Here is a 144179-nt window from a genome sequence, read left to right as displayed (position 1 = left end):
GTTCATTGATACAATTTTTATAAATCATATGACAGGGAACCACAATAATAGTGTTAACCATATAGTGTTATGCATAGTATGAATTAAACTTGATGCTATCATTAAATTGGCATTTGGCTGTCATAAAATTGCTTCTTAATTACAGTTATTCTCTTGAAGCTAAAGTTTCACATTTTTTATACCATAGAAGTGATGAGCTTTTGTTTTAGGCTATATTTCTCTGCTTCCCATAGTCAATGTTTTTTCTCTTCATTCTATGAATTAATTTGCTCTTGCTCATCATGTGATCATCCATGTAATTTTAGGAGATTAAAAAAAAATCATTATAGTCACATGTTAGGTTTTTTTCTCTATGACCAAAAAAGTATAATTTTATAAAATCAAGTCTTGAGATTGAGGAGCAGGCCAATAGCTGCAGCATTAGCTCATTAAATATGAGGTATATAATAAAAGTTACTGGAATTAAAATGTTACTAATTATGATCATGAATACATGAATTTATGAATGAATTTAGGAATGCTTAAGATAAAGCCTGAGTGGGAAACAATATATAGTTTCATATATGATGTTTGGTTCATGATTGGTACTCAATACATATTTATTAATTAAATGTTTTTGATGGTATTAAGAGGTTCATGTTTCCATAGGAAAAGAAAACATTTTTTTTGAGAAGAAAACATTTTTTTAAACCCAGTTATACTTAGAAAAACAAGTTGCCCAATACAATCCAATAAGAAAGACTCCAAAACTGTAGACTATCAAACTAGGATACACTCTGGCTTTTATATTCCCTCTGTAGCTTCAGCGAAGTATTTTCCCTCTCCCATTCTCAATTCAAAACCACTTGACTAGAGGAGTTTGGACTCATGATTTCTAGAATTTCTCAATTTGTGTGCAATTCCTTTATATACATGTTTATATGTTTATGTACATATATCTCCTAGGTGTGGAAAATAACTCATATTCACCAATTCAACTAACACAGTTTTGATTTTCACTTTCAATGACCTTGAATGTTCTGAGGGCTTGGATTAGTATGGAAGTAGGGATTACAGACAAGGTGAAACAGAGCCAACATACTAGCTTCTCTGCTAATAATTACACCACATGCCATGAATGCTAAGAGGTAGACACCAGGTGTATCTAGTCATTAATGAAAACCCTGCATCTTGAATAGTGGTTAAAACACATAAGTGATGGATAAATATTTGTTGTAGGATGATAAAAATGTCCTGTATAAATATAGATATTTAGTTACAAGGATGTTTTTGTTGTAATTCACTGTGGATTATCTAAACAAAATGGGATATAATAAAACAAAAAATTAACTTCTGTATCTATAAGAAATCAAGAACTATACATTTTCTATGAGATACAAAGCCCTAACAGCAGAAAACTGGGTGTGACAGGATACAGTCAATTCTATGTGAGGTGTAGAATCCAAATAAAAGAAACTTTTAACCCAGCCTAAAAAAGGTCGTGCAGAATGTGATCTCTAAACTAAATCTTGGAGGACAACTAGAATGTCAATGGGTAAAGAAAGGAAGACATTTCAGGGTGAGGGAATGCACCATGAATAAAGGCAAGCCGTTATATGATGCTTCTGATTTCTCCTAGGATTTCTAATTACAGTGGGCCATTTAGCAACTGGTAGCACTTGGAAAAGGTAATATATGAGTTCTGAGTTAGATGGATGTTAAGTTATTTTGTAATTAACTAGACTGTGCTGGTTAATTCCAGAGAGACTCCTAATTGAGAATCCATTTAACTGACTAGCTCTTAAGAGGTTGGAAAATAGCACAGCAATGACAGCATTTAGATCAATGCTTCTGACAAGATGGAGAAGCAGTTATTAATTATGAATACATTGAAATCGCATATGCTTTAAACTCCAGGATGAAAATGCATGGTCAAGAAATTCTGGCCAAAATATATAAAAAGGTGATTTTGTTTTTGTTTTCATTTCTGACCTCTACCTACCACTGGCCACAGGACTGTGCCTACATGAAGCACGCAATCTAAGCGTGTTAGAGATATCAGGTTCACTTGTGGAAATGCATACTATATGAAAATAGCCCTAAGGATTATAAGTTTGGATTCTCAGTTTTTCCTATCTTCCACTGTCCAGCTTGCCTATGATGCCATATTACTAATAATTACTAATAATGGTTTAAGAAAGTTTCCAAACTAACTTAACCAAATAAAATAAGAAACGTCTTAAACAGCTTCATCACTCTACCTTGTACACACAGTCTGCCTTTAGTTCACTTCTTCTTTTTGTCAGTTGTGGTGCCTGTACTGTCCATGAGTCTCTATACTCAAGGCTACTACTCTATCATTGGAGCCACATTGCCACTTCTAGATTTGGAGGTGGTTAATTGGAGGTAAGTCTCATGGTCCCTTTTCTATCTGGATGACTTTGATCCTCAGATCTCAGCCTCCTCAGTTAGGACTACAGACATGACCCACCAGAGCCTGGAACACTTGTTATTCTTATAACAATACTTATTCTGATTTTTTTGTATTCTACAATGGAATACATCCTTGTAAGAAAGAGTGACCATCTCACCCATTGCACACTTGTGTACTAACAGTGTATTTGTGCTCTACAGAATTACAAGGGAATATAGCTTTTAGGAGGAAATTTTAAAGATGACATACAGTATTCCACAACGTCTTTTGCCTCTCATAAGGCTGCTTTATGAGAACATCTTTTATTATTCTGTCATCTGCCTAACATTTTCTCCTGTTTCCATTCCCTATGGCCACATTTTAAAATTACTCCACCAGTAGTATTATTGCCTCCTCTTCTGCTCTTCCTGTTGAAGTAGGGCATCATTTCTGTCACCAATTTCTCCACTTCTATGGCCATAATTGCTCTGTAGAGATGATACCTTCATGGTACAAGGTGCTCCAGGCCAAAAGTTTTTCTTTCCTAACTTACTTTTAGATGATCTATAGAAACTGAAGTTCCTGACTACACTAGATTATTACTGCAGTTTCCTCATTGAGTATGTGTAATCCATTTGTAATTGCAAATACTCCTATTGCACAAACCCATTTGCAATCACAAGCATTGCTATATTTTTCTTCTTTCTTTTTCTTAATACTTGTCTTTCTTTTTTCTTTAGAGCCAACTTTCCTTGGGTTGTCAAACCAAATTCTTTCCATTTACCCAAATTGTTTGGTCTAGTAATTATAATGACTTTCCTATAACACCATTGTCTTCCTCCCTAGGTCATTCCTTTGAGAATATATGTCCCTTTCCTCCCTGAAGAAAGGCCACACATAATCAATATTCTAGTGGATTTTCTGAATGTAATTTCACTTTCATGCTTATTCTCCAGTGTTCAGCACCTTAAGATTTGCCTTGTATTCTTGCTGTTGCCCAGACAATACTCAGCCAAAGATGCCTGCAGGTCAGCTCTCTAGCAACAATCTCTAAGAATTCTGACACAAGTGGAATGGAACTCGCTTTTACATAGCTTTCCATTATAGTTCTTTTTTTTCTCCCTTCTATTCTTTTCTTATCTTCTTAATCCTCTGATGATTATTCTTATAGGTCCAATTCTCTCCAATATTGATGTTTTCCCAAAGGTAGGCTCTCCACTTTACATGCCATTCCTCCTTTTGGCTAGATGACCACATTAATTATGCTTTTGCCAGACTGTCTCTACAATAACTTCAACATATTGTCAATACCTACAATCCCTCCTCTGAACTTGGGATAACCAGCTGCCTTCCCTACTAACTGGACATCACTCCACAGACAATTCAAGCAAATCAAACCCAGATTTCAAAGTGGAGATGCTTTTTTTACATACTAACTTCAAATTGATATGTCTTATGTGTTCCCTCTTGCAGAGCATACTGGTATTATCCACTGAAGGACTTCAAATAGAAACCTAGTGAGATGATGCACTGTTTATTCTCTATCAGTTAGAGTTTAATCAGAAAAATAGAATTACTGAAATGAAAAAAGGGCTTCTTTGAGATTGTATCCTAGTAACAGTGGAAGAAAATTTAACAATGAACATATGGCTGTTCTTTTGTTCTTTCATTGTCTTTGTGTAGGTGTTTCAATTCAATGTGGCAGTTTATTGATCCATGTCACTCCTTTCATCATTCTCTTCCATCTCTCTGGCTATTCTTTGATCTGTGGCTAGGTCTACCTCAGAAAAAATGGAAGGAAAACCAACAAGAAGAGGGACTGTGACCAGAGCAAGCCAATATGGTGTGTTGATAAATGAGCAGCAATGTGTGGGAGCTGCAAATGTGCTCAATGTTCCCGTATTTTCTGCATTATATATAATTACTGTTCCACTTTTGACTTTCAAATCTCACACAGAAAATTTCACTTTGTTCCTGTTTACCTAATGCTAGGAAATGAAGAGAACCCAGACAAATGTAGTTCCATTTAGCTAAATGGACAAAATACAAACTCATCACAATATCCAATGAGTTAACCAATCCTGGCAGCTTCTACAATTTTTTGTTATCCACATCATTGCAGGGTAACCCAAGTCAATGTATCACAACCTCCTTCCTGGGGCAGTAGCCTCTGCACTGATTTTCTTACATCTGGTCCACATTCCATCCATGCAATTATGCCTGCCAGCTCCACCATACCACTCTTATAAAAAAATCAAATCTGAAAATATAACCCACTCTCATGCTGGTCCCACATCACCAGCAAAATTTATAAGTACTTCAGCATAATATTAAAAATGTAAGATCTGGCCTTTACCTGTCTATTCAAGCCTCAGGTGTATTATTCTTCTTGCCAAGAATTTCAGCAAGTTGGGAACCAACACAATCTCCACTCCCCAACCATACAAATGATAAATTTGCTCATGCTGTAACCTTCTGTTTCAACAGCTCCCTCTATCCTCTTACACCGTAAACAGTTATCTGGATAAATGATTCCTGCTCAGCTTAGATGCGAATTTATTTGGAAAATCTTTTCACCTCTTCCCCACCTTAGGATATCTTAAGTCTCCCTCTTTGAGTTCTGTTACCACTACATTTTGGACCTTTCACTTTTACTGCAAATATCACATTATTTTGAAACATTCAATTGTCCTTTCTTCTCTTTGAGCAATAACTTCCCTTAGGTTAATGACTGAGATGGATTTTCTTATTTTTTATAAGACTACCATCAAGCTTGATGCATACATGACTGTAAATGCTAGATAAACCAAACTGAATTAACAGTACCTCATATCATGAAGTGAATATACTCTGGAACTGACCTTGATACTAAGGAACAATAAAAGAGATGAAAATAACACATTGTATTTTGTGTCCAGGGAGATCTATATCTCTTTTTAATATGTACACTCTGGTACTACTCCCTCTAGTACTATTCCCTAAGGTGGTTTCAATGGGACAAGAAAATTAAAGCTCTCAAAAATTAAATGTTGCACTTTGTAAGCATATACTATTTTGTAAAATTTATATTTTTCCAAAATTCTTGAGATAGATTCACTCACTTAACAATAATAGCTAGAGATACAATTTATGATGTTTTAAAAATAGAACCTAGTAAATATGTGAAAATTTGTAACTTTTTTAACCAGCCATGAACTACTAGAAAATATACAAAAAACAATAAACTTGTTCTCAATCTCAATAGTGAATACCAAGAGACAAACAACAGAAAATACAGAAGCTTTTTATAAAAATATCAATGAAACTTAACTGACTTGAGTATAGGAAAATTTGAATAAATGACTGTATGACATTTCTGTGAGAAAAGAGTGACTCTTAGAAAGTGTCAATTCTTTTTATTGTGATTAATAGGCCTAATGCAATTCAATAAAAATCTAAAGAAAGCATTCTGAGTCCTTCACAAAATCATTTAAGTGCTTATTCAAATGTTTTAATGGATAAGCATAAATATATAAATTTTGACATAGAAGGGTTACTATTAAGGCCCAAACTTCTCAGATAGTTAAAAATGTACTATAAAGCCAAAGTAATTAAAAATCATGGAATTGAACAAAAGACTAATGGAATAGAAAATAGTTCAAAGGAATAGACTCATATACATATATATAAATATGAAATAAAAGCTGAAAGCAGCATTTAAAATAAACAGAAAGGAAGTATTGAACTAGGACAAAGGCTTATATCTACATCAAGGACATACCATAAGTTTTATCTTCATTCCAAAATCTAAAACATACTCCAAATGGGTGAAAGGACTACACATATTTCAGAATGAGTAGACAAATTCAGGGGTTCTCAACCAGGAGTGGTTGCGAAAGGCTGCTGCTAAAAGGCTGCAATGCCCAGAACAGCCACCCATTAGAAACACAATAATCAGACAAAAATCTTAGAAACGATTGTGAGAAACCCTGGCCTCATCAAAAAGGCCAAAATCAATAATCGTTAATTATTCAAAATATATGTATTGAAGAGAATATTGAATGAGTAAAAGTAAGCAAAATGACAAACTATTAAGAAACATTCTTTTAAGTTTTTTTAATCATAATTTTAGGGTGGTTTTAATGAGAAGTTGTAACAGGCTTGGTATAAGTCAAGGTCCAATTAGTCAAAATTCAAATACTCCACATTTTGAACAGGATATCTTTAATATCAAACATTACTAAGCATAACTTAAATTTTGAATAATGAGAGTCTGTCCTTATAAAGAAAATGCCAAGGAATATAAAAATAATAGCTATTGGGAACAGTTTCCACTCCTAGAGCTGAAACAGGGCATCCGAGGAGGAGTCTTCACAAGCATTGATGGAGAGTGTTGGGGGGTGCCCTCCTCACTGGACACCAATGAAGTGACTGATGTGATTCCAGCAGAACTTACTATAAACTCAACCTCCTTAGTTAAGTACTCAGAGTCTGCATCAGCAGATCTGAAGTTACAATGGTAGGATTTCTCCACTGGCATTCCCTTATCTTATCAGACAGGAAAGAGGCCGTTGGCTGGCACCCTGGACCAACTCTGACACACATAGTTATGTAAATCTATTCTTTCCTGTCCTCATTTTCAGAGCCCTGTAATGCTCACGTGTGCTTTTTAATGATGAGTGTCCTTATAATCTATTCTTCCATTTAAATAGTGAGAACAATATGATCCAAGTTCCTTCCATACATGTAATAAAGTATCATAATGATACAACAATATTTATGAGCATATAATGTAATTTATACACTCATCAAACAGCAAATGACATGAGTAAAAAATTAAAGAAGCAATTCACTTGGCTAATAAATATGAAAATTGATTCAACTCTTCCCATTCATAATTCTTAACTCTCTTAACTTCCAAGCATTAGAGGACAGTTGAAGTTTGCAGAGCTATGATGCACACTCTTTAGTGCTTCATTTTTTTCATCTCTTACAGACTGATTTCTGCAGTGACATTGTGCTGGATAAACTACTCCTATACATGTAATTGTAAATTCATTACACCATTCAGTGGTCTAGATGAAATAAAGCCTAAGAGTAATTGCAAGCATTTAACAACAGGAAGTCACTGGGGAGAATAAAAATTGAAAAATGCAAAATAAATATCTCATCTCTCTGAATTAATTGACCTAATCAAGAAGCATGTTGCTGTTGATGCTATGATTACTGTGATGTACCCACTGGGAAGACAAAGCCTTTGTTTGCACTTGTGCTAAATACTGTGGCAAGATTTATTATCATAGGACTGACATATTTTCAAAATATGGCAATAAAATTAAGTATAAACTGTAACTGGAGAACTGAGGAGGGAAGACCAAATATTTAGGCTACAAAGTATTTTTAATTACAGAAATATAAAGAGGCCACTATCATGAATAATGGTAGCTAAAAATTTCCAAGAACATATTAGATGTCATGCAGAGTGAAAAATACATCACCTCATTTCATTAAGTTTAGAGGTCAATATTATATTTTATCTGAAATAGATAAATATAAATATTTTGTGTTCAAATTAGAAAACGAGGGCTGAAGAGGAGAAATGGTAATTCTTAGATTCACAGTCTGGTCTTTCTCATTACAAACAGATGCCTATTTGATGAAATATGAACATTCTAATACACCTTACATTTTAATCAAACTGTCCTATTCTGATTTTAAAAGAAATGCTGTATCTTTCGTGAAATAAAAATGATAAAATACAAACTTTTTTCATGGAAGAAATGATGAAAAATTAGCCTCCTAAAGCCTTCTGTCATATTTAGAAGTTTATGAAAGAATTTCTTATCATCTTGAAGATCATTGGTATATAATTTCTTTACTTACAGGGAGAGCAATGGTCTTCTTGCCTCATTTTTTTTTTTAATTTTCCTTTTTTTCTGTTTTAGCCTTATTTCATTCCAAGCATCCTGACAGGCCCTTATGAGCTCAAATGAAAAAGGCTTTGCTGTTTTTTTTAAATTTAGAATAAAATTGAAATATAATTGAGCAATCTGGTCTCCATTGAAACGGGGTAATTTTAAGGCACAGGAAGCATGAACAAATGAAAGAGTTTCTTCAAGCTGCTGCTGTTTGAACAACTTGGACTTGGCTTTTTCTCTGCAGGATATTGACTGCTTTGTTGGAGTACATCTCTGGTAAGATCCTGTGGAATAGGGGCCATATTTCCCCAGAAGTAAACACTAGCCAAGAATATCAGATAGCAATCTTGGAAGTGAAGAAACACATGCCCCAGAGACTGGTTGCTTATTAGTATTTCTCCTTCAGTGAATTGCTTTATTGCATGCCTTCAATTACTATATTTTATTCTTGTGCTATATATATTTTTATACAGAACATGTGTATGCATAATACTTGTATATTTGTTGCAAATCATTTTCCATGGCTTGATTTTTGCATTCAAATTCTGAATATAATACGGTGACTTAATTGCAAGCTGTTTTTTAAGTTATCTCTGGGTATCTAATCTATTGTTTCGATTCTTTGCCTTAAGAATATTATTCTCAGGGCTGGGAAGGTGGCTCAGTGGTTGAGAGCTTGCCTTGCATGCATGAGGCCCTGGGTTTGATTCCTCAGCACCACATAAGCAAAAAGAAAAAAGCCGGAAGTGGTGCTGTGGCTCAAGTGGTAGAGCGCTAGCCTTGAGCTGAAGAGCTGGGGGACAGCGCCCAGGCCCAGAGGTAGGTCCCATGACCGGACCAAAAAAAATATATTATTCTCAGTATAAGAATATATTTAAATACATGTTGCAGATATTGTATTGAGTATTTATTATTTATATGTATTTTCTTGTGCTTTTTTTGGCCTCTTTTCCTGTGTCTTTCTCTTTACTTCCAGTTTTTCTCTGTCCTATGTTCTAATTTCATCAACTGGCTCTTGCCAGTTCTTCTATTCAGGAACTGTAGCTTCCCACTCATTTGTTAATAATCATCACATAGATGTTTTATTTCTCAATATTTAGTTATTTCCTTCTAATCTTGACCATTTCCCTATCCTGTGAGGTCAGATGATACCCCCTGAAATCAAATTCTATTTTAGAAAGTATATAATACTATCCTTGCCTCTCTGTTAACTGATTTTCCTTCTGTTATTTCCCCATAATGCGTTAACATCTACCGCACCCCTCCTTTTTGCCAGAAGTTAAGACACAGCAGTGAAATATTAGAAATTCTGTGGAAAAGTTGTCTTCTCAGAGTAACCTAAGAACCCATATTGAATGTGACATAGGATAGGAGACCATAACTGTTCAGACTTCAAGTAGCAAATAGAATTTTAATAATTAAACCATTGAACATATTTGAATAACAAGAGCAGAGAGCATATCAGTTTAAACGTACTTCCCATGTTTCTATCTCCTCGTCCCAACAATAGCAAGATTTCCACAATACTTCTAAAGATCCGCATGTCAGAACAGAATACTTGACAATCGGCATTTCTCTGAGAAGTGTTTATATATATATATATATATATATATATATATATATATATATATATATATATATTTCTAAAAGAACTCAACGGTGTCTGGAAACCTCATACAACTAAGAACATCTCTTTTATTTCTTCTATAATTCATCACTATCTTTTCAAAACTGTGAAAACAGATATCTAGTGAGATAGTCATACACCAAGAATTCATAGCAATTTGTTTCTTTCTACTCGAGATGCTGAGGTAAGTTCAAAGTAGGAGTTTTCAGATCAGACCTGCCTGAAGGAAGATGCCAGGGGATGCTAAGAATGGAGGGCTGGAAATAGCTAGTCAAGGAAAATTTTACATGAAAAATAAAGTGCAGACAAAAATCAGGTCCCAAACAAATCAGATAAAGGTAATAAAATATTTTTTACTCAGCGAAAAGGAATGTAGTCTTTCTTGTATTAACAAAGAAAAGAATCCGAGATCATCAATCTGTTAAAATATCCACACATTTAATAGTATAAGGTCAAAGATATCACAACTTTTATAAAAGATTTGTGTAGTATGGTTTTGTGCTATTTAAAAAACAACAACAGAAAACTTGTATATACTATACTTCCAACTGTATTGAATGTTGATTTATGAGGATAAGAAATTCACTGGAAAGACAAAAAGAAAATACCTAGTACATTAAGATGGTAAAATTAATATCTACTTCAATTTTCTTTGTATTATGAAATTATAGAATAAAGTTAATAAGGATATAGGTTGACCCATTGTAACAATGAGATATATAAGACACTGTTGAAAACGAACTTTACAACTTGTGGTGGGGAGTGTTGGGTAGGTGGGGAGAGAAGGGATGGTAGGGGAAAAACAAAGCAGGAGGTAACAACACTCGATAGGAAATGTACTCATTTCCTTACTCATGTAAGTGTAACCCTTCTGTACAGTATTTTTACAATAAAAATATATACAAAAAAAGAAAGTTAAGAAGAAAGGCTTATGGAGATGAAGAAAGACTGAGCAAGATGATAGGCCATCAGAAAAAAATCTAAGTCTTGGTAAGATTGAGTGAAGTTATGCATAGGGTTATTTGCTGATCTAACCTTCCTTGCTGTTGATATTGTGTTTGGATAGGGCAGAGTTCTGAACAGTGAGAAAGAAGCCCTGTGGTAAGTAGAAGAAGATGAGACTGTTGTTGAAGACAGACTGATAGACCAATGATGGTCTAGCAACCGTGTCCTTGAATACATGAATAGGAGGGGTCTATTGTAGATCAAGACATTTGTTGAACTTACCTGAGTTTTTGCTCAATCACCCCTTTATTCGCCTTACACACGTCTAAAGTCTGAATTCACAACTTTTTCCAAGCAGAAAAATAATTACAACAGCATTTCACTGAAGCTTCCAAAGGGAAGAAAAGAAGCGTTTTTGTAGCATATGTCCAAAAACATACAAATCTCACAGCAGTTACCAGAATGCACTATTTTAGGAAGGCACTGGAGAATTCAATGGTATTTTTTTCCTTTCCTCATTAGCATCAGATACTTTTTACATATGCTCATAGCCAGTCAATATAAAATGTTTTCATTTTTCATCTTCATGTGTATTAGAGACAGAAAAACAATTAGAAGACATTTGATTTAATAGATGTAAAATTATCAGTCTAATTTTAGTTTGGAAATGAAAATGGGTGGAAGTTTAAAGTTGGAGGACAAGATGCAATTTGATATTTTTTAAATGTCTGTGCTATTTCCATATTCATGTGCTTCATCTAGAAATATGATACAATGGCCAAAACGAGAAGGGGCATTAATCAAGAAGGCTACCTTGGTAAATTAAAGAAAAATGTTAAGCAGAGAAAACTGTCATTTCTGCATTTCTAATGAATTTAGGCATCATACAAATAAAATATTCGTAGTTCTAGCATTTGCTTTCTAACAAATGAATTTCATACCCTGGTGGAAAGTTATTGCTTTCGAGTATGCCACAATTCATTTTTCATTGCTCAAAATTCTGTAGCTTAAAATAAAGAGGAAAGTACATCTTTCCCCATGAGGAATTGTGACAATATCTTAATTATAATTGAAGAGCTTCCTGAAAATGAGTAAGTGGCATATAAATTACATAGCTCTATATTCACCTTCAGGGTAAGGAAAAAGCAGAGCTCTTTTATAGATACAGGCTGGGAATTGAACTCAGTGACTTACGCAACATATATATCACTACCGAGCCGTTCCTCCAGCCCTACTACTCTATTTTTAGATTAGGAAACAAACTAGCTGCTATAAAAATCTTCAAAATTTCGGAAACTGAGTTAAATTCACTTTCTCACTTTCATAAGGGTCTAATACAGGTTAGAAGAGAATTTAATTCCTCACGGACATTTAGGAACCTAGGCTAAAGCATATTCCCTCTAAACCTCTAAATTCTTCCTCTTCTTAGGCTTTGACATATTTCATTAAGCCTGTAATCAGACAGACAGACAGACAGACAGACAGACAGACAGACAGACAGACAGACAGACAGAAAGACAGACAGACAGAGCAAGAGAGCAAGAGAGCAAGAGAGTAAGAGAGGGATATCAAGGAAGAGACAGAAAGACAGAGAGAGTACAAACAATGGGTGAGGTGTGAAAGGTAGGACTGGAAGAACTAATTGATACTTGTCCATCTATATTTCTTTGGCAAAAAGTCATCACACAACCCTATTGTCTGCAAAAGGAGGGGGACAGGTGTTTTTTACCATGTCCAAAACCACAGATAACAGTACCAGCTTTCTGTTATAAAAGATTATTGCCTTAACATTAATTAATACATCAAAGCATTAATATGAAATATGAAATTCTCTCTTCAACCTTTGTAAGGGTGGTTTGGACATCCTATAACATGACCATCGTGGTGGAGAATGCATCGGGGTCTCATGGGCATTTAGTGTATCTCTACAACTTAGAAGTTTAGATATCAGAAATTAATATTTAGTATGTTATGATCACTCAGTCATTTTAGATATCAGAAAAATAGTACATGGGTGTTGAGGTTTAAACAGTAGTTAATGGAAAGTGAGGGAAGGGGTGGGTTAGGAACTATGGGTGACAATGTCAGACACTTTGTATTCATATACTGTTTTGTAGAATGGGAACTGCTTTGTACACTACTTACAGATAACAAAAATTTTTAAATGAAAAAAGTAGTTAATGGAAGACTATTTATGGAAATCCAGGTCACTTCACTTCTAAGGTATTTATCTGTGGAATGACTATTTTACTTAACCTGGTAGAGCTCCTGAAGGCAAACTAAGAAACAAAGGGAAAGGAAAATTATTAAAATGAATAGGAAATGTACTTATTACCTTGCTCATGTGACTGTAAACCCTCTGTTCAGCATTTTTACAATAGAAAATGTACAAAAAAGAATAGAACCTAGGAGCTGGGAAGGTGGCTCAGTGGTAGAGCGCTTGCCTTGCATGCCTGAGGCCCTGGGTTTGATTCCTCAGCACCACATAAGCAAAAAGAAAAAAAGCCGGAAGTGGTGCTGTGGCTCAAGTGGTAGAGCCCTAGCCTTGAGCTGAAGAGCTGAGGGACAGCGCCCAGGTCGAGTTCAGGCCCCATGACCGGACCCCCACCCCAAAAAAAGAATAGAACCTCAAACCTTTTCTAAAAAAAAAGGAATTATTGATGTCAAATATGTGGGATAACCTGCATAGGGGATATATAGTGTAGCATGTGCCCCAAAGTGAATGTGTTACTTAGGAAATAAGAAGTTTATTGTTAATAAAGTAAAAAAGGAGAAATCCTTAGCCAGTTCTTGGGATATTGCTGAAGTAAAAAATTATATCATCATCACAAAGAATGATATTGTACCATTTGTAAAGAAATGGAAAGACTTGGAAAAAATTACAATAAACGAAGTAAGCCCGACCCAAAGAAACATAGGATGCATTTTATTCTTCATTTGTTGTGATTAGAAAGTGCCTATAAATCTACAAGTAAACACATTGGATGGTAAAAGACAAAAAATATACTTGGACATGATAAATTATACAGGACTCTAGACAATCACACAGTGAGACCAAATAGTCTTAGGAAAGGATCCCAAAGCTTTAATAGCTATGGAAATATGATCATATAAAATGATAGTTATCAAAATGAATAACAAGAAGTGGAAACATGAAATTTTATGTTGTTTATGTTATGTTGTTTTCCTCTTCTTTCTCACTGTTTTTTTTTTTTTTCTGTACCATTTGTCTTGTATGTAAGTTTAGTTGTTTTGGGGAAGGAAGGGAGGAGCACAGAAATGGTGGGACAAATGGTGAACAAATGCAGCAGTGATACTCACTAAACACTAAGTTGAAAATGAACTATAAAACTTGTTGGGGAGAGGGTTTGAGAGGGGAAACTAGGGAGAGGTGAAACTGTTCAAAAACTGTTCATTACCTGGCATATGTAACTGTAACCTGTCTGTATATCATGTTTACAATAACTATAAATAAATTTATATCAGGATAATTGGAGAGGTTCAAGTCATAAAAGTTGTAATACTATCATTGTTTTCCTTTTCCTTTTTTGGTTATAAATTTATGTGTTTTATGATTGTAGCCATAGGAAAAATACTCAACTAAACCAATTTTTTCTAATGCCACATAATTCTTTCATAATAAAAGCTTTTATCTTTGATTTTTAAGGTTGTCCAGGCCAATTTAGATAACAACAATCACACACACAACACACACACACACACACACACACACACACACACACACACACACACACACACATCTTGAAACTTTATCTAAAGTTACCAAAATAAAAAGCAGTTGGTCGGGTGAATCCAACTGCAGAGATGAGAAATGGGCAAATATAACCCTTGCAAATCCTGTGTTGGGCCTGACCATGGGCAGATGTTGTAGTAAATATTTGATGTCATCTCAGCTTTACCCACAAGTATCCAATAGGAAAGAATTAAGTGAGCATTCTGATTTTTCCCACTTCCCTTTTCCTTTTTGATTTGGATTAATGTTGTTAGTGGAATAAGAGACAGAAAAGAAATTTCTTAGGACCAAAACTACTAGAAAAGCACTGACTCATGAAGAATCCTAAAGGATAATAGTTTTCTTGCTACCCTCTTATTACTTATGTACTTGTGAAAGAAGGATAGTTGGAAAGTCTTTTGTTATTTAATAGCCTATTTCAGAACAGGGAGAACTACTGTATTTGTACAACAATAAATTTGCAAAGTAATTTCAATACCATTCTGGAGAGCAAGGACATGTTTTCCTATAATATCCAAATCTATTCCAATCATGATCACTCTTTTTATCATAGACAAATTAATAAGCATTTTAATCTACCTAGAAGCCGTATGTTGCATCAATAAAGTGACCTTCATTACAGGTATAGCTAAGATGGCATGGCCTTCTTGATGAATGTGTGTAAGGACATATAATATCAGTGCTTTAAATCATGCCCCCTACCCTGTGTTCTCTAACCCATCCTTTCTTATGTCCACCTAGAAGTTTCATCTATTATTGTTTGTTTATGTGCTCTAGACAGGAAAGTAAATATCCTATACTGTTCATATGCATTATATTTATTATGCCATTTAGATTTAGTAATACCCTTTGAGATAATTATTTGGTTTTTATTGATGAAGACATGAAGGTTAAGTTTCTGTAGACTATAAGCAATATATTTGAGATATTAATCCAGGCAGGACTTGCTCCAAAGACATATTTTTTTCCACTACAACATAATGTCCAATAAACAAGGTTGTTTGTGAAATCAAATGGTCATGACTTTAATCATTTTGAATTTCAAAACTCTTCATCTAAAAGCTTTGGCATCTTAATCTAAATCTCTCCAAAAGGCACACAGATCAAACAGAAGAAAAGAAAATAAAAATATTTGTGATCATTTTAGAGTGATCTAAAAGCTTTGTCATCTTAATCTCAATCTTTCCAAATAACACACAGATCAACAAGAAAATAAATGATTGTGATTACTTGTGCAGTTCAACTAAGAAACAGAGTACATAACATACAATTTATGTTATGATTGTAACTATACATTTGAAAATTGCATATAAGAAATAATCATTCCCCTATGGGAAAGAGTAAGACTAAAGGATGAATTTTAGAGTAAAATGGAATTCATAGAATAGAATAACAGGAAATGACTACAATAGTAACTAATTATAGGCTGTGGTAGGTCAGTTTCTTTTTTCTTGGGGTTGTTGGTATTAATAAAAAGAACTATGAGACCTATGAGACTGTGGTAAAGCAATTCACTTTACAAAGAATTATAATGAACATGAGACATTTTTGTGTGTTTTTATAGTTTCACAAAACACTGTAAGAAGAATGGCAGAAATATGTTCATTTACATGAGCATATTCTATAAGAATAAAGAAGCTCTAAGCCTTTCCAAATTAACAGTTTCAGGAGCATTGTCCTTTTTAAATGTGCAGTACTTAAATCTGCTCTATAGGTTTGGATGCTCAGAGAAAAATAAAGCAAACAATTTGAGATGTGTTTACTTTTGCCCATTAGTGGGACACTTCACCTTCATAGAAAAACTGAAAGCCTCAGAGCCTCTTTGAATAACATGCTTGTTAAAAAGCCTTTGCATATTCTCTGGGCCCCTCTAGCATTCACATTTTAACTCACATGGTGCAATGGAAAGGTACATCATGGAAAAGCTTTGATGCTAGTCAGGATTAGTTCATGTGAGCATTTACATCAAGACATTATAAAGCACTTTGTAAACTTCATTGTAATGACTTTTTGTTGTCTTTTTCTCTCATCATACCCTGAATTGTTTTTAATGCATTAAAATAACGAACAAAGAAAGGAGTTTCTAAATATTTGATTGAGAAAACAACACTGCAAACATAGATATAAATTACCCTCTACAAAAGTTGACTAAGAATCAACAATTAGATAAGACAAGATAGGAACAGAATTGAGGCTTAGGAAATACATACAAACATATCAAGCAGAAATTTTGCTTAGATTTAGGATGTAAGTAAATAAACTCTAGTTGAAAGATTTTTCTTCATACTTCTAATCCAAAACAGATAAGAATATTTCTCCATCAGCTCTTTGTCCCAGGGTTTCTGTTTAACTAGCTGCATTGTCTATCCTGCAGCTCAATTTTAGCTTACTATCACAAGTCAAGGCTGAACCTGGAAGAGTGATTACTTAGAGAAACACAAAGTTAATTGAGCCTAAAAGGTATGAATTATCAGATGTAAAGACAAAAGCAAAGTCAGAGAACATCTCAGTTATTAGATGCAAGGTTAAATGTGGGGCTGAAAGGGAAATAGGTGGCCTTGATCAATCAATGAATAAGGTAGGAAGTGAAACTGAACAATTGAAGGAGAGATTGAAGAAGGTACATGAAAACACACAACTTTACCATGTTAAGAGTGTTTCCAGTTGCATTCTCCTCAGGTATAGGGTTTGTTAGGCTAAAGTCTTTTGTCCCGAGTGAAATAATTACATCTGAGGTGGACAGTAAAAAGAGACCATCCTATCTTATACAAGTCCTAACTTGTATTGGATAAATGCTTCTTGATTTTACTTATAGCTGAAATCTAGCTTTTTTCTTCCCTAAAGTGTGGGCTTGCTATCTTCCCATGAGCTATGAAAGAAATGACTTCACTAATTCCCTAGGCTCTATTTCATTCATACAGCAAGGAAAGAAAGAACCAGGTCCTCATAATCATTGTTGTATTGTGTGCACAGCACAATTCTTACAGAAGACATTTCTGATGAATAACGTGTAGATGCATGATTTAAGGAATTAAGCAAAGCACACAACACCTACTGCTACATCAGTTTACATTTTATTAAAATGTAGCAGTCTGGCAGTTATGCAGGCTAAAAAATAATATGAATAATTCTCAGCAAACAATTCAGCATCCTGACAATATTTTGTTGTTAACCTACGTTAATTAACCTTTTTAATTGAATGATATATTATTAATTATTTTTGAATTTTCATAAAATATGATGAATAACAAGTAGTGATGGTTCAATTAAATTTCTTAAGCTAGTTTAATGTCTTCTTTGTGATAAACACGTTGCTGCTACATGGTTATGATCCATAATTTTTATATATTTATAACCTTTTCACTTTCTCAGCATGCTTCAAACAATGGTTTATCAACAGATTGTCTAGTAACTAATCAGTATGATAACATCTCCTTTTCTCTGAAATTTGTCGTGCCAATTTTGACAGGCATTAAGACTCACAAGTTATTGTGGCATCCATAAAGTAATAAACTAACTTGGGGGGACTTAATAGTAGTCTGGTATGAGTTTATTGGTGTTAGTTCTGTGTGGGCTGCATCATTATGTTCTTCATAATATTAAACAGAACAAAGATTGATGGAGGTCCAAAGAGACTCTGGAACTGTGTCAAGACAGGAAATCTAAATATGTAAGCAAAAAAAATGTCATTAGTTAAGACACTGAGAAATAGTATTGCAATAAGAAAAGTTTTGATACTATACCCATCAGAACAAAAATAACAATAAATTGTGCATAATTTTGACATCCATATTTACATAATAATGTATAAATTATGTGTCAAAATTATACAACAAAGAAGTTTATAAAATTGCCTTGTAAAATTGTTGCTTCAGTGAGCTCAAAACACTAGGTCAAATGTAAGATGAGGAAGTGGCACTGTGGCTCAAGTGGTAGAATGCTTGCCTTGAGCTGAAGAGCACAAGGACAGCACCCAAGACAAGAGTTCAAGCCCCATGACCAACAACAACAACAAAAATGTAAGATGAGGCCCATTTATATCTTCAAGGGCAATCTACTTTAAAAAAATCTACTGATTGCAGATTAAATACCTTTACAGAAGCACCTCAAATTGTGTTTGACTAAAACTGAGCATATTGACTAGATGATATGTATATAAAATTGTCACACAATAATTCACTATAATGTATACAGAACTCTAATGCTTAAGGACAAACAAAAATGACTGGTAGTGACTCACAATGCAGCTATCAGACAACTTTGAGTATTGAAGTAGGAATGGAGCAATCTGAGTTTAGGGTAGACTATCCAAGCACTGAGCACAAGGAAAGAAATCTATCCTCTAAGAGAAATTGGGGTGCATGGGAGACACTAATCTACCAAAGAAAAAAATGGACAGAGATAACATTTCTGGGGGTGTTTGCAATAGAAGAGGATACAGTATATCAAATGAGCACTTTAAAGTCAGAGAGATCTGAATTCAAAAGCCATCCTTGTGATTATTGAAGAAACAATTTGACCTACAAAAGTCTTAACACCTTTACCACTAGCATTGAGACCATGAGACCAAATGCCTTTGTGGTATAAGTGAAATGATATCATAGAAACTATGTATTTAAGGTATTCTTTATAATAAATAATCAGCTTTTTAAACGACAAAAATCATTCATTGTGGGGAAGGGAAATGACATCTGGGAAATTAAGGGTCCTGGGTTAGAGAAAAATCAACAGCAAATAGTAAACAGCTTCAACTCAGAATCGCAAATATCAAGCCAATCAATTTCAGCTTCCCTTTTCCATTTCTCTAAGGTGTACAGCTCTTCATGAGTTCAGACAAGTAATGGACCTGATGTTGGATAATTGTGGAAACAGCAAATATCTCATGTAATATGGAATCCATCATGTTACGTTTCTGAGTTGTAATCTTTAAGTTCCATATGTCTCCCAGTCAGAAGGTTCCAGCTCATTATTCATTACTTACTATGCCATAAGATAATTCTTGTAATATCATCAGCACCTGGTCACAGGTGGTGAGCCAGGGAGCTAACAATGTAACTGTAGAACTCATTTCATGGATGAGCACCTTTGGGATCATAGAAGGGTTATCTGTAAGAATTAATTCTTTCACCTTGTGCTTCAGGCTGGCCATATGGCCCCAGACTCTGTGAGGATTTCTCCAGAGCAAATGCTGCACCACGGCGATTCTACACCAATATCATTAGTACTCGAAGCTTCAAATGTAGTTGATTCATTACAAATATTAATGTCAATTTAAAAACAAAACTTTGGTCTTTTGGGTAAAGTGACTTTGACACTTGGTTGTGGACATCTTACAAAGATTTATGTTCAGGACATAAATCAAAGAGAAAGGGAAGGAATCTCATCTCTCCATTTCCTTTAAACCTTAACCTACTCCAACTCCCACAGAGGAGATGCAACTGTTTTCTCAAAACAAGTAAACAGCCAACTAGAAAAGCTATAGGACAAATAAAGCACCATTTTAATACCAAAAAATGGATAAAGAAAGTACTAAGTATTCTGAATTGATAGAGAAAGATGAACAAAAGAGCAACAGACTTCATCCCTCAGAAAATGACATATAATGGATGAGGTTTTCACTGCTTTTTTTATGTCAGACATGTAGGAAAACACTTTCTCTTTAGCTTTAGGAAAAATTAAAGAGGAGTTAAGAGGAAAGAATTGTTCTCTTTCTAATCTCTTCATCATGATTTCACATTTAGCATTTGTTTTCACAACATATTTGAGCATCATAATCATTGTATCATTTTATACTTGGGTAATTCATTGTGTTCACATAGTGATTTTTCACTATAACTAAATAGATTTTAAATATTATATTTCCTTTGTGGTACTGTGGTTGGCATTCAAATCAAGTGCTAAGCCTTTTTGTTTCTTTATTCATTTTTGGTTGGTCTTGCCCCACTCCCCCTCAGGCTATCATTTACAGAGTAATTGGAAGAAAAGCTAAGAAAGGATGCTGAAAAAGATTAGTAAGAAGGCAGAAGCAAGGTTGCATTGAAAAAAAACAAAGGACTTTTAGGGAAAAAATACTGCAATCTAAACAATCAAAAACTATTAAAGAGTAAATCAGTGCAGTTGCACCTGGCAAACAAAAGAATACCAGCGATGGTGCCAAAAGCAGATTCATGGAAAAGAATGGAAACTCAACTTGAGAATAGATACTGCACCACCACAATATCTATTTGTCATTAGATATTCAGTCAACAATTCCCCAATTCATTATCAATAGTCATTTAATACATTTCTATTAAGTAAAATGTGAAATTTCCAGATAATTAAGAAATCATCCTTTATAATCTTGCTATGCTACTTCTGGGCATGTGTCTGAAGGAATGTAAGTAAACACAATCTATATACCTGCACATTTATGTTTACTGAAGCACTATTCATAATTGCTAAACAATGGGATCAGCAAGTTGCTCATCAAACAATCAATGGATAAAGAAAATGTATTATACACACACACATACAACAATTGGGTTTTATTCAGGCATAAAGAAGAATAAAATTATAGCATTTGCAGGAAAATGGATGGAACTGGAGATCATCATATTAAGAGAAATAAGTCAGGGTTAGAAATATGAATATCCTATGTACAAATACCATAGGTGAAATCTAGATCTTAAAACTGAAGGACTGGAGGATAAAATGGTGACTGAGTATGGTGACTCATGGGAGTAGGGTAGGGTTAAAGAAAAGGAAAAGAGGGATGAGGATGATCAAAAGACTTTATTCATGTGGATGAAAACTGAATAATAAAACCTGTTAAAATCAATGTCATTGATCGAGATCCATTGTGTTCATAAGCTGCTTGGTTAAAATGGCAACATTTTTGTATAACTAATTAAAAGATAATAAAAAGTATGAAAGGTTAAAAAAGTCATACACTGGGTTTTGGTAGCTCATGCCTGTAATCTTAGCTACTCAATAGGTTAAGATCTGAGAAGCTTGGTTGGAAGCCAGCTCAGAAAGAAAACTCTGAATCTCTTATCTCCAATTAACCATCAAAATCAAGAAGTGGGAGTGTGGTTCAAGTGGGAACACCAGCCTCGAGCAAAAAAGTCAAGAAGACAAAGATCTTATTTCAAGCCCTAGAACCATCTCTCTCTCTCTCTCTCTCTCTCTCTCTCTCTCTCTCTCTCTCTCTCTCTCTCTCTCTCTCTCTCTCTCTCTCTCTCTCTCTGTGTCTCTGTCTCTCTCTCTCTCTCTCTCTCTCACACACACACACACACATGTTTTTACAAAAGGTGAGAGGGTGTATAAAAAGAGTAATATTGATCAAGAAGCATTGTATTCATAAACTGACAATTGAGACCCTTTTGCACAATTACTTAAAATATAAGGAAGCTTAATAGGAGGGTTGAATTTGACCCAAGTACATTATATTCACAAAAATGTCACAATGAAATAATTGTAATTAATAATAATGCTAAAAGAAAAGAATGGTTGTTGTGCTTGAAAATATTACTTTTTAGATCTTAGAACTCTTGTGAATATATTGTTCACTTCTGGCTATATTTCAAAATTATTACTCTATTGTGTCTCAACTAAAAGATGATTTAAAATGTTATACCACCTCTGTGCTTCAGTCAGTAAAGATTTAGGCCAAGGTTTGATTTTTGTCTTAAACCTTTTTAATTCTTCACACTAGCAGAGTGCTTTTATTCAGTTTTATAATGGCTTTCCATGTTCAATACATTTAAAAATCCCTTTATGGATTTAAGTAAAATACAAGAGGGTCACTCATAGTTGGAACTTTTTTTAACAAGTTATCTTCATTTGCTCTATATTCTTGTCCTAAATGACTTGGCAGTTTGGGGTCAATAACTAGCTATGAATAGGCACTGTGATTAAATTGAGGAGCTCTTCAATAGCACTGGAGAACTCATTACAATGAATGCGTACCCTGGTGCTGTAATTAGACACTTTGGTATTGATTTCCTATGCTGTGACAATTGCTAACATTTCTGTCACAAAAATAACTAATACTGAATAGAAATAGAAGATTGAGACATAGATAAATCTATTATTATACAAGAAACAGTTAAGAAGTTTTTGTCTTTATCACAATCTTTAATGTTCTTGATTAGAGATGCAGATTAGAATATCTTTTCATTCTAGTTTACTCTTACAGTGGACATTATTTTGTTTATGGCTACCATTGATACTGGATCCATGTTTAAAACTATTAATGATATAGAAATATTAAAGTAAAAGTAACTCATGATCTCATCAGATATAACATTTAATAGTTGTTTTTTTTTTAACAATCGCATGAAAGAAAAAAAATTTGAATACTTATCTTGGGATTCATTTCACCTTACATCAACTTATCTGACCTTTTCTGCTTGTCTCAGACATGTACTAGTTATTGCAAATAAGGGAAACCATGGGACCTATGTTTATTTGGGCCTGGCATACTTCACTTAATATAATTTTTTCCACCTCTTTCCATTTAATAATTTTAATAACCCTTTTCAAACATTTCTTTCTATATATTATTTTTAAAGTTGATGCTTAAAAGTAAACAAAATAGTATTTCATGCATATCAGGGACTGTTTTTGTTAGGTTAAGTTTTCTTTTTCCAAAGAAAATGTTAGTTGTTATTGTTTACAATTTTGGTATCTTTTTTGTGAGTTTTTTTGGTTAACATTTATGGTAAGATGAATTTATTTTTAATTAGAATATCTTAGTAAGTTAACCTTAGAGATATTGCAGATAATTTCTGTGTTCTGCCTTATTTCACAGCATACTTGTGATCCTCCCAACTCTAGGGGAGAATCTCCTAGCGTTGGGTTGGCTATGGCTATCTGGTTTGTGACATGGCTCTGTCTCATCCTCTGGGTATCACTTCCAAGGTTTTATGGTATTAAGTCCCTGTGTATGTATTTTTTATATAAGGACATCAGTTATTGAACTCAGGTCCTACTCTGAATCTATAATGAGTTCATCTTAAGACCTTTAAGTTAATTTCATCTGCAAACATATTATTTCTCAATGAGGTCACATGTAAGGATACAGGATTAATGCCTGGGACACATCTTTATGGAAGACATCATTTGATTTACCACCCAACCCTCTCTCTTTCTCTGTTCTTTCTCTTGTATTTCTTACCCAGCTGTATCTTTTAAATTATTTTGGCTATTTCGAGTTGCAGTGAATATTATTGTACATTCATTTTCTATCATCACCTTTCCTACCCTGATTATGAAAGTAGCATTTTCTTAAAACATGGTTAATTATTCTCACAATTTGGATGACAATAGTGATAAATTCTTAAAATGTCTCTATTAGGGCATCTGAGTCCTTCTTTTTTTTCTTTGAAACTTTTTCTCCATCATGAGGAAGCAAGCATGACCAGATGGGTCATGAAACAATCTAATGAATAAGAAGAGAACTAGGGCATTATGATCTCATGCTGTCAGACAAATGAGTGCAAGCTGAATAAGTCCATTCCTATAAATTTGTAGAAAATGAGGACCAATCTATCAAGACAGGAAGATGACCATCAAAAGTTTTGTATTTATGGTGGACTGGGGAAAAGCAGAAGGATTTTGGAGATGAGGTAACTTTTGGATGCGATGAGTGTGTTGATTATCTCAATTTTAATGACAACTTCGTGGGATACAGAGGTATGTTACAACTTCACAAATTATATACAACACATGAGTAGTTTACTGTACGAGAGTAATATCTTGATGAATCTGCTAATAATAAGCAAAAGACACATTAGTAATGGTCATTTTGTGAGCTTTCAGACAGAAAGGTAATACAGTTACTACCTAGGATTACATTTATCCTTTGCTTTTCAGTACAAAGTACTTTTGTTTCAAATTCTCACATTTATCTTAGCAACAGGTTTATAATTTTATGTTGAATAGGCATTTTCTTCCTGCTTTATGAGTGAGAAAACCCAAGGCTAAGAAAAGTGAACTTGCCTGGAATAAAAAGTTGCACCAATTTGGGTTTAGGAGCTATGTTATGCTAATTTTATATTCTGCACAGTTTTATTGTGTTTTTTTTTTACAACCTTACCCTGCACCGATTTTGCCATTTTTTGTCGTTTGTTTGTTTTTTGTTTTTGCCAGTCCTGGGGCACTGGGCACTGTCCCTGACCTTCTTTGGCTCAAGGCTAGCACTCTACCACTTGAGCCACAGTGCCACTTCTGGCTTTTTTCTATGGCATTTTCTATTTATGTGGTACTGAGGAATCCAACCTTGGGCTTTATACATGCTTGGCTACCACTAAGCTACATTCACAGCATTGTCATTGTTCTTTAAAATGTGCTTTAGAGCTATCTTACAACCTTCTAGTAAACTCAAGCCACTGTGAATCTAACAGCAACAGAGGTAGAATGAAAGACAGCTTGAGGCTGGGAATCCCATAATTTGGATCCTTGCTGAGTTGGAAAGGTCAACTACTGCACAGCATCAATTCTACAATTTTAAACTCTAAAATATACCTCACATCCATCCATTTCTTCCATCACTCTACTTTGCTTTATCATTGTTGCTCACTTAAATACAACTACTTTTCCTATTTTCCTACTTGCCTCCTTCCAGATCATCCAGTACACAAAAACCAAAAGACTTTCCTAAAAAGTAGAATACATTATGTTGTATCGTTCACCATTTAGTGGCTTCTTGTTTCATATAGGATAAGAACCCTGGCATATGAAGTGCTACACCATCTGGTACCTTTCTAGCATCCTGTAGCATTCTCTGTCTCTCATTGCCTTTTATCCTTTTGAATACTTTAAGCTCCTGCCACAGCACATTTGTATACACTATTACCATGATAGACTCGTCTCCATTTTTCTGTTCTTTGAATTTTAAATATATTTAAAATCAAGGTTTATACACAGAACTCGAGATAAATTGTGTTCTCCCATTATTCTCCATCTCTTCTTTACCTTATGGCATTTAATGAAAGTTGATTTGCTTCTTTTTTTTTTCTGTTTACTACACTTAAATCTAAGAGACAGATCTGAAGGACCCATTGATCCTTGAAACCCTAAGGCAAGGGGAAAGCCCTCTTGGAGTCCTTTTAAATAATGTAAAGGCACTGTTAATGTTAATGACAGGCCTTAATGTAAGCACCACCATTAATGTTTATTTTTTCCTATAAATCATCCAAGATGTTGGGGGCTAGTATGAACTGACTTCCTCATTGACAGCTGTCATATGCTTCTGTCCTGTCCAGGTACCTTGAAAAGAGAACTCTCTGCCCAAAGAAGCTGGCCAGGATGCTTTCAAGGAAACCCCATCGTAATTTTGAACATACAATCCATGCGTACATGCTTATTGCAGAAGCACAGCTGAGCTCCAGAAAGCTCTACTCCAGTTATGACTACTTCAAACAGCTTATGTTGGTTTTTTTTTCCTTCACAAGGCTCAGTGAACCAGAGTAGTGCCTTTCACACAGAGGGGAGTACTTCTGCTGATGCCAGAGAAAGGTCTATAATTGGTGCAAAGACCTACAATTTTGTTCTGATTGTTGGAAGGACAATCTTTCATGGCATGATGGCTATGCCATGATTGGTGTAAACATCCTTATCACAGATTCTTTGTGGCTATATAAGCAGACTGTTCAGTTCTCTTCAAGTCAGCTGGTAGGCACTCTCTTGTACTATCCCAGGTGGTACAAAATCAGAAGAGCCCTTTGGAACAGTCTTTCCTTGCCTATGTTTGATCTTTATCATTAGTAGAGTGGGCTCTGCTGGTAACACATGTAGATGGTGGAAGGGGCAGCAAGAGGGAAGCTGCACCATTAACGGCAGCAAAGGTGGCAGGGCAAAAGGGACAGTAGCTACAGTAGCAGCCAGAAGGCAGGCAGCTGAAGAATTCCAGAGAGATACTGGGGGGCAGAGAAAAGAGGTAGCAGAACTGAACAGTTTGCACTTCAAAGAGATGAGAAGTGTAGATACCACCACTGGAAGAATTACAGGAACTGATAAGCCTAAGGGTCAAAGGTCCCAATGTCTAAAGCCTAAAATTGGTGACACTAGCTGCTGTAGGAGCTGAGAGGTCTCAGATCAGAAGTTCATTCAGGAGCTGTATCTCTAGCAGGTGCTACCTGCCAATGCCTGCTGATGTTTCTCACTTCTGCTGGAAACCAAGTATTAATGTAGCTGCCAAGTTCTGGGTTTGCCAGTGGTTAAATCCCAAAGCAATAATTCTCCAGCATGAGAGTCTTGAAGCATAAGTCTCTGGCTTCTGTAGCCTAGAGCAATAAGCTCTTGGCTCCTCAAGTTGCATCTGTAGTTGTCTATGTTGATCAGTATAACTCCTAAGCTTTAGACACTCAATGGCCCAGGGCTGCTAAGACCAGAGAAGCTAATTCTCATCTATTTATGAGTTCTGTCTGTGTAGGGAAAAAACAACTCTATCCAGCTGATTGGTAGTGGAAGCTTTGGAGACCTGTAGATCTGGAACAAAATCTTTATACTATTATCATGAGCACCTAGCAGACATTTAGGCATGCACATAAAAGGGGAATCAAAAACCTACTGAACAATTGCATAAATCAAAATATTTAAATAAAGCAACAATTACAGATACATTTACAACAGAGCAAAAGAAATTGTTTGCGAAGAAGTTGAAGAAATAAAGAAGGACTAAATGGGAATTTTAGGATTGAAAAATTAAATAAATTATGGAAAACCTCATTGGATGGGTTCAAGAATGAAAAGGCCCAGGGGTGTGGGAAATGAGAATGTAAAAACTAAGCAATTCTACAACAGAAAAAAAATAGACTTAAAGACTAGAACATCAAGGATTTATAGTACTATTTCAAAATATGTAAGTCCACGTCTTCAGAATTCCAGAAAAAGAATAAAAAGAGGATAAAGCTAAAAAGTTGTTGAATTTTGGCAAAAGATACAGGTTTGAGAAGCTTAGCCTAATTGAAGTTGGATAAGCCAATAGAATTCCATGCCAAAATACTTTATAATCCAATTTTTAAAACCTAATACACAAGAAAATGTCTTCTAAGGGAAGATATCTACAGTGTGTAGCAATTCAAACAACAGCTATTTTTTCCCCACAGCAATGAAAGGGGCCAGAAGAAAACGTGCTACAATCAGACTGCTGAAGCAGGGCAAAAGAAACAAGAAAAATCAACGATTTTGTTTTGTTTTTTTTTTCTCCTATGTTCTTTTGTGGTTTCTATTGACTAGAAACCTCTAAAAATCAGCCTGGGCAGTGTAATCATTAGGAATCTGCCCTAGGGTGCAGAGAACTCAGAGTGATGCAATGGAGAAACGGTGGTGAAGTAGAGTGCTAAGGGACAATATAGGAAGGAACCAACACAAATTCATTATAAGAATAACCTATGGGCAGGGAAAGTAGCTTAGTGGTAGAGTGCTTGCCTAGGATGCATGAGGCCCTGAGTTTGATTCCTCAGTACCACATAAACAAAATAATAATATTGTAAAAAAAAAGAATAACCTAAATGCTCAAAATTATCTTATGAGATGGAATTAATCTCATTAAAAGTGAAATCAAATGAGACAGAGAGGGTGAAGACCTGTACAATGTTTGAGTCTAGGGGCTTAATGAATGCATCATTCTAGATGCAGATTATATATCCCAAATATTTTCTTGAGAAGTAATTGAATGTAAGTTTTAATTGATATAATTGGGCTTGTATTGTCTTTATAAAACCGTGCTATTCAACTACAGAAATCATTGGCTGGTGCACAGAGATGAATTTTCCCTGCAATACCAGAAATCACTTATAATCAGACAAAATACATTCACTAGTAAAGAGAAGCTTTAAAAAGCAGATTTTCGTCAGGAATCCAATACAGCATAAGTCACAGTTCAATTCCCACAAATATTTCACAGCCTTGTTCATCCCTGTGGTTCAGACAAATTGTCATACTAATATTCTGAACAAACAATTCATGCCCCCGAATTCATGTTCTTATATATGCTGCTCCCTTGGCCTCAGATGCCTTTCTTTCTTTTGTTTCACTGATACAATCATTTAAAACCAAGTTCAAAGCCGTTTATCCCATGAATTCCTCCTGAAAACAGAGAAAGTGGCTCCCCATGACTTTTGGATAGTTGGAAACAAATAAGTTAGCTGGTAGATGCAGTCAATGAATTAAACTGTGGAGAAGTAAGGATATAATTCTTAAGATTGCCAAGTTTTTGTGAAGCAGTGTAGAATGATATAGTATTACAAAAAATAAATATTAGATAAATATCAAAGAGATTTAGATAAAGATTGAGAAACACAATTTGTCTTTTGTACATCATAGAACTGAGCTCTATTCCTTTGCAATTGTCCACAGTGTTATATGAAGCCCTGCTCAGAATATGCTATTCCAAATCTTCTTTTATGTTTGTTCTCTTTGAACAGTTACACATCTGTGTTTCTTGACCTGTCTTACCGTTTTATGTTTTATTACCTCATTTATAATTTTAGCTAAAATGGACTTAAATTTATTAAATCATGATGGTCCATACACCATTTTTTGCCTAACAGAATTAGTACATTTTGAATCACTAGTCAATCTGTCTAAAATTTGAATAACTAAAAAAATTGTAATAAAAGCTTCTTTTGCTCCTAACACCCCTTTTTTTGAGCCTCATCCATAGATTTCTATGGATTAAATTGCTCAATATGGCCTGTACAAGGAGTGGTAGAAACTATGTGGTTTTTGGCATCATGAACAATAAACCATTGCAGGGAAAATAACAATATACATCACATTACAAATTACAACATTATCCATTAATCCAACAGACAGAATTTTTGAGGATCAAAAATAATTGCTTTCAAGTAAAGAGATTGGGGAACTCGCCTTTGATCAGACATCAGAGGAGGAACTTCGTAAAGGAAATAATACATTTTAACACTTATGCCAATAACATTCCTTGTATTTATGAACCAAAGGGCAGATTGGGATTAGGGTCCTGTAGCAGACTAATATATATATTATATATAATTTTATATATATACATATATTTGTTTTAGACAGCATTTATTTTTGCATAGTAGGATAGAGTAGAGAGGGATAGAAAAAGAGAGAAACAATTCCTGCATGCAGAAAATGGTATTTAAGGTCTCCTATAACAGATTAATTCACTTTTGAGAAATTTCCTGTTACTATAATGGTTATCATGAATAACATCATGCTACATCATAAGAATAACATGCACTGCCACAGGATACCATGAAGATTTTCACTTTTTTACAGGGCTCATGGAAGTTGTTTGCAAAACTTTACAAATCATTACACACAAGGTATTTGACTGTGTTGAGACTCCTGTGAAGGACAAAGGGTGCTTATCCTCCTATTGATTTATTCCTTATAGTCCTCCCTAGTTTTCTTTTATTTTCATATGTCCTGTTAAATCCCTCCATAAAAGAGGCCAGTATGGAGATTTGTTTTCATGCTGCTATGAACTATCATCTGAATGCACAAAAATAGTAAGTTGGAGTAGTTATCATAATTTTATACAACTTTTTTCCCATGATGGTGAGTCATGTATCTTTGTAGATAGTTAAAATTGAAAAGATTTATTTGAGGATGCTAATCAGACATTTTTTCTTCTATTTTTTTTCCCAAGTTAGGGTCTTTGTAGTGGCAAACAGGCAAATTACAGCATAATACTTATTTTTTTAAGGCAATTATCTGTCTAGAGAACAAATTAGATGCTTAAGGGCCTACTCAACCACAAGACTCAATAGCAATTTTCAAGTTTATTAAATACTAAGAAAATTCATACATAGAAAACAAGTCTAGATCCTGAAGCCTATAAGGTCCTATTTTACTATTAACACTCCAAAAAACCAGTATTCCTTTTTTTAAATATAGCAAGAACTTTGAAGTACATCTGTGTGTCCAGATCAAGTGACAAGCTAGAACTTCGGTAAATACTTTTACTCCAAGGCTATTCCTCTGATTATTAGTTGGAGTTCTAGTCTATACCCTGCCCATGCATTTTCTTTCTTGCCTGATTTTTTATATTGTCATTTGATTACTGTACATTTGGAAGATTGTACAGTATATGCTTAAAGGACCTCTCTATAAAAAATAACACAACAAAATACAAGACACTCTCTTCTTTAAAATATTAAATGTTTCCTACAGGGTAATGCTCTCCTACTTCTCCACACGACAATGGTGATTTTTTTTTTTTATCACATCAGTTCTTCGGTAACAAAGTTATACGTAGTCCCATACAATGTGATTTATGAACCCATATCAAACTAGTGTTTGAGTTCTCCCAAGTTCCTAGGCTTTTCTAAACATAACATTAATTTAAAAAATCTACCATTTGCATGTTATTCCTTCTGAAGTTATTTATTTTCCCTATTTTATGATCAACAACAGTCAAAAATAGATATTTTCTCTTAATAAGCTCTTTGATAATGAGTCATACATTTTCCTCTAATAACCTCAAACCTCATCTATTGAGGGCTTTGTACAAAGATGGTGAACCCAATCATTGAGACAAGATTGGATCATGAGGTTTTAGCTTAAACAATGGAATGATTCTTTCTTAAATGAATCTGTTCACTTATAGACTGGTAATGTGCATGCTATATTGAGAGGTGGCTGAATCCTTTGAAGGTGAGGCCTTCTTAGAAAAAGTAGGTTGGAGGAGAGGACTGTTATCTATTTATGTTTTCTGGCTTCCATGACCTGAATAGCAACCATGGACTGAAACTATGTGGCAAAATAAATCTCTCTTCTAAAATTGTATCTCTTAGGTGTTTGTCACAAGAATGGAAAAAACTAATAGACAACCACACTGCACATATTCCTGTTGGTATTTTTGCTATTGAATTGCTTCTGTTCACAATGTCTCTTTCTCACGGGCATGGACAGTGTGAAATCAGGAAAGTGCTTATTTCCCTATGCATTTGTTTACTAAGCAGAACTATATGAAACTGCTAAGATTTTACCTCTTTCAACTTACAAATATGTGTATGCTTGATTATTTTTTATCTCATTCTGAAAGTATTTTCCTGTGTCATGTCAAAAATGCACTGAGGAGTTTCTCCCTACTTTAAATCTATTGTACTAAAACAAATCTTTGCTAAAACTTTAAAAATAAAACACATGGAGACAGAGTATGCACATTGATTGATTTGAAATCTTACTTTTCCTCACTCCCTTTGGTGGGGCATTGTGCCCATCTGGCCAATGAGACAAGAAAGTAAATAGAGGGCTGGGAAGGTGGCTCAGTGGTAGAGCTCTTGCCTTGCATGCATGAGACCCTGGGTTCGATTCTTCAGCACCACATAAACAAAAAAAAAAAAAAGCCAGAAGTGGCGCTGTGGCTCAAGTGGTAGAGTGCTAGCCTTGAGCTGAAGAGCTGAGGGACATCGCCCAGGCCCAGAGTTCAGGCCCCACGACCGGACATTCCCCCCCCCCCCAAAAATAAAGAAAGTAAATAGATACATGTCATTTCCTGGTTAAACCAGTAAAACTAGCATCCCTCTTATTACTGTAGCCAAAGTGAACATGAAGTCACAGAACACAGTGGTATTTAGCTTGAGCTATGCTATGGAGTGGCATGTGGAACAGAGCCCTATAACAATGCATAATGTACACAAAGAGCATGCTATTGTTCTGGTAAGCTAGTAGAGTATCAGCTTTACTTCCTATTATTACATATAATCAGATAAAATAAAACAGACAAAGAAATGAGGTAAAAGGAAATAAGAATAGGGCAATAAAGACAAGATATGATTAAACCCAAAATGCAAGCCATGCATCTTTGATGTACTGAAAGTAGGATGCTCCATTGTGTCTGAGCTTCCATGCAGTCAACAGTAACAACAAAAAGCAACCATCTCCTCTTGCAAAGTTCTAAGATTCTCTAAAATCCAAATGAATTCATAAAAATGTTTCAAATGTTTAATACACATTAAATGACTTATTATTCATCATTATTTATGTGCCATTACGCTTTAGTAAAGTGGGGAATAATGAAAGGAATAGGGGAAGATTGAAGAGTCTTCAAGAGCCTAGATTAGAGAAATCTCTCAAATGTTTTAACGTAAGTTTAGATCAATTACTTTTCTATCTGGAGGGGTTATAGCTCTGAATTTTCAATTAGCAGGTAATTATAAATGAGATGAGATAAACTACTCACTGTATATATGTATCTCTAATAAGTTCTTTTAAAAGTATTGTTGTAGATAATGCTCAACTTAATATGAATAAATCCATGACAATGATTTTATAGTACTAAATTCTTCACTGAAAGGTGAGAATAACACCTCCAATAATTTTGTGAGAATAATAGGGCATTAAGACTGACAAGATAATAGCAACTTTATTCATCAAACTTTTGGTGAGATAGTAACTATTGGAACTTTTATCACTTTATTTACATATTTCAGTATTAAGATATAACGGTAAAAGTTTTAAGCATCTATAATACATGAGCAATAGGCATGTACATAGAAAGGCTTAAGGGATTGCAGGCCATTTTAACATCTTTATATTTGCTTTGTTCAAAATACTCAACCGTACATTATTTTTTATAAAGAAAAACATATAAACAGAGAAGTGGGTTTTTAAATATGTATCAATTCAAGTATATTTCATTTTAACTAGTGGAATTAATGATTGAACTCTTGGCTTTGTGATTGTTAGGCAATCACTTTACCATTTGAGTCATGTCCCTGAGCCCCCTTTGCCTTAATTTGTCTTGTAGGTAGACTCATGAGCTTTGGGGTGGGGCTAGGTATAGACTACGACCCTCCTACTTCAGGCTTTTATGTAGCAGGTATCATAGAAATGTATCATGAATACTTGGCTGGTAGGCTCTTTTTAAAAGCACACTTTTTTTTTGCTGTTGCTTTTATTCTTTGGTTGCTTTACTATTGAGAGTGGGAGTCCTTAAATTTTTGGAGACTAACTCCATGTTTAAACACATGACTTGCCATATTTTCTCCTATTTTTATCTCATTGCTTTCTTAGTAGTCTTTTGTTGCTTGTGTTTTTGATTGGTACCTAAAAAATCATTTCCAAAGTTAATACAAGGACCTTTTTCTATATATTTTCTTCAAGATTTACAATCTTGAATCTTACATTTAAAATGCTAATCCATTTCAAATATTTATATATGGAATAAAACCTGATTTCATTACATGCCATTGCTAGTACATGTTCAGTTTTCTCAATGTTAGAGAAGATTAGTTTTCCCCCCACAATAGGTTTGCTTCACAACTGGTACAGTGTCTCACACCTATAATACTAGCTGTTTGGGATTATAGTTCAAGGCCACACAGAACAAAATAAAGTAAGACCCCATCCAACCCCTTCTCAACCAATAGCTGGGTGTGATAGAATACTTCTGTTATTGCAGCTACTTAGAATACTGAAATTGGGAGGATAATGGTTCCTAGGACAGCCTAAATAAGATTGTATCTCAAGGAAATAGGATGGGAGTGGTGGGGTATGCTTGTCACCCTGGCTATGGTGGTAAGCATAAAATAAGAGGATCACAGCACAAACATAGCCTGGGAAAAATACAATGTCCTATCTCAATTTAATCAGCTCAAAAAAAAGGGCAGGAGGCATGAATTGGCAGTAAACATGCTTGTCTAGGAAGCATGAGGCCATGAGTTCAAACCACCCAAGAGAAAGAAACAAAAGAATAACAAGTATTGATGAGGATGTGAAGAAAAGGGAGAATTTCAAAAGTAGTATCTAAACTGATATAGACATAATGGAAACAGTAGAGGCTTCTCAAGAAGTTATAAAATGTAATGACATACAATCCAGCAAATTAATTTGAAGAAATAACTGCACATGTTCATTATAGCATTATCCACAATAGGTGAAATATAGAGACAACTTACCATCTATAAATCCAATGACAGATGAATGGACAAAGTCAGTAGTGTGTGTGTATCTATATCCATACATATACATATCTATATATATGAATGGACACAGGTATAAGAATGGACAAAGGAATCATGAGATATGTATATATATGTATGTATATTATACACAGAGAGAGCAGAGAGAGAGAAGGAGGTAGAGAGGGAGAGAGGAAAAACAAATAATACTTGGCCATAAATAAGGCAATCTTGTAATTTGTGAGTATATGGATAAAACTACAAAGTGTACTAAATGAAGTAAGCTAGATATAGCAGAATTTTGTGTGTTTTAAGTTGTATGGAGTCTAAAAAAGTTAAACTAATGGGAAGTAAAGAGTAGAATGGTTGTTGTTAAGGATAAATGAGGATATGTTGGTCAAAGGCACAACATTTTTAGTATTATGATGAATAAGCTCTAAAAATTCAATGTACAGCATAATGAGTAAACATAGTGACATTGCATTGTTTAATTGAAATTTACTGAGAGGACAGATTTTTAGTATTTTTACAACACACACAGTAACTATGGATATTGATGGGTGTCTTAAGTTCACTGTGCTACTTAGTAGTTAATGTATATTTATATCAAATCATCATACGGTACACCTAGAATATTTAGAGAGTGTGTGTGTGTGTGTGTGTGTGTGTGTGTGTGTGTGTGTGTGTGTGTATGTGTGTATGAGAGAGAGAGACTCCTCTGAGAATTTTGTGATGCAAATTTCACCTTAAATTGCTTTCCCAGAAGCCACTGGCAAACAGATTTCCCCTTCCTCCCCTCCCCCATTCAATTTCACAATCATGCATTGGGAACTAATTGCATCTGATTTGCTACATATCTCAAATGACCTTCTAGATGACTGGCTATCAGGTTTGCCTTAAAATCAGTAAACTTTGGGTCCCTCTGGCTCACCATCTGGGCTTTGGGCATCATATAAGCATCATTCACCTTGATTGTTTCAGTAACTTTTCCTCTGAACTCATAAGAGCTTCTTGGATGTCTTATCCTATGTTCCAAAATGAAATGTATTTCACAATTGAGATCTCAGAGCTTCAATTAAGAAATTAAAGTGTTTGAGTTCATTTTTTCCCATATTTCAAAATGATATTCTTCCTATATAACATTATTTTCTCTCAACAAAAATTTCCCTGTGAGATCATTGTGTATCTCTTGGTGCCTTTGATTACTTCTGTTCTTTAGTGGAACCACTGGAAATGTAGTACAATGGATATCTACTGAAGTGATAGCCCATGAAAAACGTTCAAGTTGCACTGGAGACTATATATTTGTAAATTTAGCTGTCAACTCTAAATTTGGCTAAGTTTCTCTTTGGCTATGAGGCCAACATTTTACTTTACATGTTTCAGAAACAACATGGTAAGGAGGAAACACACTTATTTTGAGTTATGCATTGATCTTGGGTCTGGGCATTTTAGTCTCATCAGAGAAAGCTCAGGTGAGTATGTAACAGCCTGAAATTCCTAATGCTAGTAAACTTTGCACCCTGGAGAGAAGTTTTAATATAGGAATAGGCCCCTGAGAACATAAATGTAGCATAAGGCTTAGCTTATACTACATATACAACGTCCCCCACCACTATATGGAGGCAAAGCCCTTCACTTCTTAGGAAATATAGGGTACAAATCAAGGCTGCTCTCTATAGAAGAAACAAGTTGTAACACTAACTTAGGTCAAACTTGGTGGTATCACAGATCTATCAACAGGGGAATTAAATCAGGCTTTCATGGCAGAAAATTTCCCTAATTTGGTAAGTTATGCTTTCTAGACACAAAGTACAAGGAATCTGGGAAATCATGGAGGTGGTCCTAACATCTGTAGGGCATAGAGACCCACCCAATTAATTCTTCACAATGGCCCAAGCAATGCTATCCAAAATCTTTGTGCTGATATAAACTGAAGGAAAACAACTTGAAACAATAATCTTCTTTGTATGGATTCTTGCTGTAAATAAATACGTTCTAATTTTTTTTGCCAATATTTATCAACAATACAATTCCTTCAACCCTTTAGGCCTTGATTTCCTCATCAATAGATTATAAAGTCATTAGAGATCATCAAGCAAAGTATATTACATAAAATAGATGCCCCATTGCACCAATGAGATGTACAAGATGTTATGTTGAAAATGAACTTTACAACTTTGGTGAGGGTTGAGATGGGGGGGCGAGATGGGAAGGGATGCTAAGGGGAAACAAAGGAGGCAGCAATGCTTGAAAAGAAATGCACTCATTACCTTGCCTGTGTAATTGTAACCCCTCTGTATGGTATTTTCACAATAAAATAAAATAAATGCTTAATAAATGGCAGCCACTATTACTCTGATAGGGATCTTAAAGAGGGTCACAATATTTCCAACAAATACAAGTTTGGTATATAGTAACAATCCAACATTCATTCTTTCATTTAGATATTCCTTTGTGTCAAATATTTTACAGTCAGTTTCCTTGTAGGAAGATATATCATTTTTCTTCTAGAATTATCAAAAATATTTTGGGCACAGATATAGGGTTCATGATAAGAATTGTGTGGGGATGGGAGGCTTTTAAATTCTAAATGGATGAATGTTTCCTTTCTCAAAGAATTAATAAGCTTCTGTTAGAATCATACTTTACTGATAGTCAAAGAATATTAATTGAACCAAAGTTTCTGAATCTCAACTCCATTAAAAATAGGAGTGACTACCACTTGTGAACATTTACATTGTATACTATCTTACTCAATGCTTACAATTCTATGAAGGGGCTATTACTGTTGTTCTCATTTTTTCAGATGAGAATAATGTGATCAGCAAAAAAATACTAGCCTAAGGTCACACTAACAGATTTGGGATTGAGGTTTGCCTTTGATTACATTATGGCATACATACTCAGCAAAGATGGAACCCTGAGAAAGTTGATTCTCTTAGTAAAGTGTAAAATATTAAGTGAACTAAATGTCAACTTGTTCATTAAGATAGGAAATACAAACAATATAAAAATGAAAAATCACAGCTGACTTTTTACAACCTCAGTGATCCAAGAGAAAACTAAACTCATCAATCTTCTTCCCAACTAATCTTTTCAACATTAATAATTTCCTAAAATAAATTAGAAACTGGGAATTAATTTAATGAGTTTTTCTTCTTAATGACATAAGCTTCAGATCATTCTAGTTTCCAAACCAAATTACCGTTTAAGTTATCAAAGGATGTGGTTTTGCAGCCCTCTATGGGCCTCTGCGTTAAATACAGAATTTAATAATTAAAAGTTCTCATGAAAGTGGACACTTAAAAGTCTCACAAAAAAATGTTTTATGAAAAGGCTCATTTTCTTAGCATTGTAAAATGTTTGCTCCTTGTCATGTTACTTGATCTGCAAAACACATGCTGTGAAATAGAAAATATGGCCCATATACATCTTTAAATATTCAATTATACATTTCAATGAGCCATGCACAAGATACATTGATTCATATCATTTGCATGAAATGTCATTCAAATTGGTGGCACCTTCACCCTTTTTCTCTCCTTGAAGCTGAGTGGAATGCAGAACTTATCATTGTCATTAGCGATGCCAATCAGAATAAGAATCAGTCATCCACTTTCTACTACAAGAATAAAAAACTGAATCTGCCTAGATTTGTCCAATCATTTCACAAAGAAACAATACCACCATTAATAAATCATATTAGTCCTATAAAGGACCAACAGAAATCTTTATATTTGAGAAAGATGAAAAGGTTTATATATATTAAGCTGGTACTTGAAAGGGGTAAAATAATCAAGTGTTATATTTTCCATCTATCTATACCATTTTGTTTGTATTTTACTATTCACTCTGGAACACGATGCTTTGGAAAAGGGATTTCAAACAGTTAAATTAAGAGTTGCCTTTATGTATGAGAATGAGTGATTTAGAAAGTTTGCAGGGGAGGTATAACTGATTATATGGGACCCTAAAATATGAAGAATGGTTGAGGAAACTGGACTTATTTATCCTCAGAAAGTCAGCCAAGGACATAGTAGATGTTTTCATTTATTTGAAACTGTCCTACAAAAGTAGAATAAAACAAAGATAAAGATGTTGAAGATATGGGAGGCAGATTTCAGATGTCTGAGAAGACATTGTAAATAAACATAAAGACTATGCTTTATTGGATACTACCGAAAACATTCAAGCAGCTCAGTAGTGTGACACTGATCATGGCCACTGATACCTTTCTGTTCTCAATGTTTCTCTGTTCTAGAGAATACAATGACAAGAGGAATTATGCAAAGAACAATTTCAAATGAAGACACTAAAATAGGAAACAGGTAAAAAAATGTTAACTTTGCAATATTATCATAAGTTGGATTCCTCCAGAAGCTGACTCTTAGTACTGAGTTTAATTTGTTAAATGATTATTAGAATTGAGTTAGGGAACATCTCCGTAAAGAGAAAACAACAAAACAAGATTGGGTAGAGGCAAAAAGGCAAGCTATGATGAAGGACCAAAGGTAGTCTCAGCCTATTACAGTTTGCTCTGGAACTAGAATACTTCTGTGAAGTTGTTCTGGGTTAAGATGGCCTGGCCTTTATGAACTTTTACTGATCACTTAATGGATGTGTGCATTCTTGGGCAAATTAGATGGAATGCAATCTTGAAAGAAGTGGCTTTTGGTAGCTGCACCAGATCCTTGAATAGTCGACTGTTGAAGGCCAACAATTGGAGCCAAAAGTCCTTTGATTAAATCCACACCTTTTAACAACCAAATCTACGTACAATTTGGGAACTTCTACAGGATTCTTGTAAGGCTACCTAGAGACAAATTACAGCCACTACTATTATCAGCCAGAGCTCAATCTCTTTACCTTCCCCTACCATCTGTGAACACCATTTCCATTCTAGAAACTCCTCAGCAGGTAGCACCATTTGCTCATAGATGATAAATAAAACACCATTGGGCAAGGGATGCCTTCAAATGTCTATTGTGCTAGTAATAGGGAGATGAGTGATGGAATCTTTCTGACACCAGTTGTTCAGGTGACTTGATAATTATTTCTGGTCACTTGGTTCCTCTTCCTGCTGTTTTCATGAGATTTAAAGTTCCCCCTCTCTTGTAGTCATTGGTGGGATTTTAAGGAGGCATGAGTCAGTGGTAGATCACATGGGAGCCTTGGGCTCACTCACAGGGAACATGGGCTTAATTCTTGATGTACCAGTTTTATCTTAAAACAGATTGTTGTTAGGCACATCTGATTTAGTGAGCCTAGAGAATCTGAAATTGGCTCTACCAGTCGATAAGTGTTACCACTGTGCACAAGTTTTTTTAACTTCTCTGCTCAATTCAGTTTCCTCAATCATATAATGCTGGTGACAATATTACTTATATTACTGGGTTATTATGAGGATTATATATTGAAATATGTACAGTGGGCCAGGTGTGGTGGCTCATGCCTGTATTCCCACCTACTTGGAAGGTGGAGGTTGGGAGAATACAACTTGAGGCTAATCTGAGTAAAAAGTTAGCAAAACCCACCATAGTAAATATTCTAGGTAAGGTAGTACAAGACTGTAATTCTAGCTATAGCAAAGGAAGTAGATAGGGCTATGGTCTGAGGCAAAACTGAGATCATATTTGGGGAAAAAAAATTAAAGCAAAAAAGAGCTGGGTTTGACTTATGAGTTAGTTTCTTTGGCTCATGATTTCTGTGACAACAGGGAGTAAACCAAAGAGGGGAAAAAGAAAAAAGAAATAACTGTGTACAGTATACTTAAAAAATATACCTTGTTTCCATATCTTGTAGTTCATTTCAATTAGCATCATTTTATAAGGTCATATGTATATAGCTATTGAGCTATTGTGATCCTCCGCTAGAACTATCCTAGACATATACTACAAAGGACAAAGGGTGAACCAATCCAACAATGATTCTTATAAGACACTAAGTTGGAGTGAAGGAGGGAAAGCGGGAGAAAACAAGGGACTGGGTAACAGTGTTCAACAAGAATTGTACTAATTTCCTTATTATGTGGCTGTAGCCCTTCTGTATATCATCTTTACAATAAAAAAAAAAGTGAGCATCTTGTCTAACAATAAGCAGAGGTGAAACCACAGCACTGCAAACAAAACAATCACCTTTGAATGATAACAGGATAATATGTAGTATTTGATGTTAGTTAACCCATAGTTTTACAGATGTGTGAAATAAATGTCTTCATTTCCCTTAAAATCTTCCTTCTAATCACAGAACAACATAATTAACAAAAAATTATTATATGCGTGAAAATTTTTCCTGAAGAGCAAAATTATACGTAAGACAAAAATTAGGCAAATATACAAGCAGAAAACTAGCAAAGAAAGGAAATAGTATATATGGGAAAACATTTAATCTTTTTTTTTTGGGGGGGGTCCGGTCGTGGGGCCTGAACTCTGGGCTTGGGCGCTGTCCCTCAGCTCTTCAGCTCAAGGCTAGCACTCTACCACTTGAGCCACAGCGCCACTTCTGGCTTTTTTCTTTTTGCTTATGTGGTGCTGAGGAATCGAACCCAGGGCCTCATGCATGCAAGGCAAGCACTCTACCACTGAGCCACCTTCCCAGCCCCAAACATTTAATCTTGTAACTTAAAAAAAAATGCAGGCTGAAACACTAAGTACCATATTTTATAATTGTTTAATTGAAAATACTAAAATCAACAGGTAGTTCCAATGAGTTTGTGATCAAACTGGAATACTGTATCAGTGATATTGTGAACAGATCACATGCAAGTGTTTTGGTAAATAATTTCAATACTTTAAAAAAAAAACAACAAAACAAAACTCTGCAAGTCAGTTATCTGTAGTATTAAACTTCTGTAACTCAGCATTTACAGCTTTGTCTATGTCCCCTACCACAACTGAAAGATGAGTTCCAGATTAAGTCCTTCCTAATTTTTCTTGTAATATCAATGGCTTGGGTGCTCTATATAACATCTTACATATGTAAAGAAAATGAAGAATGAGAAATGTTAAGCTCAGTGGCAGGAAATATGAGCAATGACCAGGGGGAAAACAGTAATAACACCAAGGACTAAGACTAAAGTTCAAAGGAAAGGATATGGAACACAAATAGCAACATTAGATCAGATCACATCAGAGGCACTGCTGTAGCAATGTATACAGAGACAAGAAAGGTAAATAGTATTCATTGGGTGTTTGGTCTCTCTATCTTTCAAATTCAAAAGGAATTTCTTCTCTTGGAACTGGAAAACAGAAGGCACTAAGAATTATGAAAATCAGGCTTCTGAGTTATTTGGATAGAGCAGAAGGATCTATTTATTTACATATTTATCAGGCTCAATTTGATTTAGTCTTTTGGGTCTTACATTTTCAAACATCCATATCAGTAGGTTATTGATTAGATTATAAAAAAGCTGACAAAAATCTTTAAAATATTAGGGACTTCAGATAAAACAAAGAGAGCACCAGGCAATATACTTCCTCTCAATCTTCTATTAAAACTCTCCAAGTTTACAAAAAACCCCAACAGTCAAGGTTTCAGACATCAATTCTTATGCATATAGAAACATGATATTCCACTATTAAAATGAGAAGTCTTTTCAAGGTTTATTTCCTATCTTTGGATCAGATTTTGTGTCCTCAAAACACTAGCTTCAAATCACTCTCTACAGGCCTAATAGCCTTCTTTTGTGTTCCCTTTGTTGGTCCTACTATTTGCTTTATATTTCTTTACCTAAGTAATTTTATTAGCAACAGAAAACACATTAATGTTTCTTACAAATGAACAAATTAAAAGCTATCAGCTGTATTTATACTATAGTTTAATTTCTTCTCTCTATATTTTGTTTTTACATGCAGAATTTGCTACCAACCTTAGATAATCTCAAGCTCCCTAATATGTAAAAAGATTTGCATAAAAAATTAATGATACAGATAAAATCACATCCACAATAATTAGACCATAGTTACACACTAATTAAGACAGAAAAACCCATACTCATTTACAAGTGATAATACAAAGGAAGACAAAATATGAGTTAAGTAACAAAATAACATAGATACCATACAAACAAAGCAGACCCCAAGGTCTTGACAGACTATGTATAAACACAGGCTGAGGTGAAGGGTAAGTTTCTACTTCCACCATGTGCTCACTTGGGTTCTTTTGTCTTGGATTTTGCTTCCTTTGAAATCTTTCCATTTTGACTTTGAGTAAATCTGGCTACTGTCGAAACACCATCCACAAACTTGGTTTTGAAGAGAACATTTGCATTGTTGAACATGCCTTCCTTTAAGGACACCACAATGAACTTAAGGGAACATAAAAAAATAGTATGAAAATCATGTTCTTGAGGAAGTTCACTCTTCTATTCCTGGTGTTAGAAACTGACTTTTTTATTTTTTTAAATATCTGGCAGCAAAGATACACACATACTCCAATGCCAACTAACGGTTTTGACATTAGGCATCAAAAAGAATGATAGCTTTCTTTCTTTTCAGAAAATTTTCATTTGACCCAAGCGTTTCATTACTCAGGTATACTATTTTCTCGTGTCTGAGTGCTTACTGTTGTCTTATGTAGCAAATATACATACGGTTTTATTGCTAGCTCTAACTGCCTTAGTGAAATATTTTTCTTTGAGATATTTTCATAAAATCAAAGACTACAAGTTCTTATAGCACTACCCCCTACCCTAACAGAACCTTTATAAAACTAAGGTACCACTTCAGGTTTTTGCACCCACCCAAGCCTGAATGAATGCATAATTTATAAGAACTATTACCTGTGAAGTCCTCAGCATTATATAATACATAATTTATGCAACCATATTTGACAGTACAAGGCCTAGAGCAACAGCACAATAAAAACGAATCTGACAATGGCTTCAAGAGGCTTTTATCTACCTGTAGCCCAAAGAAATGCAAGTTTCTCCACTGGGTACTACATGATTTTCTAATACATAAGTATATTCGTAGAACAGTTTTGTTTTGATTGTGTATCCTTATGGCAGCTAGTTAGAGAAAGCAATCACATTAACACTTATCACTTCTAAATTGGATTCTCCTTCATGCTACAACCAACAGTTTTAATATTTAGCTCTTTCTTTGAAGGGAGATTGAATCTTTTTTTCTCATTGAAAATAAGTCCTCTTCAATCAATTCTATTATAATCTTTTAATGATAATTTTATCATAATCTTCTCTTACCTACCTACCTGCCTGCCTATGTATCTGCCTGTCTGCCTGCCTACCTACCTATCTACCTAATTTGTGCTGGATATCTTAATCAGGGCCTTCTATGTATTTATGAAGCACTCTACCACTGAACTACATCCCCAGCTCAATTTTAGATAGCTTACTAACATTAATTATTACTAAAGAATTTAGAAAAGCAAATACCTTACTTAAACCTATAGTGAGACATCTTTTTCTGGGGCTTACCTGAGAATGTGTGAAGTGAGTACGCAGCATCTGCCCAATATTTTGGGTATGAGAAAGATCCAAGGCTGCATCTACTTCATCCAAGATATAAATTGGAGCAGGTTTGAAGAGCAGCATGGACAATATTAATGACAAAGCCACTAATGACCTAAGAAAAAAATTGGTGGAAGAAAATTTTGCCATTTTTTTAAAAAACAAATATGTTGAATCAGAGGTACAATGCCATGATAAATGTTGCATATTTATGTAAAAGATAGTCATATTAAAAAACTCTTACATTTTAGATCACTCTTCACATACAGACTATTTTCATATAGTATTTTAACATTATCATATGCTTGGTACTTGCTCTTCAGAAAAATGTTGTAAACTTGACCAGTTTCTGGTAGATTATCAAACAATGTATAGATCAGTCCCGTCAGCCTGAACTCAAGGCCTATTGTTAAGTTTCTTGTGGTCTACCTGAAACAGATTCTATTCTTCTAAGGGACAATGCAGATCTGAAAGCTGCATCTTACATCTTGTAATAACGTACATCTCTACTTTCATGAGGATACTGATTCTATCTGGGTGTCTATCCCTGTTTCTGGTATCCAGAGATTGCCACTAGGAAGAAAGAAAGCCTGGGTAAACACAGGGTTTACCACTTCTGTACCTCTTTCAGGTATTGTAGTCCTGAACTACTTACTCATTTCCCAATATCTGAAAAATTGTTTTACACATATTTAGTTTCATTTTCTAGCTACTTATACTTACTTTTCCTTTGTTGGAAGTGAATTTAATCAAATGTGCCAATCAAAATTTAGGCTTACATATTAGGCTACTTAACTTCTACACATCAAGGTAATGAGGCTATGCAAAACAGAAGCAGAATTATGAAGTAATACAATGATGGACAATAATAAAAGGAGTAATTGTAATATTGTGAAGAGATTACTCACCTCTGACCACCACTAAGCTCAGTTAGGTTTTCTTTCCAAGTATTTCCTAAGGCAACTTTGAACTCCAGACCATCTAAAACAGTAAGCCCTTCTGGTGGTGCAAGCATAGCATTGGCACCAGGCAAAAGAGTAGAAAAAATAGATCCAAAGTCCTTGTTAACCTGGAGAAAAAAGTCACATGAGAACACTAGAATACTTTCCAAGAACAAGCAAATGTTGGTATATATACACATAGTTCAACAGGTATACTGCAATGATTTATGTAATGAATATGGCTAGGCCATTTTTTTGTTTACAAGTTGCTGATGCTAGTGAAACTACAACTGTGACTTGGAAACTTGTAAAGCCACAAGTATTTACCAGTTGGGTCTATGAAGAAATTATTTACTAAGACACATCTAACTTCCATGCGGGACTAAAGGCTGCCTTTCTACTTGTACCTCCAAATTTTCATGCTGTTATAAAATATACAGCAAAATATCACATAGCAGAATACAAAGAGAGATGCAAATAAATGGAGAATTTTTATGATATAAAAGTTCCCTAGAAAACACTTTTTCTGTTGATTAATAAGGTGACATGTCCTGTTAGTTACCAGGTGAATGTTAAGTAGTTCCAGGAGAAAAGGAGGCACAAAGTCAAAGGCAAGACTTGTTCAAGACGTTAAAGAGCTATTTCCTTATGTCTTAGCCAAAAATGATAAGGGGCTGAGGGCCAGGAAGGCATTTTGGATATCAAAAAAGGCTGTGTGTGTGTGTGTGTGTGTTTCATGTTCCTTTCTTGTCATAGAAGAAAACACAGAGAATTTGGGCCAAAAATCCTAGCTTGTTATGAGATAATTTTTGTAGGTATACAGTTGATCAATGTTTTTAGAATTTAGCACTTGTCTTCAAAGATGTGACTAATAATCAGGGAATCTGGCAGTAAATTTGAGGTCTCAACCAATGAAGAAAAGTATTTGGTGGATTTCAACACTCCATTAAAAATAGAAACTTCAAAAACTAGGTACAAAAAGGAGAATACTTTAAAACAATAAAGTTTAGGTAGGACAAATTACAGCTAACATAGAAAAACTGAAACTGTTCTCTCTAACATCAGGAACAGGAGAAAGATGCCTCGATTAGTACAGTATTAAAAGTCTGAGTGAGTCAGGAAGGCAGAAGAAAGACAAAAAAGGGCATACAACAAGGAAGATGTCAAATTGCTCTTTGTATATGCAATGTGATTTACATACAACATAATTCTTATCAAAATTACCAATGCCATTCCTCACAAAAATATAAAAAAGCTCTGAAACTATATAGACCCCAAAATATCAAAAGCAATACTAAGCAAAAAGAACAAAACTCAAGGCACATTACCTGCCTTCAAATATACAGTTACAATTCAATCAGTATGGTGCTATGGCTTAAAAAAGAGATACACAAGCTGGCCACTGGTGGCTCATATCTGTAATCCTAATGAAAGCAAGATGCTTTGAATGTCAAAAAACTGGCTGTGTTGGGGCTGGGAAGGTGGCTCAGTGGTAGGGCGCTTGCCTTGCATGCCTGAGGCCCTGCGTTCGATTCCTCAGCACCACATAAGCAAAAAGAAAAAAAGTCAGAAGTGGCGTTGTGGCTCAAGTGGTAGAGCGCTAGCCTTGAGCTGAAGAGCTGAGGGACAGCGCCCAGGCCGAGAGTTCAGGTCCCATGACTGGACCACCCCCCCCAAAAAAAAACAAAAAACAAAACAAAAACAAAACTGGCTGTGATGGTGTGCACCAGGATAAAAGGAAGATTATAATCCTAGCTGGACGTAGGCAAAAAGCAAGAGCCTACCTCAAAAATAACCAGAGCATAAAAGGCAAGGAGTACATGGCTGCTCAAATGGTAGAGCACCTGCGTAGTAGGTGCAAAACCCTGAGTTCAAATCCCGTTAGCATTAAAAGAAAAAAAAAATAAACAGACCAAAGAAAGAGAGAATCCAAAAATAAACCCACACATCTACAAGTCAATTGATTCTTGACCTAGGCTCCAAATATATATTTGGTGAAACAGAATTCTTCAAAAGGATTTTGGGTTTCCAATAAATAGCTAATACCAGCATATAAAACTTACCTTCTGGTTTCAGGCAAAGACTAAGTATAGTAGATATTGCTTTCTCCCAAATGTAAAAGCCTACAGTCTTATGAAAAGGAATGTGAGTAACAGTCCTGATAAACAACGGACATAAACTTACCTTTGCAAAACCAGTTGTAAATTTCCAAAAAAAAAAAAAGGCAAATAAAGTTTTTGTGGTTTGCATTAGGTGCGAACATAAATTACTGAAACACAAATCAGCCATCATAGCAAAACCCAATGATGATATTCTTCATCATTGTTTTTGTCAAAATAAAGGAAAATATTTAGGACTTCAAATACCTTTTGCCAAGCAATATTTAGAGCTTGGTTTTTCTTCTGGTCAAGGTCTTCTATAGTGGCAAGGATTTTGGATTTGTCATTTTCTACAATTCTCTTCTTTTTCATTAAGTCATTATACTGTGAAATAAAAAGTTATAAGAAAAATATAAAATTTCCTCTACACTTTATAATTTAGCCAGGTTTCCTTATTGTTTTTTTTTAGGCAGTATTGGGGATTATACTGAGGGCAAAGTATTGTGAGGCAGATGCTCTATCTCTTCAGCATCAATCTTCCTTTGCATTGTTATTTTCAAAGCAGGGTCTCACTTCATGCTTGGGCTGGCCTAGGCTGAGATTATCTTATGTTTCCCTGGATGATGAGCACATACTACTGGCCAAGACCATGGTTGAGGAGTTTTATTAATTTTTGTGCTGGGGTTGGCCTTGACCCATGATCTTCCTATCTCTGCCTCACAAGTAGCCAGGACTTGAGCCACTGTGCCTGGCTCATTATTCTTAACTTGATACATACAATTAATTCTATTACTAAAATACAATGTGTCAAGAAATATGTTATGCTTTGAAACAAGTGTGTCTGACAGGCACAAGTGCTGTATACTTGGTTTTCAATTGGTGGTACTAATTTGGGTTGTTTTGGAACCTTTAGGAGGGCCCTAGCTGGAGGTAGTAGGTTAGAGGGTTTGTCCCTAGAGGCTGTATCTTGTCCTGGCCCTCAATCTGTTGCTCTCTGCACATGTTCCTGCCATCTAGAATTTCTTCCTTCTCATCATGGGCTCTGAAATCATGAACCAAAATAAGTCTTTCCTCTTTTATTGTCAGGCATTTTCGTAACAATGAAACAAAAGTAATTAATACTTCTGTAAACCAAATTATGATAGAAGTAAGCATATCATCTATGTGTATTGGGAAAATATAATTGCTTAGAACAGAATTTTAGAGGAAAATCCCTTGAAATAATCAGACAATACTAAGAGATCTTTATCCTTTGTCAAAGACAATAGTTACAGAGTGATTTGTAAAGAGGAAGACAGCAAAACACCTATTTTTTCAAGGCTTTTTAAGAAAACTAAAAGAAATGACAGACTGAGAAATTAATAGGATCTGTAAAGTGGTTTTATTTCTATCAAGAATCAGAAAACAGAACATGTTTATGGCAAAAATCAAAATTTATGGAACCATCAATGAAGGTGCAACAGAATAAAAAATTAAAAGAATATGAAAAAAAAAAAAAACAAATAAAGAAGAAATAGAAAAAGGAACTAGAAAGCAAGAACCTAGGAAATTAGCAAACAGGTTGTATGTAATATAGGTATCACATATAGCCATATGGCTAGGTGGTCTTAGAACAGACTTACCCGTTCTTCAGCTTCTGTTAGTACATTCATAGCTCTCATGTTGACATTTCTTCCTAGTTTCTCTTTCATGTCTTGTAACTTCTGAAGTCGCTGACCAGCTTCTTTGGGGTTGTTAGTTTTGAAATCATAGGCACTATTGGATTGGCCAAACAGGTGTTTCTCTGAATTAATCCAGTCATAATCTTTCAACATTTTGGATACCTAGCCACATATGAAAGTAAGAGTGTTTATAAATAATTATTTACAAATGCATTCTTCAATATTTAGTTATTTTAAATAAAATATTTGGGGTAAAAAAATACTACAATGAATTAAGGATGGTGATTCAAGTCTGTAATTATAGCTTTTGGGGAGGCAGAGATCGAAGGATCATAGTTAAGAAGCCAGCCCAGCCACAGAAGTTCAGAAGAGTGATGGCATGTGCCACTCATACCACTAACACAGGGAAGCACAAGTACCAAGACTGCAGTACAAACTGGCCTGGAAAAATAATCAATGCATACCGGGCGCCAAGTGGCTCACACCTTTAATCCTAACTACTCAGGAGGCTGAGATCTGAGGATAGCAGTTCAAAGCCAGACCGGGCAGGAAAGTCCATGAGACTCTGATCTCCAATAAACCACTAGAAAACAGGAAGTGGTACTGTGGCTCAAGTGGTAGAACGCTTACATTGAGCTGAAGAGCTGAGGGATAGTGCCCCAGGCCCAGAGTTCAAGCCCCATGACTGACAAAAAAAAAAAAAATCAGTACAAACAGGGGATGGAGGTATGGCTCAAGTTGTACAGCCCTTGCCTACTAAGCTTGAGATCCTGATTTCAATATAGTATACTCCACAGTTTAAGCCTCATCTCCAGTCCTAGGATGGATATTTTACCTGGCTCAAGAGAAAACACTGTAGAGAAAAAGATTTTCCCATTATTTAGCAGAAAAGGAGCCAACTCACAGAAATATTGTATGTAGTACAGGTTGAGGTCCCTTATTCTAAAATGCTTGGGGTCAGATACACCCATTGAACTTTAGACAGACACATAAGGTATCTTGGGGAAGAGAGCCAAGTCTAAATACAAAGTTCTACTTATGTTACATATGTACTTTATACACATAACCTGACAGTAATGCGATGTTTTTTGCAACCTCATTTTGACTATGAACTGTTATGTAATGTCAGAAATTTTCCATTATGGCATCATGTTAACAACTCAACAAGTTTTGGACTTTGGAACATTTCCGGATTAGTGTTGCTTGACCTGTATAAAACATGTCCATTAAGACAGGAGAAAAAGATAAAGTTCCTTTTAATTTTATTAGATTTAATGCTTTAAAAAGCAACTAGTGAAAAGCTAAAGTTGCTTAGGAAAATTTAGCTGCCAATTTGTTAAAATATTAGAAGCCTAACATTAATAAGTTTCTCAGAATTATAATCTAAGAGAAGAACCTGCTTGGATGTTGGCTCTTTCCCATTCCTATCTCCATGTGTCAAGGCAAGGTATTATGTTTTCCTATAATACAATTGAAAATATTTAGATTTATAGTGCTGAAGCCTTGCTTCTACAGAAACTGTTAAAGAGTTAATCTGACTACAAATATTCAGTCCTTACTAATCTGTCTATAACTAACTACTCATTCAATGGGTGTGGTCTTATTTTATATTTACCCAAAGGACAATAATGATTTGTAATTTGTAATCTAACCTTGCTGACTTGTAAGTTCTATGAAGGAACTGTGTACACATGTTACCTATTCTTTTTTTTTTTTTGATTGTGAAAATACCATACAGAGGGGTTACAATTACAAGGCAAGGTAATCAGTGCATTTCTAATCAAGCATTGTTGCCTCCTCCTTTGTTTCCCCTTCCCATATCCCTCTCTCCGCCCCCCCCTCCCCGCCTCGCATCCCCCTTCTCCACCCTACACCCCGCACGCCAAAGTTGTAAAGTTCATTTTCAACATAACATCTTGTACATCTCATTGTTGCAATGGGTCCACCTATATCCCTATTTAAACAATTTGTTTTTTCCCTTCCCCTCCACAAATCATACCAGCATCAAATACAGTGAAAACAGAGGTTATACCGTGGGGGAGGGACATACAAAGCAACAAAGAAATATCTTATAAATATGTTATGTTAGAAACAATAGCAAGAAAGAAAAAAACATTTGAGTCCTTATCCTGGGGTTCATTTCACTTAACATCAACTTATCTGACCATTTTTGCTTGTCTCGGACATATACTAGTTATTCATGTTACATATTCTTATGTTTTCAGTATCTGGTGTAATAACCTTTATATCTAGTCACATTTATGCATCGTGTCTTCAGAAGTATCTGTCAAAGAATCCTTGAGGTTTAACAGCTACACTCACAGATGTCTATTCCCTTAATACCAAAAAAGAAAAAAAGCCTAAAGAGACACCAATATTATCATTTTCAATTACCAAAGTATTCAATGGTATTGTTAATAACTCAGTGACTTTGCCACAACCACCTACTAGGCTAATGGGAACTCAATACTAATACAAGAAAGTAGATTATAATAAACCCATAAAAATTTATTTTAATCAAGCAAATCTGAATGGACATGTATAGTCCATTCACAGAGCAAGAAAACTTTTGCATCTTCTTAGTGATCTTTTTGAAGTTAAAATTTTTATATTTTTAGAATGTTTAAAAATGTTTTATGTTCACATGCAAACAAGATAACCTCAAAATAGTTGTTTCACTAAACACTATTTTCAATAAAGTAACAAAAATTGGTAGTACTGACATTTACATGGACACTTAAAATCCAATCAAGCCTCCTCCTTTCTTTTGTAAATTATTTTTGGAGTTCATTAAATACAATCTGAAATAAGGTAGTTCTCTTAATATTTCAGAATAAGAAACAGTGTGTTCTATAAGATGCCATTAAACATTAAATACAGCTTGTTGATAGAAACAAGCATCTGAAATTAAATTTATGCTGTTTGGTAAAAGTGAGCAGTCAACAAAGCTATTAGCTGAAAATGACATTGGGCTATTGTTTTGCCACTTACACCTCATTTTTCATTGAATGGTTTACTAGAAATTTTCAACAACCTAGAAATAGAAATTTGATTACTAAGGACAAAAACGAACACAAACATGCCTTTGCAGCAGCATCTTCAGCTTCTCGTTTATGTTTGCTGATGTTGTGGTCTAATTCCTTAATTTTAAGCTGAGAATCATTGTTTTGCTCCTTATATTTTGCCACTTCTGCATATTTAGCTTTAATTATATTGTCTTGTGCAGTTATTACTTCCTTTTGCTTGGTCACCTCTTCTTGAGCTTTATTTACTAAGTCCTAAAACAAAACAAAATAAAAAAATTAAAACAAAAATAGAGAATACATAATAGAATTAAGAGTAGATATGTATTTTTCTTAAGCCTTGTACTACAAGTTTACCAGATAGACCTCTGAACAAAATGTCAATGAGATTACAGGCAGATGGTCATTGACTTCTCTATACTTCAAATATCCATTAAGATAACTAATGAATTACATAGGAACAAACTTGGATTATTACTTAAAAACCTGATTGAGGTTAATGCTCACATTAGAATTAATAGTTTTTTTTGTTGCGTGCAGTATACAAGGAATTAACTAGATGGAAGGAGGTGGTAGAAAGCTGACCCATGAGATCTTTCAGAAATCACAATTCTCTATAGATAAAAGGAAAAGCTGATAGACCTCAAAAGGACATATTGAGGAAGTACAAAGTTCAGGGATAGAGCATAGAAACATGGGAGAATGGGCTTTGCTCCTTTTCTCTCCATAGATGTAAGGCTTTGGATTTTGCCAGTGGCAACGGGTCACAGCATTTGGTTATAATACAGAATCAAACAAATGGAAGAGGAAAAGAAAAAGAATTTTTTTTTTTTTTGCAAGAAAATGTTCTCTAGTACAAAGAAAAATGTTCTTGCCCTGACTTTTCACTATGTTCTAATTCCCAGGGCTGAGCTACTTAAGCTCCTTAGTGCTAATTACAGTTTGAATTAAGTCAGCTATCAGCATCCTCCAAACACTCTTGTTTAGATATTAAATATCCTAGATCTTAAATATCCTTTTTGTAAAGATACAACAAATACTCAAAAAAATTTTTTAAAAATAAAGCATCAAGAAAAAAAAAAACTAGCAAGTTATATTTCAGTTATGGGAAAACAAAAAAGGGCAAAAACAAGTTAAGTAGGTCAACTTGCCAAAAAGACTCTAAGGAAGAACAGATCTCCTTGAGAAATTATAAAGCATCAGTAAAAGTTTAGGTATTAATTTAGACAGACTCAACAGGAAACGATCATATCGAGCAACAATATTCCATGTTAGGTTCTTAAATATTCCTAGAGTGATTTAATTTCCTATAAACTAAACTGTGTCATTACTCTGCAGGAGCAAGATAAAAATCTCACTGTTCATTTTAGATTTCAAAGATACTTTAGTATCATAAAACCCTTGATGAAATGTTAGGGCACGCTGATTGATGTCTGTAATCTCAGCTCTCTGGAGGCTGAGGCACGACAATTTCAACCAGCTTGTGATACATAGTGTTCCAATCTCAATACACAGTGAGAAATATGTAACTACATATAGTCTAGCTACATAGTAAGACTTGTTTCATCTAGTTTCCTTCTCTCAAAAAAAAAAATCCTCCCACTAACAGCAAAAATCTTGAAAAACAGGAAGTGAATAATATGCTAACACCAAATGAGACTTAGTTTTATTAAAAAAAAGTGTTCTTGACAAAAGAATATTTATAGAGTCTCTCATATCTAAGGATTAGATGTTATAGCGTACATGTGACTGCTTATCTATTTTCTTTTAAACAACTTATCACCTAAGATTGATTACGAATGGAATTTCCATCTTGTTTATCTCAACACAATTAGTAAGCAGTTAATTTCTTCTCCCAGGACATATGCTTATCTACTCAGCAAAAGAAAATAATTTATACTGTAGAGCCTGAAGGAAGAACCTTCAAAGACAAAGAAGTTCATTTTATAATTTTCTGTTAATAGAAAGATTCTCTCGTCATAAAAATACCTACATGTTTTGATTTTATGTGTACTTAGATGAAGGAAAAAGTTTGTTATTGTATTTCTCTTTATTTTCACATTTCCATTTGGAAACATGTTATCTAATTTTTAAAAATTCTATAACACAATGTTGATGAAGCACTAGCCTGATGATAGAGGAGCATATGAGATGAAAAACAAGTGAGATTAAGAGCAAGTAAGTCAGAAATAAAACATTAAAAAAATGATTTATATAAAGTAGAAAGGAAAGTGAACAAAAGCTGCTGAATATCTAGGCAGCAAAATAAAACAAAGCTGGGACAAATTGGGATTTCTTAATGTTAGAAAGGGGTGGTTAAAATTATTTCATTAATGGTTCAATAAATGATGTGTTAAAATAACAGCAAAACCTAGATATAACCAAAAATAAAAGTCATACACATACTTTCTAAAAACAAGGTACTACAAATAATTCAGTCATCACAGGGGAAAACAGAAAAGCACAGATGCAGATGATCAAAGGCAAAATGCTCCTCATTACAAGTATGTGACTGGACGAAATTCCCTTGTTAAAAGTCACATGCATTTAGCTATCATGAAACTTAGGGACAGATACTACTTGCAAAACTGGTTTCTAAAATCATATGACAGGAAACAAAATGTAATATTACAAGAGGAAAATAGGAGAAGCAATAATATGAAGCCAAACAGAATTTAAGATGAAAAATATATATCACTGTTCATGAGGGACAGCCTCTAATAAAGAAAAAAACAAAATGTATTCTATCACAAAATCCTTTTAGGCCTAATTCTACCATTAACTGCCCTGTTTCTGAAAATGGAACATTTTCCTGTCAGCTCCAACAATACTAAGCCTCATCAATGCATGTTACTGTAGGAACACTCTAACAGAAAGTTTTACTTGCAGCCTCTAGATGTGCTTTTCTCAAAGGCAGATTTATGTGCAGAGGCTAGCAGCTGATATGTGAAGCAAGCAGTTTCACATGTTTCTAGTCTGGGTACCATCCAGTGGCCAGCATTCTTAGGAATCTATTTCCCATCAGGTTACACACATACTCAGCATTTTATTTTATTTTATTTATTTATTTATTTTTTACTCAGCATTTTATTATGGTCAGCCTCTCCTCGCACCCCAACAACTTCACTACCTATGGCCCATGGCTCTGACTTCTACAGTCATATCTGTTTTCCAGCCCTGTGTGTGGATTAGGGCTCTCTGCCAGATTTTTTTCTATGTATGTACCATGGACAGCTAGGGGTGATAGCTAGCTATTATTCTTTCTAGTCATCCTGTATTATTTAGAATTTTCATTACTCATTAGTAATCACTCCATAACATCTGAAATTTCCATTGTGGTTTAGAAATATATTATAAATGTATTTAAAACTGCCTGTTTAAATACACTGGCTTTTGTTTTTTAATTACATTTAGATTACAATAGTTATTTTGATGATATTTTAGAACTCTTTCTGGATCAGTAATTACAACTTTGGCCCCTGCTTTCATAACAAGTAAAAAGAGGCAGAGCACTAAAGTCAGTTATCTTGATGTATCATTTCACAGATGACCTTTTTTCTGTCTTTCTAAGCCAGCCCCAGCAAAAAGTTTATTAGGCTATTTGAGAAATAAGCTAAAAACAAAAGCAGAAGAGCCAGGGCTAATTCGTAGAGAACCTGCCTAGCCAGTGCCAAGTTCAGTTCCAAGGAAAGAAGAAGAAAAATAGAGAAGAAAGAGGAGGAAGAAGAGCTCATAGATGACCTTTATTGGGGGGAGGGGGGAAGTGGGGGGGTCCGGTCATGGGGCCTGAACTCTGGGCCTGGGCGCTGTCCCTCAGCTCTTCAGCTCAAGGCTAGCGCTCTACCACTTGAGCCACAGCGCCACTTCCGGCTTTTTTCTTTTTGCTTATGTGGTGCTGAGGAATCGAACCCAGGGCCTCAGGCATGCAAGGCAAGCGCTCTACCACTGAGCCACCTTCCCAGCCCATTGATGACCATTTTTAATTTTTCCAATTTGATAAATCTTACCTTATTTTTAGCTACCTCTGCTGCCATTACTTCAATCTGAGCTTCATAGGATTTGATAGCTTCATTTACAGCTTCAAGGTGCTGATTATAAGATGCATGTTCTCTCTTTAGCTCTTCTAACTCTAGAGTGATAGCTTCAACTTCCTAGAGAAACAAAGGTACTCACACAGGTTTTTAACTACTGGCAAACACATATATACAAGAACTAAAAACGAACATTCTTATGCAAGTACATCCCACAGCTTAGTTATCACTGTTACCAAAATTACATGTGTTTAAGCTATTTTTATTTCCAGAAATGGAAGTTTATTTTCCTAAGTTAAAAAGACAGTATATGTAATTTTTATGCATTTAAATAACTGCATAAATTACTTCATGCTTTTGTTAATATAGAAAAAATGTAAAATTCTGTAACAGATGAATTAGTTTTATTGCATAAATTTAATGTGCAAAAAAGTCAAATTTAAAGTTTTCTTTTCTTTTTTCACATTTCACTCATTTGAAAATATTATGTGCACCTATAATAATGGTATTTTAAAGTGGGAAAAAATTGTAAAGAAAGGTAGAACCAGAAAAAACTGAAGAACAGTGTTAGAAACTGGGTTTAGTTCTTGGAGTCACAAAGTTCACATTTCAGTTTTTGCACAATTCAATAAAAGGACTTCTTAGGAAACAAAAATGTCAACTGAGTGAATCTCCACGTCATAGCTCCCAATCCACATAACCCATTCCAGAAGCTCTCATCAGCATGTATCAGCTAATGACCTAAAATCTGCAAGCCAGTGCAACCTGTACCCACAACATGTGACGCTCAATACAGGGTTTTAAGAGAATTTAATTAGTTGCCTATTTCCTAGACAAAACTTGCTTCTAGATTTCCTAAGCAGTACTGATAAACAAGGCTATTTTATGATTGTCTACCTTCTACTCTTGATTTTAAAGGATCAGTTACAACTCAAGAAGTTATTTATTACCTGTTGTTTTTCCTTCATTTTCTTGCTAGATGCATCTGCTTTGGTTTTGGCACAATCCAGATTTTTCTGAGCATCCTTTAATTCTCTTTCTCTTTCAGCTTCTGCATTTTTCATTTTATTCTCCAATATCTCATATTTTTCTTCTGCTTTTTTTTGGACTTCTTTTGTGTTTCTTAAGGTCTCTTCACTTTCCTCTAAATTATTAAGTAGTTGAATGAAACAAAATTAACTATTAGAGATAAAGGCTGCTAAATTCAATCTCTCTTTGAATGATGGTAAGGGGATTTGAACTTGAGCTAAGACTCCAGTCCATTTAAATTTTAGTTACTTTCAGGAAGTGTCTCAGGTTTTGCTGGGGACCAGTCCATGTTCCTCCTACACACTAGTTGGGAATATAGTCAGTTTGTTAAGATGGGAGAGTCCCTCAGTCTAAGCAAAAAAGTTAAGGAGTTTCTCCTGGTCTCTGACTTCATCATAAGAAATGGGTCAGAAAATTAGAAGCTAGAGTTAAAAAAAACTTTAATTCTTATAACAATATTCTACACAGATATATATATATATATATATGTATTTTGTTTTGTTTTTGGGCGGGTACTGGGGCTTGAACTGAGGGCCTGGGCGCTGTCCCTTAGCTTTTTGCTCAAGGCTGTTGCTCTACCATTTGAGCCACACCACCACTTCCGGCTCTTTGCTGGTTAATTGGAGAGCCTCATTGACTTTCCTGCCTGGGTTGGCTTTGAATCATGATCCTCAGATCTCAGCTTCCTGTACAGGTGTGAGCCACAGGTGCCTGGCAGAAATGGTGTATTTTAAACATATATCACACTTAGGAACATATTTGCATTATCTAACGATTTGTGAAATTATTTCTAATGATATAAAATTGAGTTAGATAAACTTTACTTATGAATTAGATAAACTTTACTTATAACTTACATACTTTAGAAAGGTTTAACATAAGAATAATTTTTTTTTTCAGTGTTAGGATTGAATCTAGAATCTCAAGTATGGGAAGCACATGCTCTGCTCTACTATTGATTTGCACCCTCAGTCCCACAGTTTATAGCATTAACAATACTGCTTTCTAGAACGAGAACCAATAGTATGGCCATGGTATTTATCCATAATTTTAGATGCCAGAAAGCTCACAGTGGTTCTTTGTCCATATATGCACATTCAAGAAACCTTTTGATGGAGAAATAGAGCAAATATCAAAATAAAAGCCACTGTATACAAGGCAATCCTATTTTTTTTAATAGGGTAACAAAAGTTAAGGAGGTAGCTATATATTGAATTGTATTGAGTATTAAAACTTTACGTAACAAAAAATGGTAAATATTAAGTTAGAAGAAAAGTAGCCAAAAAAAAAAAAAAAAGCTGTAGTGCACAGAATCTGCAAGAAATGATAACTAATAAGTATAAAAACAGTAGGGAAAAACTCATTAAGAAAATACACACAAAAGAAGTATGAAATTCACATATGTAAAAATCCTAAGGTCCCATAAACACACAAGAAAAATCCCAGTATTACAAGTAATAAGGACACACAAATTAAATTAACTAAAATTAAAGTATTACCTTTAAAACCATCAGATTGCAAAATTTTTAGTCTAGAAATGAGAACTTTCACTGGTGGAAATGAATATAAGTAAAAAATTGACAAAATTGTGGTACTGTATTAAAGATGAAAATGATCATATCCTAAGACCCAGAAATACTACACTGGCAATTACTCTACAGAAATGAATGTGTCTTATTACAGTCTTCTAAATGTAAGCTAAAGGAGTTCAGCAGAAATATATAAGCACAGAATGCTTCAATCTTACCAATAGTTTTCTTAAGAGCATCTAATTCTTCTTGTTGCTTGTGATAGGAGCTTTGTTGGAGCTTGGTTTGTAACAAATCTGCCTCTTCTGCTTTCATCTCCCATTGCTGTTTTAGTTTGCGGTATCTTAGAAAAAGATAAATAGATTTATAATAAACGCTGTAATAAATGTGTTTGAGACATATTTAAACTTGAGGATCGTATTCATATATATTCATATACATACATACATATATATTATATATGCTGATATGCCAATGTCATCAAGAAAAAGGATTGCATTGTCTTATGCTTGTCTAGGTTGTAAGTGACGCTGTGGCTCAGGTGGTAGCGTACTTGCTTTGAGCTAAGACCTTAGGAACAGCACCCAGACTGAGTTCAAGACCCGTGACCAACAATAAAATAAAATGGACTAGGTTAAAGTGTAAAGCAAGATATAAAAGTGTCACTCTTTAGCTTGGTAACTATGACTTTGAAAACTGGTTGTCAGTACCACACTGTACTTAAAATAGTCTTTCTGTAAGAAGTTTCTGCATAGAAAAGAATATAGTTAACATGCTGAAAGATAGTATATAGAATAGATCTTTGCTAGCTACTGTGTCAGACAATGGCATAATATTCAAGAAACTAAACCTTCAGAGAATCAACAGCCCAATTAATAAATCGGTAAACAAGCTAAATAAAGACTTCTCAGAGAAGTAACAACGGTCAATAGACACATGAAGAAATGCTCAACATCTCTGGTCATAAGTGAAATGATTCGAACACTGAAATTTCATTCACCCCCAGATAGAATGGCCATCATGAAGAATATGAACAACAGATGCTGGCATAGGGGGGATAAGGAGCCCCAATACACTGCTGGCAGGAATGTAAATTTGTTAACCCCAATACACCAATGGTGGGAATGTAAGCTTGTTCAACTACTCTGAAAAGCAGTCTGGAAATTCCTCAAAAAAACTAAACATGGAAACTATCTTGTGATTCGGCAATACAACTCTTGGGCATTTATCCAAAAGAATACAAATCAGGAAACAGTAAAGCCAGTTGTACAACCACATTCACTACTGCACTATTCATCATAGCTAAGGTATAGAACAGCCTGGACGTCCCTCAATGGATGAATGGATCAGGAAAATGTGGAATGAGAATTTATTCATCCATTAAAAAGAGCAATACTGCATCATCTGCAAAAAAAATGGAAGGACCTAGGAAAATCCTGTTAAGTGAAGTAACTGAGGCTCAGAGATAAAGGATGTCATGTTTTCTCTCATACGTGGAAGTTAGAATTTATAAATATACAATGAAACACATATACAGAGTTACAGGTAAGTGTACACAAATGTATTAACTTGTATGGTACTTACAGGAGAGAATTGAAATGTTCTAATTCCTTAGAAAAACTCACAGGCCACACAATAATACCAGGAAACTAGCACTTGAAAGGTGTGTGGGGGATGGAGGCAAGTGAAGAGACAAAGGGAAAAGAATGTAGTCATAATATTCAATGCATATCCTATTATATTAAGAAAACTGATGGCAGTGTGGTAAAGGATGGAAGAGAATGAAGACATCAAGATGGATTGTACTTATAAACTGATTTGTTGTGATTGTACTTATAAACTGATTTGTTGAATATTCCTTTGTACAAATACTTAGATAATAAAAATATAATTTAAAAAAGCAAAGTCTATAAATGTTTGTAGCCACTTTTAAAAATCATATAAAAAACATGAAAAAAACAAAAGAAAAAATAATATATCTGATGTTTTGAAAGCCACAACCACGTTGAAATCTGATTTGATGATGAAAAGTAAACTTTTATTGTTATTATTATTATTTTTTGGTTGTTGTGGGGCTTGAACTCTGGGTCTGGGGTCTATCCCTGAGCTCTGCAGCTCAAGGGAGTGCTCTACCACTTGAGTCACAGTGCCACTTCCTGTTTTCTGGTGGTCAATTGGAGGCAAGAGTCTCACGGACTTTCCTGCCAGGGTTGGGTTTGAACCACGATCCTCAGATCTCAGCCTACTGAGTAGCTAGGATTACAGGTGTGAGCCACTGGCACCTGGCTGAAAAGTAAACTCTTAAGTAACCAAGATCCACAGTAACTATTTACAAAATAGTATGAAACATTAAAAACTACCTTTGAGTAAACAAGTCTTCTAAATGCTTCCTGTTGGTTTGTATCTAAAATTCAATATTACTCATCATAAAAACCCGTTATTCCAATTGCATTAAATACCAAAACCTTATTATCAAATTATTAATCTTCTTTTGTAAATGTTAGTACTAATGTCCTCTACTTTTGATAGTGAAAATCCATTCAAGAGGACACAGTTTTGACCTTAATCATTTGTAATATACTGTCTTACAACCCTTGTAATTTTACCATAAATCCATCTGATACTTTCTTTGCAAAGTTTTTAGCTAATTCAGTTACAGTAGAATTTCAAGTTAATGTGAACTTACAAAATACCTTCCTCACTAGAAATTCAGATGGCTTTGAAGCAAAAGGATGTAATTCATAAAATATAAGCACTCAAGTATCATTGCCTCAAACTGTGCTTGACAACAAATAATACTGTAATACAAACTTCAAGTCATTTTTTAAAATGTAGATTGTAGAGATGTTTGAGAAAAATATACTACTTCCCATATGATGGAGAAAACTGGTTATTGCTGATCTTTACATTTTTAACTTTTTCAAAATCAATGCTTTTCTTTTGCCTCAGTGCCACAAGGAGAATGAATGACCCAACAGCACTGAACATATTAATAGTTCTAAGGAATATATAAGTATATATCTATATAATTTGTAAGGAAGCAAGCTAGAGCTTCCATGTAGCAAGGATAAACTTGTTCCAACTTCCTCACAGAAAAAGTTCATTTATTCTGGTTAATTTATGTTAATGAAGGTAAAAATGAATTTACATATATGTGATGTTTAAAAGTAGGCATTTTGATATGATTAATACCTTGACTACATGGAAATCTCTAAAACTTAATTCCAATTCCTGGCAACATTTAAGACGTTTTACAATTTTACCTTTTCAAATAAAACCAAAGGCACTATGAAAAACTTAGTATTTAAATACAAAAAATTCTATTTCTTTAAATAAGAGTAGAAGATTTGGGAAATCTTAATTAAACAAAAATCTTACTTTTCAGCAGTGTTTTTAAGATCAGCTAGTTCCTCCTCTAAAGCACGCAGCTCACTCTCCTTGATTCTCATTTCATCTTGAACAACTTTGAGTTCTTGAAACTTAGTTAAAATAGAAGCTGCCTGGGATCGAGCACCTAGTAGGGCAAATTGAAATAGTCCTTGCACGTTATATTACTACATGCTTAATAAAGAATATTAATAAGTAAGTAATTTTTTCTAAGAGAACTATATAGGAAGTATTTCAATGGCAAATCCTTTAGAACTCATGATGCTAAAGAAATCACTCATCACTTGAATCTTAAAATAATACCTGATGAGAACCGGTCATAAGTAGATGTAGTTTTGTTTATTCAGAATAACCACTATCCTATCTATTGGAAGCATCCTTCAATAGTCCATTTCAACTGATGCTTCATTATGTAATTTGGTCTTGTCAATTAAATGGGAAATAAGTATTCTTTTTCTCAAAGCAAGCTTTGGGAAGCAGTATGCAAGTCACCATTTACTTTCCCTTTGCCATGAGAAAATCATGTGGAAGACAGGAATTAATCTTTCATACTGAGTTACAGAAAGAAAAACATAACAACAGAGGAAACTAACTTGCAATAAATGTAGTATAATTATGGAATAAATTTGTAAGTTCTGAGGATTTAAAGTTGCCAAATCATAACAGCAGAGCAAGCAGAATAAGCTGACTTCCCATTATTGAACCAGGAACCATATCATCTGTCAATGACAGCTTCAAGTATTACACTGATAGAAAACTACTGTAGGTTTGATGGGAGGAGGCCAAGGTCAACTAGCAATGCTATTAAAAGTTCTTTGTTAATAGGATAGATTTAGAAATTTCTTGTGAAATTTAAGAGCACTTGAATCAATAAAAGTCTAAAAAGTTTCTTCTGATTTAGATTATATAATACTATTTATCTTCTACTTGCAGATACTAGTCAAGTTTATTGGGGAATCTGATACTTGAACACAGAATTCATTAATTGGCTAATGAAACATTAAGTCACTCTGGTCCCCAATATACAGTCAGCTTTCTAGGTTAAAAGCAAACTGAAATTAGACTACCTGGATTCCAAGTTACTTAAGCATTCTGTTTTTAATTTGGGCAACTGTTTGTGGTGTAAGGCATTATAAAATGATAAAAAATATACTATATATCTGCATTGTCCAATTATTAATTAACCTTTTGTGATCAATAAACACTGAACACACAAGTGCAACTGAGAAAATAATTTTAATTATCAAATGTAAGGAGCCACATGTGGTAGTGGCCACTGTAATGAACAGAGATCTGGAATGTCAATGTGACAATTATTAAAACACGAAGAATATGATTCAAAACAGTGATACATGTAATTCAGCTATTTGGGAGAGGGAGTTAGGAGGACTGTAGTTTGAGGCCAGGTAAGAAACCCTATTTGAAAGACAAACTAAAAGTGAAAGGACTAGGTACATGGCCTGTGTTGGGAACAAGGACTTGGATGTCCAGTATCAAGGGGGGTGGGGGCGAGGTGAGAACATGATCACTGCCTACAGATTTTCTTTTTTGTAGTTCCAGTTGTGGGGCCTGAACTCTGGGCCTGGGCGCTGTCCCTCAGTTCTTCAGCTCAAGGCTAGCGCTCTACCACTTGAGCCACAGCACCACTTCCGGCTTTTTTTTTTTTCTGCTTATGTGGTGCTGAGGAATCGAACCCAGGGCCTCATGCATGCAAGGCAAGCACTCTACCACTGAGCCACCTTTCTAGCCCCTGCCTACAGATTTTCTAAGGCACTTATAAGGCACCTCATAAAGAGCTTTCACTTTAGACAGGTGCAGTGGCAGCACTGATATGATAGGTAGTTAGTGGGTAGTTAGGCTAAAAGTGTAATTAATATAAAGTCTTTATTTCCTGTGACTGTAACTAAACAAGATTAGAATTTATATGCAACTTCAACTATGAATATCCCACTGACTGGCATTTCCGGACAGGACAGGAAAAATAAATAGGAATGGATTTGTGATGATTAAAAGAAGCTATAGGATTGACTAACATACTGGTAGCTCATTTTACTAACAACCTAAATATTAGACCCAGTCTTTATGTTTATAAGGCTATGAAGATATTATTTTGTTTTTGGGTGGTCTTGGGGTTTGAACTCAGAGCCTATGCTAGGCTGGCACTCAACCACTTGAGCCACACCATCTCTAGTTTTAGATGGTTATTTTTCATATGCTTTCTACTTACCTACCCATGATGCTTTGAACCATAGTTCTCTAAATTTCAACCTGCTGCATATGTAAGCTTAAGTGTAAGACCTGGATTCAAATCTTGGTTCTAATTAAAGACTAAGAATAAAGCTCTAAGATAAGTCATCCCAACCAAGAAATAGAGACTTGTTTTATTTGCAACACAGGATTATAAGGACAAGAAAAGAAAACTGACCTCCACTCAATGTCCCATGAGGATCAAACACATCTCCTCCCAGAGTTACAGTTCTAGTCATTATTCTTTTATCAAAAGCCACTTTCTTGGCATTATCCATATTGTCACAAACAAATGTTGTTCCAAAGACAAACTGCATAGCTTTCTCAAGTTCTGGTTTGTATTCAACCAGAGAAAGGGCTATGTGAACATTGTTAGGACCAACCTGTATGGAAACAAATGAGCCACAGTGCATATAATTTCCTTTCTTTTGGTATATTACTTATAAACCAAAAAGAAAAGCTATTTAGGCAATATTTACTTTGTACTCAAATTCTTATGAATAATTTACTAAAAGCTATGTAAAATTTAAAGTAAAAAAGTATAGATTTAAACACTGAAAAATCTATTACTAAGTAAAATATTTACCTAAATCACCAGGCAGCATGAGAATTTGTCAAGAAGTAGCCAATGCCAAGTCCGTCAATCTAAAATGCACTATGCAAGCAGAACTTTCTTATAAGTACAATAACTCTCAGATCAACGTAATTATACCACTTGTTTAAACTACTAATAATTTGGTGAATGCTTTTTTAGTCAAATTAAAAAACTATAAACTATAGCAGCCACCTGACAATTACACCAATGAAAATACAATAATGGAATTAGAATAAGTGAAAAAGCACTAAGTCTTTTATTTTGAACCAACTGCCTCTTTACAACTTTTGTTTATAACATTTACAGTTTATCTTTTTAGAAAAATGAAGTATATCAATAGAACTTAGCATATGTCAAAGAAAAAAATAACCAAGTTTGATGTAACACTATGTTGTTTTGTTCTTTGAGATAGTAGCTACTGTTAAACTGGTCTAGGCAACAGATCTGAGAGCAAGTATTTTTGCTGTCACTGGAAATCCAATTAACATCTACTGGGACTTGACCCTTACAGCTAAATTAACTTCAAGAGCCTTTCTGACCCAAAAAGATGATTTTATAGTGAAAGAAATACCAACCAAAAAACACTACCATTCAGTTATTAGGCACTTATCCACACATGCCAATACAACAGTACTTCAAAATGATTTTCATTGAAAGCATCTCAATTTCAGCAAGGAAAATGGGTGTCTATTCAATGTCCCAAATACAAATGCTATTTCTAGAATTCATAGAATTGTCTTCTCAACTCACATATTTAGAATGCCTATTCAATAACAAACTAGTTTTGTTACTAAATTATATATTTATCAGCTAGCATCAGTTTTTTATTTTACCACGTATTACAGATCCATGACAACTTTTAAAATATATTTCCTTGTACACATCTATTTTCTTACTAGCAGTCATATCACCATTTGTCCACTGCAAAAATAGTTGACTGTTCATGGGCTAGATAGCAAAACCTGAACTTTAATAAGTATCTCTGCAATAATTATGGATAGTTTTCTATAGTTGTCATTGTAAGCAATTTAAACATGCCTGACATTAAAGGAAAAAGACAGTGCAGTATATCAAATATTAATCTGTAAATTTCCATTTGAACTTCAGAAATCTGAAGTTTAATTTTCACTACTACTCAAGAGTCATGTGACTATCTAAAGTTAATGTCATTCTAAGACTAAAGTCATTCTAGCACTAATTTTTGAATTATTAAAGGGAGTTCTAATCTTCTAATACTTTTATTCTCTTGCCATCTAATTGCAGAAAAAAGGCAACCCTAGTATTTTTCCATCTATTTTTTTTTTCCAGGGCTGAGGACCGAACCCAGGGCCTTGTGCATGCTGGGCGGGCGCCCTTCCGCTGGGCTAAACCCCCAGCCCCTCTAATTTTTTTTAATATAACCAAAGCAGAACTTTTGTGGTCCTCCTTTTTTGTGCCCTAAAGTTAGTGTTTTCTAACATTAAAAATAATGGTACAGTTTAAAGTACAATTAAGATAAGAAAACTTACAAGGTTTTGAGCAATCTTCAGAGTTTCTGGAGCAATACATCTGGCTGAAATTTTATTGAGAGGAATTATAGTGTAACGACGCTTCAATTCCCCTTTCTCTAGCAACTTTTTACCAGTAACCTAAAACATTCATTTGAAATTGAAAAAATTATTAATGATGATAGAAAATATTAAACAAGAAAAGTATGAAAGTTTAGGAATCCATCATCAAACAAATGTTTATTGTATCTTAGTCCCAACAACTCAAGTTTATGAAAACACACAATGGATAATTAGTCAGCCTTAAAAAAGCTGCTGACAATTACACTAACATGAATGAATCTGAAAAATATTTATGTGGTCACATAAGACAGATTCAGAAAGAAAAATACTACATGATCTCAGGTATATGAAGACTCTTAACCAAAAAAAAAAAAAAAAAAGAAGGGAAGAAAGGAAGAAAGAACAACAAAGTTAAACAAAATAATCTGGTTATGGTGGCTTAATCTGTAATCCTAGCTACTCAGGAAGCTAAGATCTGAAGATAATGCTATGAAGATAACTTGTATAGGAAAGTCTGTGAAGCTCAAGTGGTAGAGTACTACTTGAGCAAAAAGAAAAAAAAACCTCAGCCACTAGCACTAGGACTGCTAGGACTGGCATAAACGACACACACACAGACACACACACACACACACAGAAGAAAGGGTTACTTGGGACAAAGAGAAGAAAAAAAATAAAAGAAGACACAATGGTATTTAGCTTCATTTTTAGTTAGGCAGGAAAAATAAGTCTAGAAATACAAGTCATAGCATGAGAACTATAGTTAATACTGTATTGTATTCTGAAAATTTGCCATGAGAGGTATAGATTTTGGGTGCTATTCTGACCAAAGAGGGTATAAAATCATCATATACAATATGAGAATATGTTACTAAATTCAGCTATAATAGCCATTTTACTATATAGTAGTGTATCCTTTCAATGCATTAAAAAAGATTAAGACATCAAAACAGGTTATTTACTTCCAGATCATTTACCATTTATGTAAATATTAACTTACATAGCATGAAAGCAAATCTCTAGAATAAAGTTATTTTAAAAAAAATCAGTAACTGAATAGTTGGATATTGTAAAAATAATTGACCTAGGAGGCCCTAAAACATAAAATACCCAATTCTTCTAGCAGCATACTGTTTCCAAGTGGAACACTAATTTTAACTTTAAATAGAATCAGCTTACCTCTGTGTCTACTACAACATTGTACAGTCGTTCCCCAGCCACTAATTCTAAAGCTGTGGTAGCAGAAGTATCTTTCACATTAATAAGAGAAGCTACAAGTCCTTTTACACAGTTTCTATTCCAGTTCTTCTCTGGATCCCTAAAACAGCAAAGTAGAAGAAAATTAAGTTATTTGACAAGAATTCTCCCTACTGACTTTTGAAATGTTCTAATAAATGTTTAAGGGGGGAAAAATAGCAATTAAAGGAAAGTAACTTAAAATTTTTTATACAAAAATCTTGATGTCAACAGAATTGTCAGATTGCCTCCCAGCATAACCAAAAATATATTTTAGTTATTACTATAGTAAAATACAATGTTTAAGTCTCTTACTTGTATGCAAATCCAAGATTAGGAAATCTGGCCAAGAGAGCTTCATATTTTTCTTTCAATCTGTTGATATCACGAGACAGCTGCCTATGCTTTTCCAAAAGGTTTTCCTCCTTATTTTCTGAGGATGAAAAGTGTTAAGTAAATTGAAACTGAGTTTAAAAATTCTACCATGTTAATAAAAATATAAGGAAAACCTTCTTCAGAAGAATTCCTAGAAGCAAATATAAATTTCTGGTAAGTATTAAATAAAAAGAGGTATGCTTACCATTCAAGCATCTACCCAATTGTCAAGCAGACATACAACATCAAATAGTACAATATTTATTCCAAGAAACCACATATGAATTGAATGTCTTCTAATGTACGAAATGTACAAAAAACATTTCCTGAGTTCCAAGTAACTGAAATTCTCAATAATGTGTTCTCAAACATCAAAGGGATGTTATGTACTTAGTACTTTTATGGCATTTAGAAATAAATATGTCCTACTTATTTATTGCCTTTTAGTTTCTACTAACTATGTCCTAATGATTAAATTATCATGTCTTTAAAGTCAAACCTTCATAATTTAATTTCTTCATTTCAGTTTCAAGTTTTTCTTTGAGTTTTTTTACAACTTCTAAAGCTTCTTGGTCCTTCCTGTAGCCGCTATCCATCTTCTTCACTTCTGCTTGTTTACTCTTCAATTCCTGCTGGGCATGTTTCAACTTCATTTGAGCCTGTGATAGAAAAATGTAACTGACTACATGAAGCAGTGTGCTAGTAATTAAATGGCCACAGATTCAGATTGGCTTAGGATATTTTAGCCTTGAAAATGCAACTGGTCTCTTCAGATTAATATTCCAAAGATGACTCATTTACCAAAGATTACTCATTTTTTCCTCAAAAAACTATTCACATTATACATGAACATACAACTAATATAAATTATTAAAAAGTTAAAATATAAGTGTTTTTAACTATTCATAAAATATAACATAAACATGTAAGAAATATAACAAAGTCGAAAATTTCTGTCCAATGATTAGTAGCTGGTTTAATTTAAAATACAACAAAATGCTACAAATCACAACTCTAGTTCCTTTCCATTTACGTGCTCATATATGTATTTGTGTATGTTTGTCAGAACTGGTTAGTAACAGTAAAGAAGCTCCATTAAGTAATGAGGAAGAATATAGAAAAAGAAAGTTAAATTTAACCTACACTACTACCTAGCAAATTTAAGAACTATTAACAAAGTGACAATCATTTCAGATGACAAAATCAAAGTAATATGACCAAATACTGGAATATGCATGGACATGTGGTAGAGATGCTGATGAAGATATTATAAAGTACAGAAATAAAGGTTTAAGAACTAGAAATGGCAGGCAAAACAGTTGGAATGAGTTTTGTTTTTCTGCTATTTATGTCAAGACAAAGCAGCAACCCGAAATATGTTCATTTCAATTTTACAGCATTCTTCAACAATCTATCATCAAAGTTTAAGAATCAACGTTTTTGAATTTTTCTGTATTAGGTACTACAGAATAGAATAAACTACTTTGTTGACAATATTTTAAACTTTATAACAATTCCAAAGTAGGTGAAAGACAGCTTAAAAAAAACCAAAAACAAGATAATCACAGAATGTTTAATGTCTGTCTTTACCTGTTTGGCCTCTGTCTGAGCTTTACTCATATCATTTTTACAGGCTATCATTTGACCAGCAAGAGTTGCTTCTGCTCCATCTTCATTACTGGACAAGCCTGCAGAAACAGCATTGAAATGCTGTTGAGCAGCAGCCAAAGCTTCAGCATCTTTATTACTTGCTTCTTGAAGGCTATGCAGCCCATCTGTTATCTTTTTCACTTCCTTCTCCTTTGCTGCTAAAGTTTTAGAGTCCTGGAGAAAGAAATACCAAGTTGAAAAATGTTAAGGAAAAACATCTACTGTATTTTCTTACATACACATACCCTTATGGCATTAAATTTCAAAGCAATTTGAAGCAGGCATAATAAGGAAAATAAAATAGCCACCTCATTCTGAAATTCACCATTTGGGGAATATGACTCAAATACTATGCCTCAAATATTTTCATCCCATATATCAGAGCAAAGTCTAGTCAAATAAATCATGGTATATGTAAATAAATCACTTTAAAAGGTCCCTAAATCTACAAACCTGAAATAAGACATCATACACTATGATTAAAAGCAAACAGTTTAAAATTAGGAGTATACATATTAAACTACTTTAAAAGAATTAGGGGCTGGGAATGTGGCTCAGTGGTAGAGTGCTTGTCTAGCATGCATGAAGCCCTAGGTTTGATTCCTCAGAATCACATAAACAGAAAAAAGCTAGAAGTGGTGCTGTGGCTCAAGTGGTAGAGCACAAAGAAGCTCAGGAACAGCATGTACGACCTGAGTTCAAGCCTTACAATGGACAAAAAGATAAAATAAAGAATTGGGGCATAGTATGTAAGCAACAGGTAACTTTGGAAAATGTGTTATTAATACTTTACATTTTTAAGGTAGTGTTAACCAGTCAGATGCTAGCTGCTCACATCTGTAGTCCTAGCTGCTCAGGAGAATGAGATCTGAGGATCATAGTTCAAAGCTAACCCAGGTTGGAAAGGCCATGAGAGTCTTATCTCCAATTAACCAACTAAAAACCATAAGTGGAGTTGTGGTTCAAGGTGGTAGTGTGCTAGCTATGAGCAAAAAGCTCAGGGCCACCTGAGTTCAAGCCCTATAATAGACAAAAAAAGAAAAAGTAGTAGTAATAACCATATATCTGACATACTAGTATATGACATTAGTACTAAGAAATAAAAATTCAACTATGTCACTTGTATCAAAGTGACCAGAAATTCTGAATCACTTACTTAACTTGTGATTCATCAAACATTGGGTATTAGATGCTTGTTCTATACTGGGTGCTGTTTCCAAGACACTGAAGACACAGACAAAAGACAGAGATCTTAAGGGGCTTATATTTTAAGGTGGAAGACATGGACAATAAATAAATACAGTGAAGTAAAGGAAAAGTGATGGGAATTAGTATTGGTAAGAATAAGGGCCAGGCATTGGTGGCTCATGCCTGTAATCCTAGCTACTCAGGAGGCTGAGGTCTGAGGATCACAGTTCAAAGTCAGCCTTGGCAGGAAAGTCAATCAGATTCTTATCTCCAATTAACCACCTGAAAACTGGAAGTGGAACTGTAGCTCAAGTGGTAGAGCGCTAGCCTTGAGCTGAAGAGCTAAGGGACAGCATCCAGGCCCAGAGTTTGATCCCTATTATCAACCAAAAAAACAAAATATACATTTTTCTAATTTGAGGAGGGGAAGGGAAATAACAAAATGCTGAAACAAGGATACACGTTGACCCATTGTAACAATGAGATGTTCAAGACACTATGCTAAAAATGAACTTTACAACTTGGGGGGGGGTGGGGGGAGGTGAGGAGGTAGGGAAGGAAGGGGTAGTAGGGGAAAAACAAAGGAGGAGGTAACCATACTCAATAGGAAACGTACTCATTACCTTACTCATGTAACTGTAACCCCTCTGTACATGATTTTTACAATAAAAGACAAAACAAAACAAAAAGAATAAGGGAGCTGGGCACTGGTGACTCACACCTGTAATCCCAGCTACTCAGAAGGCTGACATATGAGAATCAATCCAAAGCCAGCCCAGGCAGAAAAGCCTGTGAGACTCTTATCTCCAATTAACCCAGAAAACTAGAAAAGGAGGTGGGGGCTAGTGTTGAGCAAAAGTATCTCAGTGTTAGTGCCCAGGCACTGAGTTCAAGCCCTAGTACACACCCTCCTCCCTGCAAAAAACTGCCAATGAGTTAGAACTCCCTGGAATAGTCAGGGCTTTGTTCTAGTCTTTCTCTACCCTGACAATTATTTAGGCCAATATCTCATTATCATCCTAGTGTACAAAATTCAGGGCTGTTTGCTTTCTGAGGTCCCTTAACTATGAACTTCCATCTGTTTTGGGAAGCTTTCCTGAGCCACTGGTAACTACTAGCTCACAACAGTCTACATTTTGTTAACTATGTAAATCTATGTTACGTAATACTTTGTTCAAAAGTATGTCTTTTTTTACTGGACTCAGTCAAATAACCAGCACACAGTGAAACTGATTCAATTATTTCAAAGAAAGAGTTAAGCCTCATTGATTTTGAAAGTGTGAAAATTCAGAAAGTATTAGAAGCTACAGGTTTATGTGAGAACCTAAAAAGTAATATAAATACAATATGTCTGTGTGCTAGCTTGGATATGATAACACTAAAACATCAAATGTTAAAGGACGCAGGAAAGGAAACAAAAAAAGACAATCAGTAACTCTGAGGGCTTGCCAAGAAAAAGGAGGGGAAAAAGCCAGCCAAAAACCAAAGAAGCAACACATAATGTTATTAACCGGACTATAAAAAAAATGACAAACTGATTTCATCTGCTGTGTGCCATAGCAGAAACTGTCATGCATGTCATATTCATGCTTTAATGTTTTGTTTAAATGTTCACTACAATGTTTAAGTCAATTTTATTTCTTGAAAAAAATGTTTCATAGGATAGTATGGAGAGATACTTTAGTTTTATGAAGTTAGTAACTTTTTTAAGGCAAATACTTATTTCATTTACACAGCAGATTCTTCCTCAAAGAAAAAAATCCCTGAAGGCTCTATCGCATACCAACCCATTCATCTACTTGCATTGGACATTGGGTTATATACTGGACTCCTGTTACTATCAATTACCTGTTGCTACCACCCCTTGCAAAGGCTACCTCCTTTAACTGTACCTTTGTTCCTATCCTGCATATCTTCTGAGGGCCTCTGCTACAGCAATTCTCCCATCTGTCATTTGAATCACAAATATTATTTCTATTGTGTTTTTATGTTATTTATTCCAAGTAAAGGCAAATGAAAATACTTTTCAATATTGTTTTTCTTTATCCCTTTCAGAAAACTTGAGAAATTATATTCAATCATATTTTTAATATCATATTATGAGTATAGAAACACTCTTTTATAATGCTACTTCTTCTTAAAATATGTTCCCTTAGCCTCTATAATTACTGGTATGATTTTCCTCATATCCTCAGTATCCTTGCTCATTCTCATTTCCCCTTCCTAATACATGATGAATTATGGTAGGACTCAAACTTCAGACCTCTGTTATATACTCTATCCTTGATAATTTTATATATCTCATGAACTTACTCATGACCTTAAATCTGTATTTAATATCCATTTAGGTACCTGTGTAATTAAGATCACCACTCAAGAGGTTTAACAGGCACCATAAACCTATTACGTTCATACTGTATTTATTTTCATCACTCAAATTGGTTCTTCATATTTGCCACTTTAGCTGATACAACTGTATACATCAAAAGCTACCCAATTTTAAATCTTAAAAGTATTATTCTTCCTCTAAATCTCCTTTATTTTTTTTCTCCATTAGGTATTACTGTATAATATGTTACATATTTCACTCCCCTACCCATTTCCTTAACAGGGCCCTCAAAGCATACTTTTGACCATTTTACTAACCCACAAAATGGTATTAGTCCATAGTACACACTCACTAGGTATCAATAGAATGTATGAGCAGAAATTAAGGTTCTTATGTGCTTACCTCAATCATATTTTTTTCTAGCTCTTTGCGTTTATTTTCTTCACTTGCTAGATTTTTCTTCTTAAGGTCAAAAGCACTTTGAGATTTAGTATTAACTCTCTGAGCCTCTGTAAGAGCGTCTTCTAAAGATCGGAGTATGCCTCCAATTTCCTATGACCAAATGCACATAAATTAAAATATGTTCAGGTTGTAATTTTCTTCTATTTCTATATATTGCAATATCCTGTGAATTAAAAGAAGTTGTGTATTTTTCTCAAATTACATTATTAGTTCTAAGTTATTCTAACCTTATCTTTACTTTTCTCCAGCTCTTCTATTTCATGATTAAGTGTCTTTATTTTTTTATCATTTTCAGATAATTTTTCTTGAAGCTGTGTAACTTTATCCTGCATTTCTTTTAATTCCCCAGCTGAGCGATCTTTGGTATCTTCAGCCAGTAAAAACTGATAAGCAATATATAAACGACTCAAATGTTCTATTTCTCTCATTACTTTTTGGTACTCCAAATAGGAAGATCTTTCCTGAAATAGAAGACAACAATAAATAACACAAAATATATACTGTTAAACAGACTTCCAATATGTATCAATTTTTTTATATACTAGATTTTATCTTAAATAATTATGTAATTTAAAATTTTTGGAAACTTTAATATGAGGACTTAGGCAAGTCAGATACTTATCAGATAACTATGTGATGACTATAACTATAGTGAAAACTATATGGGTTCTTATCAGGCAGTTGGAATTAAATAAGGAATCCTGGTCATAAAGTGGCAATAAAGGAGTCTATGAAGACAATTTAAACTGCCAGGGATATCCTACTGAATGCATTCTGTAGCAATATTACCATGATGTCTACTTAACATTCTTTCAGGTATGCCTACTAATTTTTTTCATATATTATCAAAGTTGATATCCATAAAGGCCAACATAAAGCAGACAAAGTAACAACTAAATTCCTTAATTTGCAGATAAAACAACAAACTGCGATAACCAGTCCATTTCCAGATTTAGAAAAAAATGTAGTAAAATCAGGTTTGAAAGCTAAATTTGAACTGATCTAGTGTTTTCTATGTAATCGTGCACTTAAAGGGAGTATCTTCAAGGTCAATATTTCAGCATTTCCAGTATCATTTATACTTCTATGTAGCTGCAGAAGAACACTTAATTCTAAATTTTAATGGCCAATCAATAAATTCCTTTATGAGTTCCTTTTAAGGCAACATATTTTACAAATGCATTCTTTCAATGAGACATTACCAAAGTCTCGTTACTGTTGGAACAATAAATATTATAGAGAAAACAATCCTATTTCAATACTTTTCATGTATAAAATGTCTTAACAGAGACAGTCAGACAAATAACTCCATTATCTTAGAAGTAACCCACTCTAATCTTTAAGATATGTTGTTCCAATCAGTTCCAATTTTAACTATCCAGGAAAATTCGACTTGCTTCTTTTTGTAGAATATCTAAATTTATTCTTCAAAATTACTAGGAGTAAGCACATATCCTTTACAAGCAGAAGGTCAAATTATGGAGTACCACAATGAACTCAGTTCATAATAGAGTATAATTCCCAGAAAATGGTAGACACTTCATTCCTATTTGCATGATCTGGGACGTATCACCAATTTTGAAGGCCATCCTGATTGTTGTCACAAATGCCTACCTCTTTCAATTTCTGAATGGTTGGAGTAATCTCTTCTTCAAGTATCTAAAAAATAAAGGAAAACTGTTATTTGCAGTCTATCAAATACAATTTAAAAATTAAAAAAAAAAGTTACATGGGTAACTATGGAAAAATGCACTGAGGGAAATTTTTCCTTGTTTATAAACTCTAATCTAAATGAAAAATTACTTTCTTTACCAACTATGTTTTATTTATTTATTTATTTTTATTTTATTTTTTGGTCTGGTCGTGAGTCCTAAACTCTGGGCTTGGGCGCTGTCCCTCAGCTCTTCAGCTCAAGGCTAGCGCTCTACCACTTGAGCCACAGCGCCACTTCCGGCTTTTTTCTTTTTGCTTATGTGATGCTGAGGAATCGAACCCAGGGCCTCAGGCCTGCAAGGCAAGCGCTCTACCACTGAACCACCTTCTCAGCCCCACCAACTATGTTTTAGGTAAGTTACATTACCGATTTTATTTCTTTCAGCTTAGCTTCCTTTTTTTCTATTGTTTTCTGGGCTGCTATTTTTTTGTATTCATACATTCTAGTTCCAGCAGCTTCTTCTATCATGGATAAAATCTAGAATGACAATTGTATTAAGAATGTAAGTTAATATTTCTCATAGTAATTTACATGATATAGTTGACAGATTGACCTTGCTTAGATCTTCTTCCTAATAATCCCAAAGAACATAGAAGTTAAATAGATATATGTACACACATTAGCTACAATCCTTATATTCAAGACATGTATTTGGCATCCTTGCTCTTCTGCAATAGTAAGTTCCTTAAGTTTTTTTCTTCTATAATTGAAGCAAAGGATTCCTATTTCCATTCAAATACAAATATAAAAAGGGCAAAGAAAATGCTGCCCTATTCTGCTCTTTTTTTGGAATTTTAAAATTCTTTCTGTGGCATAACATTAGAAACTGTGGCTCATGCAGTAAAACTTCAGGCAGGTAGGTTTCCTTTTCTTTGTATCTCAGTTTTTAGTATGGATAATGCCTCATAGCACTGCTAAAGAATAAGCAAAATAATGGATGTAAAAGAAAGAAGTATTAATCAATGATAATTTTATAACATGGGCATGTTTAAATGACCTTATTCAAAGAGTAGTTGTATCAATATCAATCTAACTAGCAGTTTGCCATAGATACATTTAAAGAGGCTTTATTCATGTAAAGAAATATTCATTCCTTCATACCAACTACTATCAATGTGGTTCCAAAAGAAAATGAAGCCCCAATGCTTCCAGTAACCTATTCTATGAAATGAACTATTTTAACACAAATCTTTTGTCAGGAAAAGATTTTCTATACAGATTATTCCTGACAAGATCCATCTGTTGAGTAAGGATGAATTAAACAGTAAAAATTTCATTTAGTATTGGACATAATATTAAATATTGAACTATTTTCTAATTTCTTACTAATTATTGTCAAACAATGTTTCTAAGGATTTTAATGTAAGAAACAATTTTTAAAAATGATAGATTTAAAATAGTATCTATGTTAGTTATTTTACTGTACATAAATAATATACTTACCTCAGGAGGTTTCATATTTAAGACTTTTGTAATTCGACCCTAAAAATAAAATAATAGCAAATATTGCCATTTATTAAACAATACAATTTAGAAAGTGAAACAATCAGACTATTTTTCTAAAACAATGTTAACATGTACTAGTAAAGCTAAAACAGGTAAATATATTTATATTTTATATTATGTATCATATTTAACATTAATAAGAGCAATAAAATTTAATATCTAACATAATATTCATATATATTTTATACATGCTTACATATATATGTACAGGATATAATAAGTAGGTATTTATTCTGGCACACTATAATTTGAATATATTCTTCAAAGTTTTTGTTGGAAACTTAATCACAAGGCCAGGAGGTAGTGTCAGAAAGTAGTCCTTAGTAAGAGGTGAGTAAGTCATGATGCCTCTACTCATGAAGAAATCCATGATAATGGGATTATATCAGTTATAAGTTAGTGGGTCTACTATAAAAGCAAGTTCAGCCCCCCCCTTGCTCTCTTGCATTTTTGTCATAGCATGATATAATTCTCACTCTATGCCTATGGCATGCTTCTTCTGTCTTGGTTTAGCCTTTCCAACCACCAGTTTCAAGAACCAAAAAATTTCTCTTATTCCCTAGAGTCCTTTGCAGACCCTGCCTTTGACCTTGCAGCGACTCTCTCCAACAGAAGGAGGTATCAAATAAAATAATTCAAGACATCAGCCTTTACTTTTCTTTTTCATGTCTTTAAAGGAAATTATTCATACTTTTATCCTTGAAACATTAAAATGTTTTAGAGTCCAGTAATTTAAAAGATATTGATATTATGGCTTGGATATGAAATCTACTTATTTAAGGCCTAGTACTTAAAGCACTATTCAGAGGTTAAGGTTTCAGGAAGTGACTAGAAAAGGAAAGTACTGACCTAGTCTGTCAGCTGATTAAATCACTGATAGATTCCTAACGGATGACTATGGGGAAAGGGTGGTTACTATGAAAGGCAGGGCCTGACTAGAGGCAGTGGATAGCTGAGAATACATCCTTGAAAGGTTTATTTTGTCCCCTACTTCTCTGCCTCTTCCTTTTCCGACCTCCTAGATTCAATGGTACAGCCACTGCTGTACCATGTTTTAGCCTGGCTTCCAGCACATAGCAACAGAGCCAGACAATCACAGACTGAAAACTTTGAAAGAGTCAAAATAAATCTTTCCTCCTTCAAGTTGCTATTTTCAAGTATTTTGTTACAGTGACAAAAAAAGTGACTAATATATATGGAATATTTGCAAATTCTGTATGCATTATGCTTATAATAATAGAATAAATCAAAGAAAATTACTTATTTAAAAAATGTAAATGCATATGATACAGAAATTAATACAGCTTAATCATATTTCTTAAAAGGTACATGAACTAAGCATAACAGAAAATAAATTCAGAAAATGGAAACATAAATTTAAAAAAAATTAAAAAAAAATTCTATTGTATTAACTTGAAAAATGACGTTAAAAGTTTGTGGAGTACTGGATTCACAACTATAGCTCTATCTACTCAGGAGACTCACATCTGAGGATCTCCGTTCAAAGCCAGCCTCAGTAGAAAAGGTTGAGAAGCTTACCTTCAATTAATCAGAAAAAGGCAAGAACTGGAAGCATAGCTCCACTGAAGGAATATCAGCCTCAATAAAAAAGCCATGCAAGAGCATAAGGATAAAGCCCCAGTACTATTATGAAGACATAGAAAGACCTAAACAAAATACCTGCATGATGAGAAAGTGAGGATTGTTAACATTCAGGCCAACAGAACAGAACAGATCCTGTACTCTAGTGTTGTTTGCATTTACTCCATTGATTAAATATTTATTTCTCCCACCAATAACCACCTAAAAAGGAAGTATTAAAAAAAATATAAATTTGCATGCACATCTGATGTTAAAATTATGAATAAAAGTCTATTATCTGTATTTATTTGTTCTTTCCAATTAACAGTAAACAAAACCAATTCTGAGTCAACAATGGTAGAAAGGTCAAAGAGAATACTAATTCCAGTTGAGACATACTCAAGTAATTTTGCTAATGTGTTATACAATCACATATAAGCCTCCTAATCTTCCCTGCATTGGATTAGGTCTCAAAGATTGATTCTAGCTCTATGTTTCCAAGTATGGATAACATGCCTTTGCCTTTCCTCATCTGCAATTTTTCCACTCAAAGGTAAAAAAGGAATGGATATGACTTCTGACCACTTAAAAGAGCAAAGGAACTTCAGCACGGGTTTATTAAGAACAAGACATGCCATACTCTGACTTGTTCAGGTTTTATTGCAGCATATAAGTTATTGAATGGTTAGGACTCTTATCCATACTTCAACAACAACTCTAATATGAGCGTAAGTAATTTCAGAAAGATTGAAAAATATATTAGTAAAAGTAGTCTTGAACAAAATTGGTAGATCAGAAAGAGACTTATGAACCATTTTAAAGGGTGAGTATTTGATGGGTGCCAATAAGAGAATAGGACTCTGTCCTATTCTATGCAACATTATTTTTATCAGAAACTTTTATGAGACAATTATGTGTAAGTGACATAATACTAAGATAGAGAATGGGATTAAATAGAACGTTTACAAGCTGAAAAATGTAATCTAAATATAAGAAAAAGTTTAAAGACAACTAAAGGCCTTATTGGTTTAAAAAAACCTGCATAGATACAGAAATGTCAGTAAAATGGCTAATATACATAAAATTTAAAATGGTTTCAAGTAAATCTGTTGATAAATCTACCACATATTATGAATGCTGAACTGGGAAAAATGTTAGTATCTAAAATGAATGAGGTATTAAAATTGCTTAGTTTTATTTTTAGACCAATTCTAGAATGCTTAATTTGAGGTGCCATGCACAAACAGAAGGGAGGAGGGGAGACTAACAGATACTTGGTGTGCCAGGCAAGTGAAGGAATTAGAAACAAATACGGTGAGATTTGGTCCTGGTATTTTCAAGAGAATCAGAATTAATGTACAAAACTTTAAGACAGTAGATTTAGGATGAATCTCTTAAGAGAACCTTTTTAATAAGATCTGCCCCCAAGGAGAATAGGCTATCTCAGAAGACAGCAAGAACAACATTACTGGAAGTATTTAACACAGTCAAGGAACATTCTCAAGTATGGTTTAAGAGTCAAGTGCTTATACTAGATAGGTGACTTTCCATATCTATTCCAATCCTCTTAGTTTAAAATATCAACTGTATGGTCAAAATTTTTAATAGTCATCCATTACTTAACAATAAGGTATATGTTCTGAAAAATCAATCACTCAAAATTCCAACCAGAGTATTTATGTGAGCCCTATAATACATGCAGTTTGGTATTGACTGAAACATGATTATGCAGTGCATGAGTGTAGAAGAAAGATACATTAAGGACCCTCCTACTTTTTGCAAAGCCATACTGCCAAACAACAAATCAGATATGAAAATTCTAAGGGCAACCAAATATTTATAGACACTCACCTGTCTTGTTACTGTGATCTCATCATGAGCTTCAAATCCTAAGGGGCTTTGTTTTTTGTCTGAATTATCAAAAGTGATTGACACTGACGCTTTGGTAATTCCAGCCTGCCCATTTTTATAAACTAAATCTTGTAAATTAGAAGCCCGAACCTAAAAATAAGTAAGTAAATAAGTAAATAAACATTAACCAACTACAAACCCTATATTGCTCAGTGTAGCACTAAAATGGGCTTTTTGCCATTAGAAATCCCACTCAAATAGCAATTGTTAAGTCAGTAAGGGCATGTAGGTTGAATGTGCTGTCCAGATAATATCAACCTCTAGTGAGTGCTTTTGTCTTCAACTGGATTGTTAATTTGCAAGATTTAAGGGAAATCGTAGTGCCTATGAGTTCCACTATTATCCAATACACTAATATGTCTTAAACAATATAATGGAAAAGGGAGAGGGTACAAACTGGGAAACTGCCTTAAACTCACAATACTTGAGGATGGGTGTTATTCCCAAACACTTTTCAGGGTGAACCTTAGGCAACACTTCTAAGTTCCTATTTTCTTATTTAACAGAAAGAATAACTTCCTGAAATGATCATACAGAGGTATGCCATAAATGATATAAAGTTGAAAAATAAAATGAAGAAAATATTGGCAATAGCTTAGTGAGGAATTCTTCACTAAGCTTCAAGTCACAGAAATCAGAATGTTTATACTTTACCTGAGTTAGGTTGGAGATGCCTAGCAAAAAACAGATGGAGTCCAAAATGTTGGATTTCCCACTACCATTCAAACCAGTAATAGCATTGAAGAGAGGGTCAAAACCATTGACTTCAGTTCTCTGAGCATAAGACTTGAAACCCTCAAGAACTATTGACTTAATATGCATTTTGGATACTGTCTTGGATCAGTAGACCTCTGCTAGGTATGGAGAAAAGCACAAGCCAGATCTGTGGGTGAAATGTCAGTCTGAAATCAGAGTAATCATGAGGCACTGTAACAGGAATTGCAACAATAGAAATTAAGCAGCCAACTGTTAAACTACCTTAAAGTTATCTTCCACCTATTTGAAAATACCCAAGACTTCGACACTACTTGGAAGCTAATCTGGAAGTCCTAACTCTATCACCATGTATACCTCCTTTCCCAAGCTTGCCTTCTACATTCACCCTATAGCTAACAAAGACTATTCCTGACTTTACATCCCATTCCCTTTGCCCACAAGGTGCATCATATACTGGCATGGTTCATTCACTGCATCTTTTATTCCTTTGTATACACAAATGTCACCTTATTGAGGTACCTCCTGACTTCCTTATGTAAAAGAGCAATTCTACCCATCTATCTCGGCTTTCTTCAAGGAATCTTAAGTTGCCACTGAACAACACTTATTTGTCCAACTCATCACAAGGTTAAGTTCCTGAAAGATCTTTACTCGCTTCCATGGCTGGGATCCCCTTCGAACAGTGCCTGACTGAGGGCTGGAAGAATGATCAAATACTTATTAACGACATAGAATGCATCACATATGCTCCTGCCTCTTGGCTTTACCCGAACTCTTCCCTTGCTTCCCGACGCCTTCCTTTCCGCACTTCTTGAACTATTAAATTCCTACAGATTCCCCTCCAGGTTCCTCTGAGCCTCCCGTCCACCTGTCACCCATCTCCCGCGAGGATACCCGGACAGGCCCAACTGGCTACTTGTGTGGCCGCCATGGTGCTGCTTCGGGCTGCCTGTGCCTGAGGAGTCCCCAGAGTTCCTCCCAGTCATAAAGGCCAAGAAAGGACCAACTGTACCTTGCTAGGGGAACTAGGAAGCACTTCCCACCATACCGGCTACGGACTAGCGCCACTCGCAGCAGCCGCGCCGGAACTATTTATTCCTTTGAATTTAGGCGCGAGCGAAGGACCCCGCCTCAGCGGCTAATTTCCTCCGCTGGTGCCTATCCGATGCCTAATTGTTGAGTTTCATTTTTAACCTACCGAGAGGAACATCAAGGAGATGGTTGTGTGATGGGCAAAAGAGTGTCAATCCTGGACGCTCCTAGAATACAGCTTCCCGCATGGGAAGTGAAGGAGAAGGTGGTACATATTGACATTGGCGTCAGGCACGCTTTGGACAGCACCAAGTCTCCTTGCGCGGCTGCCGCCCCTCCACGCCTCAGGCCCCTTCCGGCCGCGGGCTGGGCTCGGCAGACCCGGCCTTCGGGAGGGCGGAGCGAGGCCTGCGGGACCTGCGTGTGTCTCCTCAGGCCAGTCGAGGTGGCGGGCCGACCAAAGCTACTTCTAGTGTTCTCTGTGCTAAAAGCGTCTGTCTTCTCGAAACTGTACTTTTGAGCTAAGCAGGCGTTGGGTTCCCGGGGCTGCGGCCCCGGGCGGCCTGGCTAGGACGCCTTTCCCCGGTGGAGACCTCGGTAGCCGCCGCTAGCCGCGGGTCTCGGCCTGGAGGAAAAGCTCTGCGGGGCAGGTAACTAGGAGCTGGGCACGCAGCGTCGGGCCCCCTCCCTGATGGCAGCGGCCGCAGCCCACCGTTGCACTTTCCATTTCTTGACTGTGTCCGGCTGTGTTTGTTCCTTGGGCCTAAAAAAACGAAACGAACCCCAGCTTCATTGGACTCTAGGAAATCCTGGCTGTTGTGCTCATTGCCTAGACGGGAAAGCCGAGTGGCCAAGGTGAAGCAACTTGAGTTAGCGGACGGAGGGCTAGGTCTGATCCCTGCCTCTCTCTGAACCACCGGGTTTTGTCTTTCAACAAAATCCTGCCGGGGTCTTGTGGAGAACCCAGTACTAGTCCAAAGTGACCCTGGTATCTGCTATCGTTTCCTTAGACGAAGAGAAATGTTAGATTTACTGGCCTTTGAGGACATTGACATTAAGGACTTAGGAATAGCTTGAAGTTTAACATGGATGTTATGCTACCATTGATGAGCTATCCAAACGTGAAGCCAAGGGTTTGGTGGGGAGGGATAAGGGAGAACGATGAAAGGGGTGATAGTGGTCAAGATGCAGTAAACTCTGTACAAATACTTACAATAATAAAAATATAACTTAAAAAAGTGACACCAATCCTACAGACTACAGTATTAAAAAAATAGAAATTTATTCTTCACAGATCCACTGTCTGAGAAGTCCAAGTAGAGGCAATAACTGATGAGGACTGCTTTCTAGTTAGTAGGTAGCACTTGGCTATGTCCTTGTAGGTGAGAGGGCTGAGACACACTAGGCTTATGTTATAAAGGCTGACTAATTCCCATAATCTCTACAAAGATCCTACCTACTAATACAAGTATTCTGGGGGATAGAATTTCAAACTGAAGTTTGAGAAGACGTTCTTAGTTCATAGAGTTGAATATGTATCTTAAAAGTGGCTTGTTAACTAGGATTATTGCAGCAATGTGAACCAGTTTAAAATAATCAAGAATGGGTCTATGTTTTGAAAATATTTCTCAATATAAGGATTTAAGTTATGTACTCTGATATGCCATCCACTCTTCCCATGGTAACAGCCAGGGGTTAACATGTGATTAAGCAAATATTTTATCTGCCTTGATTCCTGTGTTCCCTCTTTGTCTTCTTTTGATCACTTTGTGTGTGTGTGTGTGTGTGTGTGTGTGTGTGTGTGTGTGTGTGAGACTGGAATTCTAAGAAGACACACCCCCAGATATGGGTTTACCTTCTAAATTAAAAAAAATATTTAATTTGTCAACAAATCCAAATGTGGGTTTTATATACTTTGTTAAGAAAAAAATGTAAGCATTCAGGCAGACATCATTAGCCTTTGCAGCTACTTTTATAGACCAATTACTAGGTGATATCCTTAGGACAAATGAATGAAAATTTATGTTTCAATATACCTCTAATAGATTAGGACTTTTAAGTTTCTAACTATTCCTATTAAGACTATTTATTAATATTGTTCATAAAGGTAAAGATCCTTGTCAGTTTTAGTCTTGATGCATGCCAGAAACACTGGAATTTCTGCTAAAATACTGTTCAGAGAAAGCTGATGATTCTGTCTTCTGCCATCACAACGGGAAAGTAAAAAACATGAAGGCATAAAGTTAACAATAGCTCCCGAATTTGGAGTGAATTAAAAACAAAGATATAGAGTAGATAGTATATAAATAGACCACTATTTTTGTTTCATTACTACAAGTCAAAAGATTTGGAAAAGTTCAGCAGTTGCAAAGCCATGCAGAAATCTACTGAGCTAGTGGAATCTTAGTTACTAATGGGAAGCAACAGCACCAGCAGAGACACAGGTAAAAGTATAAAGTAGAACCTAGGAAAAAGATTTGGTCGTCTGTTCTTTAGGGCATTAGGAGGGATCTTTTCCTGAATGTACTCTGGTAATTTTAGGATGCTAAAGTAGATCTTGTAGAGTCCTGAGTGAATTCTCTCTCTCTGGAACTTAGGACAGAAGAAGAAATAAAAGGGCTCACAGAAAGAAGGAAAGGGCGATGCATTTCATTGAGGGAGAATTTTTGTATCCAAAGAGATGAATTACTAATGATAGAAAATGTTTATGTTTAAATGGAATTGAGTAGCACTACAATTTGAATATTGTATTTCTACCATCCTGTTGGTTGAATGGTAGTTCAAAAGAATCACATATCTGCCTTGTATAGATCAGAGCTGTGACTGACTAAAGTCCATCATCTACTCATTGAACAAGTGGTTGAGTGTTTACAATGTCAGTGGACAATAGCTTTACATTTTATTGCTTTATGCATCTTATACTTGATATCCGTTTTTGTGTTAATGATTTGAACCATAACTAATTATACACACCTCTTGGAGTAGCCACCAGTCTTAATAAATGAAGTAATTGTTTTTCCCATGTGATTCCTGAACACTTCAAGTCATTGAAATCCCAGTTGACTGATTTCACCAAGTGCTTGGATACTCATTCAAGGTTGGATATAGTGAGTAGCCAGGTATAGGTAAAGAACACAAACATCTACTATAAGCCCTGCTTAAGGGGAATGAATTTTTAGTGGAAGGACCACGAATATTAGGAATGAAACCATAACAGGCTAAAAGGGTGGATGTGGAAATGCTTACAAAAGATAGACTGGATTTAGCATAGGCAGTACTGCTTAGCAGGGAGACAGGAGAGAATGTTTTTATTAGTTCTAGATAATGGCTTCTTATATTTAAAAAATGCTGCCAGCAACTATGCTTGGATGACTAATTTGGAGTAATTTTTAGTTTGTATATTTTTTATTAGTTAATAGGATCAAACAGTATAATAACCTAGTGAGAATTTCTCTGTAAATGGCAATCAAATTAGTCTTATTCATGAAACTCATAAATAAGCTATAATTCAGCATTTTGTGTTTAGGGAAAATAAAACTTAGGTCATGCTGTTTAAGAGGGTAAGGGAATTTAACAGAACACTGGGGGATTCCTAGCAGATTTATGATGAAGATACATTTTACCTGGAAGCTTAATTGTGATTTAAATTACAGATCAAGCTGTGCAATATGTTTCCTATTTAGGGTAAAATCTTTGAAGAGATATAGTGTGCATGTTTAAAGATGATGCAGGAAGCAAATGAGAAAACATATTGCATATTCCGTTTTTCTTTTAAAATCCAAGCTACTTTAAGTCAAATTGCCCTCTGAGTTCCTGATGATGGCTTTCGTGAAATTTCCTTGTTTACTCTGTGATATTCTTGCCCTCTCTTCCAGAGCAATTATTTTACCTGACAGTAGCCAAAAAGATATCTGCTAGTGAACTAATATGAAAACCACATATAAGGTATTCTAAGCCTTTCTGAAATCATGACATTCTATCACTTTGAGCTAACTCACATAAAATTACCAAGATCTGTTGATGAAAGGGCCCTTCAAGAACTATAGCCACTCCTTTTGCAAATGGAGAAATTAAGACTTCTAGTGATTTTCCCAAATTTACTTTTTACCTCGAGTAATTTAAGATCAAATGAAAAAATAAAATTTATGTACAAATAATTTTAATTGCTAAGAAATTGCTTCCCTGAAAAAACTGAAGACAGAATTGGAGGCTGTTCCTGTGAGGAAGATTTCTGCTAGGAAAAGAACAGTTAGACATGACATCCTGGACTCTTGCATTGACTTTGCCCTGGGTGAAGTTTCTCAACAATTAGAACCAAAGCTACCATGCATACTTCAACCATCTGTAGGTTTGGAGTTAAAGAATGTGAGACAAAAGAACTGGGAAGAAATTGAAATGGTCTAATCTAGTTAAATCTCTGAAGGCAAGTCAAGAATGGAACTTGTAAACTCTCCTTTACTAAAGCTTTAGGAATAATAATGGAAGAAAAAGCATGTTCAGGACACAACTATGAAAAAAATCTGATTTTATTCATTTAAAAGGTGTTTAGTGGAGATATAGATATATCTAGTTGGAGGCATAGATATTCGAAGTGTATATGTCAGAACAAAAACAAGGTATTGGGGCAATGAGTGTAAAAAGGGAATTAAGTAGCGAGTCTGTGTTTAAAACTGGAAAGGACAATGTGCTTTGTACAAATATTGAAAAATAGCTTTTGTTCTGAGCTACACAGAAGGGACAAGATCAAGAAAGACAAATAAAACATTATTACTTTTTAATCCCTTTGTTTTCCATCCCACCTTTTCCATTCCAGATCCTTCTATTTATATTTTTGTGTCTAGGACAGTTTATTGTAAACTGAGAACTAATATCATTACTCTCTGAGATTAGCAACTATGCTTTTTTAGCATTCTGTGCAATCTGTTCCAAGGTAATGAGGATTTATGATGAGAATTATAATAAATTGCACCTCTAATGCCTCTTATAGCTTATAAAGCTAGTTTTTATATGCTCTTCCTGTTTTCACAATATGCTAATAAGGTGGGTTTAGATTTTAAGTAAACTATTCCCATGTAGTAGACAAAAATGGAGACTGAGAAAAGTAAAATTAATTAATGTTGCAATTATTTATGATTGTGAACAAATCATCTTAAAACAATGGCTTTAAACAATAATTTATTTGTTTTGCTCACCTGAGGATTGACTAGGCTCAGGTAATCCTTGCTTTAGGTCTGTCATGATTCGGGATAGCAGAGACTGAGGTTACCTCAAAGGTTTTATTTATGTATTTGGTACCTGGTCTGGAATAATTCAAACATTTGGGTGCCAGAAAAGTTGGAGCTCCTCAGACACAGCTCTCTTTATGATTGTTACACTTGCTTTTCCTACATGGCAGCTTTGGCTTTGTGGAAGCTGATTTTCTTTATGACAGCCAATGGCTCCCAGAGTGAGTTTCCCAGAAGTAGCCAGCAGAAGCCATATGTCCTTTACATCTATCCTCATTAGTCATAAGTCATATAGAAGCCTTTTCTACGTTACTTCATTTTCTTCATTGAAGCAATGATGAAAGGCCTTCTAGTTTCTCAGGGATTAGGGTAGAGACTCTTATCTTTTGGAAGAGGTGTCAAAAACTTCGCTGATATATTTTCACAAATACATTTATATGGTAAATAAATGGATCTGATAAGTAACACTGGTCTTTGTGATTTGAATTGGGGAGTCTCAGAGTAACAGATACCCCATTAGAGGTTAGGGTGCAAGATGTTCATTAAGGATTGACCTAGGCATCACCATATGTAAAGAGGAAGACACAGCAAATTGAGCAGAAGTTGTTGAGCTGTGACTAATGTCCTAGTTCTGTAAAGTTCCATACAGAATGATCCCACGTTAAGCCTAAATGCCCCAGTACTTATATTCCCACATAGTCATTGGATGTGGATAGATATGGTATGGTATTGGAAAAGTGGTTTCTACACCTGAGACCCCAAGGCTATTGACAGATGAAGGTTGTCTTCCAGTAATTGAATCAATAAGCACACCATTGAAAGGGAGTCATTGCATCATAGTTCTTATGCCATCAGTTTTATTAATGCTGTGACCAGATACTTGATAGAAATGAGGTAAGGGCAGGAATTATTTATTTTGACTCATAGTTTCAAAACTTTGAGCCTATTCTCCTTAGCTGTGTTGCTCCTGGGCCAATGCAGGATCATAGTGGATAAAACATGTGGTAGAGGGGATTCTTCACCTTGTGGCAGCCAAGAAGCAGAGGGGAGACATAACTGGTAGGGCTGGAGTCACTGTATATTGCCCAAGGACCTGCCCTAGATGCTTCCTCCACTCACTTCCCACAGTTCCATTATTTTCTCATAGTCTATTCAAATTTTGAGTCTATAAATCCATTAAACTATTCTTTAGGTTGGGGACTTCTAGATCTAATAGTCTCTGGAAATATTTTAACAGATACATCCAGGAGTGTGCTTTACTAATAATCTCCCAGCAGCTTCTTAATCCAATCAAGCTGGCCACAAAGATTAACCATCACAGTCTAAATCCAGTACCATCCTATTATACTGTCTTGAAAAATACATTACTAATTTGCACATATTTGATAAAGTTACAAATATGCAATTATAAAATGAAAATAAATTGTGTTGGGACACCATTAAACAATTACATAGCATTTTCCATGCATAAATATTTCCTAGTATCCTATGTAATATTACCAATTCATAGGTAGATATCAATGAGATCACATTACTGCTCATTTCTTGGTAGTTTTAATTTTCATGTGCATTTCCAACAATTCTAGTTCCTTTCAGAATAGCCTGTCCTTTGGGCATCTATAGTAATGCCCAAAACATTGGATATATAGAATCTAAATCTGCCTGAGCAGTCATTAGTTACTGACTTTTATTTTTATTCCAAGCTTCATTATCAATGTTCCTACCCCTAATGCAATTCTTATTTCAGTGAAGACTCAACATACTGGTATAAAACACCCTTATGCTCCAGAGTTCCATGTTCAACTGCCCTATCAACATTGTGTATTTTGCCAGCAATCTCGAATTTTGCTTATTTAAAACCAAATACTTTATTTGAAGTTCTTATGAAACTCTTATTCTTCTACATGAATTTGCACAATCATTCATCAAAACTTAAAAGTCATGTTTGATTGCTTTCTTTCACAACATATGATTGTGAAATTACATGATTTACTTTTAATTATTTTCTATTTCATCTTCATAAATTTTAGCTTTATCAGAAAATTACATATTAAGTAATATCATCCAAAAAGAAAAATTTAAGTCCACAATTTGTGTAGAATAGTACTCAGTATATATATAGTGAATAGATTTTTGAGGAAATTAAATATTTTTACTTAAGGATTTAGAATTAGCCTTAGTAGCTTCAAGAAGGTCCATTCTGATGTAAGCAGAAATAGCCATTGTGGGTCTTAGAATATGGCTGTTTCTGGCATCCTTATTAGTTTATAGTAGTTACTGAAATTTGTTTATATCATACTCATTATTTCTGGCCTACTGGGGATTTCTCAGTTTTGCTAGCCTGTGAAGTTTAGTAGAGGTTTTGATCTTATAAGACACCATTTCTAGAGCTGGAAAAATGCCTTTTCACCTGCAAAATGTTATTCAATTGTTAAAAATAAAACAAGCAAAGTAAAACAAAAGTGTTTCTCAGCAGTGCTATTTAGATTCCAAATCATGACTGATTTTAGTGAAAGAGACTTGGAATTGACAGCCCTTATTTCCCTGGACCTGTACACAAGTAGCTTGGATATGTTTTTTAGCTACAATCATGCCTAAAAACACTACATTGAATGAGACCAACAGAAGCTCAACAGAATATACGTAAATGTCTTATTTAGAAATATAGGTTTGAATTAACCATATAGAGTCATGACTAGACTGCATACAATTTCTGTTTCAAGAGTTAACTATCTCTGAGTAAGAAATCAGATTTAATCATGGAAATAAGTATATCTTGTCGTGTATGTCTTAAGGACTTTCATATCTCAAAAATTCTAAGAGCATATATTAATCTTAATTTAGAACCAAAGTGGGTTTAGGATCATAGATACTAGACAGAAACAGCATTAAAAATTGCTAGTCCTTCCACTTTCAGTCGCATTATAACTGTATTTCTTGAAAATCTTGTGAAAATCTTGGGTGAGGCTATGTGAATAATTCTAACACATACATTTACTAATCTAAGTGGCAGGTATCACTTTGAAATAGAATATTCCACTGCTGGTGAAAACTTCAGAGTCCTATGTCCCCTATCTATCACAATAGGGCTTAACTTGTGCTTTTCTGATCAGTGACTAGATTACTGAGTCTAGTGTGTCCTACATCCTGAAATGTAATGGTAAAACACAAAGATAATCTTGATTTGAATTAAGCCACCATAATGTAGGATAAAAATTACTGAAGGATGATTTCCCAAAGTTCTTTTAGATGTGTGAGCTTAAACAAGTCACTTCACCTTTTTGAACTTTAGTTTCTTTATCCTTATATTTGAATAATATTAGGTCATTATGTTTCTGTAGATTTAAAAAAAACTGAAAATTGATGTGAAAGTTTCAAATTCTATACTCTTACTATATATATTTATAAAATTTTGTAATTTATGTGAGGGTGACAGTTTCATTTGCATATTTACAATTTTATATTTTCATATTTGAATGTTTCATATCTGTCCTGTTTTCTTATGACCTTAATTATGACATTTCTTAGATCTTACACATTTGGGTATGAATGGAAAAATATAAATAATACAGTTGTTTCAAATAAATTCCAAGGAATAAGTCAAAACCACTATTTGAAATATCATCTGTTCAGCACCCAACATGTATTTGGTTGTTTCTTCTCTTGCCTTTTTCCTTCCCTCTCTCCTTCTTACCTGTCTCTCATTCCTTTCTTGTCTTTTCTTCTTTCTTTCTCTTTTTCCCTCCCTTTCTATCTACAATTAATATTCACCAACCACCTATTCTACTCACTACTTGGGGAACATTTTTAGATAGAGCTACTAATCTCAAGATTAAAATATGAGCATGGAAAAGTACAAATATAGTTTCAGGATAATAAATGCATGTAAAGCTACCATGGAACACTAAGCAGGAGTGATGAATTCTTAGTGGGTAATTAATATTTTAATTCATAAGGAGGAAGAAGTTATTTATAGAGTGATAGTTAAAGGTTTTTTTAAAGGCAGTAATGGAGTAATGGAGATGAGAGAGAAATCAGTGGACATCAGGCAGTTGGAGCAACATAGATTAAAGACACAAGAGATTTGGCCTAATTAACACTGTAATATACTGAGTCAATCTAAGTAGGACAGAACAACTGGTCTTTGTTTTCACTTACAAAATACTTAGTTTCAGATATAGTCAATATAAATAGGAGAGAAAATGTCTTGTTCTCATTTCTGAATTTTCTGATTATGAAGTTATTGTAGAAATTTAAAAGTATATGAACAAAATATAAGGAGAAGTCATCATAGCATGCTAGTCTGTTTTTCACAATTTAAAAATGATGATATATCTGTTTTCATATTCATACACAAAATTCTGGAATATTTCATTGCATACTTGTTGCTGGCATAATGGTGGTTTCTAAGGTGAATATTTGCTCAATATAGCCCTAGTTTCTGGCTAATTATGTTGGTCATTTTAAAAAGGAAACAAAATTATTTCTGTAGACCTTATACCTAAGTAGATGTTGTATATACTTTATATATTTAGCAGAACAAGATAGATTATGTAGAAAATGTAAGATATCTTCCTTTAAAATGAGCCACAAACTATTTTCATGTATTTAGGAAAAATAATAGCTCTGCTTAAACATTACCAACAGATAATGTGCTTATGAATTTCAACATCTCATATTTCACTCATGAATATAGCTGAAACTGTTTACCCATATTCACAGATGGGAACATTGATACCCAGAGAGATTAATTTTCCCCTGTTACAAATCATCTAATAAATGGCCCAATTAAACCCCAAGGGACTTGGGTAATTATAGTTCTGCTAAATGCCATTATAATAACAGATATTTGAATAGTAGCTATCTCTGTGTGGTAGATTTTTGGAGTGGTTTATATTCTGTTCTTCATAGTTATAATCAGGCAAAATTGATAGTAATTGAGCCATACAACCCTGGGAATGTAGCATAATCTCTTTGGGTTTTGTTTTCCTACATTATTTCATCTGAGTTACAATGAGTCAACTTTCTAATACTCTTTCTGCTCTGAAATTCTATGGTTTTAGAACTCAACCACTGTTTCCTTGAAAAAGGATGTTGTATTCAGAAGAGTTATATAATGTCGAGGCTAAAGTTCATGTTCATACAACATTACTGCTAGGAATACATTTTAAAATCCAATTTTGTCTAGCAGTCACAGAGAAAAAAACTAAAAGAGCTAAAGGGGATAATTTTGATAAATTGTGCACTACAAAGTTTATTTTGTCAAGAAGGAGGGGTATGTTGCCTTCTAACCTTTACTACTTGCTAGTTGTGCTGAAAAAGTACTTTTCTTCTCAGATTCTCAGTGGCCTCTCCTGTAATAAGTGAAGCATTCAGGAACTGGAGAGGTTATCAACTTGCCACCTATCAGGCAAATATGATACTACATGGAAGATCATCTTCAGAGCAGTAGACACAAATAGGCTTATCACTTTTCAGGGAAAATGAGAGAGCTGGGGCAAAAATTGCTGCATCCTGTGCTATAAGACACCAGAGATTAAAGGTGTCTCATTTCAAAGACAAGATGAGTTTTTCAATAAATGGGCTTTTCAAGAGATTTTGAAGTAAAAGAGTGAAGATGATTAACTGCTGATTCCTAGGTTCTAAAACACCAAGAGCTTTGTCCTGTAGTCTCTGTACATCTAGCTCAAAAGAACTTAGTTGGACATAATACGTATTTAATCAGACATCTTTTTCTTGTGAGAGTACACTTGTATTCATTCTCAATAATATATTTCCCCCCAATTAAAAAAAGATACCTCCTTTCTTGCTGCAAAGCAGGATAGGAGGAATTGATAAGATTGCTTCCTGTTGTATGTATAATCATAGTAAGTTTGAAGAAGGAGAGTCTGATAGGTGACAGTGAATACTGTACTAAGTCAAAGAGAAAAAGAATAACAGTAAGTTGTAAGTATTAATATAAGATAACAAGAAACTACAAAATTTATTTTAGAAAATATGGAGAATAGAAACTTTCATATATAGTGAATGAATTGTAATTTGGTAATATGTGGTAAAGATGTGTATTTCATACAACTTTTCTTGAAAAGAAACTCTTCCACACATAAAAAAGGAGGTTTTTCGAACACTGATTATGACCACACTGTTTGTGAAGGAATTGAAACTATTTGAAATGTAAATTGTGAGATGTCCACATGTGGGATGATAATATTTATATATTAAAAATGAGCCAATTACATATATGTTATTTACAGATGAATATAAAGTATTAGAAAAGAACTGTGAATGATAAACACTGAGTTAATGAGACAGATTACATTTGACAGTGAACAAATACAATGAAAATGCAAAGGATTTTAGAAAGCACAGTAACGGTAATTAAAGCATGTATTGAATTATATGAAAGTATGATACCACAGGGACTAAACACATGTATTTTTACATTCTATATTATTCAGTTTCTTGAACTACTTTATAAATTTGAAGCACTATTTAAAAAGCTTAAATGTTGGATAGCATATACCATATTAAAGCATGGCATAGTTTTTCATGTTCACAAAATTGCTTTTGATAGACAAAAGTTTTTTACCAGCCCAGGCCCAGAGTTCAAGCCCCACGACCGACAAAAAAAAAAAAAAAAAAAGTTTTTTTACCAGGTAAATGTTAAAAACACTCAAGTACCACTTCATGGTTCTATGTAACCTGATATAGATTAATTAGTATGTTTTGTTATAAAATGTTATTTATTTTCTCATTGAATTGGAGAAATTATACACAGATGTAGCTCAAATCCCAGCCCTGAGTTTTTAAAAATAGTTTTAAAATGTGTACTTTCTGCTTTTTGTTTTTGTTGTTGCTTTGTTGTTGTTATTGTTGTTTTGGTTGGTCATGGGGCTTGAACTCCGGGCCTGGGCGCTATCCCTGAGCTCGTCAGCTCAAGGCAAACATTCTACCACTTGAATCACAGTGCCACTTCTGGTGGTAGTAATTGGAGATAAGAGACTCATGAGGATGTTCCTATCCTGGCTGGCTTTGAACCACGATCCTCAGATCTCAGCCTTCTGAGTAGCTAGGATTACAGACATGAGCCACCAGTGCCTGGCTTATATAGTTTCTGTTTTTGTAGTCCACACTGATCTACAACTCATGACCCTCTTTCTTCAGCCTCCAGATGCTGGCGTTAGAGGAATAAACTACTACAGCCAGTTTCCATCTCTGAGCTTAATTATATACAGAGACATAAATGTTTATTGTTATTTAACCATCTCTATAATGGAACTATTAGTTATGCAGGTTATTATTTCAAAACTCTGCTGAGAAAAAGTGGTTTCTAAAATTTCAAAATGAACATATTTATTTGGGTACTATGCTTTATTTCAGCAAGTAAAACTTATAGGAATTTATTCTCATGTCTTTGTGTGATACATTGAGGTAGTGAAGTTGGAGGGGGTTTGTTTCTATAGATTTCTATTGTAGTAAAAATCCTTGAAGCATGAGAATTGTGGAGCCATACTGATTTTCGCCCAACAGGCAGTGCAGAATTTATAAACTCTCTTTTGCTTCCATGAAAGAAAAATCTATTGCTGGAAAGAACACACAAATTATATATTGAGTATGATCAAGTATCTCCTTTAAAATGTCTTATTTTATTTTATTTTATTGTAAAGATGCTATATGAAGGGGTTAGTTACATGAGTAAGATAGAGTACATTACTTGTAGATCATTGTTACCCCTTCTCTTGTCCCGCTATCCTTTCGCTCCTCCACCTCCCACACTCCTCACAACCCCCCCCACCCCAAGTTGTAAAGTTCATTTCCAATATACAGTCCTGGGGTTATCACTGTTGCAATGGGTCATCCTGTGTCCTTGTTTCAGGATTTTGTTATTCTCCTTCCCCTCCTCAGATTAGACAAATGTACATACAAGATGCAGGGTACCAAAATCAAGTACACTGACAACAAAGGATATGCCATAGGGGGAAGAACATAAAAAAGAAACAAACAAAAAAGAAATCACATAGTATATTTAAAACAATAACAGTAAAGGCAGACCTCTTGTTTCCATATCTTTGGGTTCATTTTACTTAGCAGCATCTTATATGGACATATGTACATAGCTTTTGAGCTTTTTAGCTCATCTGAAAGATTATCCTATATGTATACTAATTATTGCAAATAAGGGAAACCATGGGACCCAAATTTCTTTGGAACTGGCTTACTTCACTTAATATTAATTTTTCCAAATCTTTCGATTTCTTAACAAATGGGGTGGTATGGTTCTTTCTGATGGAAGCATGGAATTCCATTAGATATATAGATATAGATAGATAGATAAATAGATAGATATCACATTTTCTTGAACCACTCATCTACGGAGGGTAATATGCCTATTTCTTATATGAGTGAAATACAAATTAAGAAACAGGAGTTTAAAGAAAAAAATGACAAAAGGCATGATGGCTTTTAGTACTTATTTTGCTATGTATTTTATAGGATTTGATTAATATAGTTTTGTAGCAATAATGTATCTTATTTAAATATATACTTACATTAAAACGTTTTTAAATGTTTACAAAACATCTTTGATAGTACATATTACTATATATTTTAATGATTTAGTGGTATTTCCTGTACACACATTACATGTAGGATACTGGGGCAAAGGTATGCAAAGCTTATATACTTTATCATATATCAAACCTGTATTAATTTCAAAGCATTTGCTATTAATTTTGTCATTGAATATCCTATTTAATTCTGTAATAACCCTGAAATGTAGACATTCCCTTTTGCTCAATTTGATTAAGAGGTGAAATTTGTTTTTCTGCTACTTAAATCTGAGTAGCCCTTGTGATTAGCTTTTAACCAAGGGAATGTAGTAGAGGTCAATGTCATTATTTGAGATTAAGCCCTAAGAGGCCTTCTAAATTCCTTCTCTTGGAACTTTATTACCTACATATTAAAAAATAGACTAGCTAGCTGGAAGATAAGAAATGTTGTTGGAAATGGGTTGGTTGTCCTAGCTGAGATTATTGTATCTGAAATACAAAAGCAATAAGGTGAAGATCATGTTCAAAGGACAGCACAGGAAACTATTACTTAGGAAGTACCACTGATGTCACATAGTATTGGCACAGAAAGATTTCAGCCACAATGTGGTTTTATTTAGATGGAAACTTATAAAACAAAAAATTGTTAGCTTATAATCAGAAACAATAACTGGTTGATTATTTTGATCACTTGAATTATAGTTTATGTTTTAGACCAGAAATAGTGATAGAATAATATAATTTCTAATAGAAAGTTCAGTATCTGGAGAAGAAAACAAACCTTTAATATGACTAAAATCAAATGGCTAAATATGTGAGAGATTATAGTTAATGAAAGACAACTGTGTTCCTGAAATTCAGCTTAGGCTTTAACTCCATGTATATGAGAAGATCCTTAAGCTTTCTGAGAATATTCAGTGAATATCTCTATAGGGTTATTGGGAGAATTAGATACATGTAGAAACATCTTGCATGTGGTAGATACTTGTTGTATGTTAGCATTTTTCAAAGTTCCTTTATAATCAAAGTTTTAATGTTGGCCTTGAATTACTCACTTAATTGATACAGTTAGGAGCAATTTCAGTGGTACCAGGCTGGCTTTGAATCTTGATCCTCAAATCTAACACTCCTAAGTATCTAGTATTAGAGGTTTCAGCCACCAACCCTCAGCAGATCTGTTAATTTTTTAATAAGATTTTTATTGTGAAAATACCATATAGAGTGGTTACAATTACATGAGCAAGGTAATGAGTACATTTCTTATCAAGCATTGTTGCCTCCTCCTTTTTTTTCCCCCTACCATCCCTGCCCTCTCATCTCCACGACTACATTCCCCTTCCTCACCAAAGTTGTAAAGTTTGTTTTTTGACATAACATCTGTACATCTCATTGTTGCAATGGGTCCACCTGTATCCCTATTTAAACAATTTTTAATTTTAAAGACCAAAAAAATCACTTGCCAAAATTTAACACACTATTATTTACAATAGTTTAAAACTTGAGAGCTAAGTTAATGTTTGAAAACTGAAAAAAGGTTTAGTAAATAACAAAATATCAATTTTAATAAATCATCTAAATTTTACACTGAAAAAGTAATATATGAAGTGTTTATAACATGTCAAGTTAAAACATTAAATTGTATACTTACAAATATGCAAAATATATTTACCTATGAAGAGAATATAAAAACTAAAAGAAGGATTTTCTATGCAGGTGGGACCAAGAGATTTTTAATTTTTTTTTCATTTTGATGTAGTTTCTTGTGCTCTGAGTAGAAAACAATAATAAATTACTTTATCAAATATTATTTTCAGTCCTTTAAGGACTGATTCATTATAGTTTACCAATATCCTATTTATCCTAGTGCAATTACCTTTTAACAGAAATATTTAATCTTTTTTATTTAACAGATTTAATTAAATATTCCTGAAAAAGTGAGATCTTGAATTCATGAATATAGTTTAGGATGCATAATAAAACAATAATTCACTGGTTCTAAACCACTTCAATTCACTCTGGACTAGAAAAACAGAAACAAATTTGGGGAAATGGTGATTTCAATGTCTGGTCAGTTATTTTCTGGAAAGCAAAAACTCAATGAAAGTAGCTACACATATTTCAGCTAAGAATAAATAATATGAGCCATATTTAAGAGAAATACAGAGCTCTTTTTACCCCTATGCATGACACTTACAGAACTCATGATTGGATTTTGAAGTATCTAGGAGATTAGAAAAGCGCATTACCTAACTGTGTCTGTTGAGGGTTATTCCAGAGTAAATTTACTGAGTGGGTAAGATCTGCTCTTAATATGAGTGATACTGCTTGATAGGCTGGGGGCCAGGATAGAATTAAAAGAACCAAAGAAGCCAGCTTGCTTGGACATTTCTTCTCTGCTTCCTGGCCACCATGAAGTGAGCTGCTTTTGTGAGCAACACACTTCCCGTGTGATGGACTGACACATCTGAGACTGTGTGCCATATAGTCTTTTGATCAGGAATTTTGTCACAGCAATTAAAAATAAATAATTTTTATGTGTTGAATACTATTGTCTAGAACAATTGGGACTAAATAATAGCTTTACCTTCTGAAAGACATTATCTACCTTAAAGATAAGCAATGAAACTTATGTTCTCTTCTGTTCATATTTGAAATTTTTTTAAATTTCAGTTTTCATTGTTAGCATTTAAAAATGTTTGACTTCTACATGTGAGTTTTGTAACCTACAACCTTGCAAAACCGATCAGTTAGTTTGTGGAGCTATTTGTGTAGATTGTTTTGAATTTTCTACAATCGTGTCTCTATGAATACAGACAATAGTCTTAGTTTTTTTTTTTTTTGATTTCTTTCCATATGGTCCTTTTCATGACTAGCAGGTACAATATTGATAGGGATGAGCAGAGAGCACATGCTTGCATTTTTCTTATTCTTAGGGGAAAGCATTCAACCTCTCACTGCTAAGTATGATTTTACCCATAGGCTTTCCCCCTCTGTCTCTTTCTATAATAAGCTGTTTATCTGCTTCAGAAGATTTTCTTCTATTTTTAATTTGTTGGATTCACAATCATGAATGAATTCTGAATTTTTGCCAAATATTTTGTTCTATCTTTGGAGACGATTGTATTTGGTTTGGTCTGTTAATATAATCACTCAAATATATTTATAAATAAATAGGATAAAACAGCATAATCAAGTGAGTATGTGTTCCTATCGGTTTGCTGTTAGCCTGTGGAAATTCTGAGGACCCATATCTGGTATACATTCCTTCAGAAAGAATCTTCTTTACACTTTCATGGCACTTGATGTCCCTACAAAATTGTTAGCCATTTTATCTTTTAACTTCAGATCTACTTTACAACTATTGTAGGTTGTAGGATTATATATTAACCTTGTTACTAGAATTTGTAGTTGAGGAACTAAACTTGTTTTAGTGGCATTTATATTTGTAGATGTCATTATTAATCTTTATTGCTGAGTCCAGCAACACCTTAAAAAGTACATATGTATATATAATGCATAATGTATGTAGAAGTTCTAGTTATTTTTTAAAGAGTAGTTTTACTCCATAGGGCTATAAATTCAGCTCATAATTTGAGTCTGAAGTTCACCCCTTGACATATTTTAATAACACAAAATGATCACGCTCATATATTCACTTTTCAAACTCAAGGTTGTAAAGCATACATGATTCTTAAAGGAATGATTATTTATACTCTGGTGCCCAGTCTTGAGGGGTTCAAAACCACCTTCTGACAGCTCTGGGGGGGAACACGAGTGTTGTGAAAAGTATATGAGGTTTACCAAGCATGTTGTTACAGTGCCTACGTGACGTGTTAAGTTCAATATAAAAGACATTTGCTCTGTATAATAGTTAAGAACCACAAGGGAAATTTGTAAAAACTCAAGTCTAATTGAGGTTTAAAAAGAACAAAAAAACTCCCAATGAATATGAGCTGTAGACTGCCTAGATTTGTATAGCTCAGAAGTAACAAAGGTATGGTAGGACTCCAGAGTTTGCACTTAAGGCTGTGCTTTTCCCATAAAACCACATTCCTGTCTTCTATGGGTACACAAAATAGGAAATAAAAGACATGATGGAATTTCTCATTTTTGTGTAGGCCTTCATATAAGCTTATTTGTGGGAAATTGTTGATTTTATCAGGAAGCCAGGATACTTTATTTTGACAGCATACAGCCGTTTACCTATTTTACTGCTTACCTATCTTTTCTGTGCAATAATCACATTGAAATTTTCAACAGAGTTTCTGCTCATTTGCCAGGATTTCACTGTTGCTGTATTCTGGCTGTAGTCATAGACCATTTATGTTTTCACTCAACTTTTAGAAATTAGAGAATCAGATTTTCTTTCATCAGACGACTGCTTAAATCACAGATAGTGTTTCCTGTAGTTGGAATACATTAACACTAAATACATTAATTTTAAGGCTTGGATGAAAGATTTTCATCCAAACTTTTTTGTTCTCCTATCCATTTTGTGTTTTGAACATATTTTGAGCATGTTGCATTATTGAGTGCTTTTCTTTTTTTTTCAAGTAATAAAAGTCCACACCTAATTTGACATGATTTCTTTGGCAGCTAATAAGTACACATTACAGAGTTTAATGGATCTGCAAACTAAATAATGGTTGTAGAGAGTGTGAAAATAGGGATATTTAAATGCATAAGGAAATTTAGTACATATCCCAATGGCCATGTAAATAGACTTTTGATTCTTTTATAAATTGCAGATACTTTCTTGTGCAGAAACATGGTAAAAAATAGAGACCTGAATCCATACATAGAACTCATTAACATACCTCAGAATATTCACTGCATGCCTATTACCCACTTACAAGCTCCATTAAAACACTCACTCTGTTTAAAAGCAGCTAAACTGGTCAAAACTAAGCATCATTTGTCACTATTTATCCCCAGAGATTAAAAACAGCTTTACTGATGAGATGAAGTTAAAACTACATCTCCAGTTATTTTGATAAAAATCTTTCATATATGATCCTGTGTCATATAGAACCAATATTTAAAAGCTAATTATTAGCATAAGTTCCAAAATAGACAATTCAAAGAGAAGTGTACATGAAGAAAAATCATTTTGAGTAATGAGAGTTTGGTGAACTGTTCTAATGCTGTAAGACACTTAAGCCTTTTGGTTTAATAATTGTTTATTACTATTTGCATTTTTTATACCAAGATGTTGAATATGATCAATGTTTTACATGAATATGTTCAATGTTTTACATGAAATTAAAATAACTAACAAGATACTATATTGCTGGAAAACATACAATGAGTTCCAACTTAGGGCTGAAGAAAGAAATCATGGTACTGAAGCTGATGCCCTTCTGCATGTGACACAAATTTAAGGATATAAACCCAAGTTTAAAGGACATTTTCATTTGGTTCCATCTGTCCTTTATTTGGATATCATTGGTTACTTTTCTATAATTAATGTGTTGTCATTAAATTGGTAGATGAATTAGAATGGCTAGCTTATGTTTCTAAAACAACTCAAAATGAATAAATTATCCTATGTAAATAACAATGATTTGAATTCACTATTCCTGCCCTTTGGATACATAGTCATGAAATAAAAATTTGTGGTGTCTGTTTAGGCAAGCCTGGATTCACACTCGTGTGTGTGTGTGTGTGTGTGTGTGTGTGTGTGTGTGTGTGTGTGTGTGTGTGTGTGTGTGTGTGTGTTTATGAAATGAGTGTCCTGTCTTCAGCATATTTTTCAGAGTTGAAAACAATTACTCAAAAGAGATACATGTTATTAATGATCATTTAAAAACCTGTCTCTCTGTCATTCTCTTATCTCTCTGTCTGTCTCTTTCAATCTCTCTGTGCTGTGGTCTTTATCTAGTCTCCCATTCCTCTTTCATTCAAAGAAGCCGAGTATAATGCAGCAGGCAGTATATTAAGTTAAGCACGTGTAGACTAAGCTAAACATTACCCATGTTGGTGATTGGTGAAGGAAAGAGCAGATGTTTCTGGTCATTCAGAACCTTAGGTGGGAAAAACTTCTATGACATATTTGTTCCCTGATTAAAGAGAGAATGATGTGACCTTTCTTGATTTAAAGTGTTCTTTAGGGGATCTGATGCTAAGAATCATGACTTTTCTGTGCCAGATCATTGCGTCGATTGCAACAAAGATCCATTACTTGTAAAACATTACTACATGGGTCTAAACTAAAGAAATGCACAGTTGAGTAGATATATTGCAGTTTCCAGAAATAAAGAATGAAGTTTATAGGAAGCAAGGATGGAATTGTCATAACAACTGAGACATCAGGAGTTTCTGAAATGGAAACAGGAGTGGTAGGGTTTTATTTAGTCAAGATTGGTAATGTTTTAACATGACTTTACAAGTCAGGGTAAGATTCTAATCCAGATTATATGTCATTTGGATTTTAATCCTAATAGGTAGGTGTGGAATCTCAGTTCAGATAAATTAAAAAGAATAGAACTATATATTTAGAATCATGAGCTATAGTTATTAAATCCATGACATTAAATTATGTTAAGAATGATATAGGAGATACTGTTAATTGATGCTTTATATGTTTTTTCCTCTTCATTATTTTTGTCTTTGGTTGTTGAGAAACAGTGTTCAAGTCCAATGAGTATCTTTCTGCTTGGAAGCTTCAAAGAGCCTTCAAAAGCAGACTTCAAAAATTGAGGTCAACCAAACGCAATCTTCCTTTTGTACTCTTCAACATTAAGAACAAAACACATTCTTTCAATCATTTGGAAACTTGGGCCATTTAGATATCTGATATTCAGAATTTTCTATCTCATCAGTCACTGTGTGTTTTCTTTTTCTCTACTTCTGTTGAATAATTTGGTTTGACACTACATATTTATCAACCATCTAAATTAGTATTATAGCAGTTGTTTTAATGTATAATGCTAATTGTAAGGCTCGCTTCTTGAACAATTTAAAGACTTCAATACTGTTACCAAGGAGCATTTTAAATCACTTTCTATACCAAATCTATCTGTTTTGCAGTTTATCTGTTTACCATTTCTCCCTATTCTTTACCCCATCAAAATCTATTACTATGAAAATCTATTGCAATGAAGAACTACTACAAATATATGATCATTTTTGTATAATCTGCATTTAGAATTCATACATTGCTTGACTTTTGAATTGTTTCCATTTCTTTTACAATTGGTAGCTTGGTTTCTTTATGCTCTGCCTCTGATCATCTCCTCTGTCTTCTCTCTTTCTCTTTCCCTTATGAAAATCGTCATGTTTAAATCATGTCTACCTAGATAGTCCAAAATAATCTTTCCATCTGAAGATCTTTAGCAACATCTTCCCAGTCATTTTTTCTATGTAAGTAATATCATCTATTCACAGCTTCTGAGGATTTAAATATCAAACTCTTGGTCCCAGTGGCTCTGTCCTGTAACCCTAGCTACTTGAGAGGTTGAGATGCCTGAGGTCACAGTCTACACCTGTACAAACACAAAAAAGTTTATTATATCTTTTCTTAATAAATAGCTATAATAAAGGCCACTTGATGCCTTTTCTTGTTAGCTTGTTACCTGAATTACCAGGAGGCCTAACATAGGTGAATCTCAACCAGTTGTGCATGCCTGTGCAGGAAGTGAGACCTTATCTCAAAAGGGTTAAGGAATTATTTTCCTAGTCAAAGATATTATTTAAAGCCTTATTTTTCCTCTTTCTGTTATTCTGTATCCTTATTTCTGCTTTGATTAAGTGTTCTTAAGAAGCAGCAGTACACTTTAGGTTTCCTTTCCTTTTCCTGGGTAATCACTCCAAAATAACACAGAAAACAAGGCACAAAAACATTCTCTAATCACATAGTCTGAATAATGTCTGTGAATTAACATTAATTTGGTGAAAGAATATCTAATTTAGCATAATGAAAAACTCAGACCTAAGAGCTTAAATAGAGACTGAGAAGTAAGTTATTACCCTCCCCCAACATACTGGAAAGGCCTCAGCAATTAGAAGCATGAACTAATTTAGAAGATCTAGAGGGATACAGTCAATGGAGAAAGTGAAAATGAGGGAACTGGTTGAAAAGGAACGGGATGGGTAGTTATTGATTCCCCTACTTCCTGAAAGAATACATTTTGAGCCAAGTCTCTGGGCTGTTTAGAAGAGGTATTAATGGCAGAGATAATAATGCAAAGGTGAGCTTAAGACAAACACAAAGAGTTGAATGTTCTTGATCAGTTGTCCATTAGATCCTGAAGTTATCTTGGGAATAGAGAGAATTGATCATCCCTAAGAAGCCTCATTAGTTCCCAGTCCACTTAATTCAACTCCTCTGCTCCCTTCTACAATTGTTTTCACAATTATTCAGCTTGAGTGGAATAAAATATTGTGATAATTATTGCTTTGAATAACAGTTCCCAGTAAATACTCATTTACTGAGTCTGTTTAGTAAAGGGTAGTGGCGTATATAGGGTTGTCTGATAGTTTTGATAGTTAGACCTTACAAAAACTTGACATCACATTTATTACGAAGGAAATGAAAACATTAAAGCTGTGCTTTTGAAGTTTGTTTCAATCATATTTTAGGAAAGTTAGAAAAATATGGAATTTTTCTGGCAGCATTTGGCGGTAGAAAAATAATATAGGTAGAAACAGTGCCAAGAATTTGTTGCTTTCGTACTTCTGAGGAAGAAACAACAGAGTTTACAACGTGGAATAGCAGTAGGAACATCCATAGACAGACAGTAAAATATTGGAGAAAATGATCCAAAGGTACTACATTTTTATGTACTTGTAATTCTTCCCTGTAAGCATGCAAGGTCTCTTCGAAGGTGTCCTTCACCTTAGAAGGAATACATATCCATGGTGTCCTTGCTATGTGCTGTAGTTCCTGAGGGGCTCTGAAAGACCCAGCTTAAATAATACTGAATCAGTGCTTTTATCTTTTAAACAACTCTATAAAACCTGAAATTTCCTTATGTTGAAACTAATAATTGATCTTTGGCATTTTTAGCTGATGGTAGTGCTTCATGCACACACCATTGGGTACAGGTAGACTTAAAGAGGGATCTAAATTATTGACTATAATATTTTCTTTCCAAAACCTACTTGTTTTACTTTCAAGGAAACTTGATGATAGGCTGAGAATTCTAGTGTAGAATACTTTGGAGAAGTGGCTTCAATGAATAAATAAAAACAATTGTAATTGGCCCTTCATCCAAGGCATTTATATGCAAATTTGCTTCTAAAGTACATGGCTTTGCCTAAAGTAATTTCTTCTTTGAATTAGTCATAAACTTGAAGCCTTGTGATCATGGTGGCTTTGCTCTATTAACTCGCTTAACAAACCATCTCATCATTAGCACAAGGGTAAACTGCAGCTCAATTTTTTTCTGAATTGTTGCAATCTAGATAAGATTGAAACAGATGTAATTAAGATGTCAGAAATAGATTTTAGCTGTCACATGAACTTTTCTTATGTTTGTTGAATTGTCAAAAACTAGTATAATGGCCATACTAGTTTTCTTTGTTTCTTTCTTTGTTTCTTTGTTCCGTTCTTTTTCTTTTTGGTAGTACTGGGGTTATCTGATTGAGTGTAGGGACTTGTTCTTATGCTCTTACTAGATAACCACTGTATGAGTTCAGGGACTTGTTCTTATGCTCTTACTAGATAACCACTGTATTAGTTCAGCCATGTCTCCAAGCCAACCTTTCTCTCTCTCTCTCTCTCTCTCTCTCTCTCTCTCTCTCTCTCTCTCTCTCTCTCTCTCTCTCTCTCTCTCTCTCTCGCTCGCTCGCTCTCACTCTCTCTCTTGCTTGCTCACTCGCTCACTCTCCTTTATTTCTCAGACAGTTCTCATTGTTTTTGTCCAGGTCAGCAAAGGATTTAACTCTTCTACTTATGCTTCCCACATAGCTGTGATTACAGACATCTGATACCATTCCCCATTGAGATGAGATCTTGCAACTTTTTTTTGCCCAAACTTACCTCAAATCATGATTTTTCTGATTCCCACCCCTTAAACAGCTAGGATCACAGCCATGAGTCCACCATGAATAACCAATCATCTTGCTTTTAAAAAAAGAAAACTGGTCTTTTACAACTTACTATGACATATACTATCATACTTTTAAATGTGCCTATATCAAAGTTAATATTCATGTTTAAGGAATTTGTATCTTAGACTTCTATCCAGTGTACATAGTCAGCAGAGAATTTTGTGACATGTTAGGGCAAAACAGTGCATCCCAGAAGGGCAAATATCTGAGCTGATTTATGTTGTTAGGGGACTGCAGAAAGGATGAGAGCTGCCTAGCATGATTGGCTCCTGTGACAGATGCTCTCAGTTTAAAGAGGTAAATGCAAAACTATAAGAGAAATAACTTTTCAGCACAAAAGCCTAAGGGGCCCTTGAGAATAGATGATGCCAGAAAAATGTGAGATTATTGTGCCTGCCAGAGTATATTAATACTATAAATATAGATGATTTCCTAAGGAAAAAAGAGCCTTGAAAATGTACCAAGTATATGATGCTGAATATCAAGTTAAACAGCTGAAACATAGCTGAAACACCCATTTCCTTCCTTTGCTTCTTCCCCAGTGCCCTGAAACATACCTGAGACACAAATGGGTGCCATGCTGCTTTTTCCTAGTTTCTTCACATTATGGATTTCCCATCTTCATCAGACTTACAGATAACTATACATTCTCAGAAGAGATTAGCTATTAAGTTCATTCATTCAACAAACAGTACAAAACAATTCTGAAGTGCTGGGCACTCTTGTTGGAATTATTAGTGAAATAGACAAACTTTTATGTTGCAGTAGAAGTTAATACACAGTGAAGACAGCTAACATAGACAAAAGACAATATATAGAATAACTGAGTAAGGGGTATTATGTGATACAAGTTGCTATGAAAACACATAGTAAGGAGGAGGATCATGATAGTGAGTGAGAAAGGATGGTAGAAAGGAAGGGTGGCAAATATAAGGTCAGGATAGACTGAAATGAAGCAAAAGTCAATTCTCTTTTCTGTCCCTCTGTCTTACCTCTTTCCATACCTTCATGTGTTAAATTTTACCCATTCTTAATACCAATGTTACCCCTATTGGGCTTCTTGTCCCAATTCTTCATTGTTCTTTAAATACATCTCTCTTTTTATTCCCAAGCATAGCTGATGACATGGTTGCTCATCACACTGCCTCTGAGTTACTGTCCAGTGCCAGGCATGTTTATGTGCAGTGTGACAACTTCTCACCATAAGTGCTGGCATCTCTGCTTTTTTGCCTGAGGACTTTCCCCAGCACTATGTTCTTGTGTAGAGAAGTCTCAATATGTTAAGGATGTAACATCCACAGAATAATCCTCAAAGAAATTGGAGAGCATAGACACCCTAGTTTCTACATCTCCTGGTGGGGGGATTTCGAGGTGTATTCCACACTATTCTGAGAATCCCAGTGGGATTAAGCATTGGGTGCTTCTTATTAGTAGTGTGCCCATCAGTCTTTTCCTCTCTGTACTGTCTCACTTGTGCGTTCCATACTTTGTAAATAAGCCACTCACATCCAAGTCCTTAGGGGAAATCTAAATTCAGACATAATGCATTTCATTTTAGAACCTTATTGGATTTTTTACTTTATATTAATATGGCATTTGCCTCTTCTACTAACTTGTGAGTTCCCTAATCTATATCCTAAAAAATATTCCACATAGCTTCTATATTTGAAATGATTCTCTGGGTTTAGCTATTGTTTTGTCATTTAATAACCCTATTATTTGACACTGTTACAAAAAATATCTACACTGAAGACCACTGTAAACTGGGAGCAAAATTATCCAACTTGAGGGATTGCTGTGAGGACAGTGGCTATAAGGTCTAAGCATGGTACACATTAGCCACTCAATCAGTGCCAGTTCTTTTCTGTCTCTTTTTGCCTCCTTCCTTTCTCAGCCTTTTAAATTATAGAAACAGGAATAGTAATAACAAGACACATTTGTCTGAAATATTAACTTGGAAAAGCAGTTTTTCCTAGTAAAAGCATAGCTGTAAACATGCATGTTTCTGTCTTTTACCCTATTTTTAAACAATTCATTAAATAATGAGGTCATGAGTTTAGCAGCACACAAGACAAGCTTTCATACATCTTTTTAAGAGTGCCTATTAGGTATTTTAAGAATAAACTGCTCATAAAATAACTGCAGCCAACTTGTTACCTAGGGAAAAAGTATGTAAAAGAAGCATCATGTTGTTAAAGTATGTGTTTAGCGACCAAAACAAAATGTGTTAATCATTACAAATTCATTTTTATCTACAATATATTTTAAAATAGTGATCCAAGATTACGTAAACAACTATTCAAAATATGATGCTCTGTGTTGCAGCAAAGTAATAGCTAACTCACTAATAGTTATAGGTGGTGAAAAATATTCAAAACATCAAACTTAATAGTTACTAATATAAGATGAAAGCACACCAAGAAGCATAACTTTAGTGAATGACTGAAATTATGTATAGAGCTATAGCCTGGGGTCAAATCTATGTCATGAGAGAAATGAGAACTCATTGTACCATGGGTTTAAATGAACGGAAGATGAGATCTCTTCCAAAAATCAAGAAACCTTACTGCAAAGAATAGGAATTTATCATGTGATGACTTTCTGGCTTTTCTGTGAACTCTGAGGCAAAAATCATCATCATCAAGTGATTGAGGACCATAAAAATATTCAAAATAAGTGACTTTTGGAATAGAGAATAGAAAAAGAAGTGTCGGAGTGAAGGTGCAGCATGGTAGTGAATATCTCTGCACCTGATGCTTGTGAATAAACTTAACGGTAACTCAAGCTTAACAGTTTTTCTTAGTTGTTTAGTTAGTAATGTTTTGTTAGGCTGTGATTAAAAATTTATGTCAAAATGTACATATCAAAAAAGTCAAATTTATAATGTTTACATGAGTAAAAATTAATTTTTCCTTATACTTGCTCTTATTAAACATATTTGGACAGTACTAGAGATTCAAAGTTAAAAGCCATACTCTGCTGTGAGAAATGTACAATGTAGTCGTCCACAGATATTTTAGACTAACTATAATCTCCTTCTATTGGCCTACAGGACACACAATACAGCTAGGACACATAATGTGCCTAGGATATGTAATACAGCCTTTTTTGTATGACACCTTATAATATTTACTTGGATCATCATCCAAAGCAGCATCAACCACAGGGTTATACAAACTAGAATTTTTGTTGTTCTGTCATCTGTGTATAAGTATTGAATGTATTCATCAAAAGTTATCTCCAAAACAGTTTGATATCTTGAATTTTACATTTAGAATTACCAAAGATGAATTAAATCTAAATTCTTTTTGGGGAGCAGGAACAGGGAAGAGGTAGTACTGGTGTTTGTTATGGCCCTGGGCTTGCTAGTTAAGTCCTCTACTACTTGCACCATGATCTCTAACCTTTTATGATTTAGTTATTTTTCAGTTAGACTTTACTCTTTATTTTTTGGGCCAGCTTAGCATCATGATCCTCCCAAATCTTCATGTCATGTAACTTGGATTACAGGTTTGAGCCACTATGCCCAACCCTTAAATTATTAATTCTCTTTATATAGTGTACATTTTACCAAATGATAAAATAAAGATGTTAAGCTAAATGCTTAACACATATTCTCATTGAAGTATTACACACTAGAAATATATATGTCATTATTATCATTTTATTTCAGATGAAGAACTTGAATCTGAGGAGTGAAATTTCTGGAAACTATGGGTCGAAGCTGATGAAACAAGGCCATTCTATCTAGGTATGTGGTAGATTAAGAAATTCTTCTTTATTTTTTTAATTGATAAACACTTTTAAGAATTGCTTTGGGCCGGGTGCTGGTAGCTCACGCCTGTAATCCTAGCTACTCAGGAGGCTGAGATCTGAGGATCACGGTTCAAAACCAGCCTGGGCAGGAAAGTCCATGAGACTCATCTCCAGTAAACTATTAGAAAGCTGGAAATAGCGTGGTGGCTCAAGCAGTAGAGTGTGCATCTTGAGCTGAAGAGCACAGGGACAGCGTCCAGGCCCAGAGTTTAAGCCCCATGACTGACAGAAAAAAAAAAAGAATTGCTTTGGGTCTTTAAACATCTCCACCTCCATCAACACAGTCAAAACTTTTTTATCTGTGCACTTGGCACTGGAGATTTAACTCAGGGCCTTGTGCTTTCACTTGGAGTTTTAACTGGAGCTCTACCACTTGAGCCATACCTTTACTTCTGGCTTTTAGCTGGTTAATTGTAGATAAGAATCTCATGGACATTTCTTTACAAGCTGGCTTCAAGCATAATCTTTAGATGTCAACCTCCTGAGTAGCTAGGATTATAGACATGGACCACCACCAACACCTGACTTTAAATATTCTGTCTGATAATGTAGTTTTTGAACATTTATAATAAGAAAAATATATTTCACTATAAGAAAAATAATTAAATAAGAAAAAACTTTCTGCAAAGGGATTTGTACTTTCTTTGTTGTCATCATATTTCATACACTTCCTTAGAATTTCTGAGTTTTGACATCATGCTCAATCCTCCATTTTTTCCTATCTCCTGTCACAGAATTGAAACTCAACAATATCTGAACTAATCAATATCTGAAGTAATGATTGAATGTGATATATTGAGTAGTTTCTCAGTAGACACTGAAATGGAAATTTGAACAATCTGATACCTAGAAGTTCTGCCTCAGTAATGTCTGGTGATTTGTGGAGAATGATGTTATAGATCACAGCCTCTGGGCAATAGTGAAGACTATGTATTAGAGACATGGTGAGCTCAGTGAATATGAGGGTTTGTTGGCTTAACATTCATCATCAGACCTTTATGAGAAAGCAACGTAGTAGGTTGTTACACCAGTGCTAAAGTTCTTATTCTGTGTTAGAGAAAGAAGCAGGAGGGCCAGGAATGGGGGAGTAAAGAGGAAAAGCAAGGGGATGGAAAGGAAGAGAGGGAGGGGAAGAGAGAAAGAGAGAGACAGTTTCATATTCCGTAGTTTCATATTCCTAGTTTCATATCCCATATCTACTACTCACCAAGCTGTACTACTTTTAGGTAAGTAATTTCTGTAAAACTTAGTTTAGGATATATTTCCTCCTAGGATTAATGAGTTTTAAATGAAAAAAAATATTTATGAACTGTCTAAAAACGCCTAGAAGTTTGCTCATTTTGTAGTAGTGGTTGATGGTATTCTGATAGTTTTTACTCTAGGATCCTTTTGAAGCAGAAATTACATCTGGCCAACATTTATATCCATGATGACAATTCTGAGTGAATCAATAAAGAATTAATAAAAAGTGTTATTAGCTTTTTTTCATTTTTGTTTCCCAAAGATCTCTGACCTTTACCAAATTAAAGTTATGCACAAGCAAATTTTTCTATTGACATTGTAACTATTCTATTGACATTAGAAAAAAGCCTCAGTAAGAATAGTTAAAAACTACAGAGTTTACATTTATAATTTTATTTACCAAATATACTTAGTTAAATGGATTCTTTTTCACTTAATAATGCATCTAAGTGACAGTACAGCTAATCATTTTCATTATAATCTAATTTGAAAAAGTAATTTCTAGTTAATAAATACACAATAATGTAGAATGTGTTCTTGTGATAAAATAATTATAATAGCTGTTGACAACTTTGGAAAGAAAACAAAGAATTTTGTAGTGACAAGACCTAATGAAAAATCTGATGGACTAAACTTGAAAAATTGACAAGCACAGTTCCCCCTACAATAACAATTTATTATTGAGAAATAACCAGAATGAAAATTGTGTAATTCATAGTGAAAGCAGTAGGGTAAAATTAATTTCTGTATAACAGTTTAAAGGAAAACAAAAGAAAATTGCCTATGCCAGATGGGAGAGGAAAGACATGGTGAATTAAAAAACAATGAGCATCTATTTTTTGCTTACAAATATTTGAATTAAGATGATACTAGTGTATCTGGTTAATGGGAAAAAGTATTGATGGTTGTACCACTTTTAAAGATTTTCTTCTTTTTAAATAGAGTTTATCAACAAATCAAAGTACTATACAAAATACTATTTATTAAGTCTGAAATTTACCATTATGGTACCATCTTGTTGTCTGTGAATTATTGTTTCAAGCAAGACAGCAAATACAATGTGTAGGACTCAGAGAATCTCTATGTAGTTGTTCTTTAGTCCCTATCACTTGGTAAGAGGCTAAGCAAGTCACCAGGTTTCTAAGGGATAGTTTCTTTGTTAGTAAAATTAAAACAGAAATGCCTGCTCTTTTATCAACTAAAGTTCCACAAGGAAGGAAAAAACTGATCATTTCTTAAAAAGCAATTACATATTAACTTTGATTTTGTGGTTTAAATATTTTTTTCTGGAAGTGGTCTAGGAATGACCTCCAATTTTGTCCTGTATTTTATTTGAATAGTTGGTCCACAGCTGCTTGCTTTCTTGTAATATCAGGGATTTTTATGCATGACATGTCAAGTCTAATCACTGAGGAAGAAACTGATAGTGATCTGTGTCTGCACTAAGCATGGATAATAGTTATTTAGTACTTATTGTGTCACTATTTGTCTTTATGTGCATATGCCCTCTACATTTGGCTGTAACATAAACGCTTGAACATTAACACTAATCCTAGCACTGCTGATAATGATAGCTAACATTTCTCGTTGACTATATGTCAGACATTTTTCTAAGCATTTAAAATAGATTGTCAAATTTAATAACAAGCAGAATATCCACTATGTCGTTCTGTAGGGTCACATCATGCATCTGTTATATAATACATATTAGCACTTCATACTCAGCAGTATGGATACTTCCAGTATCCAAAAAATAATAGATGAAAGATACATATAATATACCTTTTTATGTAAAAGACATAGAAATATGTATTCACATAGTGTAAACATTCATCATACTATTTAATTCAATGAGTTTAAGCCCCAGAGTGAGAATGAGATAGGAGATATGAATCTGTTCTTTCCCCAGGGAGTCAATTCCTATATAACCTCTCATTGTGTGAAAAATGTAATATCTAAAGATAGGTATTTTGTGTACAAAGGGGACTGTGAACATTCCATCATCTAAGCTTGATGCCAATTATAATAATGACGTCGGGGTTATAGAGGAAAGAAAATGAAAGCTTAACATCTAACTTGCATTTGACTTCTTAAGAGAGGGTGTAGCAAACCCCAATGTTGCAATCTCTAAGAAGATTTCAAGGATAATTTGAATTTATACTACATATATGTATGTATATGCATATACATTGTATATGTATATATCTCTATATACACTTGTATATGTATATATGCATATACATACATATATATGGTAAAAGCAAAGCATTTATGCTCATAAGTAAAGCAAGAAGTTAGAGTATCAACTTAAAATGAAAAAGAGAAAGTTGAAACAGAGTGAGGAATGTGTAAAATGGTTAATAACAGAGTAAAAAAGTAAATGAATAACAGCCACCTCCATTACTGTGACCTGAGTAAATTTGACCACTGATGCACAAAACAGTTCATAATCTGAATCTATAGCCCTGTTTCCCATTTTTATACTTGGATAAAGACTGGTAATCAGTCTTTAGTATGTACAGATATAACCATATCTGTTTTTATGGCCATAAAATTATTTCATACCATTTGATAACTGTTTTTTAAGGTTCCTCCTTGTGTATGAGCATGTCTTGTGGCACTGAAATCTTCTTATGAGATGAAACCAAGACATTTTAGACCACCCTATCATTTATGCTTGCTTGCTGTACACTCTGACAGGATCAATTTAGTCAGTACCTCATCTAGAGATCTCCTGTCTACTTCCTCATTACTCATTATAGCTATGTAATGAGAGACTATCTAAAAACTTTTAATTGTAGTGAACTTTTTGTTTACTGTAAACTGGGAAGCTCAAGATTAATACTTTTAAAACCAGACATGACAATTTTCCCCCATCCCTGTTCTCTATGACTACAGAAAGAATAGATTTCACAGGGTAACATTCATTGTGATGAGATGCATTGTATTCATAAACATGTTGAATGGCAACTCCTACTCACTACTAATGAATAATAATAGAAATATTTTAGAAAGAAAGAGAAAATTTTTTAAAGAAGACGAGTTCAGAAATATGATACTAGCAAACTGGTAGATAAGAAGAACCAAGGTCCACTACCTGGTTCTGGTGCATGAACTCTTTATGTACTACAGAATAGAACTCCTGAGCACAAATCTTTAAAAGCTGGGAATTTTCTTTTCTGGAAGGGATGTCAAACTTTGAGACACTATATTTAATATCTTTCTTGTTTGTTTGGCAAAGTAATAAGAACTCAAATTCTTTGTCTCTTTCATGATGTTTGTGAATCAGCACCAACCTGGGACATAGCTTTATCCTTTATATCTATCAAGCCATTTATCCTGTTATTGTTTTACTTATTGCCAAATGCTTTCTGTTTTACACTTTGTTTTATTGAGGGTAATGAGGGTAGGAATTTCATGTCATATTCTAAAAATATGATATTGGATTCTATAGTTAATAACTTTTCTTCAATTTCATAGTCTTCTATTTGACACACATACTCTTTCCTGAAATTTAGACATTATTTACTACTAACTCATTAGGATTCTTCTTTTTTTTCCTTTTTTAATTGTGAAAATACCATACAGAGGGGTTACAATTACATGGGCATCTCCCATCACCCCCCACCGCCCAGCACCCCTCCCACCAAAGTTGTAAAGTTCGATTTTTGACATAACATCTTAGTTTTCTTTCCTACATATGCTTTCTCCATAGCTGAAGATGAAGATGTATGCCACTATTCCTGACATATTTGTTGATATAGGGTCCCTTTGATGGTATTGGCCTCCAACCCCTGGCCACCAATGTCTACTTCCTAAGTATCTGAGATTGCAGTGTGAGCTACCATGCATAGATTGTATGCTTGCCTCTTTTTTTCCATAAGTTATACCTTGTGTCAAACTAAGTGCTAAGATAGCTTTATTAAATTACTATAATTTCATTCCAGAATCTTCTGCCATTAACTATAAAATCTCCCTGTCATCTAATAGTTATTTTAACACACTTGTAGTCAGATATTAACTTTTTGTAAGGAAATATCTATTTCTTAGGTTCAAGGCACTTGGAAAGTTTGAAAAAGAGATAAAATTCAAGATGAAATTGATCAAGCATTATGACTGAAGTTAGTTAAATGCATATCTTCACCGTGTACATTATCTAATAAAGGAGTAAAGTTATCTAAATTAAAGGTGATTTTAAAAATTTATAGTAAAGTAGAAAAAGGAAAATGTAGGATGCAAAAGCAAAAGCAAATATACCTACAACCTGAGAATTTCTTATAGTTATATTCTAATGTGGCACTGAGCTTTATGACAGAAAAGATGAAAGGAGGGATTAGATACTTGTATATCTCCTGTGATCAGAGAAAAAAGTAAATTCTTAGATTTCTGAGATAAAATTTCTTGTACTTTAGTGTATTACTGTTTCATATGATGCTCTTGTTGCTGTTATGGCAACACAAAACAACTAATGAACAACTACAATCAGAAAACAACAATAGCAACAATAAAACCAATTTGTTATATGGACAGCTAAGATAATAAAATATATTTGCTGCTGGAAATGGTTGCTTTTTCAAGTCACATGCAAAGCAATATTTAATTAGTGTGTCTTGTGGTAGTAAATGTTTGACAACTTTCAACAGTTCATGATGAGTACACTCAGAGTACTTAATAAAGGCTGAGCCAAGCTTTCAAAGTTCTTGTGCTCCTCCTAGATTATAAGTATTGCTCTTTTGAAGGGTTGCTATCTAATAATCTTGTACTTCATTGTGTTTAGTCTGATTCAGTATTGATTAAGCTCTCTGCTTTCCTGTGCTCCTCACTCTTTCTTTGTCAGTTGAAGATGATTGCCTTCATTTCTGTGCCTTTTCCTGAGAAACATATCACTTTCAAAATGCTGAACCAATTTTTTTCCATTTGGAGGCAAAGTAAAGGTATACTATAATGAAAAAGGGATCATCTACAATATAATTTCCTTTGCTCAAAAAAAGCCTGTATAGTTATAGCTTTTAGATAGAGAAAGCTAATACATGAAATTTTCTACAGAAAAAATTATATCTGAAGCCTTAAAGAAAATTCAATTTCTGTTAAAACTCATGATCAGAAATTATATATATCTCTTTACTTGACTTCTTTCCATCTACCCTGAAATAAATAAGTATAAAAATAATTGCAATATTTGTATTCCAGTTGTTGAATTTTAAAGTTGTAAATTCACATTGTAGGAGAATAAATTTCTCCAAATAGTTGTGGGTTCTCAGGAAAATATCATTTTCCCTTAAAAAAAAAACTAAGATGTAGTTGAGCACTGGTAACTCACACCTGTAATCCTGCCTACTCAGGAGGCTGAGATCTGAGGCTCTCAGTTCAAAGCCAGCCCAGGAAGGAAAATATATGAGACCATTCTCTTCAATTATCCACCAGAAAACTGGAAGTAGTTTTGTGGCTCAAGTAATAGACTGCTCGTGAAGATCTTAGGGACAGTGCTCAGGCCCAGAGTTCAAGCCCCATGACTGACAAAAAATATCTAAGATATATACTATAATACACTACAAATATGTTTATCATCCAAATTGATGAAATGCCTTATCTGCAAATAAAAATGAATTTAAGAAGTAATTTATAATAAACACATATATATTTCAATAAGCAAATGTTCGGTTCTTAGCTCATAGAAGGACATCTTGAAGTATTGAAGTGACCAAATAATTATAGTTTCTTACAATGGATGTTTATATCAGTCACTTTATCTTGAAATATTTAAAATAAAAGAAACATAAAGGTACATATTAATATAAGAAATAGTATTAGAGTCAATAAAATAACACAAGTTGTATAAGGAGGAAAAGGAGGTGAGCTTCATAGAATAAGGCTAATATGCCAAGACAAATTAAAGTGGGGATGTGGGTACAACAATGGACTTTAATGGAATTGAAGATAAAGTGAGTCCTAATTTTAAGTGTAGTGTCAAATAATTATTTATTATATGAGAAAGAGTAATGATAAAACATTCTCTGACATGAAATCCTTCTCTGGGTTCCTAATACCAAGAAGAAACTTAGAACCCATGTTTAAGAGTAATAGAGTGAAAAAGTAAACAGTATAAGTAGGATGTTAAGAAATTATATGGTGGAATTCTGAGGATATCAAAATAAGATTGAAAAACAACTGCTATATTTAATGTCAGTAATATCAATAAGTAATATTTATTCCTGTGCTATAAAAGGATGACAATATTATAACCTTTTAAAAGAGCAAACATTAATTAAATATGGACTCTCTGATTTTCATCTCTCTTTACAAATTTAATGGTATTTCGTTTCAAGTCTGTTAAAACGAGTTTTGACCTCTGCTACGTAACTTACATGTAAAAGTTGTAAATGCAGGAAGATTGAAGTATGTGGTTTGACACTAGAATTATTACTGGCAGTGGAATATGGCTTTCTGAAATATTAATTATTCTTAGAGTCTGACAGAACAAAACTTGTGTCTTAAGTTATTGTAGTTGTAGTTATTGTTGTTGTAGTTCTAGTTTTTTTGATTATATTATAATCCAGCACAGAAATCAAGGGGGAAAAAGCGAAATAATTTAGCAGTGGAGCACACTGGACACTGAGATGAAAGCAAGCTATATAATTTGTGGATAGAAATGGGAGGGAGGGACTGGGATCGAGTGAGGGTAGGGAAGATACTGTACAAAAGGAAATGCATTCATTACCTGGCTTGCATAATTGTAATCACTCTGTATATCACATTTATAATAACAATAAAGTAAATTACAAATAAAATAAAAGTAAATCAATATATAATCAAGTACACAGTATAAAACGTTTAATGGCTCATATAATTATAAACACATTTTTTTCCATCTATTTGACCAGGGTTATCATTCTCTATGAGTAGTCCCATGAACTGAACCATCAGTGTCACTGGGAACTTGGTAGGCATGCAAATAACCTGTATGTATCTCTTGTACATTGAATCTGAAACTGAGAGTGAGGACAAACACTCTGTTTTACCAAATCTTCCAAATGAATCTGATGGAGGCTAAAGTTTGAGGATCCCTTTTTCATGGGATACTTCTCAGTCCCATAGAATGTGAGATAAGTATTCATTCTGAGCAGCTGTTCCATAACATTATCAAACACCTAACATCTTTGCCTCCTACTCAGTGAATAATATCCTTTGGACTCTTGTTAATAGCAATTCCAAAAAAGAATACATCCATAACTTTTCTAAAATGCTTCATATAAGGTACTATTACTCCAATTCATAAATATTAGGTTAGAAAGTCTCAATCTATGATTCTGTTATGTTCTTTAGGCAACCAGAACTTAAGGACCAGTGAGATGTAGGTAAATTCAAAACTCAAAATATTTAGTGATTTTTGTAATAGAGCATTTGTCTGGAGACTACATTGTGTTCAAATGTAGACATAAACACGTGTCTTTCTTTTTAAATTTTAAAGTGTAAGCAAGCAGAAATGGAAGGAGATAAAATTATAATTCTAAATGTCCCAGACTACTACTAATCCTACTTCAGATTTCCCAAGGACCCTAGAAGGTTGTTGGTTGATACTATCGGTTAGTTCTCATCAAGTAGACTATTAATTTGTAGGATAGTTGTGTAAGGTGAAAGATGTTCATACATTTTGCCTTGTCAGTTTACCTCAGATCTGCTCACTATAATTTTAAATGCTTCTTTAGTCAGACTCATGACAAGTACTGAGAAGCCTCAACCTAGATTTTGAAAGGACAATGGATTTTAATTATTAGCAGAAATTCGAACTAACAACTACCAGAAAGAGTTTAATAAGCTGAACCTGCTACATACTAAAAAAACCAAACCTGACTTCCAGATTATGTTACTCATAGTATAAATTAGGATATAGACTTGCAGTTATATTTTTGAGGTTAAATACTAATGAAAGATCAAATTGGTATATCTGATAAGTTGAAGAAATAAATGGCACTTTGAGTTGCAATAATTAGCTGGTGATTTGTTTTTCGACACCATTTTTACTTCATTCCAGTTAATTTCCTTTCTTCTTAAAATTGACAAAGAAAGAAAATCCAAATGTACTCTTGTGACACTTATGCAAATCAAACAATTAACTGTTAAGGGCAATCTATTTTCAAGATAAATTGCTGGAGTGACAAGTCTCTAATAGACCTTCCGCCAAAATCTAGGAAAGAAAGTTATCGTTCAAATATACAGATTTTCATGTTTTTTTTCTGAAGCTATTATTTTACAAATTTTTGGTAAGTTTATGTGGGATTGTGAATGCAAGTTTTCCTTTTGCTTTGTCTCTCTTTTTTGGGGGGGGGAGGGGTCTGGTCGTGGGGCCTGAACTCTGGGCCTGGGTGCTGTCCCTCAGCTCTTCAGCTCAAGGCTAGCGCTCTACTACTTGAGCCACAGCGCCACTTCCGGCCTTTTTCTTTTTGCTTATGTGGTGCTGAGGACTCAAACCTAGGGCCTCATGCATGCAAGGCAAGTGCTCTACCACTGAGCCACCTTCCCAGCCCCTGTCTCTTTTTTCTTTTTAGGGTTTATAGATTTTTTTCTTTAAAAATTTTTTATTTTAAAGATACTGTATAAAGGGGTTACAGTTGCATGAGTAAGGTAATAATAAATACATTTCCTATTGAGCATTGTTATCCTCTCCTTTGTTTCCCCCCACTATCCAGTAGGTTTATAGATCTTGGCAATTCATATTAAACATGTAAGCCCTTCAATTACCAAGGAGCTTGTTTAAGCATGTCATTTAAAATCAGGGCTTAGGACCATTTTTTTTTTTTTTTGCATTCCACAAACATGGACCTAGTTTCTATTATGTGATAATCCCAAGGTTGATGATAGAAAAGTAAGTAAGACAGTTATAAGAAATAAGGTATAATTCACTTAATATAAAATTTCCAAGTCATCCCATTTCCATATTAATGGTTGTATGGTTTTCCTCATTGTGGTAGCTAGAATGTGCCTATAAATCTATATGTAAACACATAGGGTGGTATGCAAGCAGTTACAAATGAATTAACTGAAATATAATAGATTCTATGGAAAACTCAAAAAGTATAATTCTTTAGGAAGACTAAGTCAAAGCACCAGGAACTGAGTACTTATGATGGGGTAGGGTGGGACCAATAAAAACAGGAAGGGAGGTGAAGGTATTCGAGAATTCATTGTATATACCAAAGAATTGAAAAATAAGGGAAGGGTTGTGTCAAAGAGGGGTGAAAATATTAAAGTGATGACATAGATCAAGATACATAAATCAATATGTATAAACTATTTTGTTAAATGTCAAAATTCCAATCATATTCTAAAAATAAGAAAAGTGAGGGAAGGGGTGAGTTGAGAGGAGTGGGTAAGAGTGTTGAAAAGGGAAGACAATGATCAAAATGCATTATATTCAGAAACTGCTTTGTGCAACTCTTTTGTACTTCTTTGTACAAATCTTTGGACTGCTTTGATACTCCTTTGTACAACTACTTAAAGATAATACAAATATTCAATGCAACAAACAAACAGAAATAAGGCAGTGCTGCAAGTGTTAAGGAACTATAAATGCAGAGGATAGATGAAGGCTAAAGCTGAGGATATTAATTCATACTGACTGATAATCAAGGGAGCCTCTTCTTTGAAAGAAGAGATAGTCTTTTGTGTGTGTGTGTGTGTGTGTGTGTGTATGTGTGTGTGTGTGTGTGTGTGTGTGTGTGCATGAAACTCATGCATTTGACCCACAGATAGTGAAGGTGTAACTATCTTCAAGCTGAAATATAGCAGTCCATGACTTTTAAAAATATGTTACATTTTTAGCATTTCAAAACATTGCCAGATAAATGTAGCTTAAGGTTTTTTTCTCTTTGTCAGATAGTTTTTTGAAATTACTCCTCTATTTTCATTTTTGAAAAGTATGTGTTCAACTTTCTAAAAGTTCTGTTTGCAGTTATCTCACCTTAGAAAGTGAGGAAAAGAAAACAGGTGTTAGTTTGTGCAAGGGAAATTGCTTACAGAACATTGTATGCTACACATTAGAAAATAAGTAAAATCATATAGAATATGTGTTGATTCAAAATATATAGCTATTTAGTGCTAATTTAGTTTACCACATGATTTTATTTATTTTTTTTCTTTTTTTTTATTGTATTTTATTTTATTTGAGAACATACTGTACAGGGGGGCTACAATTACATGGGCAGGATAATGAATACATTTCTTACCAAGCATTGCAGCCTCCTCCTTTGTTTACCCTTCACTTCCCTTCCCCGCCTCCCCCCTCCCCCCACCCAATTTTACCCCCCTCCCCCCACCCAATTGTACCCCCCTCCCCCCCCCCACACCGACATTGTAAAGCTGGTTTTGACATGACATTTTGTACTTCTCATTGTTGCAACAGGTCCACCTGAATCCTTAAACGACTTGTTTGTCCCCATCTCCTCCACATGTTATACTGACATCAAATATAGTGAAAGCGGGGGTTACACTGTGGGGGAGGGACATACAAAGCAACAAAGAAATAATCTTATAAATGCGTTAGAAACACATGCATGAAAGAAACGAAAACATTAAAATACATATTTAAGGGTTCATTTTCCTAACATCACATTATCTGATCTTTTCCACTTGACTCATACCTATACTAGATATTGCAAATAAGGGAAACCATGGGACCTATGCTTCTTTGGGCCTGGCTTACTTCACTTAATATAATTTTTTCCAAGCCTTTCCATTTCCTAACAAATGGGGAAATGTCATTCTTTCTGATGGAGGCATAGAATTCCATTGTGTATATATACCACATTTTCTTGATCCATTCATCTACTGAGGGGCATCTGGGTTGGTTCCATATCTTAGCTATGGTAAATAATGCTGCAATAAACATAGTTGTGCTGGTAGCTTTAGTGTGGTCTTGTTTGTAAACATTTGGGTAAATGCCCAAAAGTGGGATTGCTGGATCATAGGGGAGATCTATGTGAAGTCTTCTGAGGAACCTCCATACTGCTTTCCAAAGTGGTTGAACAAGTTTACATTCCCACCAACAATGAAGTAAGGTTCCTTTCTGTCCACATCCCCTCCAGCATCTGTTGTTGTTAGAGTTCTTGATTTTTGCTGTTCTAACTGGAGTGAGGTGATATCTCAATGTTGTTTTGATTTGCATTTCTTTTATGGCTAGGGATGTTGAACATTTCTTCATGTGTCTATTGGCCATCCTTGTTTCTTCTTCAGAGAAGCTTCTCTTTAAGTCTTTCGCCCACTTATTTATTGGGCAGTTGATTCTTTGAGGATTTGTTGTTGGGTGGTTTAATTTTTTGAGTTCCAAGTATATTTTAGATATGAGACCCTTGTCCGTCTTCTCCCAATCGGTGGGCTTTCTATTGATCTTGCCAGCTATGTCATTTGCCCTGCAGAAGCTCTGCAATCTTATGCAATCCCATTTGTCCAACCTTTCTTTGATTTGTTGTGCTTCCGGGTCTCTATTCAGAAAATTTCGACCTGAGCCAAGGAGACCTAGGTACCAGCTCCTCTGGGACACAGCAAAGGCAGTACTCAGAGGCAAGTTTATAGCTCTGAGCTCCTACATCAACAAATTGGAGAGATCGGAAACTAACAATTTAATGACACATCTAAACCTCCTTGAAAAAGAGCAGCAAGATAAACCCCAATCCAGTAGACGGAAAGAAATAATCAAAATTAAATCAGAATTAAATGAATTAGAATCCAAAAAAACTATAGAAAGAATCAACAAAACAAAGAGTTGGTTCTTCGAAAAACTTAACAAAATTGACAGACCCTTAGCAAACCTTATCAGAAAAAGGAGAGAACACACCCAAATTAATAAACTCAGAGATGAGAATGGAAACATCACCACGGAAACAACCAAGATTCAGAACATTATTAGGGGATACTTCTCAAAACTTTATGCTAATAAGTTTGAGAACTTGACAGAAATGGACCTTTTCCTAGCAAATATTGACATGCCAAAACTAAACCAAGATGAGTTAAACCAGCTTAACAGGCCCATATCAAGCATTGAAATAGAAACAGCAATAAGAGACCTCCCAGCTAAGAAAAGTCCAGGACCAGATGGTTTTACAGCGGAATTTTACAAGGCCTTCAAAGCAGAGCTCACACCAATACTCCTCCAACTCTTCAATGAAATTGAAAGAGAAAGCTCACTACCGAACACATTCTATGAAGCCATCATAACCCTCATCCCAAAACCAGGCAGGGACTCATCAAAGAAAGAGAACTATAGACCCATTTCTTTGATGAACATTGATGCAAAACTTCTCAACAAAATTTTGGCCAATCGACTTCAACAATTCATCCAAAAAATCATACCACATGATTTTATAGCTGGGTAAGGCTCTCTATCACAAATCTAAATATATCTGCTTTTTTAACAACTAATTGATTTTCATTCTGTCTGCATTTTATTGTGAGGAGATCCATAGAGCTGGATATCAAAAGAAGATTAGGTGTTAGGCTTATAACTAAATTGATCTTTAAGCTACAATTTCACCTGTTAGCAGAAAAGAATTGGCCGAGTCTAGGTAACATTAATAGATTTGATTCTGTTTTTATTCACTTTGATATTGTTCTATCAAATTGCAATATTTTCCTCCTTACATTTTCCTATCATTGGATCTTAGTGTTGGTGAAATTGAGGTTCTAGGGAGAGGTAGATACAGAATTTCAGAATATCAGGAAAAAGGCATTAAGTACATAGGTCAGCATCAGTTGAAATTTGGTGTACTGTCTTTTGAGCATATTGTCCTTTGGCCATTATTGTCCTTTATGTAGTACTTGCTGAGATGTCCCCATTGATATATGTAGGTTTTCTGGGGCTATCTGCTTTGTTTCTTAGGGCTCCTCCCTATTTTTGAATATTTTTATTATCTTGAAATAGTTGTACAAAGGAGTTTCCATTCACCAAAGCAGTTTATGAATACAGTGAATCTTGATCAATGTCACCCCTTTCAACATTCTCATCCACCCCTTCAACCTATCCTTTTTCTTACTTATCTTAATGTATTTAATTTTTTTCCTTTTAACAAAACAGTTTATGTGTACAATGCATCTGTGTCATCGCTTCAACATCTTCAACCTACCCCTCATATTTTTCAATTCTGTGGTATATACAATGAATTTTTTGCCTGAATCCTCCCCACACCTCCATTTTACCCCTCTCCCTCCGGCCCCACCTTCTCCTCTTGCAAATATTAATTTCTTGGTAATTATTTTGTTGAGCATTAACTTAGTCTTTTGAAAGAATTATACTCTTTGACTTCTCCATAGAGTCTATTACATGTCAGCTAATTCATTTGTAACCCCTCACTCATTACCCAGTGTATTTACTTGTAGATTTATAAGCACATTCTAGCTTCCACAATGAGGGAAACCATGCATCCAATGTTTCTATAGGTCTGGCATACTTCACTTAATATAATTTATTTACATTTCCTTATAAATGTTATAATATCATTCTTTCTAATGGGTGAGTAGAATTCCATTGTGTGTGTGTGTGTGTGTGTGTGTGTGTGTGTGTGTGTGTGTGTGTGTGTGTGTGTGTGTGTGTGTGTATGCATCACTTTTTCTTGATCCATTCATCCATTGAGAGGCATCTGGAATGATTCCATTGCTTGGCTGTGTTAAATAATGCTGCAAAGAATATGGTTGTACTGGTAGCTTTAGTGTGGTCTTGTTTGTGGTCAATTGGATAAATGCCCAGTAGTGGAATTTCTGGGTAGCTGTATGTTTAGTCTTTTGAGGAACCTCCATACTACTCTCCAGAGTGGACAAACAAGTTTATATTTCCACCAACAGTGTAGTAGAATTCCCTTTTGGATATCTGTTCTCCCTTACTGGCACTTTTAGACTGGCTCTAGATTCAGTTTTATATATACTTTTAAAAAATTGTTATTGTAAAGGTGATGTATAGAGGGGGTACAGTTATATAAGTCAAAGAGTCCATTTCTTTTTGAATAATGGCACCTTTTCCTTACTCTCTCCTAGTTTATCCACAGCCTCTTTAAAATGTTTTTATTATAAAGGCCATATACAGAAGGGTTACAGTTATGTAAGTCAGCTTATGAGTCCATTTCTTTTTGAACATCGTCACCCCTTCCCTTGCTCTCTCTCAGTTTTTCCTTCCTGTTCCCACCCACAGGTTGTATATTTCAATTTCAACAGTGTCTAGTGAGAACCACTGGTATATTTATTCACCCTTAGTCCCACCATTTCTGTGTCCCTCTACCCTTCCAAAGTCAAATAAATGAACAAACAAGATAAAAGGAAACAACAACAACAAAAACAGCAATAAGAAAAAAAAACCTTTTTGTTTTCCTGGAGTTCATGTCAATAAGTATTATTTTATATGATCAGATACACATAGGTATTGTGCCTTTCTAAGACCCATTATTCTTTCAGTGACATCACTATGGTGGTCCTTTAATTCATCTTTCATCCACAATCCAGAGAGATTGTCATTTCAAAATTTGCTTATTAGAGGGGCTGGGAAGGTGGCTCAGTGGTAGAGCGCTTGCCTTGCATGCATGAGGCCCTGGGTTCAATTCCTCAGCACCACATAAGCAAAAAGAAAAAAGCCGGAAGTGGCACTGTGGCTCAGGTGGTAGAGTGCTAGCCTTGAGCTGAAGAGCTGAGGGACAGTGCCCAGACCCAGAGTTCAGGCCTCACAATTGGACCCCCCCCCAAAAAAAATTTGCTTATTAGATGAAAAATAATAGCTTAACAACGGCTTAACAATCTTTGTGTCTATAATTTGTTTCATGATTTTTATTTCTTGTTTTGTTTTGTAAATAAGAGACTAGGAATTTCCTAATTAAACTTTATCCTTGTAGGATATAGAAGACTCAGGTCCAAAACCTAAATGGACATAAAGTTCATTCATAATCCTCCTCATTAAATATAACTAATCCTGGAAACAATGTGTAACAGTCAATTAAAAGAAAACTTTGGAAGGAAGTCAGAAGGAAGTGAACTCAAGAAACACAGGGCTGGAGGAGCAACACAGCCCCAGGATCCTTTAAACTTCCATCCAACTTGGTGACAGAAGATACCTTTGCTAGGCAAATTCCTTACCAGATTAATTTAAAATCCTATCAGAACCTCTAGAAATAAATTAATGAGGATTCTTGCTGAAAATTATTGACCAGAAATGCCCACCTTTTCACTGTCTACGAATCTCTTCACTCTTCTGGAGATGCCTAGCAACCCAGGGCCACTGGCCAGGGGATTATTGTTGCAGATTATTGCCTCAGAGGCAGCCAGGGACAATGAGCATAGACCCCTTATTAATACATTGGTTTGCCTCTGGGTTATTCCTGTGGCCTGGTCCTCCTTTCTTCTACCCTAGAGGCACCAGGGGAAACTTTTGCTCCTCAGAGATACCAAAAGGGCCAATTGGAGCCCCAGGCACAAAATAAATGAAAGCAAACAAGAGCCATACTTCTAGAATTTGTGATTATATCATTAGACAGCCCTCAAAAGTAGGCTATGATGTGTGTACATTTAAATAAAGTTACTGATAGCTAAAATATAACACAGTGGGAAAATATCCAGGACACAATATGACATTGCCAGCTGTTCTAAAAAGCCTAAATGTGGAGAGTTTGTCCACATTGGTCTACATCTTACCATATGTATTAATTGAAAAACAACAACTTTTAGTGTATTTTTTATATTCCTAAGAAAATAAAAGAGCCATCTATATCTTAATTCAACCTGTTTTTCTGGTTAAACCATAGAGAAAAATAATTGGACAGTTTCCTCTAACAACACTTCTTTTCCTCTCCAATTATTGACAGTAAAAACCTTTGGGGAAAAAAATGACAGAGGAATGTAATAGACCAGAGGGGATAGACCACTGTAAATACCTCAGGGCCTTAACTCTGACACATGGATTTGTCCAGTTTGTATCATTTCTGTTCTGACCCCTAGTCCCATTCTTCTAGATCCCTGCATAGCGGCTTTTTCAGGGAGTTGTGAACCACGAGATTGTCTTTTCAGAGAAAAAAGAAAATCCAAATCAACGATGATAGTTATTTCTAGGGAAATGTCTGAAGGCAGAGGTTCATTATTCTGCCCTGGCATTGTGTTGATGAGTGACCAAGCATCAAGCTTTCCCTCTTCTCTCCTCTCTCATTTTTCATCTATCCTCTCTCCTTTCCCCAGTACATAATTTGGTGTAACACTGATTATAGTCAAGGAAAGCATGTGAATTGTCAAACTGACTGCTAATTTTCACTGGATAAAATCACAGGAGTATATTTTAGGTAACATGTATAAACATGTTGAAGAACTAATGTATAGGCTTATATATTTGTTTTTTGCATATCCATATGTAGTTTTATTAGTAGTTAATTTCATTTCTGATTTTTATTTTTTGTTTTCTTGAATCACCATTCTTTTTTAAATAAGTTTTTTATTGTGAGAATACTGTACAGAGCAGGGGTTAGAGAAGTTAATGTTTTCTCAACTTTTTCTTCAAATGAGCTCTTGATAATTCCTTTTTACTTAAAATATTTTAATAATCAATATTCTCTCTTCATTTAATTTGTTCTTCTGTAAACTTTTTTGAATTTAATTTAATTTTGTCGTAAAGGTGTTACACAAAGGGATTACAGTTACATAGGCAAGGTAATGAGTACATTTTTTGTTGAACATTGTGACCCCCCTCATTTTTCTCCCACCATTCCTCCCTCCTCCAACTCCCCCCTCCAAGTTGTAAAGTTAATTTCCAATTTAGTGTCTTGTAAATATCATTGTTGCACTGGTTCACCCTTTGTCCTTGTTTCACCATTTTGGTATTTCCCTTCCCTTCCCCCAATCAGATAAACTTATATATAAAACACAGGGTACCAGAATTAAAAAAAACAACAACAACCAGTGACTACAGGGAATACATCAAAGTAAAAAAGAAAGAAAGAACTTCATACATAGCATTAAAACCAACATAAGCAACAACAAAAAAACCTCTTGTTTCCATATCTTGGAGTTCATTTCAATTGGCATCATTTTATATGGTCATATAATAGCTATTAAGCTATTGCTATTGTGATCTTCTTCTAGGACTATCCTAGACATATTACTAATTATTACAAATAACAGAAACCATGGAGCCTGTTTCTTTTTGTTTGGCTTACTTCACCTAATATGATTGTTTCTAAGTCTTTCCATTTCCTTATGAATGGGGCAATGCCATTCTTTCTGATGGAAACATAGAATTCCATTGTGTATATATACAATATTTTCTTGATCCATTCATCTACTGAGGGGCATCTAGGTTGCTTCCATATCTTAGTTATGGTAAATAATGTTCCAATGATGTATATTTTATTGCCTTTGTTTTCACTTAAAGTATTAAAAATTTGGAGTTTCAGAAATACTGCATATTTATTTTATAGAATCTAGATGTCGTCATTCCTTTGAACCTGTTTTCCTTTATATTCTACTTCATTAATTTTTATTTATTATTTTATTTAAAGATATTAGCTTATAAAAACTATTATCAATTTTGTGTATTGGAATAAATATCTAATATTTATAAATAACCAATAAATGGCTCATCAAAGCACCAGCAGGGCCACACTTCCATCAGTGGCTCTGAGGAAGAATCCTTCAGCTTCTGGCAGTTCATGCCCTGCTCTGATCTCTGTCTCCCCAGACTCCCCGTTTTATTCTCTAGTATATAAGTAACTATTCCTGTAACTATTCTACTCAGAAAAAATAATTTGGCAGGGAAATAAGTCTTACTTTCTAGTGTATTCTCTCTAGTTTAACCTATGTCTTCAAACTAAGCCAAAACAAAATTAACAAACATTGTTTTCAGATACAGGTATGGAGGCAGATGAGCTTCTTCATTTTTTCATTTGCTTTCTTTATCTTTTTCTTTTCTTTCTTTCTTTCTTTCTTTCTTTCTTTCTTTCTTTCTTTCTTTCTTTCTTTCTTTCTTTCTTTCTTTCTTTTCTTTCTTTTCTTTCTTTCTTTCTTTTTTTTTTTTTGGATCTGGGGCTTGAACTCAAGGCCTGGGTATTGTCCCTGAGCTCTTTTTTTGTCTTAAGGATAGAGCTCTACCATTTTGAGCCACAGCTATACTTCTGGTTTTCTTGTGGTTAATTGGAGATCAGAGTCCCTCAGACTTCCTTCCCCAGCTGGTTTTGAACTGTGATCTTTAGATCTCAGCCTCCTGAGTAGCTAAGATTACAGGTGTGATCCTCCAGTGCCTGGCTAACTTGCTTTCATAGTGATGTCTGCCCACCCATACACCTGTCTGATCCTATACAAGTGCCTCATATTTTCTTTAATGAAGAAAGAACTGTAAAGAGGGATTATTAGTTGTATTATAGATGCACATCAATATGCAAAACTTTTCCTCCTCTACTAGATTTAAGCTGTATGAAGCAGAATCTATGCCTGTTATTTTATTATCACTATCTACTATCTAAATAATTTTTCATGTTGCTGAAAAGATGATGCAATACTGAGCAATAAGAACTGATTTTGGAGTTAGCTGAGATTGTTTCCAATTTTTGGCTCGAGTATTTTGTACTTACCTGATTTTAGGAAAGGCACTGGAGTTTCCAGATTTGAGTCTCCTGATTTAAAAAGTAGGAATTGATTGTAAATAAAATTAGATATGATTAATATATAGGAAAAGCAGAAAGTTCAAACATTAGGATATTATTCAGCAGACTTTAGTGTAGCTAAAAGTATAATAGATTAGAATAAAATTTTAATTGATATAGAACATCCAATAGTAAAACCTAATGTTACAAATATTAACAGTAACAATATATTATTCTACTATTTTCCTGAAAGAACACAATCTGTAAATAAATTGAAAGAACATTATCTTTATGCATTCATTTGTAAAGGGACAATGTAGTGACAGAGTAGAGGAACCAGTGTAATAGAAATCAAGAGACAACTTCTAGTGTCAGCAAGGCAATTTTCTCCTTGTATGGCATGAGAAACCCAGCTAGCTCTTCAATGTAGCTTGATACACATTCTGTGTTTTCTTGCCAACTTTGCCTCATGTCACAGTTCCCTAGATTTTTCTTTCAACTAACTCATTAGTCTCTCATCCATTCACAGAAAGGGTTAGCATCTTTTCTACCCAAAGCATTCTAAAAAAACATACTGACACTCTCTTTGATTTTTCTCAGACTCCTCCCAATCATCCTACTGTTTTAGTCGCGATGTTGGTTCATCAGAGACTTTTTACCTTCCATTCTAAATTAAACTATCTTGTACTATTTGTTCTTCATAGCATTTATCATCATAACTAATAATATAGTGAAGTTGTTTTATGCTTATAAGCTTGAACTTGAGGCCGTAAGTATGCTTTCTCTAGACTTTGTCATAGTTGACACCATACAGCTTGACCGATACCTCCAGTCCAACAATGTAGTCAGATAGATAATTGGAGATGGAGCCTCCCAGATTCTCATTCCTGGGTTGGCTTCAAATGTAGTTCTCTAGAGCAGTTAGCATTATAGGCTCCCAACAATATATAAAAATTTTCCTTCTCTACTAGATTTAAGCTGTATGAGGCAGAATCTATGCCTGTTATTTTATTATTACTATCTACCTCTCCAGAGCAGTTAATATTATAGGCACACAAGCCTCCCAGATGCTCATTCCTGGGTTGGCTTCAAATGCAGTTCTCTAGAGCAGTTAGCATTATAGGCTCCCAACAATATACAAAACTTTCTCCCCTCTACTAGATTTAAGCTTCATGAGGCAGGATCTGTGCTTGTTATTTTATTAACACTATTTACTTTTTACCTCTCTTGTTCAGCTCCTAGGAAATTCTCAATAAAAATGGATAAACAATTTCCAGTGTCTTTATTTCCTCCTTTGTAAATAATGGATAACAATATCAGAGTTGTTGCAATCGATATGAACTAATATATATTTTATGAATAGTAATATAGTATAGATTATTATTAAATGGAGCTGGTCTACATTATTAAAAAAGGTACTGTCAACACACAAGTTCAAGGAAGTCACTTTATTAATATACATATACATGTAATTATAAAACACACAGAAATATACTGGGAATAGTGCAGTGAATACAAAAACTATGGATGTAAGGTGATCTTGCCATCCTATGCAAATTTCCTCGGGGGAATAGTATCAGTTTTTCAACTGTGGTCCTCACTGATGATGATTCAGTTGGAAGAAGTAGTTTATAATGACAAGGGCTTACGAGTTGAACTGTGATGGGTGGACTGATCATGGGTATAAGGATCTAAGGTTATCTGCATCCAGGAAACAGATGGCATACTAACTAAACAATGCAAAACCATCAGCTACATATGAAAGAAACAAATTCAGGAGATTATAAAGTCAGACCATTTACTTTTGAGGGGAAATTATTGGCAGAACTTACAGTAATTTGGCTTGTCATTCCCAACATCTGTTGCCTTTTGCTCTTATACCACTTAGCTCTTGATGACAAATTGACCATGTTCAGAATTGGCACATGATGACTAATACATATCTTAGTGTAAAATCAGGTATCATCAAAAGCAGGGTAGTGCCCCACAATAGCAATTTCTAAGTGGTTTCTGTCCATTTTCTCTGTACTTCCACAATTCTTCCACTGTTCAAGGCTTGGTAATCTCATCTGTCTCCTCTAGAAAAGATTATAATGATAATATCCTGTTTATAAAAATAGCCTTAAAAGGAGCACATGTGTAACATAATTATAAGAATGTTTGATGCATGTTTTCTGATGTATGATTATCTATCTCAGTCATATCTGTAATGAAATTGGAAAGAAAAACTACACAGAAAAGAATACAAAATGATTTGGCTCTGCCTTCTGCTTAGACCATCTGCTGTTATTTTTTTCTACTGGCAAAATGTTAGACAATATTTCAACCTAGCATCTCATAGGCAGTTGCACAACAGAAAAAATACACCATATCAATGTCCTATTTATTTATTTATTTTGACTCTGCATCTTGTTTTGTTTTGTTTTTCCTCTCAGTGAACATCAAGGCTAAGTAGATCATAATGCTTTATTTAATAGAGCCTTTTCCATTCCAAAGTTAAAAGTACTTTACATATCTATCTCTTTTTAATTCTATGTAGTGAATAAATTGGAATTACCCTCTGAGGACAAAGAAACCTATATATGGTATAATAAGAAGTGTGTGGTTGATTTAGGAGTTGGAGTGATGAACTGAGTTAGGATAATAGATTCAGGGATCAAACAAGGATGGATGCTAGCTACTGAATTAATATTTTGAAGTAATTAACTCCTGTCTTGAGTTGACTTTGAAAGCTGTAAGTTCATAGTCTTTTAAAGATAAGCCTGGGATCTAAAACAAAGCATATAATTTGGTAAAAAATGGAAAAAAATAAACAAGAAAAAATCCTCTGACCTTTATCCCATCATGGAATTTCTCATTTGTTCATTCATTAAATCTTTTTATTTAACCTGAATGACCTTAGGCCTTACCAGCTTCGGATGAGGTTATATAAACTTTAACACTCGGTTTCCCATGGTTTTTATCTCTAATCCATATGGCTTTCAGAACTTCAGTTTGCTTATTGCTTTCAGAGAAACATAATAATTTCCTTCTCTAAGAAGGAGTTTGTATGAGTTCTGAATAAACCCCTCCATTTCCCTTTGTTCTGATAAATTGCTAAAGATGTGTACTGAGTAAGGAGCACCTCTGTACCAGCCATGATCATGGAGAATGAGACTGTACTGGGGGCCTTCATCTTGCCTGATATTAGGCCAGGGATTCTCCATGGCTTGCCATTTCACACTTTGTCAAGCCACAGACTGTAGTGAGATAAATACTTTGCACTAACCTCAGTGAAAATTTGTTCCTAAGATCTTAATTAGTACTTCTTTCACCAAGTCCCTAAAATTTCTTCTTACAGTGATCCTTTCGGCGTCTTCCAGTGTTTGTTCTCTGTCAGATCTAGTTCTGAAACTGGGTCAGAACAGGTGTTTCTTGTCTTCTTTCTAGCTTTTTAAACACAACTCACAAATGGTCAATTTATTTTTCTTTAGGTCTAAGAACCATATTTCCTTTGTGCACTAATCATTTGTTGGGCATTGTGGCTAATTCCACAGTTAGAATATTGTGAACAGAGCTGCAGCAAACATCACTATGGAGGTATCTCCCTTGAATATGTATGAGAGGGTCAAAAGATAGACCTCTCTCTTTTTTTTTTTTAGCAATTTTTGCATATAGTGAGTATAATATTTCATATTCCTTCCAACAATATATGAAGATTTTTTTCTCTTGCATCCTTGCCAGCTTTTCTTATGAATGCCATTCTGATTAGGGTGAGATAGAATCATGTATTTTTAATTTTTGTTTCTTATATAGATAAGTATGTTATATATTATTCCATGTACTTGCTAGTCATTTGTGCTTCTGAAGAAGAAAGAAATTATGTCATTTGCAGGAAAGCAGGAACTTGCTAACATGTTGAATGAAAAAAGCGAAATTCAAAAGTCTAAGAATTACATGTTGCTGCTCATGTGGAACCTACACATAAAATGAGGAGGAGAGGATGGTCATGAGATGTAAGTGTTAGTGGACCTTATGGAGGGATCAGACAAAAAGAAAAGAAAAAGAATGGATACTGAGATTTAGTTTTTGTAAGGAATTTACACCATTTGAATTCTTCCCTACAAATAGCATACTTTGGATAATACATTTGTGTTTACTTTGCATACAGCCCTATGTGTGTTTATGTGTACATTTACAAATGAGTTCTAGCTTCCACATGACTTACTTCACTTAAAATAATTTCCCCCATATTACCCATTTATTTGTAAATGATGTGATATCATTCTTCCTAATGGATAAGCACAATCCAACTAAATGAATACCAAGAAACTGGCATTTGAAAGGTGTGTTGGGGAAGTAAAAGGGGAGGGGATTAGAGAAAGAGAGGAAGGGGAACGCATATTCAATACATAGTCCTATGAAATGAAGAAAATATAAGGATGGTTAGATTGGAAGGGATGGGGGAGAATGATGAAAGCAGTTGAATCAACCTAGATACATTGTATTTATAAACAGATTTGTTTAATACTCCTTTGGACAACTTAAGATAATAAAAATATAAAAAAGAAAAGATACTAAGAATGAATACAATTGAATTACACATATGTAAATGCGAATATATATGCATATATAAAGACACCATAATGAAACCTACTAAGTCTATTTGGAAAAGGGGAAGAGTAAGGGAGTGTATAGGAAAATAATGAAGGGGATAAACTTTTCCAAAGTTTAATATACACACTTCTATGGAATTTTCACAATGAAATCCCATGTATGATTAATGTATGCTAATTTTGTGAAAAGCTATGGAGAAACATTTTCCCTCTTTTTATTCCAAGTAAAATTGAAAATATAGATCAATTTTAATGAGTTAATCTGCAGCCTGTCAATGATCTGCTGTTCTGTGAAGAATCAGTTTGAGTTTTGCTCAGACAAGAAAGTTTATAGAGTACCAATTGATCAGCCCTATATTAAATGGTGGGTAAGAAATTTAAAAAAACTATGACTGCCCTTTTTAAAGATCATTAAAAAGTAGTTGAAAAAATAGTACATAATGATAAAAAATCAAGTGATACATGAAGAAATGCTCAACTTCTCTAGCCATAAAAAATGCAAATCAAAACAACATTCAGATTCCACCTCACCCCAGTTAGAATGGCTATAATCAAGAACTCTAATAACAACAGATGCTGGAGGGGATGTGGCCAGAAGGGAACCCTGCTCCATTGTTGGTGGGAATGTAAACTTATTCAACCACTTTGGAAAGCAGTATGGAGGTTCCTCAAAAGACTCCACATAGAGCTCCCCTATGACCCAGCAATCCCACTTTGGACATTTAGCCAAACGATCACAAACAAGGCTATACTAAAGCTACTAGCACAACTATGTTTATTGCTGCATTATTTGCCATAGCTAAGATATGGAACCAACCCAGATACCCCTCAGTAAATGAATGGATCAAGAAAATGTGGTGTATATACATATATATGTACATATATGTATATACATATGTGTATGTATATGTCTATACATATACATATATACATATATGTATACATATACATATATGTATATATATGCACACACACATATATATATACATATATATACATATATATACATATATATACATATATATACATATATATACATATATATATACATATATATATACATATATATATATATATAATGGAATTCTATGCCTCCATCAGAAAGGATGACATTGCCCCATTTGTTAGGAAATGGAAAGACTTGGAAAAAATTCTATTAAGTGAAGTAAGCCAGGCCCAAAGAAGCATAGGTCCCATGGTTTCCCTTATTTGCAATAACTAGTATATGTCTAGGACAAGCAGAAAACATCAAAAGCTATGTACATATGACCATATAAGATGATATTAAGTGAAATGAACCCCAAGACAGGTTCACAGGTTTTTTTTCATTTTTGCTATTGTTTTTAACGTACTTATAATGTACGATGTGATTTTTTTTTGTTTCTTTGGTATGTTCTTCCCCCATGCAATAACCCCTGTTTTCACTGTATTTGATTCTGGTGCCCTGCAACTTGTATATTCACTTTTCTAATTTGGGGATGGTAAGGGAAAAAACCAAATGCTTAAATAGGGATACAGGTTGACCTATTGTAACAATGTTGAAATGTTGTAAATGTTTAAAACCAACTTTACAACTTGTGGGGGGGGGGAGGGAGGAGTTGGGGAGGTGGGGAAGAAAGGGATGGTAATGGAAAAGCAAAGGAGGCAGTAACAATGCTCAATAGGAAATGTACTCATTACCTTACTCATGTAACTGTTACCCCTCTGTATACTACTTTTACAATAAAAATATATTTTAAAAAATCAAGTGATCCTGGCACCAGTTGCTCACGCCTGTAATCCTAGCTACTCAGGAGGCTGAGATCTGAGGATTGTGTTTCAAAGCCAGCCCAAGCAGGAAAAGTCATGAGACTCTTATCTCCAATAAACCACTCAGAAAACCGGAAGTGGCACTGTGGCTCAAGTGGTAGAGCGCTCGCCTTGAGCTGAAGTCCTGAGGGACAGTGCCCAGGCCCAGAGTTCAAACCCCACGACCGATGAAAAAAAAACAAAACAAAAAAAAAACAAAAAAACAAGTGATAATAGAAGCCAGGAAACTAGATTTAGCTTATAAATTTATAAGTAAATATTGTGATATATGTATTAACTGAAACATGGTAGATTCAAGGGAGAACTCAAGTAGTGTAATTCCTTTGAGAGGCAAAATCAAAATTGAGCAAAATAAAACACTAGGAAGCAGATACTGGAAAGAGGTAGAGGAGGGTCAAGGAGAAAGCAGTAAATGAATGAAAAGAAAGAGGAAAGGGAGAGTGTAGTCAGGAATCCAATGTATATCCTACAAAATTAAGAAGAGTAAGGGAAGGAGTAGATAGAGGAAGAATGGGTGAGAATGTTGAAGAGGTGATATCCATCAAGATACATTGTATGTAAGTTTATCTGAATTGGGGGTGGGAAGGGGAAAGCACAGAAATGGTGGGACAAAGGGTGAACTAATTCAGTAGTGATACTAGACATTATGTTGCATATGATATACAACTTGGTGGGGAGAGGGGTTGGGAGGGAAAAATACAGGAGAAAATGAGGAAAGGGGTGATACTGTTCAAAAAGAAATTTACTCATTACCTGACTTATTTAACTGTAACCCCTCTGTACATCACCTTTACAATAAAAAAGATATATTGTATTAATAAACTGATTTGTTAAATGGCAACTCCTGTTCATAACTACTTAAAGATAATAATAATAATAATGAAATAAGTAAAACAAAGAGAACTAGGGATTAGTTATGTATGCATGTGCATAACTAATTTGGTAGAGTATAATATCTAGAGACACAATTCTCAGAGGAATGGACAGATGTAATGTAATTGCTATTTTGATGGATATATGAAAAGACTGACTTGAATCTCAAGGTAGAGGAAGAGATTAAGGACATCTAGAAACACAATGAGTAAAGTCAGAGCATTCTCAAATACTTGGAGCATCTTTGGGAAATAGTGGAATAGTTTGGGGTAAGAACATGAAAAAGTTTTCATTGTTTTTTTATTTTCTTTTTTAAATTTTTATTTATTTTTTTATTGTGAAAATACTGTACAGAGGGGTTACAATTACATGGGCAAGATAATGAGTACATTTCTTATCAAGCATTGTAGCCTCCTCCTTTGTTTCCCCTTCCTATCCCTTCCCATTCTCCCCCCCCGCCCCCCCACCCAATCCTCCCTGCACTCCCCCTCTCCCCCCACCAAAGTTGTAAAGTTCCTTCTCATTGTTGCAACGGGTCCACTTGTATCCTTATTTAAACGACTTGTTTTTCCCCTTCCCCTCCACAAATTATACCGACATCAAATACAGTGAAAGCAGGGGTTACACTGTGGGGGAGGGACATACAAAGCAACAAAGAAATAATCTTGTAAATGCATTAGAAACAATCGCATGAAAGAAAAATAACATTTGAATACATATCTTAGGTAAATAAATAAATGTCCCCACATATATTTTTCTGTACTTTGTTAAGTCATTTTGTGTTTAGATATGCTTCTGGAAATATTGTAAATTTCTCCATTCCATACAATCCTCTATAGGAAATATAGGATTAGGAAGAGGAATTAGAATAACAATTCAGCTTTGCCATTAAGTACCTCTGTGGTTTGGTGAAAATAACCTGTCTAGATTTCAGGGTTTTTTGTTTATGTTTTTATCTGTAAAGTGAGAGCAATGTAGGTATTTGTTTCTTTCCTGTCTGAAACAGTATTATAAATATTAAGCATTTCAATTTAAGTAATAATATTTATACCCAGGCAGCCAGTGTGAACAATTGTAACAGTTCACTAATACAGACACTATCTTCTTTGAACAATGAAATATTATCTTGATCAGTTGGGATAAAGCCAGGTATATTTGCAACTCATCCTTTAGCTTGAAATAGAAATTTATTGCTCAGCCATCTGTTACAATTAAGAAAAGTTTTGGGAATGTTTTCTATGTGTTTTGCTAATCATGTTTTAGGGCCCTAAGGGCACTTTACAAATTACAAACCTCTCACATCACTAAAGATTCAGGGCTCTGACTCTAAAATATGTCTGCCTTTCTACCTCTTTCTCTATTTTTCTCTCTCTTCTCTCTGTTCCTCCCTCTCTTGCCCTCTCACTCCTTTTTTGCTATGTGTTTTTCTCTGTTTCTCTCTCTGTTTCTTTTTCTTTCCCTTTCCCTCACCTTCTCTGTTCCCTCTCCCATTACTCTCTTTCTCTCTTTCTCCTCAGTCCCTTCTTTATTCCTGCCCCCAATATTTTCAGTCTTTTTCCAAAGAAACTTGTTTAGTCTCACATGGAACATATTAAGTAAGTATGCTTCAGAAAAGATAGGCAACTATCTCTAGTGAGTCAGTGATTTGGATTCAAATGTAAGTATTTATAATTTGCATTTATTATACTATTATAACTTTTAGTAGACACACAAGAGATAAATAATTAGGATTCAGCTACTAGCAAGAAAGCCTATCCAGTATGTGAGACTTTGAATTCATGTCTTAGTACTGTCACACTAGGTTCAGCTCCTGAATGTGGTCTCTGATTTCTCTCCTATATCATATAAGCAGTTAATTTTATTTTACAAAGAAATGAACCACCCATACTTCTAGGATAAAGTAAGAATTTACTGCAAGTGGATCCTCTGACATCCGTCTTTCCTCAAAATTCCCTTTTCTCCATATTCTCAATTTTCTTATTTTTCTTTTGTATTTCATTATCCTTTACTTAAGAAGGTAAGGGGTTGACTTGAAATCTAAAATAATCAGTTTTTTTTTAAGTTCAAGAGTCTTTCATTTGTGCTTAACTGTTTCACATGAAGAAAAGTATTTAGGTAGGCTAGTTTCTGTAGCATTCTCTCTATCTTTGTCTCTGTCCATGTCTCTGTCTGTCCATTGGTTTGTCTGTCTGTCTCTCTTGATAACTCAGCAATGTACAGTTTGTCTTTTTTGAAGTAATTCTTATTTTGAGGTGATTTCTGGAAGTGCTTTCTTGAAAGACCTTTTGAAGTATTTTTAAAAATCAGCCTCTATATGGAGATTTTTTCATTTCTTAGTCATAATATTTCTACATAGAGATGAAATTTATCTGCTCTTCACCTGGGTTTTTACAGGCTTTTTTTTTTTAGCATTTAAAAAGCAGCCTGGTATTTGCTTAGTATATCTTGACCTCTATTGCTTGCAGCAACTTTTGCAGCAATAAAATTTTTCTTGAATTTCGCTACCATTTAAAGACCTTAGTAAGTTAGACTGGGCTTAATGGTTCAAACTTGAAATTGTAGCTACTTGGGAGGTAGATATTGGGTTGGGGGTACTGAGATTTGGTGCAGTCCTAGGCATAAGACTTTATGAGACTACATCTCACTCAGTGGAATCAATCTCACTCATCCACAGAGACATCTAAAAACACTTATCTATCAGAGGATCCCAGCCCAGGCTGGCCTGGGCATTGAGACCAAAGGCAAAAAGGAGTTAATTTAAGTGATGGAGCACTGGCTTTGCAAGCATTAAATGTAATAGTGCAATATTTGTGAAATCATTGTACTAATAAACCTAGAAAACGAGCTGTTCTTTCTCAGTTCACTGAACAAGAAGTCTTTAGCAATATGTGACAGGTCACAATTACATTTTTTCAAGAGTAAAGTCTTTTTTAGCTTTTCTTACTGCATCTAATTTTTATTCATATTATACATGTTGGTATTTTTAGTTTCTCACCAGTGCAGCTTTTTGCTTTATTATTTAGTAACTCAATTTTGACACTTTTGACTGAATGTGACCATTCTTGACAAAATCTTTACTCTTAAATTTTAATAATATTTAAAATAATTAACATTTTCCTTGTTGAGTGGATAGGATTTGTAATTTAACAACTTTCCAAGTTATCTTGAGGCATTGTGGAATTTTGTCTACCACAGAAAACTTGGAATGCGTTAGGCAACTTAGATTGCTACTTCAGGTAAGGGTAGTAGCTTTCCTTGTAAATATGGAGTTTATTTTTCTCCTTCAATAGCTAGTGCAGTGAAATAACCCTCAAGATAGCACCTTTTGCCAGTAATATAAGCTTTATTCATAGGCCCAAATCCAATCTTTTTCTCTTTCATGATACATCCTGTCATTAAAAATCACCATGTTGAGCCATTGGAGTTACTTGTCAAATATAAACATTAATAAAGAATAAAACAAATGAATAGGGCTGGGAAAGTGGCTCAGTGGTAGAGTGCTTGCCTTGCATGCCTGAGGCCCTGGGTTCGATTCCTCAGCACCACATAAGAAAAAAGAAAAAAGCCAGAGGTGGTGCTGTGGCTCAAGTGGTAGAGCGCTCGCCTTGAGCTGAAGAACTGAGGGACAGTGCCCAGGCCCAGAGTTCAGGCCCCACGACCGGACCCAGAAAAAAAATTAAAAAAAAACAACAAATGAATAAAGTAAATAGGTAGAGAATACTGCCAAGAATAAACCTTTATAATTATAATGCAATTTATCTTTAGTTCACATAACTCATATTTAGCAATATTTATAGCTTCAAAGAAATAGTTGGTAGATGAATTAAGGCTGAATTATAAAGATGATGTACAGAAGGCTTACCATTACTTAAGTCAGATAATGAGTAGGTGTTCTTTTTAGCAGACTTCTTCCTTCCTTCCTTCCTTCCTTCCTTCCTTCCTTCCTTCCTTCCTTCCTTCCTTCCTTTCTTCCTTCCTTCCTTTCTTCCTTTCTTTCTTTCTTTCTTTCTTTCTTTCTTTCTTTCTTTCTTTCTATGTGAAAATACCGTATAGAGGGGTTACAATTACATGGGCAAGATAACGAGTACATTTCTTATCAAGCATTGTTGCCTCCTTTGTTTCACCTTCCTATCCCTTTCCATACCCCCCCACCTGATCCTCCCCCCCCCCCCCGCCCACCAAAGTTGTAAAGTTTGTTTTTGACATAACGACTTGTAAGTGAAGTAAGCCAGGCCCCCTCCAAAATAGGCCCCATGGTTTCCCTTATTTGTAATAGCCAGTGTATGTCTGAGTCAAGCAGAAAAGGTCAGATAAGTTGATGTTAGGGAAATGAACCCCAAGATAAGTATTCAAATGTTTTTTTCTTACATGCAATTATTTCTAACATATTTATAAGATGATTTCTTTGTTGCTTTGTATGTCCCTCTCCCACGGTATAACCCCTGCTTTCACTGTATTTGATGTTGGTATAATTTGTGGAGGGGAAGGGAAAAAAACAAATAGTTTAAGTAGATTTCTTTTTGAACAGTGTCACCCCTTTCCTCATTTTCTTCCAGTTTTTTTTCTTCCCAACCCTCCTCTTCCCCAAGTTGTATAGTTCATTTTCAACATAGTGTCTAGTGAGTGTCTTTACTGCATTAGTTCACCCTTTGTCCCACAATTTCTGTTATCTCCTTCACCATTCCCAAAACAGATGTACTTATATACAAGACAAAAAGCACAGCAGTGAAAAACAATGACTAAGGTATAAACAACAAGAACAACCCCCCCTCCCCCGAAAAACAAAAGAAAAAGTAAATAACAAAACTTCTCTGTGGTTTTCTATTCCATCAGGGAAGTTGTTGTCTTCCAGGAAGTCATTTAGAAACATACAGGACCAAGTATGCAAGAAGGGATTAAAACACTCAACTCTTAGTGGTAATAAAGACTAAGAGCAAACAGCAATCTTGCTTAATATATACAATCAAAGGTGTATAATTATGCATGCACAAGACGCTTGATGCACAGTAATCGGAAATCATAATCTGCCCAAGATTTCTCAACTTGGTTCAGAGATGATGATGTTCTAAGAGGAAGGAATAAGCAATACCATAGTTGGTATAATTTTTAATGATTTCTTCAGTCTTCAAAGGTAGCTGTAGCCATTTATTTAGTTGCCTATGCTTCAGGGATCTAATAATGTCCATTTTGAAGTTTATTAGATATAGTTTTTAAGCTGATAATGATACTTGTCATCCCAAAGATTGTAATAGCCTCTGCTAGAGCAGAGATCTAAGGGACAAATTAGTAAGAGGAATCCTAGGCAAACGTAAACTATGGATTCTGTGATTCCACCCATTGGCCACCTACTTGGTCCTGTGTTTGGACGTGGAATACTTTAAGCAACCTTTATTATAGATCCTGTGGAAATAGCAATGTGGAATTCTGTGAAATTGTTTCCTCTTCCAGTGGTAGAATTAGTTCTACTCTTAAGGATCTTATCCCTGCAGGCAAGACTTCTGAAGAATGAATTTATGCTACTAGATGGCCAACTGTTTGGATGAACTTGTAGTGGCACTATTTTAGTCAGGGTATACTAAAACACTTGTGATAAAATATTTGAGAAAAATAAACTTAAAGGAGGAAAGATTTATTTGGTTTTGTAGTCTCAGTGGTTCATTGTTCTAGAGTCATCATTGCAGCAAGAATCTATGGCAGAAGACTCAACCTCAGGACATCCAGAAAACAGAAAAGAAGGGTCTGGGGCAAGAATATGTATGAACAATAACACTTCTCAGGGACCTACTTCATCCAACAATATCCCACTTGCTAATTCCCTCTCAGCCTGGTACTTATTTGTTCAGCCTGAATCTCTAAATGAAATTTGCATCCTTATAATCTAATCAGCTCAATAAGACCACAAGCTGGGATCAAGCCTTGAACACATAAAGCTTTAGGGAGATGCTTCACATCCAAACCATAGTAGGGAGTGAGATGCTAATATCATGAGCCTCTTATCTTCTTGAAACAATACTATACTCATCAACTATCATTGACCTCTTCTATCATATCCCAAACTAGATTAGTTTGGACTAAAACATTAAATACAATGAGAAACAAGACTTGCTGGTGATTGTCCACCACTGTAAATGCTGGTATCCCACAAAGCACAAAGTTTCTAAAACAAGATATAATTTGATTTTTGTTCACATACTATTAATAAACCTTCAACAACATCTTGTAGAACCTTAGATTTCCAGAGAACCTGGTATGAGAAATGCTTTTCTAGTTACTTCTTTCTCTTTCACCCACCTTCTTCCTCTTTCTTTGAGTGAATCTCTCTTATAAGATTTCCATTTTCCTTCCCATATTTGGTTTTTCAGATCCAATAAGTAGTTTCAGGAAAGGGATTAAAAAGAACCCTTCAAGTAATTATGTTTGAATCTTTATTCTATTTTAGAGTGGGCTGGAAGAGGGGGAAATGATAGTATTCTTGTAAGAAAGAGGAAAACAAAAATAATTGTCACAGGAGATTAACCCTATGGGATATGACTTAGTCACAAGTCATTTTGTAAATACTGAACATCCTAGAGTCATTAATACAGTATTAAGAACATTAAATTTTCAAATAAACTTTTCTTTCTTTTCCTTTTTTTGTCCATCATGGGGTTTGAAATTGGGGCCTGGGTGCTGTCCCTGAGCTCTTTTGCTCAAGGCTAGCCCTCTACCATTTTGACCCACAGTGCCACTTCTAGTTTTCTGGTGGTTAATTGGAGATATGAGTCTCAGGGACCTTCCTACCCAGGCTGGCTTTGAACCACAAGCCTCAGATCTTATCCTCCTAAGTAGCTAGGATTACAGTTGTGAGCCACCAATGCCTGCTTTAATTTTTTTTTAACTTTGGCAAGTTTCCATCAACTCCAGCCTCTCCTACATTCACATGACACAATGTTTTTATACTTTCACTGGTTTATTTTTCTTGACAGGTGCTATTTTATTGTACAAGAAAACAAAAAGAAGTAGATAAGACTATTTATTTGATTTCTTCACAGTATTTGATTCCAAGTTCAATTGATAATTTAATATAAAGTATGAATCCAAGTTTAGATTTTTCATTTTTCCATCAATTTGTGATTTACAAACTGTTTTGGTAAAAGCTTATCAAGAAAGCTTATCATTAAGTGAGCTCAAAGAAAGCAAACAACACACTCTTGTAAGTAATTGAGTGTTTGATGACAGCATATATTGCTGTAGGAAAGTCTTATAATTAGGTTAGAAGATTGTTAGTTCACAATTGTTTTGACAAGTCTACATGTTTTTCAAGTACTTCAATATTCTTTTATGTCAGAATGATGATCTTAGTCTCAAAGATTTGAGGTGGAAAGTATTAAGGAAATTTTCCTATTATTCTTATATCTATTGATCTAGCATATCATAGGATTAGAGATGCTTCACAAAGCACATTTCCCATTAAATGTAATGATCCCTTTCAAGTGACAGTTAAAAATGTTTTTAGTCACATTTGGTGAGAATGTATCAAAACAACATTACACATTCCATTGACTGTTCACTCTTGAATTTTTCAATACTTTATAACTTGAGAGATGTTATAATTGTGCAAAGGTCTTATCATCCATTACTTTTACTACACCGAAATTCCTCACACCTAAGATGGGTCATATTCT

The 144179-nt window shown here is 34.6% G+C and overlaps 1 protein-coding gene and 1 long non-coding RNA gene across 4 annotated transcripts; one reads left to right on the top strand and one right to left on the bottom strand.

The window, feature by feature from the left end:
• Positions 1-41151: 41151 nt before the first annotated feature.
• On the bottom strand, positions 41152-81823 carry Smc2 (structural maintenance of chromosomes 2). Of its 2 annotated transcripts, XM_070011028.1 has the most exons (25): positions 81744-81823; positions 80669-80897; positions 79955-80104; positions 78203-78325; positions 76460-76498; positions 75383-75493; positions 74917-74961; positions 73530-73763; positions 73243-73392; positions 69264-69497; positions 68173-68332; positions 67614-67731; positions 67242-67380; positions 66021-66140; positions 64096-64300; positions 61662-61797; positions 58502-58626; positions 56676-56869; positions 55702-55845; positions 51755-51949; positions 48633-48833; positions 47278-47394; positions 44879-45039; positions 43938-44085; positions 41152-42806 (listed from the first exon to the last, which is right to left on the bottom strand). In XM_070011028.1, exons 2-25 carry the CDS (start codon positions 80834-80836, stop codon positions 42648-42650), a joined length of 3576 nt encoding a protein of 1191 aa, XP_069867129.1. In that variant the 5' UTR covers positions 80837-80897; positions 81744-81823; the 3' UTR covers positions 41152-42647. The 2 variants fall into 2 exon arrangements, with proteins under 2 accessions (XP_069867129.1, XP_069867137.1); XM_070011036.1 differs by lacking the exons at positions 78203-78325; positions 79955-80104; positions 80669-80897 and having other exon boundaries at positions 81780-81796.
• A 387-nt stretch (positions 81824-82210) lies between these two features.
• On the top strand, positions 82211-110818 carry LOC138816231 (uncharacterized). Of its 2 annotated transcripts, none has more exons than XR_011368595.1 (3): positions 82211-82413; positions 109264-109341; positions 110789-110818. It is a non-coding gene; the product is annotated as an uncharacterized lncRNA (long non-coding RNA). The 2 variants fall into 2 exon arrangements; XR_011368594.1 differs by having other exon boundaries at positions 82211-82618.
• The last annotated feature ends 33361 nt before the right edge of the window (positions 110819-144179 follow it).

This window comes from Dipodomys merriami, unplaced genomic scaffold, assembly GCF_024711535.1.
Source record: "Dipodomys merriami isolate MVZ:Mamm:240054 unplaced genomic scaffold, mDipMer1.0.p SCAF_11, whole genome shotgun sequence".
NCBI classification, from domain to species: domain Eukaryota; kingdom Metazoa; phylum Chordata; class Mammalia; order Rodentia; family Heteromyidae; genus Dipodomys; species Dipodomys merriami.
Note: the sequence above shows the minus strand (reverse complement) of the source record. Positions and strands in the feature narration are given on the sequence as shown.

Coding starts and splice junctions, on each gene's coding strand:
- Smc2 (XM_070011028.1), bottom strand. CDS start 80,836: ATGCATATTAAGTCAATAGTTCTTGAGGGTTTCAAGTCTTATGCTCAG. Junction 74,962..75,382: donor AGCTGAAAGAAATAAAATCG/GTAATGTAACTT, acceptor TTTATTTTTTAG/ATACTTGAAGAAGAGATTAC. Junction 56,870..58,501: donor TGCTCTTAAGAAAACTATTG/GTAAGATTGAAG, acceptor TTAATAATTTAG/AGGAAAGTGAAGAGACCTTA.